The 111,218-nt window shown below is 38.3% G+C and overlaps 4 protein-coding genes across 16 annotated transcripts; 2 read left to right on the top strand and 2 right to left on the bottom strand.

Moving 5' to 3' along the window:
- The first annotated feature begins 364 nt into the window (after positions 1-364).
- Positions 365-14,006, top strand: CPSF4L (cleavage and polyadenylation specific factor 4 like). Its single transcript, XM_074220617.1, has 7 exons — positions 365-758; positions 1,692-1,742; positions 6,058-6,210; positions 10,374-10,469; positions 11,751-11,844; positions 12,245-12,287; positions 13,665-14,006. Exons 1-7 carry the CDS (start codon positions 656-658, stop codon positions 13,818-13,820), a joined length of 696 nt encoding a protein of 231 aa, XP_074076718.1. The 5' UTR covers positions 365-655; the 3' UTR covers positions 13,821-14,006.
- Positions 14,007-25,305: 11,299 nt separating this feature from the next.
- On the bottom strand, positions 25,306-50,785 carry MTNAP1 (mitochondrial nucleoid associated protein 1). 7 transcript variants are annotated; one of them, XM_074224658.1, is made up of 6 exons: positions 41,065-41,981; positions 40,775-40,865; positions 37,109-38,586; positions 26,994-27,101; positions 26,330-26,443; positions 25,306-25,581 (listed from the first exon to the last, which is right to left on the bottom strand). In XM_074224658.1, the coding sequence occupies exons 1-6, from the start codon at positions 41,141-41,143 to the stop codon at positions 25,553-25,555; spliced, it is 1,899 nt and encodes a 632-aa protein (XP_074080759.1). In that variant the 5' UTR covers positions 41,144-41,981; the 3' UTR covers positions 25,306-25,552. The 7 variants fall into 7 exon arrangements, with proteins under 7 accessions (XP_074080759.1, XP_074080760.1, XP_074080761.1 ...); XM_074224659.1 differs by having other exon boundaries at positions 26,314-26,443; XM_074224660.1 differs by lacking the exons at positions 40,775-40,865; positions 41,065-41,981 and adding an exon at positions 50,708-50,785.
- Positions 41,481-68,413, top strand: VCF1 (VCP nuclear cofactor family member 1). Of its 4 annotated transcripts, none has more exons than XM_074224667.1 (4): positions 41,481-41,936; positions 44,404-44,500; positions 64,536-64,598; positions 66,070-68,413. In XM_074224667.1, exons 1-4 carry the CDS (start codon positions 41,914-41,916, stop codon positions 66,331-66,333), a joined length of 447 nt encoding a protein of 148 aa, XP_074080768.1. In that variant the 5' UTR covers positions 41,481-41,913; the 3' UTR covers positions 66,334-68,413. The 4 variants fall into 4 exon arrangements, with proteins under 4 accessions (XP_074080768.1, XP_074080766.1, XP_074080767.1 ...); XM_074224665.1 differs by lacking the exon at positions 41,481-41,936 and adding an exon at positions 42,090-42,466; XM_074224668.1 differs by lacking the exon at positions 41,481-41,936 and adding an exon at positions 43,912-44,079.
- On the bottom strand, positions 43,961-82,017 carry COG1 (component of oligomeric golgi complex 1). Of its 4 annotated transcripts, XR_012475951.1 has the most exons (15): positions 81,666-82,017; positions 77,206-77,450; positions 76,870-77,051; positions 76,552-76,722; positions 75,657-75,813; positions 75,205-75,415; positions 73,896-74,666; positions 71,911-72,057; positions 71,052-71,213; positions 69,886-70,013; positions 69,422-69,530; positions 68,823-68,932; positions 68,662-68,740; positions 61,117-67,585; positions 43,961-50,786 (listed from the first exon to the last, which is right to left on the bottom strand). XR_012475951.1 is itself a non-coding variant. In XM_074224657.1 (14 exons), the coding sequence occupies exons 1-14, from the start codon at positions 81,984-81,986 to the stop codon at positions 67,445-67,447; spliced, it is 2,934 nt and encodes a 977-aa protein (XP_074080758.1). In that variant the 5' UTR covers positions 81,987-82,010; the 3' UTR covers positions 67,384-67,444. The 4 variants fall into 4 exon arrangements, 3 of the variants coding, with proteins under 3 accessions (XP_074080758.1, XP_074080757.1, XP_074080756.1); XM_074224657.1 differs by lacking the exon at positions 43,961-50,786 and having other exon boundaries at positions 67,384-67,585; positions 81,666-82,010; XM_074224656.1 differs by lacking the exons at positions 43,961-50,786; positions 81,666-82,017 and adding an exon at positions 81,103-81,513 and having other exon boundaries at positions 67,384-67,585.
- Between the last annotated feature and the right edge of the window lie 29,201 nt (positions 82,018-111,218).

The raw sequence follows: 111,218 nt of genomic DNA on the forward strand, positions 1-111,218 counted from the left end.
TTCATTTCAGTAGTATAATAATCAAAGACAATTCTAAAAGGTTTATGATGGAAAATGCCATCCATATCCGGAGAAAGAACTATGGAATTTAAATACAGATCAAAGCTTATTATCCTCAATTTTTAAAAGATGTCTTATGTATTTTTTCTCTCTAATGTTTTCGCATTTTAATTTGATTCTTCTTTCACAATATGATTAATATGTATCCATGCTTAGAATGGTTATACATGTATAGCCTATATTAATTTGCTTTCTGTCAAGGGGAAGGGGAGGGAGGGAGAAAATGTAAAACTCAAAACCTTGCAAAAATGGTTGTTGAAAACTGCTGTTGCATGTGGTTGGAAAAAATAAAGAAAATATTAAATAAAAAAAGAAAATCACTCTCATTTGTTCACTCCACTTTCTGACTCGGTGACCTGCAATCAAATATATCATCTTGTGTTTGGCACCTTAATATTGAATGTATAGAAGTCTTATCATCCTAGCTTCTTAGGGAACAAACAAGGATTCAAAAGTAAAGAAAAACCAATGAGAAGCTAGGAAAGGAAATTAGTCCTTGGCCCTCTTTAGCTGATTCTGAGATAAGTTGTATATAGGATTCACCTGGAGGAATTCTAGGTTAAAATTAAGCCAACCTCAGGAAAGAAGGCTAAAGATGCAGGAACTCATTGCTGGATTGGAGAAAATCACCTTTAATCTTGAGGATGATGTAGTCAACCAGAGGGGTATTGGGGTTCTTCCCTTCCCAGGAATGGACAGTAAGTTGGAGATGGGAGGAGTATAGCAGCTGACCATTGTTCTAAGTGGGGGCCCTTCCCTTCTCCTCTTGATATTTTTTTAGTTAATATCAAAGGTTCTTGAGCTGGGACCCATGAACTTTTAAGCAAAATTATAACTCTATTTTGATATAATTTGTTTTCTTTACAATTGTAGGTATTTATTTTTATGCATTTAAAAATGTTATTCTAAAAAGAATTCATAGGTCTCACCAACCTGCCAAAGGGGTCTATGATACAAAAGGTTAAGAACTCCTGTGCTATAAACTATATGATTATTTAGCTTTCTCTTTCATTTTTCCTTCTTATGTTCCAGCATACTCCTGGTCAGAAAAGAAAGATTAAATCAAGGGCCAACTGGTCTGTTCTAGGATTTCAAGAATAACCCTTTACTGAGGAGCTCAGACTTGACCTCTTGTCTTTCCCAAGGCTCTAGAAAGAGCCAGCAACTATGCAGCATTTCCTATATAGGACATTCTGAGAATCCTGAGAGATAAGGTGATTACAATAAAGAAGTGAGTCTCAAAATAAGCCTCCTGACTCTCAGCTTTAGTGCTCCTACTGAGAGAGAGACAGAGAGTGTTAGCTTTAGAAAGGGGTGTGGTACTGTGGTTATTTGATGCCAGCTATAAATGGGCTCCAGTTTAGGAATTCTCTAGATCCCCATGCTCAGTGATAGCAGGATTTTTCTTTTTTAAAAGCAAGAGATAGGGGTGGCTAGGTAGCACAGTAGATCAACCCTGGAGTCAGTCAGGAGTACCTGAGTTCAAATCTGGTCTCAGACACTTGATAATCACCTAGCTGTTGTGGCCTTGGGCAAGCCACTGAACCCCATTTGCCTTGCAAAAAAAAAAAGTGAGAGATAAGGACAAAAGCAAACTCTACAATTTAGGCTATTTTCTTCTTCCTTTCTAGAATCAGGGGTGGCTGTATGTACCTTTTTTCTTAAAGACTTCTGTGAGAAAGGTGAGTTAAAAAGAAACAGAATGGGTCTGATTTAGATAGTAAATGCTTAAGGAACATAATCTGTCTGATCCATTTCAAATCTATTAGAGTCTTTGGGGGGGGGCAATATGGAGGAGGGCAGAAAAGAGGTAGTAGTACCAAGGCAAAGGACATGACTTAGAGTTTGAAAAGGGTAAGTTAGCCCTTATGGGCAAGTGGATTGCATAGTGGATAAAAAGCTGGGCCTGGAATCAGGAAGATTCATCTTCCTGGGTTCAAATCTGACTTTGGATATTTACTGACCATGTGACTCTGGGCAAGTCACTTAAAACTATTTGATGTATTTTCCTCATCTGTAAAATTACCTGGAGAAAAAAAAATGGCAAACTTGCCCAGGGTCACGCAGCTAGGAAGTATCTGAGGTCAGCTTTGAACTCAGGAAGAAGTGTCTCCTTGACTATATATATATATATATATATATATATATATAGTTAATTAGTTAGTTAGTTAGTTAGTCAAGGTAAAAGGTGATGAAAGCCTAGACTAGAGTAGCAACTTTGTGAGTAGAGAAAAGGGGACAGACATGAGCAATGTGGAGGTAGAAAAAGCAAGATTCTATATGATCTCATTCAATTGTAAGCTCCTTGAGAGCAGAACTCTTTTTTTCCTCTTTTTTTTTTAATCAGATAGTGGTCAATGTTTGACTTGACTTGGCCTTTTAACTTAATGTATGGTGATAGTAAGTGAAGATAGACTGATACTGATGTAGTGAATCTGAGTGACCAGGAGGTTAATAGGCCCTCTCTAGTAATAGAGAAGTTTGAAAATGGAATATTTAGGAATCTTCCCAACTCACTCATCCTGTCCCACCCAAAATGAAAAGGAGAAAGGAAAAACCTCTTACACAATTATCACTATTCTGTCTTGAAGAGCCTAACCTTCAAGGAGCAGCTACTGCACCCAGGAGATGTGGATGGTTGAGAGTTGGCATACTGGGAGGAAGAGGGGGCGTGAAATTTTCCCAGGGATACTTGGTGATATAGGTGACCAGGTAGCATTTAGGAAGGACAAAGCCAAACTCCGAAGGAGAGAGGTCAATAGTCCACAAAGGAGAGGGAGGGGAGTAAAATGAGAGGATGTTGGGAGGGGGAGATAATAATAGATGTGGTTGTATTAGAAACAAGCTCCACAATTGGCTATAGCAGGAATGGTAGTACAATGGTTAGAGCAATGAACCTGGAGTCAGGAGCTATATATAGGGTCAAATCTCATTTTATACCTCTCCTAGATGTGGACCCTGAAAAAGTCACTTAACCTGAGTTCCTCAGTTATCCTATTTATAAAATAGGAATAATAATAGTACCTATCGCTCAGGGTTGTTGTGAGGATCAAATGAAATGAATGTGCTTTGTAAACCTTAGAACATTATGTAAACTGTAGCTATTATCATAACTCTACCCTGCTCCCTGATCATACGCTCTTTGAAATCAGATCACAGTAAGCCTCCAGGGAGCTTTGGTTCAGACCTTGGAAGTTAATACTCCAGAAGATGACTTGATCAGCTCTCCAAAGTACATTAGTGAGTCTATAGAAGAAAGAGGAGAAAATATGAGGAATACTCTCAAACTAGTCACAATTAGCTCCCAAGGCCAGCCCTGGATGGTGAACTGAGAAGGTAATAAAGGAAACTATGAAGAAAATTTAGCTGTAGTGGAGACAGGGGCAGAGCTCTGGATAGATAGCAAGCTTCTTTAGGACAGAAATTATTCTTTCTTTCTTTCTTTCTTTCTTTCTTTCTTTCTTTCTTTCTTTCTTTCTTTCTTTCTTTTTTCTTCCTTCCCTTTTTGATTTTCCCCTTTATTTCTCTTTCTTCCTTCATTTCTTCTCCCCTTCCTCATTTCCTCCCTCTCTTCTTCCCCCTTTATCCTACCTCCCCTTCCTTCTTTCCTTCCCTTTCCTCCTTTCCTCCCTTCCCTCCTCTCTTTCTCTTCCTTCCTTATTTCTTTCTTCTTTTCTTCCTTCCTTTCTTTGTCTTTCCTTCTTCCTTTCTTCTTTTCTTTCCTTCCTTACTAGAAATAACTCCCTCTTCTTTATTTCTTTCCCTTCCCTTTCCTTTTCCTTCCCCCTCCCCTCCCCTCCCCCTCTCCCCTCCTCCTTCTCCCCTTCTCCCTTTTCCCCTTTCCCTTTTCCCCTTTCCCTTTCCCTTCCCTTTCTCTTTCACCTTCCTATTCCCAGCCCTGGCATGTATTAAGAATGGAAAATGAATATTGATTGAATAAGAAAGTAAAAAAGAAGACTGCCCTTACATGACTGGAGATAAGCAAACCTGTCTTCTATATCCACCAAATACCTGTTGAGTTTATTCCATACAAAGTATGTAATTGCTTAGGGAATGAGATGTCATTTCCATAAAGAAACTTCATCATCTACCATGAGAGATAAAGGAGTATTATCATGTTAAAAAGAAAAAAGAAAAACCTAATTGCCTAAGAAAGATATGAACAAGATGCTATATGAATTAGAAGAAGAAGGAATCATATCCAGCTAGCTAGACAATAAAAGTTTCATAGAGAAAGCAACATTTTACCTAGGCCTTAAAAGAGGGATAGGATTTCAATAGGCTAAGATGTGGGGTGGAAGAGATGAAAGAGAGCAGGGAACCTGAGCATAGTCACAGATGGGGGAGCCTAGGATAGATTGGGAGAAGTATGAGATAAGGTTGGAAAGAAAGGCTCCAGCAAGTGTAATTATCATTATTATCATTATTATTATTATTATTATTATCATTATTATTATTATTATTATTTTATTATTATTATTCATATAGCACCTTTAGGTAAAGTGCTTTACAAATATCATTTCATTTAATTCTCCCAATAATCCCAAGGAGTAGGTGATATTTACAGATAAGGATACTTGGACAAAGAGAATGACTTTCCCAGTCACTTAAGCATTCCAATAACCACTGATTTTTTTTTTTGGGGGGGGGTTGTTTTAAAGCAGTGAGAAGAGAAATTTGAAGAGAGTTTTTTATTGTGGCAATTAATCTGGCAGAAGCTTACTGAACAGACCAGAAGTGGAAATAGGAGTTTGATTGTTACAATAGTTCAGATAAGGAATCCTGAAGACCAGAACAAAGTTAGTAGCAATAGGAATAGAAAAGAAGAAACAGATACCAGAGAGGAGTAAACATGAGTCTGAGTAACTCTAAGAATGATATAGTGTTCACTGAGAAGTATGAAGAGAAATTCACTGAAAAGTAAGCAAAAGCAGGTTCTAGAGAAAAGATAATGAATTCAGTTTTCATAAAGATGCCCCCACCCCGTACTTCAGACTCTGTCAGGCAAAGAAAATTTTGCATCAGTTAGAAATCTGAATCAATAACCAGAGAAAGCAGTGAGGGTTGGTTATAGCTTAGGAAGCCTAGAACTAGGGGAAGCCATGGGGGGGTGGGGGTAGGAGAGGTTACCTAAACTAGTCCTACTTCCTCTTCCAGAGCCCTTTTATCTCACCCCACATCCCTTTTTTGTTCTTAGTATAGCCATTTCCAAAATGATTTTTAACAATAGTCTACTGGACTAGAGAGGGTTTATTGCCATACTGTAGCATTTAGTGATATAGTCCCATTTGGAGAACATCTGGGCTGCAGCTGGAAGTCACATTGCTGTTCTCACATCAGTCACATTTTAATGTATTTCATAAAAATTTGGGGGGGTCTTATTAAAATATAAAATTCTTGCATATAGTACTAGTACTACAACTCTCAGAATTATTTGTATTTTAATAACTATTGAAGATGAAAGGCCCAATGGAATGAAATTTTAATTGTGGAATTAAAGGCTAATAGAAGAGATACATTTGATTAGGGAACCTTCTTAGCACCCCTCAAATGACAAGTAAGTCCCCTTACTCCTGAGAACATCACTGCTTGAAAACTTAAACACTTCTGTTATCAGCAATAGGAAAAAAATCAAATTTAAATGATAGGTTATAAGTATCATAAGATAAGTCTATGATAATAATACTATGCTTTAGGAGGCCATAAGTATAATTATCTTCCACCCTTTTTTTCTGGTGCCCTAGCTTCTCATGTTTTACCCCCCCACCTTTTAGGTGTCTTCTCCCTCTAATCTCAAAATATAAAAAAAGAGACTAAACCTTTCATTGGGAGGAGATCAGGTACAGTTGCAGGAAGAAGTGAGAAGGGGTATCAGGTGTTTAGAACATCCCTACTCTTCTTCCTCCCAAAGCAGTGATGTTGTTTGGGGAAGTAGGTGAAGGTGAGCCTACTCTAGGGATAAGCATGATTTTCTTGAGATTCATCTGCATTTTCTAGGTGAACTCTGTCCCTTCCGGCATGATGATGGGGAGAAGACAGTGGTATGCAAACACTGGCTGAGGGGGCTTTGTAAGAAGAGTGACAAGTGCAAATTTCTGCACCAGTATGACATCACCAAGATGCCTGAGTGTTACTTCTACTCCAAATTTGGTAATGCATCTTTTCTGGCACCAAATTTCACCTGGCTAGTGCCCATTCTTTTAGTACCTACTAAGGAGGGACTGAATAATGAGTTTAAGGGAATTTTAGTGAAATTTGATCCTAAGAAAAGCAAAGAAAAGGAGATGGGGGGAGAGTAAGACAAACTTTTCAAAGAAGGATAGGTACAACCCAGGATGCCAGACTGGCAAGGAAGAATTTCCTAAAGGATTCTTGTCATTGTTACTTCCTCTCCCCATCTCTTAGAAAAGAATGCTAACTACAGGCTACCCTATGGAGCATCTAGTACATATCCTGTCTATGGACTATTTGTGACTGACCTATGATATAGCTTTCCAGCCTCCTATTGTTCTGATCAACTACAATCACACACACACACACTGTACTTTGACCTCAACACACTGATGTCATTGTGGTCTTCTTTGAGAAATAAGGACAATAACCAACATGCCTTCTCTCCCTAGGGAAAAGAGGAGCTGTGTATGTATGTATATATGTATGTGAAGGTGTTTGTGTATTGAAAAACCAAGTCCAATCTTCCAAATATAGTGCAGGAATCTTCCATGTAGTTCTGTACAATGGTATCTAGACTTATTAGCAAACATAAAAAAATGTGAAGAATCCATTCAGAAACACTGAGTTTGAATCCCAGTTCTGCCATTTATTTTAGTGACCTTGGCAAAATTACTTTCCCCTCTCAGGACTGCAGTTTTCTCATCTGTTAAAAAAAAAGGTGGCAAAAGTCTGCTGTATCTTTTTTTGCATGTGTTATGCACAACTTGGTAACCATTTTGATATATTTTTTTAAAATGTCATCACTTATCCATAAAGTACTTTTTAGCTTTATCTGAGATGAGTTTTCTCCTATATATTAGTGAGGATTGATATTAAATATAGGTATATCAATCCTAGCCTAGCCCTTGTGGACTCAGGAGTGCTGGTCTTCTTTGAGGGAGAAGGGGGCACAGTGTTTCAGCCTAGCATTAATACAAGTCATTTCACCTCTGTCTGCCTCAATTTATTCAACTGTAAAATGGGAATAACAATAATAATGAAGGATTGCTATGAAGATCAAGTGAGATTACAATTGTAAAGCACTTAATTCAATACTTGGCCCATCCTTAATAAAATCTTATTCCCTTCCTTCCATCCTGGGTGTGGACCTGACCATTAAAAAGAGAAGAATTGGACTTTTCTCAAACTAACTGGGCTCACTACCTACTACCCCAGGAGAAAAAATATCTTAAAGCTTAGGTATGGCTCATATCTAGGGTCTCATCCACAGGGGACTCTCAAGTTCCCTTCTGGAAAAAAAAATGTTTCAAATGTCAAAGGTTCGTAAACACATAGTAACAAGTACTTGAAACATGAAACAAGTACCCATCACTCCAATTATACTCTCCTGGGAGGAAAAGACCACTTGTGGGAATAGCTTTTCCTCTCCTCTTAGACATGTCTATTTGCACAAAAACTCACCAAGGTCAGATCTCCCAGCCAGTCAGGGTGCAGCATGGACTTTCTTAATCATTTTGGCTATATCATCCTCCCAGAAGCAATCATCTCAGAGAAGCAGCATCATTGCAAGATGTATGATTTGTTGGGCAGCAGACACCCATCAGAATCCCAGTATTTTTTTTAAAGACAAGAAAGTATCCAAGACCACAAATGTCCATCTTTCAGGATTGATAGTCGCTGGTCAAATGCCTGTACACAGGGAAAGAACCAAAGGCAAAGAGACAGCTAGGTTCTTGACATCTCATCTCAGGCTTGCCCCAGTAAACTCATATTGATCACCATTTTTATATGCTGGAGTTGTTAGCTTCTGTGACATTTGGGGGCCTAGAGGGAGTACCTCCCACCCCAACAGGAAGTCTGAGAGACTATATTGGATCCATCTTAAGAATCAAGTACTCAGGGGCAGCTAGTTGGTGCAGTGGATAGAGCACCAGCCCTGGAGTCAGAGGACCTGAGTTCAAATCCAGATTCAGACATTTAATAATTACCCAGCCATATGACCTTGGGCAAGTCACTTAACCCCACTGCCTTGCCCCCCAAAAACCAACCAAGAATCAAGTGCTCAAATGAGTTTGGAAGTGGTTTCTCATCATTCTTCCTATATATTTAGGGGGAAGAATCCTTCATAAGTATGTCTTCCCTAATCCTAATGGCCAATCCTCTGATACAAACTCTAGTTATGGGAACTAATCTAAAGAGTTGCTTTGTTATCTCAGCAAAGAAAAGATTATATCATTAAACAAGAAGTCAGTGGATATGTTCATCTTCACAGAGTCAGAGCCCAGCTCAGTCCAGAGCAAGGAAGAATCATCCCCAGTATGGTAAGAATTGTCCTAAGTGATAAGACCCAAGAATCATCCAGCTCATTATCCTCTTCCCAATAGCTTTCATGGGATCATAGATGGAAGGTAGAAAGAGATCTAAGAGATCATCTAATTCAACTCCCCTCATTTTACAGATGAAGAAAATGAGGCATAAAGAAGAAGGTCACATAAGCAGTAAGCATCAGAGATAGGATTTGAACCCAGTCCTAATATATGTCCTATGGCAGGGCTTGGTACTTCTCTAAGACATCAACCTTAAAAGCTAGGTATATCTTTGATTTTCTTTGAAGTTATTTATCATTCATAGTGATCTGTTCTTGTTTCTGAAGCAAATTAATATGTACTATCCTTCCTTGGTGTCCTACCCAAAGCATCTTATTTTACTCACTTCTTTAGATGACCAGAAAGGCAGTTTTATATGGTGGATATAGAGCTGTCCTTGAAACCAGGAAGACCCCAATCAACTCCCATTTCTGATAGCTGTTGGCTCAGCACTCTAAGCAACTTTCTTACACTATGTCCTTTACCAGATGTAAAGAAGGAACCCATATAAGAGTTCCTTATACCAGGTCTGGTCTTCTTGCATGAAATTTTGTTAGTCTTTTTTTTTGATGGGGGGAGGGAAAGGAGGATTGGTCAATGAGAATAGGTGGTGTGGGATGGGGAAAGCAGAGGTAGTCTTTAATCTTTTTGAAGTGATATATTCACAAAAGATGTTTGAAAGTGACTAGCAGCCATTATTTCACCAGGAAATAATGTGTGGAGAAAATGATGTGTTAGCACCATCTTCTGATGATAAAGAAAACTGCATGGTCACGCATCCTTAAGAGGCAGGAGAGTAAAAAAATGGAATAAATCCTCTATACAAAGGTTCTGATCATTCAAATTTTGAGCCAATCCTCAGAGGATAACTTTTTGCCTTCCTTACTTCATTGTATCCCCATATATCTAGACAAAAACAGGGATCTGTTCAACAGATATCTTACAGGAATTGTCTTGGGTTATGATACTGGCTCAGCCATGAATTGTCTCACCTTAGAAGTTATTTAATTTCCCTGGGCTTCTGCTTTTTCTTTTGTAAATTGAGGAGGTTGGACTCTGTGGTCCTGTGCAGATAAGAAATTAATCTCAGAATTTTAATATGTTTCTTCCCAAATGAATCTAGATCCTCTGAGAGTTAGGAACTGGACTTTTGAGTCATTGGATACTAGAATACCGGGGTCTATAACTTCTCCATGGGAAGGGATGGTTTAGTAGTACAGGGGGGGTAGACTGTTGAATTTGAGTCAGGAAACCCTGAGTTCAAATATATCCTCAGAAATTTATTAATTGTGTGATTTTTAACCTCTCAGCCTCAGTTTCCTCTTCTATAAATTGGTGATAATAATTATGTTGTATCAAGTGAGATTTTATATATATAATATATATATATATATAAAGTATATTACAAACCTTAAAGTGCTTTATAATAAGGATATACACTGAAGAGTGAATTGCTATTATCATATCATATCATCAGAAGGATTTCATGACCCTTCTGGTAGACCAACTGGGCAAGGATCAAAGAGGCTAATCCCATAACAGCAGGATAGAATTGTAAGGTTCTTTATTTTTCTGGGAAGGATATGGAGCTAGACACACTTCTATAAGAGACATATGGAAATATTTTGATATTTTTTAAAGACAAATGACAGAAGGAAGAAAGAAGCTATTCATGTAAAGACACAGATTAATCTAAATAGGTATGAGGATGAGAAAAATAGTAGGGAGGAGTCCCAAGAGATGGACACATATCAATGATTGGTACTATTTCAGGAGAATGCAGCAATAAAGAATGCCTTTTCCTTCATGCTGACCCAGGCTCCAAGATCCGAGATTGTCCCTGGTATGATCAAGGTTTCTGCAAGTATGGTAAGGTTGTGAATGACAGAAGAGTTCAGTTTTTCTTCTCTATTATGGAAAAGTATGTGGGGAGAGGGAAAGATGTGATCAATTACTGAGGACCCCAAGTCTTTGTCATTGATGTTTAAATCAGATTAGAAATATTTTTCAGCCTCTTTTATTCCTTCTAAAAAAAGAAATATGCATAATTTTTAATATTAAATGTATTCTTTCATATCTGAATTCAATAAAAATTAATTTCAACAAAGGATTACTGAAGAAAAAAAATCAACTGAAAACTATTTTAATCCTAAAGAACTGGTGAGTCAAAGGACAAAGGGCAGCTAAGTGGCTCAGTGGGTGGAGCTCTGGGCTTGGAGTCAGGAAAACTTTTTGAGTTCAAACCTGGCCTCAAACACTAGCTGTGTGACCTTGGACAAGTCAATTAACCTCTTTGCTTCAGTTTTATCATCTGTAAAATGAACTCAGAAGAAAATGGCAAACCACTCTAGTATCTCTTCTAAGAAAACCCCAAATGGGGTCATGGAGAGATGGAGAGTAGGACATGACTGAAACAACCAAAGACAAAACATTAAAAACAATAGAAAATATCATTGTCATGAGTGAAGCACTAAAATTTGGGCTAAAGGACAAAGTAGTCCCCGGGGGGGGGGATTTCTATTTCTTATATACCTATCCCAAAATTTTCTCCTGCCCCTAATTTTTGTAATGACAAGTATTAATTAGAAGTCTTAAGACTAATCATAGATGCTCTATTCTGGATATAACATCTTTCCTATTATTCCCTTCATTTAGTTTTAAATATTTGGGTTATTTCTCTTGAGCATTATTAGTGTATGATCACAGCCTGTCCATCTCTCTCCCTTCTGGGTTAAAATTGCTTAGTGGTGTGATTGGTATTAGGAAGTTTCCTGGATTTTTAGATTAGTAGAGAGGAATGTGATGAAGGGAGATAGAACAATGCCTAAAGTTCACATAATCCCAAAGGCAATAAGCTAAATATTTTTTTACTGTTAAAGTTCAAGCTCCATCCACTGAGGCTTTTGTCAAGTGATAGAATCATCTAAGAGTCCCTACTGGCATAACACATCCTATTTGAGCAACAAGAATAAAGATACCAGGCCCAGGCAATTACTTTTGAGTGGGCAGGAAATTACTTTGACTCAGTGGTCATCTTACCATTGCAGCTTCTCTGCCTGTTTTCTGTCAGCTTCCTACCCATTCTAAAATCAATTCTTCCTGTCTGTATTGGAACTAAGCTACCTAAGGTGTCTCATCTTGGCCTGACAGGTCCTTTGTGTAAATTCCGCCATAAAAGAAGAATACCATGTACCAACTACTTAATTGGTTTCTGTCCAGAGGGACCTGGTTGCAGATTTGCACAGTATGTATTTCCTTGAGCCACCAGCTCACACCAGAAAGCTCGATTAGACTTTTCACAGATTACTGATAGAATCTTGTGACCACTGTCTAGGTTCCCCCCCACCCCAATTTTTCATTCATTCTACTGATGTTATAATAGGGATTTTCTTATTATTCTCTATTCCTTGATTTAACAAAATTCCTTATCTGAGATACTGAAAACAGCAGAGAAACCTAGGTGCCAAACCTCTAGCATATGCTGGCTGCATATGTTCTTTCTGCCTTGACCTGGGTGGGAATCCTTGCCCTTCAAGGTTTAGAAACTTAAAGTTTACTGTAGACTGTGGTGTTGAGTCCTTTAATAGACTGGAGTTGGGTGTGTTGGATTGCTTCTTTAATTGCTTTTCCTGTACTCTTCTCAGCCCCAGGATGACTCTGTTACTGCATAGCACAAGTCTCTCAAAGGTATGAACTAGAAAGGGGTCTTTGTCTAAGACACTGACCTCATTCCAATTTTCTACCATCCCTGTGTTCTCCTCAATTTCCTAACCCCAGAAGTGTGGCAATATCCTACCCACTCCCTCCTCATCCCCCCGTGAAAAAAAAAAGGTGACATCATTAAAGTATATTTTTAAGAACATATTTTGTCCAATTTGCTAGCCCTATTAATATCATTTAATGTCACCATTGATCCATAAAATTCTTCCTGAATTCATCTGATTTGGATTTTCTCATGTATCATTGAAGATTTTTGCTAAATATCCCAGCCCTTATGGGTTTAGAAGTGCCAAATCTCTTTGAGGCAGAAGGGGAGCAGGGTGTCTCAGCCTAGCATCTATAGAAACAGGAGCAGTTATTCTACTCAATAGCAACAACATACCAAAGTATAATGTTTGAGCAAGTAGGATCTAGCTTTGTTTTTCAAGGGAAAAAAAAGGAAGTTTACTTGATGATGGACAAGAAAAAGAAAGGCAAGTAAAGGGAAGAAAGCAAGCTAAGGCTTGAAATGGGATAAGGTACAAGGAATAAAATTATGCATTTAGAATCAAGGGATCTAGATTCAAATCCCAACTCTATTACTATTGTGTGGTCATAAGTCAATCACTTATCCTTTCTGGGCCTCCTTTGAAAAAATAAAGAGATTAGACCAGATGACCACTAACCCCCCCTTCTAAATCTATAGGAACCTACATATTCATATCTAGAATTATTTAGGATATTGTGAGAGTGGATTTCTAAGAGGAGAGACAAATTGTTAACTGAACAGCAGATATAATTCATATAAATGTGACAATAGCAACATAAAATGAGAGACATCCTTGGCACCTGCTGCCTTAAGTAGTTGATAGCAACATTTATGACTAGAGATTGCTGGCATAAGATGGAAAGCTCTCAACTTCTGAAGAAGTAAAATAAATGTACAGTTTTCCCTTCCACATTGAAGGGATTGGGGTATGGTACCCCCTCAATCTGGCAAAGCCATGTAAAACCCATAGAGGTAGACCTTTCACCTTCATTTTCCTTTAGGAAATCCTATAAGGACTTAACCAGTTCTTACACAATGCCTATCTACTAGAATAGCTTTTTAATAACAATCCTGCATTTCTGAGTTTCTAAACTTTTTTCTGTATAGTCTAATGGCCTTTGCATGTTGTCTATGGCTTCCACAAAACTCCCTCAAAATTCCCATTTAATTTCTTATGCTGACTGATATGAATAATTTCATACATTAAAACCAAGATGGGGAAAGATATCTCATCACCCTGAATATAGAACCATGTCCCAACACTGGAGAGTTCTTCCATAGATCTCAGCTCCTATAGTTTCCTTTTCTGCTTTCAGAATGGAAGTCAACCACAAGGACCAACAAAATTTACTTCCATTGTGGAAATGTCTTCAGAATTCAATCAACAAAAGAACCCACCAGCTGAAATCACAGACAAGCCTACTGAGTCCTTTGCAGCTGTATATTTGCTTAGGGTGGGTATTGAGGACTAGAAGATTTTTCTACCTTTTGTGTTTTGAACTAAGAGTATGTTTTGATCAGTGATTTGGATATCAATAATTCCATGTGTGAAACAAGTGAGGAAAAACCTGCACTTGAATTTAAAGAAATAAGGTGTGACTAGGGTTAGAAGATAGATGCTGACAAATCAAATACTTAAGATGCTTGAAAGTTGCACTAGGCATTTCCCAGCAAGAGAGTCTTATTTTTATTTTGCCTGCCAATGGCATTGCTTGCTTTTTTAAAGGGGCAAAAAAAAGTTTAAAAGTTAATAAAGTTTATGCATTTTCTTCTAATTATTATTTCATTGATCTGGATCCATATAGAGCCTTTGGGAACTAGGGGGGATAGAGCTCCTTATTCTTCCTTCTTGGTGTTAACATCTATAGTGATAAGAGGAGAAAGGAAGGAAAAAAGGAAAAGAAGGAAGGAAAAAAGAATGGAAGGAATGGAGGGGTGGAGAGAGAGAGAAGAAAGAAAGAAATGTGTTAAGTTCTAATGAAATGGAATATCAAATTCCCCAGGGTTTTCTGAGCTTATGAAGAAGGAAAATAGAATATTTAATTTTCTAGACCTTCCATTTCATTCAGTTCTGTAGTCCCAGATGGTAACTTTTATGTTTTTTTTCTCTTTTGTTTTTGTTTTTAGGTTTTTTTGCAAGGCAAATGGGGTTAAGTGGCTTGCCCAAGGCCACACAGCTAGGTAATTATTAAGTGTCTGAGGTCGGATTTGCACTCAGGTACTCCTGACTCCAGGGCCAGCGCTCTATCCACTGTGCCACCTAGCTGCCCCGATGCTTTTCTCTTCTACCTGGCATTACTGCCTACTCTGAGGCCCTTAAAAATCCTTGTTTATTGAATTAACTCTTCTCCAGTTTCTTTTTTCTAGTTAACTACTATATCTCTTTTTGGCAAGAAAAAAATCAAATGTGCTGTCATGGGTTCTACTGGAATTTTACTATACTATGTGGGGAGCTCTAGTGGCATATTTGAGGAGGAAATTAATCCCATCAACTCTTTCCTTTCAGTGCAGAGGAAGTGGTCATTATGCTAACAAGTACAACAAAGTCAACCAACAGTATTCTTCAGAAAATAACAGAAAATCTGATTAGAAGACCTGGCTAGAAGACCATTTTGGCAAATATCCCCAGTGTTCACACCACATATGATACTCAGTATAAGGAAACTTATTTAATATTGAAATTAATGCACTTTAATAAGAAGTAAACTTACTTGAATAAGAAGTAAATGCTTCATCTTATTCTCTTAACCAACAAGTAAGTGAACCTCAAACAGCAAAACATAAATGAAGGCAGAATATCTGAATCTGATTAATACTGACATAACATAAGAAATTTATTTTTTAGATTTTTTTTGTAAGGCAAATGGGGTTAAGTGGCTTGCCCAAGGCCACACAGCTAGGTAATTATTAAGTGTCTGAGACCAGATTTGAGCCCAGGTACTCCTGACTCCAGGGTAGGTGCCCTATCCACTGCGCCACCTAGCCAACCCCATAATAAGAAATTTTTGAAGACAAATTCATTCATATAGTCTACACATATTCAGTCATATATATGTATATTATGTATTCTATATGTTGATTAACCAAGGGAAGAAACATAAAATCTAAGAAAATTTACAAGACTTCATATTTTACATGATTCCATGTAAGCTGGATATGTCATGTGTGACTGGAAATGCTTCTAAGGACAGACAAAGTCTCCCAATCTGTTCTATTACAATAGCTGTTTCAGAACAATGAAGACACTTGGTACTCATTCCAAGCATGATGGTACATAGTCTATGCTTCCAGTGTTCTAGATTCATGTGAGAGATGCTTTTTTTAATCTTTGAGATGACATGCACATGTGACAGTTAATTTGTACCACTTGTAACCTTTATATTAGGGATGACCTTCATATTAGCTGCACCTGTGATTTCATTGGCACAGGAAACTTCTGGAGGAGGGAATTCTCTCTGCTAATTCAGATGGACCCTTTATTTAAAACCTATAGCATTAAAGCAAAGGTTCCTATCTGTGGATTTACTTGGTCTGTGTATTTGGAACTTTTAACATTTTTTTTTACATTGTTTCCATGGTATACATTTTTTAAAATTAATTTTTATTAAAGATATTATTTGAGTTTTACAATTTTCCCCCCAATCTTACTTCCCTCCCCCCACCCCCCCACGGAAAGCAATCTGTCAGTCTTTACTTTGTTTCCATGTTGTACCTTGATCCAAATTGGGTGTGATGAGACAGGAATCATATCCTTAGAGAAGAGACAAGAATTCTAAGAGGTAATCAGGATCAGACAATAAGATATCTGTTTTTTTCTAAATTAAAGGGAATAGTCCCTGAACTTTGTTCAAACTCCACAGCAAATTAACTGGATACAGATGGCACTCTTCTTTGCAGACAGCCCAAAATTGCTCCCAATTGTTGCTCTGATGGAATGAGTGAGTCCATCAAGGTTGATCATCACTCCCATGTTGCTGTTAGGGTATACAGTGTTTTTCTGGTTCTGCTCATCTCACTCAGCATCAGTTCATGCAAATCCCTCCAGGTTTCCCTGAAATCCCATCCCTCCTGGTTTCTAATAGAACAATAGTGTTCCATGACATACATATACCACAGTTTGATAAGCCATTCCCCAATTGAAGGACATTTACTGGATTTCCAATTCTTTGCCACCACAAACAGGGCTGCTATAAATATTTTTGTACAAGTAATGTTTTTACCCTTTTTCCTCATCTCTTCAGGGTATAGACCCAGTAGTGGTATTTCTGGGTCAAAGGGTATGCACATTTTTCTTGCCCTTTGGGCATAGTTCCAAATAGCTCTCCAGAAGGGTTGGATGAGTTCACAGCTCCACCAACAGTGTAATAGTGTCCCAGATTTCCCACATCCCTTCCAACAATGATCATCATCCTTCCTGGTCATACTGGCTAATCTGAGAGTTGTGAGGTGGTGCCTCAGAGAAGCTTTAATTTGCATTTCTCTAATAATTAATGATTTAGAGTATTTTTTCATATGGCTATGGATTGCTTTGATCTCCTCATCTGTAAATTGCCTTTGCATATCCTTTGACCATTTGTCAATTGGGGAATGGCTTTTTGTTTTAAAAATATGACTCAGTTCTCTGTATATTTTAGAAATGAGTCCTTTGTCAGAATCATTAGTTGTAAAGATTGTTTCCCAATTTACTACATTTCTTTTGATCTTGATTGCATTGGTTTTATCTGTGCAAAAGCTTTTTAATTTAATGTAATCAAAAACATCTAATTGCTTTTTGGTGATGTTCTCCAACTCTTCCTTAGTCATAAACTGTTCCCCTTTCCATAGATCTGACAGGTAGACTAATTTGCTTATAGTATTGTTTTTTATGTCTATGTCCTGTAACCATTTAGATCTTATCTTGGTAAAGGGTGTGAGGTGTTGGTCTAATCTAAGTTTCTTCCATACTAACTTCCAATTATCCCAGCAAATTTTATCAAAGAGGGAGCTTTTATCCCAATGGCCAGACTCTTTGGGTTTATCAAACAGCAGATTACTATAATCATCTCCTGTTTTTACACTTAGTTTATTCCACTGGTCCACCACTCTATTTCTTAGCCAATACCAAACAGTTTTGATGACTGATGCTTTATAATATAATTTTAGATCGGGTAGGGCTAAGCCACCTTCGTTTGCATTTTTTTTCATTAAGCTCCTGGCAATTCTTGACTTTTTATTTCTCCATATGAATTTACTTACAATTTTTTCTAACTCATTAAAGTAATATTTTGGAATTTTGATTGGTAGGGCACTAAACAGATAATTTAGTTTTGGTAGAATTGTCATTTTTATTATATTAGCTCTACCTATCCACAAGCAGTTGATATTTGCCCAGTTATTTAAACCTAATTTAATTTGTGTGAGAAGTGTTTTATAATTGTTTTAAAAAAGATTCTGAGTCTGTCTTGGCAAATAGACTCCCAAATATTTTACATTGTCTCAGGTTACTTTGAATGGGATTTCTCTTTCTAGCTCTTCCTGCTGTTTCTTGCTAGACATATATAGAAAAGTTGAGGATTTATGAGGGTTTATTTTATAACCTTGCAACTTTGCTAAAATTGCTAATTGTTTCCAGTAGTTTTTTTAGATGATTTCTTGGGATTCTCTAGGTAGACCATCATGTCATCTGCGAAGAGTGAGAGTTTTGTCTCTTCCTTCCCAATTCTAATTCCTTCAATTACTTTTTCTTCTCTAATTGCTGATGCTAACATTTCTAATACAATAGTGAATAGTAGTGGGGATAATGGGCACCCTTGTTTCACCCCTGATTTTATAAGGAATGCCTCTAGCCTCTCCCCATTGAATATAATGCTTATTGAAGGTTTCAGATAGATACTGCTAATTATTTTAAGGAACAGTCCATTTATTCCTACACTCTCTAGTGTTTTTAATAGGAATGGATGCTTTATTTTGTCAAAAGCTTTTTCAGCATCTATTGATATGATCATATGATTTCTGATAGATTTGTTGTTGGTATAATTGAGTATACTAACAGTTTTCCTAATATTGAACCAACCCTGCATTCCTGGAATAAATCCTACTTGATCATAATGTATTATCCTAGTGATAACTTGTTGTAATCATTTTGCTAAGATTTCATTTAAGATTTTTGCATCTATATTCATCAGGGAAATAGGTCTATAATTTTCTTTCTCTGTTTTAACTCTTACTGGTTTAGGTAACAGTACCATATTGGTTTCATAGAAAGAGTTAGGCAGAGTTCCATCTTTCCCTATTTTTCCAAAGAGTTTATATAGAATTGGAACCAATTGTTCCTTAAATGTTTGGTAGAATTCACTTGTGAATCCATCAGGCCCTGGAGATTTTTTTTTAGGGAGTTCAATGATGGCTTGTTGAATTTCTTTTTCTGAGATAGGGTTGTTTAGGTATTTAATCTCTTCTTCATTTAACCTGGGCAACATATATTTTTGTAAATATTCATCCATTTCACTTAGATTATCAAATTTATTGGCATAGAGTTGGGCAAAATAATTTCAAATTATTACTTTAATTTCCTCCTCATTGGTGGTGAGTTCCCCTTTTTCATTTATGATACTAGCAATTTGGTTTTCTTCTTTCTTTTTTTTGATCAAATTGACCAAAGGTTTATCAATTTTATTGGTTTTTCCATAATACCAACTGTTGGTTTTATTTATTAATTCAATAGTTTTTTTGCTTTCCATTTTATTAATTTCTCTTTTAATTTTTAGAATTTCTAATTTAGTATTTAATTGGGGATTTTTGATTTGTTCTTTCTCTAATTTTTTTAGTTGCATGTTTAGTTCATTGATTTCCTCTTTCTCCAATTTATTCATGTAAGCATTTAGAGCTATAATATGTCCCCTGAGAGTCACTTTGAATGAATCCCATAGGTTTTGGTATGTTGTTTCATTATTATCATTATCTAGGATAAAATAGTTAATTCTTTCTATAATTTGTTTTTTGGTCCACTCATTTTTTAAAATGAGGTTATTCAGTTTCCAATTTGTTCTGGGTCTATATCTCCTTGGCCCAGTGTTGCATATGACTTTTATTGCATTGTGATCTGAGAAAGATGTATTCACTATTTCTGCCTTTCTGCAGTTGATCATTAGGTTTTTATGTCCTAGTACATGGTCAATTTTTGTATAAGTTCCATGTATTGCAGAGAAAAAGGTATATTCCTTTCTTTCCCCATTCAGTTTACTCCATAAGTCTACCATATCTAATTTTTCTAACAATCTATTTACCTCCTTAACTTCTTTCTTGTTTATTTTATGATTTGATTTATCTAGATCTGATAGTGGGAGGTTGAGGTCTCCCACTAGTAGAGTTTTGCTGTCTATGTCTTCCTGTAGTTCTTTCAGTTTCTCCTCTAAGAATTTGGGTGCTGTCCCACTGGGTACATATATATTCAGTATTGAAATGACTTTATTGTCTATGGTACCTTTTAGGAGGATAAAGTTTCCTTCCTTATCTCTTTTAGTGCTATCTATTTTTGCTGCTTCTTTGAGATAAGGATTGCTACCCCTGCTTTTTTTACTTCAGCTGAAGCAAAATAAATTTTGCTCCAACCTTTTACCTTTACTCTATATGTATCTCTCTGCTTCAAATGAGTTTCTTGTAAGCAGCATATTGTAGGATTCTGGTTTTTAATCCACTCTGCTATTTGCTTATGTTTTTAAGGGAGAGTTCATCCCATTCACATTCAAGGTTATGATTACTAATTCTTTATTGCCCTCCATGCTATCTTCCCTGTTTGTATTTTCCCCCCTTTCCCCCCTTATCCAAATTCCCCAGTATTTTGTTTCTGAGTATCACCCCCTTCAGTGTGTTTGCCCGCCTATATCACCCCTCCCCTTTCTTTCCCCTTTCCCTTTTTCCCTTTCCCTTCCCTTCCTTTTGTTATTTCCCCTTTCCCCCCCCCCTTCCCTTTCTCCACACCCCCTTCCCCTTTTCCCCTTTTAATACTTGAAAGGTTGGATGTTTTATAAGTTAACTGAGTATGTGTAGGTTGACTTTAAGCCAAGTCTGATGAGAAGAAGATTCAGGTGTTTCTCATCTGCTCCCTTCTTCCCCTCTATTACCATAAGTTTTTTTTGTACTTCTTAGTGTAATGAGATTTACCCCATTCAATCCCCTCCCTCCTCCAGTCTCTTTCCTGTCCCCCTTTTCAAGGAGGTAGTATTTTTTAGATTATTGTATCTAAGTCATAGAAAATTCTGAGTGTCTATCCATTCCAGTTCAGTATATTCTATCGAATAGAGTCAAAATTCCTGAGAGTTATTAGAGTCTTTCTCCCAAGTGGGGTTAAGGCCAGTTACATCCCATTAGATAGCAGTCTCATGGATAGGTCATGAATGTCCATCATTTTTGGCTAGGTATATTCTCTCTGTTAGAGTTACAATTCTCAAGATTTATAAGAATCTTTTTTCCCCCCATGCTGGGATATAGCCAGTTTCAACTTACTATCTGGATAGCACTTTTTTTTCTTTTACCGCCTCCCCCCCTTTTTTTACCTTTTCATGTGTCCCTAAACCTCCTGTTTGGTGTCCAAATTTTCTGTTTAGTTCTGGTCTTTTCATCAGAAATTTTTGGAATTCTTCCATTTTGTTAAATTTTGTATTTTGTATTTGTCCAATTGATGATGTGAGAGATTTATTCTCATTTTGTAATTGTCCAATTGATGATCTGAGAGATTTATTCTCCTTTTGTATTTGTCCAATTGTACTTTCTAAGGTTTTGTTTTCTTGTTGCAATGTATTAATTGTCTCTCCCAAATTTTTAAGCTCCTTCCTTATTTCTTCAAGGAAGTCTTTCTGTGCTGAAGACCAGATCATATTCTCCTCAGAGGTTCCAGGTCTCTCTGAGTTAGAGTCTTTCCCTTCCAAGAATTTTTCTATGGCTCCACCTTTCCGCTGACCCTTCTTCATTTTGCTAAGACCTGGGTTGGGGAGGGGCTGGTCCACAGGGGCTTGGGATCTCTAAAGGCTTTACTCACTGAGTGCGGATTTTCTGGCTGGCCAGTAGGAGGTGTTGGTTGCTTTCTCTGGAGTGTCTGTGACCTCGATTGAGGCCTTCTCCCTTTGCTTGAAGGGAGGAGTTGGAGCTATTGAATTCTTTTGCCTTCAATCAATGTTGGGCTTTACCCTGGCCTGAGGTCATTCCTCAACTGGGCTGGTTCTTCTGCTCACACACCTGGGCCTGAGGCAGAATTTAGTTTGCATTTGTTTGGGAGAAGGTCTGAGTTGTAATGGGACTGAGTTCCTCAGACCAGAGGAGCCCAGGTGTCCCCAGCTCTCCTGCTCCAGAACTCTTCCCCCAGCTCTGTCTGCAAGCTCCTGGGGAATAGCACCAACACCAGCGCCTCTGCTCCCTAGCCGACTCCAGCCCCCGCCATCTAGCCCCACCGCTGATTCAGCAGGTCTGGCTCTCAGGCCTTCAGACTCCCTGTTCCACTTCAGCTGCTAATCTACCTGATTGGGGCTGATCCTCCCTCTGAGCCCAGACTCACCTGCCCGAATTCAAATGTGGCCAAAGCTGCTGCCGGAGACAAATCCTGAGGTAGATGTTCTTTCTCTTGGCTTTTCTTTCTGGGTTTTGTGGGTCAGATTTCTTTTAAGAGGTTTGTTTCATGTGATAGATGGGGAAAGATCAGGAGACTTTAGAACTGTGCCTGGGGCAGCTAGGTGGCACAGTGGATAAAGCACCAGCCCTGGAGTCAGGAGTACCTGGGCTCAAATCCGGTCTCAGACACTTAATAATTACCTAGCTATGTGGCCTTGGCCAAGCCACTTAACCCCGTTTGCCTTGCAAAAAAACCTAAAAAAAAAAAGAACTGTTCCTGTCTTCTCTCCGCCATCTTGGCTGGAAGTCTGTGACTTTCTTCAACTTTTAACATTTTGATAACTGTATTTCAATACAATTGGTTTCTTTTGTAACTTTATTTAAACAGTATAAAACATCCTAGGAAGGGGTCCACAGTTTTCATCAGTCTTCCAAAGGGTCCATGACATGAAAATGATTTAGAAGTTTGTCTTAGAAAGTTGCCTAGAGTGGGGTGATGACAAGACCTTGTAATCCCTACTACTGGGCAAAGATAAGACTGGTGAATCAGGAGCTCTGAGATGCAGGAGAACTATCCAGGTTGGAAAAATATAATGAACAATGCATTTTCAAAATGGGTGAGATAGGAAGAGAAGGAAAGGGAAGGAAGAAAGAAAAGGAGTGATGGAGAAAAGGGAGAAAGGAAGGGAGGAAGTGATGGAGACACAAAGGGGCAGGAGATGCAGGAGACCTATCCAGGTTGGAAAAACACAACAGTTAAAATAACAGCTAATGTATTTCCAGTCTGTATGAGATAGGAAGAAAAGGGAAAGGAAGAAAAGGAGAGAGAGGGAAAGGGGAAGGGAAGGAGAAAGGAAGGGAGGGAGGGAGTTAAGTGATTGTCATATTCATATAGTATGTTTCAGACATAGGACTTGAACCCAGGTAGTCTTGGCTTAGAAGCTAGTTCTCTATCCACTATATCAATGATATTAAATTCAAATGAGGAGCAGCTAGGTGGTGTAGTGGATAAAGCACCAGCCTTGGAGTCAGAAGTACCTGGGTTCAAATCCAGTCTCAGACACTTAATAATTACCTAGCTGTGTGGCCTTGGGCAAGCCACTTAACCCCATTTGCCTTGCAAAAACCTAAAAAAAAAATTCAAATGGAAATGGAACCCTGTAGGATGAATATTGATTTATAAACTAACATTATATGTTTTATTGTGGGGTTCTTTTTGATTAAACATTTCCCAATTGCACTTTAATCTAATTAGGACCATTGTACCTTTCTACTTTTATATTATAGGAAGTCAAAATGAAAGAGAAAGCAGTACAGGTTGGCTTCTGTAGGGAAGGCTTTATGGAAGAGGTGGACCTTGAGTCCCTGAAGGACAAAGGAATTTGGGTCAACAAAGTAAGTGGAAATAGGTATAGTATATTTGAGAGACAATAAGGATTTTGGCTGGTTGAGAAAAAAATTATATTGGGAATAATGGGAGAAAATAGCACCATCTCTTATCTAGAGAGAGACCTGAAAGGCATAAAGAATTTGGGATGGATATATATATATATGTAGAGATATATAAGATTAATGAGGAGTGAAAAGATATGATGAAAGTAGAATTTTAGACTGTGTGCAAGATGGATTTGAGAGGAAGGAGAATGGCAAAGCGAGAGAAATTAGACTATAGTAATAATCCAAACAAATTAAAAATCTGGACTAGTATGTTGGTAGTGGGGATGGAAAGAATTTTTCCTTTGAAATAACTCAGGTCATCCTTTGAACCTGAAATATCAAGACAATAGGTACATAATTTGATATAAGGGAGAATTATAGATAATAGATTTGAAGTCTTAGTAATTCAATCAATGTATTATGGCTAGAAATAAGGAATTGATATGGAGCTATGGAAAGGGAAAATAAAGGTTATTTGGACATGTTGAATATGAAGCAATGATTGGACCTCCAAGTAGGCACATGACATTTGGATAACAGTGGAGAGAGAGATGAACCCAAGTTTTCCATATTGGTAATTAGTTAAAGACGTGAATGGATTACAAAGGAATGGGCAGAAGAAGAGTACAAAATTTTAATTTAGATTGAAAGCAACTTTATTTTTATCCACTTAATGAGTCAAATCTGTGCTTATGAAAATCTGACTACTTACTGACAAACTTTTAATTAGATGTAGGTTCATTCTCTTTAAAAATAAAACATTAGCAAATTGATGGCCATTCCTTCCTCAAAGATAACTGCTTAGCAGAAATCGATACATACTCTCTAAAAGATCATATGATGTATGAACTAGAATATCCTATAACAGTTATGGTCTTTTTACTATTGAAGTAGACTTATTTTGTAACTTTCATGCCTAGGTACTTAAGTTTAGCAGTCAATATTCCTCTTGAAAGTTTAAAAAATAGGGGGTGGCTGAGTGGAGCAGTGGATAGAGCACCAGCCTTGGAGTCAGAAGTACCTGGGTTCAAATCCAGCCTCAGACACTTAATAATTACCTAGCCATGTGGCCTTGGGCAAGTCACTTAACCCCATTGCCTTGAAAAATCTAAAAAAAAAAAGTTTAAAAATAACATTTAATATCCTAGCACTTAGCTAATGCAGTAGAATTCCCTAACACAGTTGATTATATGTTCAATAGATGATTACATGTTGTGATTTTTTTTTGAAAGGCATCTAACTAAAACTTCAATCTTAAAATGCCAGAAATTCCCACCACTGATCATTCCTTTGGGCCAAGAGATTACATCTTGAAAAGAACTTTTTTAAAATTATAAATCTTAGATCCAGGACAAGGCAATTTCTAGCACTGTTGTTGGAAATATAGGTCAAAAAAAGATGCTAGAGGAAGGATGGTCGAGTAGCCTTACTCTAATGTGAAAATGTAAAGAACTGGAGCACATAAATTATATAGATGGAAACTGAGGACTCCAAAGTACTTCTCTTAAGGATTTTTTCCCAGAGGTTCTTGATCTAGAGAGGTTGGGCGTAAAGTCTTCCTAATATGGAAACCTCACATAAAAATATGGCAGGGGCTGATAAGTCATCTAGGTCTGAACCAAATTCTAGGGGAAAGCCTCTATTTTTCCTAGGAGAAATTAGAATTAACATAATTTCATTGTTCTTCCATTTAAAACTAGAACTTTAACACATAGGTTAACTATTATATAGTGCTCCAAAGTAATAAAATGAATATTCAACACCTCTCTACATCACACCTTTCATTGGCAAGGAAGCCGGTCTGTGTAATCAGTCACAAATTTAGTTTGACTATTTTTTTTCTTTTCTGTAATTTCCAATTAAAAAGATTTTGGCAATGAGAATAATATTCCTATAGCATTAATTTTTTAAATTATATTTTATTTATTTTTCCAATTACATGAAAGAACAATTTTTAGCATTCTTTTTTTAATTTTGAATTGCAAATTCTCTCCCTCCTCCCCTCTCCACCCCCCTTAAAGACTAGCAAATTGATATAAATTACACATGTAGCCCTAATGTTTTTCAGAAACTCCTCCCCTCTTCCAAACTGAAATTTTAAGCTTTTACATAAATTGCAGTGGTTCTCCCTGTGTCTCTCCTAGTCTATCAGAAGAACTCTTCATACAGCAGAAGGTTCTCCAGATCAGCGGAGTCTGCGCCAACGCTGCAACTCTTTGGGGAGAGAAGAGAATAAGAAGGCTTGAGAAGACAATTATTAACCATAAAGTGAAGTAAAATCCTTTTGTATCAGTTTAAGTCTCAAAGTCCTGGATTAAGTTTTTCTTTTGACCTATACACCAAACAGCTCATGAAGTCAAATGTTCAAATGATACTTTGTTTCTGATACCTTCAAAAGGAAAAAACAAGAATAGTGAGGGGGAGGGGAATGTGCTATCAAAGGTAGGAAGCTTGATTAGTAGAAAATACCAGGCTAACAAAGGGTTAATGTCAGACTGATTTAACAAGGTCATCAAATGGTCACCATGTCTGACTTTTCTTACTTGTATATCAAGAGCCATACTCAAGCCTCAGAGAGGTTGCCTAAAGTATTCTGCTTTTATCATCTATTCTGGACTCAATCTGGATCTACAAAGGGTTTACTTATCTATGTCCAAATTTGAAGCCTGAAGAAACTACTACTTCTTCCTTTGGGGTAAGAGATTAATCTTTACTAGAGGACTCAAGGTTATGTATCAAAGGACCTAAAAAATGAGTGGGCAGTGCAGTTTTGATCAAATGCTCTAGAAAGTTACTGAGAGACAAAGACACCTTGTATACACACACAGACAGACACACTCTCTCTCTCTCTCTCTCTGTGGGGAAAAAAAGGTTAGAAGCACAGAACATTACAGAGAATTAATTGCTTATGAAAGCAAAGAGGAGGCAGTCCCCAATATATTTTACCAGCAGGAAGTCTTACTCAGGTGCTTGAAACTCCAGGTGCAGCATAGGACCCAGCATCCAGCAAAGAGCATAGTGATACCACCAACACTACCCTTCTTCAAGTTGACATAGTTTGGGTATCTAATCCAAGCTGTTAAAAAAGAAGCATGAGTCTAGAATCTTCAATTCTAAGACTTATTTTTCAAGGTCTTTTCTCTAAAGCTATTAGTCAAGGAGTTGAAGATATAAGTTCATAAATTTCTCACAGAAGAACCCTAAAGAACAATGAATCTTCCTTCAAATGATCAGAAATACCTTCTCCAAAACAGTTTTATTATTTGTTGGGAGCTGAGATCACCTATTTCATGGAGAAATATCATTAAGTATCAATTACACATGTTTTCAGGCTAACTCATAACCAAAAAGTAGGTTTTTACACTCAGAATGACAAATTGAGATTTAGAGAGATTTTTCCCTTTCTTTTCTTTTCTTTTTTTTAAAGGTGTTTTGCAGGGCAGTGGGGTTAAATGGCTTGCCCAAGGCCACACAACTAGGTAATTAATTATTAAGTGTCTGAGGCCAGATTTGAACTCAGGTACTACTGACTCCAGGGTTAGTGCTCTAAGCACTGTGTCACCTAGCCACCCCAATTTAGAGAGATTTCTAAAGAATGTTTGTAAAATCATCCAATTCAGTCTCACCTTTTAGTACTTTTCCCAGCAGCCCCATTAAAGAGAAGTTGGGGACTGTAAACCAAGATCGAAGTTTTCCAATCTTTATATTCATCAGACTTCTTTCCCAAACAGGAACTATGAATGCAAACAGAATTTACTTTAATATGTCATCCAATTTCACCCACTTTGTCCTAACAATCTTATTTCACTCTCTTCTCCCACCAAATCTTCCTAGGAGAGGTACAGTTTAGTATCTTTAGTGATTTAAGTTCCCAAAGATAGGCCAGAGAAAAGTCATGATTCTAGGCAATAAAGAGAAGAGTGATTAAGGCAACACACTATACAACTGTCAATGTAAACCTTGATACAAAACTCTTTTCACCAGAATTTTCAATAGTCTGAGGCTCCCAAGAATTACAACAAATCGCCTAGATCTATTAAGGAAATTGAAAATCTTTTTTTTTTGAGGCAATTAAGTGACTTGCCCAGGTTTAGTCTAACTATTATGCCACCTAGCTGCCCCTGGAAGATCATAATTCTTAATTGCTGTACATGCACTTCTCAGTAACTTTTTTAAGTGTATACTTTATACCAGTGTGTATCTAGGTACAAATATACATGTCTATATGAACATATATAAACATGAATATCTATATAGCTAATATATATATTTACATACATTTACATACATATATACACATACACTAAGTGATTTTGTCCACATAGGGGATTCCTTCTACCAACCAAGTACTTACTTGCTGTTCCTTCTTTCCAATATTGCCCAAACCATGGTTATCTTACTTTATAATTTGTCTGCTTCCTCTGGTCTCTTTTGCTGGTTCTCAACACCTACTGATCCCCAAAGCTATTCCCCTCATCTGTCCCATCACAAAACTACTCAGATCCTTTGTCTTCATTACTATACTGAGCCTTTTTCCTGGAGCTTCATCTAAATTAGCACCAGATAACCTCTCCACTTCTGAGTAAATCAAATATTTAGAGTGGGAATTGACCTGAACAATCATCTCAGATCAATCTTTTTTATTTTTAAAGACAAAGGACTGAAGTCCAAAGATTAAGTGACTTTATAGAATAGTCAGCCAGGCAGAGCCAGTTTCTTTGACCTATCAAATCTTATGGAATTGCTTAAGCCAAAGAAAGATGAAATGATTTGCTAGAATCATAGAACTCATGAGTGTCAGTGGCAAGAGCCAATGATCTTCAATATTTTACCTAAAACAATATTGTTCTACTGCACTACCATGTTAAGAAATATTACTGATTATTATATTTTCCACACATCTTGCTATTTTACTCACCAGTTAACTAGAAAACATTGTTTTTTTCTTAATTCCATTTGGAAGGTAAGCCAGCAATTATTTCCTGCCCATATTTCAAATATGAATAAAAGCAGATTAGTCAACTTTGCAATGGGGAAGTTTATGCTTTTCCTGGTCCTATGTTCAATTTTGTACCACATCCTTTCTAAGCACATGAAATGAGTAGAAATATTCTTCCCCATTAGTCTATGATCCAGTCTAGTCATTATAGTTGGAAAATGCAAATTAACTCAATATAGGGTACAGTACATCTCTAAAGACTTTACAAGGCAGATGAAAACTGCTAAGCAAGAACGAACTATCATCAAAAGTCTCAATAAAAAGAGTGATCCTGGACTTCAAGAAATATCACTTGAAAGCATCACAGTAGAAGAAATGAAAAGTAGCCAGATGAAAGGATCTTAAATGGAAAGAAAATAAGAATGTACTCCTCAACCCTTGAGGAAAAAATGCTTGTTTGCTTTTTGTGAGGAAGAAAAATAGTAGGAGCAGAAGCAACTATATTGCAAAATTTCATGAATATCCTGAAATCTGGTCTGTGACCCTTGAACAATCAGTCCACCTCTCTATGTCCAAGCCTAGGCCAATCAAGAATCTTCTTTCATTCACCAAAAATGACTTCTCATAATTCTAGTCTGGCATTGCCAAGACAACCACAGGAGGGACTTGAAATTCAATAAATCTAGTAGCTTTTGGGGGGGAGAATTAATTAAAAATTTAAACAAACATAGCCCTCAAATGATGTTATAAATATCCAAATGGCCCTTCCCAGAAAAAAAGGTTTCCTACTATTGCCCTAAATCCAGTGAGACAGTGACTTGGCAGAATCACAAAAGTCAAGCTTCAGTTATTCCCTTGAGACCCAACAAGGCCAGGCTCCTTGATGGAATCATCTATTCACTGAGGTTTTAGTTCCATTCTAAACTCATTTCACTCCACAGAAACTGCTCTCTTCTCCTCCCTGACCCTTCTTTGAAGTCTTTTTTTTGCTAGTTTATCATTCATTTCCTGCTCCCTAAGCATAGAGTTGTCCTCTACTTGGTTTTTATATTTTCTGAACACTAATATCCAAGGAATCAGCATTAGCCTTTTGAAATGATCAGGCCTCCAAAAAAAGCCAACTCAATTACCCCTTGGGAGATGTTTTTAATTCTTGAGATATCCTAAGTAAAACAACTTAGTGTATGAACGGAGCTAGTGATCACTATCAATAACCCCCATGGGTGAGCACTGCACTCTAAACTAACTATAAATCAAAATGAAGTTTCATAAACTTTGAAGAGATTGGTTATTTGGAAGTAGCTCCAAGGCCTGCTGCCACAGTTCCTGATCTTTCACCGCCCATGATCCAAAAACATAAGAGCTGTGATGGCACCAAAGCTAACAACCATAGGCATCCTGGAATTACTCTCAGAAATCATTGAGAGGACCAAAGAATCAGACATAAAAGGAAATTATTTAATCTCAATGATCTTTTCTTCAGAGATAGTTATAAACAATATCCCCACCTGAAATGTGTAGGAACAGGAATACACATTGATGAAAAGCATCTGATAAGTTTTCTCAAAATTATGTATACCATTAAGGGTAGTTTTCACCTCAACAGATTTGGATATTAATAGACCTCTAAATAGTAAAAATATATAGTTTTAGCCATCTACTTTGAGTAGGGGCTTAGACTTAGAGAAGTAGTAATCTGATCTGTTTGTAACTCATCCCAGTAACTCATCCCAGCTCTGGAGATTGAGGATAATTAAAAAAGTTAAGTCAGGTAAGCACTAGTCATTGTATTCATGAACTTGAAGTAAAAGGAATTTTCTGTCTACTAAGATGGTTACACAAGATCACCTGTATTCCAATCTAGTTGCCAAGACTGAGCAGAAAGACTTTTCCCTACAAAAAAAGAAACTGGACAATAATAACATTAGAGCTGCCATGTCTAGAGTACCTCTTATGGGCCAGGGATTGTGCTGAGGGCTTGATCTCAAAAGTGCTAGATAATAATGTTTGTCCTTCATTTTAGAAGACCATGACATCAGGGAGGTGACACCATGACAAGCACACAAATTGGATTTGAGAGAGAGGGTGCTGTACTAAGTCACCAGTCACACTTTCTCCTCTAGAGCCATCTGTATTCAGTGACCAGATATGAATCAGGATGACTGAAGAAGGCACTGGATGTGAAGTAATCAGGGTTAAGTGACTTAACCAGGATCACACCATTAGTAAGTATCTGAGGTCAGATTTGAACTCAGGTCCTCCTGACTTCAGAGTCAGCACTCTACCCATTGCACCATCTAGTTTCCCTTAAGGGTGCTAAAATACATACACATAAAAGAGCCCCTTTCCCTGTCATACTGTATTTCTTATAGAGTGTTATCAAACAGAAAAGAATTGTAATAAAGGCCTATGTTCTGGTCCTGACTTCAGTATTGTGTGCTACATAACCTGGGGGGGGGGGCAAATCATTTCATTTTTCAACACTTCCCTATAAAATGGGAACACGATTGGTCCTTCCTGCGTCATGTAGATAATTTCATAACCAAAATGAAATAAATTTTGTGAAAACTGTGAAGTATTAACTAAATGTAAGAATATTATCAACAAAAGTGTTTTAGAGAGGGAAAAAAATGTGAGCCCAAGACTTCAAGAGATTGGGTTGATATCCCAAGGGAAGACCTCCTTAAGAAGTTGAAAAATAATGATGACATCAGATATTAGTCTTCCTTAATAATTAAAACCAATATGTAGACTTTTTTGCATACTATAACTGTTAAATAAAGTTGGGTGCTTTAAAGGAAGATACAATTAAAACCTGGTAAATAGATCATCAGGGACAAAAATCTTTGACAGTGATTAAAAAGAGCAAAGATAGTAACTCACATCTATATTGTACTCAATACATATAAAGTTGTTTTCCTTTCTCACAACAACTTTATGAGGGCAGCAATATAAATATTATCCCTATCTTATGTAGAAACTTAAGTTATGAGAAGTTATTGCCCAAAATTTCTGGTGAGATATGTGTTGGAGTTAGCACTAGGACTCCTGTCTCCAAATTAAAGCATTCTTCCTCCTCTTACATCAAGTCACAAGAATTAACTTGAGTTCCAAACCTAAGGGACCCCCAAAATTTCCTGACAAAATAATAGTGAAGCATCTAAGAATACTAATAAAGAATCTACTTAGACAACGAACAGTACTTTGAAGCTTCTGGTAAGGACCTGGTAGAAGGGTCCTTTTGAAAGAAAACCAGGAAACTCTATTGATTATAACTGTAAAACTATGTCCCATTTCTAAAGGCACTGCTCAAGGAAAATATAAGGACCAATAAGGGAGAAGCTGTTATCAATTACTTGGTTCATCAGTTCTATACCCAACTCTTCCAGTTGGCTATGCCCAATTGTGGGCTGACCATAAAGAAGGCACAAAGGCTAACTTGATAACAAGGCTGGTGCAACAGAAGTCTCTCTGTAATTTTTTTTTAACCCAGGTTTTCTATAGCTAGGTTCCCAATTCCTGGCACCAAATCTCTACTCCAAATCTGTGTATCCTATATGGATATTACATGTGCAGGAGCTACTTTTCCTTCTCCTCATTACCTTTCCATGTTTACCAGGTATGGTCCTGGACCACTGCCATTTAAGGGGCAATGGTAATTCTGTTAGGCACCTAAACTATCACTGTGGAAAGGTGTTGGGGGCGGGGGGAAGAGGCTTGGTGGTCACTCAGAAGGGATAAAATAATCCCATTATAAAGGAATGTTACAGAACTCGGCCCCTCATTGTTTAAGAGTTCATGGGAGGGAGGACAGAAGGGATAAAATAATCCCATTATAAAGGAATGTTACAGAACTCGGCCCCTCATTGTTTAAGAGTTCATGGGAGGGAGGACAGGGGGGATAAAAGTGTCTGCTGAGAGGTGGGGAGGAAGCGGGAATGTGATCAGAGAAGAATAAAGACTCATGACCCACCTCAGGCGCTCTGTCTGGTTCTTCCCCCATCAAAGAGTGGGGGCCGGAGGTACCCCGAAGACTCACCACGCGTTGGACTGGTGAGTAAGAGGACGGACTAGCATTAAGAAGCCGGCGTTGTAAATAAAAACCCGGCAAGTGGTGCCGAAACCCGGGACCTGATTTTTGCTAGGGAACGTCTGAATCCGCTGGTCGGATTCTCCAGACAGCCTCGGTCGTTTCCGACCGGGAGGAAGGAGAGGGCGTTTACTCTCAGATATTGCCTGAAGGACATACCCCTATTGTGTTGACTATGCTTTCTTTCTCTCCCCTTTCTCCTTCTGCTCTAATCACGCTCCTTGCCGTGCTGGCCTGTCTGATTGTGCCCTGCTTCCTCCTTCTCTTTTGCCGAACGGGAACTTTGCAGTTCTGCCACCTGTTAGGATTGCAGCCTCGGCTAGTAGACAGCATGGGGGGCCGGAATAGTATTCCCGCCTTTGAGCCGGAGGAAAAAGAGGCCGTTGCAGTGCAGCTTTATAAACTCTGTGCTAAGCATGGCTGTAAATTACCTATCAAGACGTGCCGTGCTTTTGTTGAGAATATCTGGAACATCTGCCCTTGGGTGCAACATAGTGGGATCCAACCAGATAAATGGAAGGTGGTAGGGCAGCAGATGGCCTCCTATAATGACACCTGCCCGGGAAAACTGACCCCCAAGGATTTTACAGTGTATAAGATAGTGGATGCAGCCCTGCATCCCCAGAAGGTGACTTTAGCACGAACAATCAGCACTCAGGTGGGTAGCTCGGTGGCGGGATCGGATTCAGAGGGCTCAGAGGAAGAGGGAAGGCCACCCCCTCCCCTGTATCCGTGGGAGGAACTTAGAAGAAACAATGGGGGAAAAAGGGGCCCCCAGGGAGAAGATTCAGGGCCGGAAGTTTCCGAGCGCGGGAAGGGAGGGGTGCAAACAGCCCTCAGGGGTGGCAGGAAGAGGAGCGTGAGTAGGTGGGACCGGGAGGCTGCTGACGAGGAGGGAGAAGTCCGCGCTGATTGGACAGCTGCCGCGCCCCAGGCTTGGCGGCCCAGCCAGGAAACAGAGGCAAAAAATCCCCCGTGTTCCTTGTCCGCCCTTCAGAGATCCCCTCAAGGGCTCCGCCCATCCGGCCTACTTGCCACCAGTGCCTCCATAGCAATAGAGAAAGGGGAGGAGGTGGACTGGGATGACTGGGGCCTCTACCTGGTATTTACGGACCCCCTTACCGGAGCCCGAGACTACCGCCCTGTCCCTTTTAAGATGCTTGAGGAACTTAAGGAGGCCGTGACTAAATACAGCCCAAGCTCCCCTTATGTAAAAAGACTTATGCAAAACCTCTTTGCTACGCACCCTTGGACCCCTGCTGACTTTGACGAAATTGCAGCCGCGTGCCTAGATGCCTCCTTATATTTAGCTTTTAAGGCTCAGGCCCGCAGAGAGGCCTCTAAGCTGGCAAAATCCCGGGGTTATACTCCCCTGGATTTAGCCATTGACCTCCTGTGTGGAACTGGAGCCTATACTGACCCTGCTGTTCAGGCCCGGTATGGCCAGTTTGAGCTAGAGACTGTTAAAGAAACACATGTTGCAGCTTGGGATAAGATTGGAGCCATGAAAGGGGGGGAGAGCCACACAGAAGTTGGTTGGGCTGAAGCAGAGAGCAGATCAGACACCCCTCTCATTTGTGAACGAGGTTAAAGAGACAGTGACTCGTATAATGGGAGACACCCCGGGATCTGATCTACTTATGAGACAATTGATTAAAGAGGGTCTTCGCCCCAAAGGGATCGCAGCCATTAGCAGCCTTCCCCCCGACACTTCATTAGAAGGAATTGTTGACAAATTGCTGGACATGCCCAGCGAGGATTCAATTCAAGCCTTAGTGACTGCCATGGAGAACCGGGAGGATAGCCTCCTGACCGCCCTTCACGGTATGCAGGTGGGACCCACCTGTTTTGGGTGCGGAAAGCCAGGGCACCTCAAAGCACAGTGCAGGCAGCGGCCCCCCCTCCACTTCAGTTCCGACCTGTTATTCCTGTGGAAAGCCAGGTCACATAGCCAGGTTCTGCCGATCCAAAGAGAAGTCGGGAAAAGGGAAAGGGAGGGGGCCCGGCCGCGGGGCCCCCCCCGTGCTCAAAGACAGCGGCCCCCATTACTGTGACTATCCCCGTGAGGGTTGACTATAGAGAAGGGACACAGCAGAGAGAGATCGGGCCTTGGGAAACCTCGATGATTCCCATTGAGCTAAATATTTTCCCAGCGCTCATCACAGGGGCTGAGAGATGTGTGGACTTAGTCACCCATACCCAGGTCATTTTTGGTCCCGGAAGTCCCACATCCGTAAGGGTCACAAACCCCCACCCCTTTCCCACCTTGGTAAAACAGGGCCAAGAGGTAGGAAAGGCGCTGCCCTTGCGGACCCCTCCCGCTCATGTGAACTGGGTCCACCCGGTCAGCTCTGGGCGACCACTGTTAACCGTCACGGTGGAAAATCAGAAGCTCGAAGGGATAATTGACACTGGAGCCGATTGCTCTGTCATAAATAGGGGACAGTGGAGGCGCGAGTGGCCACTCCTACAGAGCCCTCAAGCAGTGACGGGGGTGGGGGGCAATAGATCTGCCATGAAAGCAGCACACGCCTTACGGTGGTCAGCTTTGGAAGAATCTGGACTCTTCACCCCACTGTGCCTACCCGACCTCCCTTATGCATTATGGGGTAGAGATATCTTGAGCCAGCTTAACCTGACACTTGCCACCCCCTGATAGCCTGCGGGGAAATTAATTGGGGCCACTCTAGAGATGAGCTTTTCCCCCAGAATAACATGGATTAATAAGAAACCTATTTGGGTTGAGCAGTGGCCCCTGACAAAAGAAAAGCTCATCGCCCTCACAGACATAGTAATGACCCTCCTGCACGAGAACAAAGTGGAACCGTCCCTTAGCCCGTATAACTCCCCCGTCTTTGTCATAAAAAAGAAAGGGGGGAGTTGGAGAATGTTGATTGATCTTCGGGCAGTAAATGCCAACATGGTACCCATGGGTACCCTCCAACCTGGTCTCCCTATGCCCACTGCAGTCCCGCAAGGGTGGACTATTATAGTGATTGATGTTAAAGACTGCTTCTATAGCATTCCCCTCCACCCGGAGGACAAAGAAAAATTTGCCTTTTCCCTCCCCGCGATCAATTTCCAAGCCCCCAGTAAACGTTATCAGTTCACCGTCCTACCTCAGGGAATGGCCAATAGCCCCACCCTGTGCCAGCTTTACATGGATACTCTGCTACATCCTATCTTTTTAAACAGAAAGGGGGAGTTGGCAGGTCACTGACCCATTCAGACCTGTCTCAGGTACTATTTACCATGAATTTCCTACAAGTCAGGGATGACGGCACTACAGCCGCCCAGAGATTTTTCTCCCCAAAAGGACATGCTAAGAAAGAACCAACGCTCCTGCCCTCTCCCACCAAGGCCCTACCAGGCTCTAAAGTCATGTGGAGAGATGAAGAGGGAGGTTGGCATGGCCCTGTAACGGTAAAGAACAGAAGACAGGGCCACCTGTCATTTCATCCCGAGGATAAGATAGAAGAGCCAGAAAGATGGCTCCCTGTTTACAAGATAAGAGACCTTGATTAATGCCCAACCCTACGGGGTGAGAGGAATTTCTTTCTTTTTCAGGCCTTCTGATCATCGTAGGGATCCTTGGAGGTGCTCCATCTGAAGGAAATCCGACATGGGGAATACTCCGAGTTATTCCCTCTCCCCTTCCGGTAGCACGGACCAATACATCGATGGGGCTCCCTTCTGCCTCGGTGGGGCCCCTCATGTGTGGCCACAGGGGAAAACATCGAGGATCCCATACCATGGAGGGATTGCCAGATGGTGGGAGGATACCCCCTTGAGGGTGAACAAGGACGCTGATTCTGGGAATCACCCTACTTGTTGTCTGTTTCTGCCGCCTAGCTAGGCGACAGAGGGGCTATATGCTTCTTACTCAGAAAGCCTTCATGGCCATGGAGACGGAGGAGGATCCCCAAGTCTGGCTAGCCGCCATGCATGACATGTGACACCTAGGGGTAAGACGAGGTAAACCCCAAGACGGGCAACTTCTCCTCACCCAGCCACCTAAGACAGGCCCTGAGGGTGTCGGGCGCCTAGGACGGGCAAGGTCCTGGGTTGAAGGAGATGACCTAAGACAGGGTTCCTCGCCCCCGGCTATCAGAGGCCAGTAGAAATGACACCGCTTAAGGCTAACCTCAGCACCGCTTAAGGTCACACCAAGTGATAACCTTGTAAAACAGAAAGGGGGAGATGTTGGGGGCGGGGGGGAAGAGGCTTGGTGGTCACTCAGAAGGGATAAAATAATCCCATTATAAAGGAATGTTACAGAACTCGGCCCCTCATTGTTTAAGAGTTCATGGGAGGGAGGACAGAAGGGATAAAATAATCCCATTATAAAGGAATGTTACAGAACTCGGCCCCTCATTGTTTAAGAGTTCATGGGAGGGAGGACAGGGGGGATAAAAGTGTCTGCTGAGAGGTGGGGAGGAAGCGGGAATGTGATCAGAGAAGAATAAAGACTCATGACCCACCTCAGGCGCTCTGTCTGGTTCTTCCCCCATCAAAGAGTGGGGGCCGGAGGTACCCCGAAGACTCACCACGCGTTGGACTGGTGAGTAAGAGGACGGACTAGCATTAAGAAGCCGGCGTTGTAAATAAAAACCCGGCAGAAAGGGATGAAAGAATTTCAAAATTTTATCAGGCATCTGCACCTATATGAGACCTTCAGGAGGATTAAATATTTGAAAATGAACTATTTATACCTTGTAAGGCTCTTTCTACTTCTGTGAAGCTGTGGTGTTTCTGGACCTCAATATTCCCTTTCTGAGATCTCTCTGGTAATATTCCCAGATGTAGATACCCAGGATAGAGTTCTGGAAACCACTCCAGCCCCCAGAACACAGGTAGACTCTTACTGCCAGCAGCTTGAACATGACCACTGATCAAGTTTTTAGCAGTACAATGGCAGGCTAGGTTTAAAGGTTGCTGATGACATTTAGTGAGTGTTGCCCAAGTCTTGGGATCAGGATCAGGCTCTGAAGATAATGATTTCTTATTCTCCACTGGATTAGTTGGAATGACCAGAGCCTTGTACCCATCTTCCTCCTCTTGTAGGTATTTTAAAACCAAAGTAGAGAGTCTTTGATTACCTAAATCTGCCAAAGAGAGAGTCTCTTTACAAGTTAGCCTCCCTGAAGACAACAAAACTGAAGCAGGATTATCATGATGGGTTGTCTTCTCTGTGGCTAAATCATTATCAAATTGCTTTCTAAGGTCATCTTCCATATAATCCAATTTTGGTACTTCTACCTCAGGTGATTTATTGCCTTCAGATCCTTTATTCCAACTACCCTTTCCAGCTGCCTCTAACCCAAAGTGAAACTCTTTTTTCTTTGCTCTGTGTTTGATGGAATGGTTCTCCATTCCTCCAGTTTGGAATTTCTTATACAAAGAGTTTACATAATTGCCTGAGAAGCATGATTCTGTGTTTCTTTTCTGGGTCTCAGAGTTATTGTGTGAGGCTTCGGAAATGGGGTCCCTAGCTTTGGGACTTCTCTTATTGCTTTGTAAAGTTGCAAATGGATTCTGACACCTATCAAGACTTAGATAACTCTCAAAGATAATGAAAGGCAAGTCTAATGTTTCTGTCAGCAATTTCTGTCCTGAGTGCTCAATTCTGTTATTGTTTAATAAGCTTGAATGTTTTTTATCCGCATTGGTAGAAGAATGCTTAGAAGGGCTGCTTCCCAAATTTTCTGAAGGTTTTTTGTTCTTGATTTCTCCTAGTTGAGGTAAATATATTGTAGATCTTGCTTTGGAGGTTTTTTTGGCTGCAAAAAGCAGATACACATTCTTAGTTGGAAAAACAACCCTCTTTGGTATGGGATGATTCTGTGTAATTTGGGGGATAATTTCAATTTGCTTTTTCATATCTTCACTTGTCTGCACATTGGTTCTCATTTCTGTGTTAGCACTAAATCTGTCCTTTACAAGATTGGTGTTTCTTCTCTTTCTTTGATTTATTTTATGTGTCTCTTCACCATCAACTTTTGTCAGTTTTTTTTGTAACTCCTTTGATTTGGGGGCTTGGACCAAAGCTGCTTTGGAATCAGTAATGTCTGAATCCAAAGGAAGAATTACTTCTTTCTTCTTACAGTATGGTAAATGAGACTTTAATCGTTTAAATTGTTTCTTACAGTGGGGGCATAGTTCCATATGGGGTAAGATGTCTGCCATCTTCCTAAGAAATATAAAATGTGACATTATTAATAAAAAGAAAACAACTTTTTCATCTGTTAAGAGCTCATTCATACTTATTTTAAACATCAAGGAAATTATTGGGACTTAATGGTTCTTCATTTCGCATTTTTGTGAAGGTAGAAAATAAACTAAAGGGCTAATTTTTGTTTTAAAAATAAACTCAAGCCTCTGTCTCTAACCTCAGTGAGGAAATTTTTATTTTCTCCAAGTTCTTATGGGGATTAACAACTATAGAAGAGAATTTCCTTATTGCTCTGAATTCTACCTTCAGTAAAATACTAAATATTTTGGAGAGAAAAGAGAAGATAACAATCAAACTAATGAATGAATTGGTGGATAAGGAAGATTAAAAAGACATATAAAATATTAAAAAAATATGAATTTCTCATTAAGCACTGAAGCACACCAGAAGATATCAAGTGAACATTAAAGTTTTAAAAATTATTAAATGTTTAATTTAAAACATTGAATACTAACATAACCAACTGGACTTTTAAAGTAACTGTTCACATTTATATAAACACACATGAAAACTTTTAATAAAGACTACCATTTCATTATTCAAAATAGAAAGGAGAAGTATGCCCTAAGATTATAAAGTATAAAAGTTCAGGAATGACAATTAGGAGACCTGGTTCTACTGTCTGATAAACAGCTAGTTTTGTGGACAGGTTGCTTAACTACTGTGGGTTTTAATTTCCTCATCTCAATATAATATGAAAAAAAAAATGGAACCACATAATCTCTAAGGTATGTTACCTATAATTATTGACTCAGAGATCCAAGGATTAGCAGATACTTATCTTTTTACATTAGTGGCATTCTCTCCCTCATCTCTCCAGTTATAAAAAGAGATATTCCAAATTTCAGGTGAAAATATCTTTTTTTCCCATTATCCCAGTCATTCTTTTTGTCTAGGTAAAAACACGCAGCTAATCTATGTAAGGTATCATTACTGTAATTATTTGTGACTCAAAGGCAAGGATGAATGAGCCTAGGGTAGAAAACAGATGGTGGAGCAAGCAACTTGCCTGAGAAACAGAATGAAACCAGATAGACCTAGCAATCCATTTATCAAAGTAATCCTATAACACCTATAACAGTAAGTCAAGTAAAACAAAAATATCTTTACTGCCAAGACAAATGAAGTGGGAAAAGAGGTTTGGGAATAGTTTTTGGTTAAAAGCTTCTTTCTTTGGGGGAAGACAAAAAAAAAGCTTGTTTCCCCAAGTGTAGGTTTTCTCACAGATGTTTAAAAAAACCTCAGTAGTTCTCTCTCTAAACGATCTACCATAAAGAGTGCTTGGTAGTTAACAGGTTAAATAATAAAAATAGTAATAGTAACTAGTAATTTTGCTTTCAATTTTACAAACTCATTTTATACCCACAATGATCCTGGGAAGTAGGTGCTAGGAGGTTAAGTCCTCATTTCACAAATGAGGAAATGAATTTAAATGACTTCCCCAGTCACACTAATTTAGGACTAAAACTCAGCTCCTCCTTACCCCAGGTACCTCGGTATTCATGGTTTCTAAACACTGTTTCCTCACTCTATCCTTCCTAAAGGATCAACTTTCTATTATCTTCCTCAACCTCTTCTCCAAAGTCTTACAACCCACATCATACACCATACCCCTGAAGCAACTTCCTGCCCTTTCTAATCAAGAACTGGTTCCCTGATCAGATCTTGCTGGAAAACCTCAAATATGTTTCACTTGGCTACCCTCTCCAATTTAGATACCATCTGATAAGCCAGGATCAAATGAACACTCCCTAATGTTCCTGGGAGTTTAATCTCTTCCCCTTTGGGGACCGGCACCATTCCTGTCTGGTCACAATTGTTTGGTCATCCACTTTCAGAATGTCAACTTCCTGAGGGCAGGGACTGTCTTTGCTTCGGTATCAGTATCCCTATGGTTTTGCAAGACCCTTAGCAGGAGCTTAAGACACTTAGTTTTCGTTCATGTGCCCCAAAGTTTAACATCCGGGCTTGTCTCCATTCCTCAGCCTTTTTTTTTCTGGTCACCTTTTCTTATTATAGCCAGTTTCACTATGGTGGGCAATCATAATTAGGAAGATAAACCTGCAATACAGTAAGCTAAATAGAAATGATTCGTGATGATCAGCTTTCAACAGTCACCAAACAAGATGTGTTTATGATGCGTTACCTACGGTGAAGGTGTTGAAACAAAGAAGCTACTGCTGAGGATTCCATCCTATTAATAAGACTTCCGTGGTGCAGTGGATAGAGCACCTGCCCTGGAGACAGGAGGACCTGAGTTCAAATCCAGCCACAGACACTTAATAATTGCCTAGCTGTGTGGCCTTGGGCAAGTCACCTAACCCCATTGCCTTGCAAAAACTAAAAAAAAAAATCCTAAATCACGGAGAGCCTGGGCCAGCATCTCCATTAATTGGCAGGGAAAGAGGAAATCCTGTTTTCCTCCCCTGTTCTCACCATGGAGTCCTAGGACTTGCTGTTGCTTCCCTCTTTTTCCTGGCATCCTTTTCCTCCCCGCCCCCGGGCTCCGCTCCATCTCCTATCAAGGCTGAGGAAGGGAATACACAAGTGTGATGGAAAGAGCCCCGCGCTTGGAGTCCCAAGAACTGGGTTCGAGTCCAGCTCTGCTAGCGGGCTTGAGCCGGTCCCAGCGGCTCTCGGGGCCTCGATTTTGCCGCGTGCCAGTTCCAGGGCTGCGGAGGCTCCGCGGGAGCGCCCGGGGGGGGGGGGTCGGAACTCGCCGAGGAACGCGGACCCAGGCGGCGCCCGTGGGGGGCTTGAGGAGCCTCTGAAGCCCGCCCTCCCGGGGCGGCGCCCTCGTCGGCCGCCTCCCTTCCCCACGCGGGTATCGGCCTCCGGGACTTCGCGTCCGCCTCGCGTTAGCGTGCGGACAGGCGGCAGCGGCGGGCACCCACGGGGCGAGGGCCCGCTCCCAGCCCCCTCCTCCCCTCCCCCCTTTCCGAAAGGGGGCGCTCTCCTTTCTCAGCTCGCCACACCCCCTCTTCCGGTGGGCGGGATTGCGGAGCCTGTCGGGCCGGCCCGACTGCGCAAGCGCGAGTGGGCGGGCCCGGCGAGGCCGGGGCATGGGGGGGTAGGGGAGACGGAGAGACGCCGGAAGTCGTGGCGGTGCGGGTCCGGTGGAGGGGGACTTCACCCCGTCGGCGCACAGCAAGGCGCTCCTCAGGGGGTCGGGCCGCAGGGGGAGGGCGTGGGGGCGGCGGTCGCCGCTACCGCCCCCTGGACCGAGGACCTCCCCGCCGATCTCCCCGCCGGGCGACGCGCCGTCGCTCCCCCCCATCCGCTGCCATGAGCGAACGCCTCCGCCCCAGGTGAGGAGGGGGAGCCCCCCGGCTCCCTGCCCCGGGGAGGCCGAAGCCGCGGGCGGCGGGAGCGGATTGGCCCCGCCGGGGCTCCGTCAGGCGGCCGGCTTCGGGGCGGCTCGGGAAACGTCAAGGTTTGATCCCGGCGGAGCCCCGTAGTCCGCGGGGGCGGGGGGCAGATCGGGAGGCTTGGGTGCCCGGCGCTCGCCCTCCTCCCCGGGGGAGGCTTCAGGTGCGCCGCGGCGCGGTAGGCCCCGCGGCCCGATGACAGCGGGCGCTCCGCCGCGGTGCCCGGGCAGGATGGGCTCCACGGGGAGGGTTGCCTCCTGGGCCCTGGCGAGCCCGACGGGAAGTTGGGCTTTGTGCTGCCGGGGGTGGGGGCAGCGGCGGGGCGGCATTCGGAAAAGTGGAGGCTCGGCCCCTGGCGCTCCCCTAGGCTCAGGCTTTAGCCTTCGCTCCGTGATGAGGGAAGACAGGCGGAAGGAACGACTTGGACTTTGGGTTTCCTTTGCTCTTTCTGTTACTTTCCTTGCTAAACTGTGAGTATGCAGAGAGAAGCGTTAGAGAATCCCATTTCAGCGGCGACTCTAATGTTTATTCGGAGGTTGAGGGGGTCACTGAAATGGAAAACGATCAGGGGCTTTGAAATCAAGCTCCTTCTGCTGGTGAAAACTTTCAGCCCCAAAAGAGACACTAGAGAGCGTATACTTGTACTCATTTTACAGATGAGAAAACTGAGACCCAGAAAGAGGAGGACCCTAAAATCACAATAGAAACTCCACCTTATTATGAAGACAGATTTTCGTTGAGTAGCAAATGTCAGATTTGATAGATTTACTACACTTTTTTGGTGTCTTTCATTAACTACAAAATTAAAAGGGTCATTTTAGGGGTGGGATGTTATACTGTGATAAATAGCCTCAAAACTACATTCTGTTGTGAGTGATGAGAGTCTATTCTGTTGACGTGCTGTTTCTAAGGGGTAATTTTTTTGTGTTGGTTTGCTTTTGATCACTTCCCCCATTCTTGAAAATCCAGATATTTCCAATGGGGAAAAAGCTTTCCTTACACCCAACTCATTCTTGGTGCCATACATTGTTGAATTCATACCCAAAACTATATACCATCAAATAAGTGTTTTAGACTTAGCTTACATTAGATTTTCCCTACTTTAGGAGGTGTCAAGGGTAACAATTTCTCAGGCCCTGATATCTGGAAACTAAACTTTGCCCCCACCCACTTAATGATGATAATACCACCTTCAAATGGCATCCTGCCTCCAAGGAGTTCAGAATATTACTTTACTGGTGTAATGATCCTTATAGCATCCCTGAAAGTAAGTAAGAAATACAGGGACTTTCTATTCCATTTTTCAGCTAGATAGTCTTAGAAGACTTGGCCTATAGAAAATTGGTAACAGAATTGAAAATATCCGTTTCCACCAGACCAGTCACAAATTGAGATCATTATCTGTATTAACAGGGTTTTTACATTTAAGAGAGTAAGCATAGTTTAAGGAACTGAGAGATTCAGAATTCAGAGCCTCTTATTCTTTAATTTAAAATATAGGTTTACAAGATCAAGCATTTATAGTAGAGACCACACTATATGCTCAAAATTAGTTTTTGAAAATACTTCACCACTCCACCCTAGCCTTCTAGCTTTGGAAGATGAACTTTAGATAATTTTTTATTACAGTAAGAACGAGTTGACTCTAGAGCAAATTTAGCTTAAACTACACAACAAATTTTTCTTTCTATAATTCTTTTCTTAGTAACTGTTTAGACTCCCAGGAGAGATTCATTTTTTTATTCTTGTCTCTTTTGATTATTTAAATTCCTTTCAGAATGCTTAAGAAGAATCAAGCCTGTATTTAAAACTCATTACTGTTGAAAAACATAAATGTTTTTTCCCCCTCAAAGTAATCCAGTGAAGTAACAACTATGTCATAATAATAACTGGTACAAACAAACAGTTAACAAGAGAAAAGTTTTTAACCTTTTCACTGTTTGTCATAGTACCACTATAAAGTATTTTAAGGGTAAATATTTGGCAGCCACACCTGGCTTAACTGCCATCACATGGAAGGGAGTGAAATTTGTTAACATGGAATTGTAATTTCAAGGATTATAAAAAAGATGAACTTCATTAGGTAGATATTGATAATTTAGTTACTAACAGCTTACTCTAACAGTATTCCTGGTAATTACTTTAAAATTTTTTCAAGTTTATCTTTAGAACTGAATCCAAATTAACACAACTTAATTTTATTCAGTACTGCTACATTTATACTGATGGTTTTTGTTATTAGTGCCTAGTAGTATTGTATTCTTAAATCACCCTACATCAATTGGATTGTCAATATAGGACATTTTAGGGGGGAATTGTAAAATATTTATCTTTTTTTTTTTTACACTCGAGAAGGCAAAGGATCAAGAGTTGGCTAATTTTTTCTCCCTGAATGATTTAATTTTAGGAAAAGGAGAAGGAATGGAAATGAAGAAGACAGTCATCTCCCCCAGACCAAACGGAGTAGCAGAAACCCTGTCTTTCAGGACTCCTGGGATACAGAGGTAATAGCTGGATTACATTTAAAGTCCTTAGTTTTTAGAAGCTGTCTGAACTAACCACATTGTAAAGGGCATCCAAAAGAAACAAAACAATTATTCAAAGAAATAAACAAGCTAGGAGTTTTACTTTAAAATAGTTGAAGTACCTCTTAAAGATTTTAAGTCTTAAAAATAATTTTGCTTTCTGCCATTGTTGGCATAATAGCAGGTATTTAACTACTAGTTTACTGATGACATAAACACCTAATAATTTAGTTAGTATAGGACTACACCTACTTGGTGCTTCTGGGGAATTTTTCTAAATTTTTTTAACTTAAGCAGCAGCTGTTTCCAGAACAGCTTAAGGGTAATAAAGAAAATCCCTCAAAATATGAGACTTCAACACATACTAGAAAAGCTTTGAAACAATCCGCAGGACACATATCTAAGTTAAGCTTACTGAAAGTTGCACTTTGTCTGTGGATATTGAAGCAGTTTTCCATGAAAAAGACTAGTCTGTTTTGGAAAATGTAAGCTTACATTACAGTTAAAATGAATTAGAAGGGTTTGAACTCTTAATATTACAGGTAAAAATCAGCTGAAGACAAAACAACCACAAACAAGAAAAAAACCAAAAAACCCTCCATATAAAAGTTTTCTAAGTTCCAGGCTATTTATTTAAAATATATCCTGTTCAGCAGAATTCTAGCACAACAGTTACTGTTCAGTTCTTTGTAATTGAATTTGATTTCTATGTGTAAAGATTTCCTTAGTGGTGGTATAAGTTGATTGAACAAAATTAGAGAGTAAGTATAAAGCCCAAAGCCTATAGGTGCTACTCAGTTCTAAGGATATTAGATGCAAGTTAGAAACACTATCCTAGGAACTTGTTCCTAGAGTCTTGTTGAATCTTGGCCTTTTGTCCATCACCTTTCCTTCTATTCCCATTCCCTTGGCCTCCAAGACCTCACAAATTACTTTGGATTATACTAATGCTTATGCCTTAGTTTATATTTTCAGTGCTTGTGTATTATGCCTCTTAGACCAAGAGCTCTGCTCTGCACATTGAACCCATGTTTAATATACCGGAACTGAATTTATTGAACAGAAAGTGAGTGAATTGGTTGAAATTGGAGCAATGTGATTTTTGGAGAAAGGAAGAAGACCAATTATTAAAGATTAAATTAAGCCCGAGTAGTGATGTAAAAAGCTCATGTGCTAATTAAAAAAAACTGAATTAATAATAATTAAAATTCCACTCTGAAGTTCTTTTTCAGTTAGGAAAAAATTTGTTGGAAGTTAATTGATCTATTATCAGTGGTTCTCTTCTATATTTCAACATTGATACTAATTTTGCTTCCTTAATTTTTGATGTGTCCAGAGTGCATCAAAAATGGAGTTTGTAGGTCTGATTGGGATGGCCTAATTTTTTTAAAGTTGCATTTATCATTTGTTACATATTACATATTGTTACATATCCTTTTCTTCATGCTGTATTTTGAAGGGGGGAATTCCATATCTATAGCTTCAAGAGAAATAGAACTGAACAAGAACTATCTTAGAATTCAACACTTTGATTTTTGTTTTTTGTAGAATTTAAAGATTTCTTTGGTATGTTTAATTAATATTGAGGAAGCAAAGGAGAAATTTGCCTTCCACTTTTTGGCTCACATACTTAATACTCAGACACTTGAGTTGCTCTTGACACCATCTGTCTTGAGGCTGGGCCAGGGTTTCTTCACAAGCACTTCTCAAAGCTAATACAAAAATGTTCCTAAAATGAGCTATTTGAAACAGGACAGAGAAGAATAGATGAAATCAATAGGTAAATCCAAAATTCTGTAGGGAAAGAATAGATGAATCAATAAGTAAATCCAAAGTTCAGAATGTATCTATTAGATTTCCCATTCTTCACAAACTTTTACCCAAGGTCCTAAGCTTGGTCAAATTACCCAGCTGCTTCTCAAATAAAAAAGTATTAGCCACCAAGGTTGGAGCTAGAAGAGAAACTGAGGAGTACTGATCCTCCAATTATTATGGCATAATTGACTAATTGAGTTGCTTTTATTGGTTCATCTTTATTTTAATTGCATTAGAAGAGCTGATTTAGTTAACACTGGGAGGGGAAGAGAGAGAGTGAGAGAGGATGGTTGGTATTTAAAGGGGGGGTGCATTTTTTTTTTTTTTTTAGATTTAGGTAACTTTCACCTCATTTTTCACTTTTAGTCAGTTATGCTTTAGGACTTGAGTTGATAATTCAAGAGACACTATTTTCCTTCATATCTGTCTTTTATATGCTTAGTAAGTTATTGGTTCCCATCATTGCTTTCCCCTCTTATACAGAGAAGTATAGTTAAACAAAATAAATACATTGGTCATGGATGATTCTGAGAATAAGAGTATGACTTTCAGATAGGTCTTTGCAGTGTTCTGAGTTTTAGGTATTTTTTGCTTATATTGTTTTATTCAGTAAGTATTGATTTTTAAAAGATTCTTTGGATTCTTATTCAATGTTGTATTTATAATAACATGATTTGTTCAAACACTCCCCCAATTGATAGGCACCCATTTAGAACCCTATTTTTTGCATATGTAAAATGCTACTATGAAACATGTTTGTCCACATGGAATTTTTCCTTCTTATCTTTTTAATTTTTTTAAGGATTTTTTTTTTTTGCCAGGCAATGAGGTTAAGTGGCTTGCCCAAGGCCACACAGCTAGGTAATTATTAAGTGTCTGAGGCCAGATTTAAACTCAGGTACTCCTGACTCCAGGGCCCAGGGCCCGTGCTCTATCCACTGTGCCACCTAGCCGCCCCCCCCCCATCTTTTTACAGCTTCTTGGGGTATAGCTCCAAATATTGGTATGTACTGCCCCATATCTTTTAAAGTAGCTAAAATGCTTTTTTTTTAAAAGGCACTTTTAACCTTTTAATCTAAAGATTTATTTAATAATGTGTTTGTATAATGGGAAATTTGAGAATTATTTATCTTAAAACTATCTTAATTGAATAGATGAGGATTTTTATTATTGTTTAGCCTCTTTGTTTCAATATCTAGTATAGTGTTGCAAAAATGGTCATACTGTGTGCCCCTCAGGCTGGAGGAATCCATTTGTGAACTGCTTCTCTAGATTAAATGTTATGTCAGGAGGAATTTTAGCAACCATCCTGTGTGTATTTTTCTTCTGCCTCTTCTCTCTTCCTTTCCTTTATCCCCTTTCAGCAATATTCACTTTTTCCCTAGTAGTCCTTGAAAAGATAGATACTCTGAAGTCTTAGTGAGAAGAGTCAAACTGATTTGATTTGAGCAATCCTAAAGGCTACTGCTTTTTATAGGGGATAAATTGAGTCTTTCCCACCTGTAGCAGAGGAATGACCAATTATGTTTTCCCCTCAGGCGAGGAGCAATTTTTCCACATAATTGCTGCCCTTCCTTTCTTTTAAGGAGACTTTAAAGTGTGGTATGCTCTTGACTGGCTAGATACCAGCTTCAGTTTTTCACTGGGGAAAAAAAAGAGAAGAAACTAAGAAATGATTTCGTAAAAGCTACAGTTGGGAAGAACTCAGGAGTATGGTTTTTCTGTAACCACTTTGGCCATGCAAAGCTTTTGTACCTGAAAAATATTGACTGACAGTTGTTTTTGCAGAACTTTGCCTTTCTTAGAGGCAAGTATTTGATTCTTGAGGGTTGGTTGCACAGGGCTATCTATGCCCCAAAATAACTTAATATAAGAACAAAAGATTAACACTTATTTAACAAGAAATTAAATAAATTGACAAAACCTACAAATGTTGATCCAAGAAATCTGGGGATATGGAATATTCTCATTCTCCTGGGACAAAGCAAAGTCAGGGAACTTGAAGGTGGAGGGAAGGAAGGAAGTTTAAGTATTTTCCTCAAAAAAATTTGATACATATATTTATTTTAATATATATATAGTTTAAAAGAAAAAATAATAGCATCCAAAATTCTAAATGAACCCCTGATTATATTGTGAAGAGAATCATTTAGAAAATACTGGTTTTGTAGTTTGTGTTCATTAGGGTCTTGATATTACTTCATGTGTCTTAGTTTTTTAAACTATATTGTGCAGTCTTAACTAGATTTTATATATTATATATATATATATATATATATATATATATGCACGCTAACTTAGGCATAGTACTAAATTATATTTTACTCTGACAAGAGTGCCTATTTAATAGTGTATATTATTTTGGAGAAATCAAAAATTCCCTTCTAGAATTACCTAAGATCCTTGATTCAAGGAAGGAAAGTATCTGTATTCCCTAGTGGATAACCATCCCATTTCTTAAAAACCATATTAGATATGGAACACATAAAGGGTACTATGTTATATAAATCCATGTGCAACATGGATATTTTTTTTTATCCTCCACTGGTGGCACACTCCTTTCTTTTAGCCAGATAATAGCTGACATTTATATAATGAAATTTATATAACTTGACATTTTTTATTTGAACCTTATAATTCTGTGAAGTTTGGTAAATGTTGGGATCATAGATCAGAACCTAGAAAGAACCTCATAGGCCATCTGTCCAACTCTTAAATTTTACAAATGAGGAAACCAAGGCTTACAGAAGTTAAACTGAATTGTCTATGGTTGTTTATGGTTGTTAATAAGTATTGGAGGTGAGGTTTGAACCTAAATCAAGTCCACACTCATTATACTTCACACACTGCTCTTGAGTAGAAATTAGCTTTTGTGATGGGTCTCATTTTATTGAGAGCTAGAATGAGGAGTTCTGGCATCTAAGGTATAGGCAAAAGCCATGTGAATTTAAGAACTATGACACTGGAATCTTTAAATGGAACAGAGATTAGAGGTGAAGAAGTCTATTAGTCAAATAGGAGAAGGAAAGAAGAATCAAAAATTGGGGAAGAGGTGGGATTGGAAGGTTCAGAGAATGACTGCAACTAGGGATCTATTCTAGAGACATCTTGGTGTAAACTTTAAAGGAAGATAGATTGTTGCTCAGTGGTGATGACAATGAAAAGAGTTTGAAGATGGCATTGTAGAGTAAGGAGTAGACCCAGTTTCTCCTGTCTTTGTGTGTCATCATGTGTAAGTATGTGAGAAAAGGTTTCTTTCTGCCTTGTACCCTCTTTTCTTAGGGAAATCAACCATTGATGTCACTATCTCAGCATTCTAAGTTCTCACTGTAAAAAGTAAAGGATAACTAACAAAGACCCTAGGAGCAGCATGATTCCAAAACTCTGTGAAATTTTCACTGGCATAAGCTAGATATACTATGTTATTTGGTTTGGATTTTCTGATAGTTTTAGCTGAAGACTGTTACACTAATAAAACTAAAAATCAGATATTTTAAAGCTAGCTTTCTATCAGCCCCAGAGGGTACCACAGGACCACATAATTTTTACCTGTAAAGGACCTTGAAAATCATTTTATAGGTAAGGTGAAGGGATGATTTTCCTAAGGTGTCATATAGGTTATACATGGCAGAACCAGATATAGCAATTTCAGTGCAGCAATCGAGTTTTCAAAAGGGTACAGTAGAAAGGCAAAGAAGAGGAAAAGACAGTGATTGGGAGAGAACTAAGGCTGACAAATGTCCTCAGATATTCTGCATTGATCCTGACTGTTAATAGGGGTCCCAAATCATCCTATATGGGATATGGAGTGCTATAATCTGCCGTTGTTAAAAAGTATTCCCAGAGGAAACCTAAAATGATCATGGAACTTGAAAAAATGGTAGCCCCATACTGGACAAAAGAAGAAATGAAGGGCAAGTCACTTGACTTGGGCTAAGAAAGTGTGGGATGAAAGGCAGGGAGGAATTGTCTTTTAGGATGGTGGCCTCTGGAGTTCTGGATAGTCACCTCATGATAGTTATGACTTTTTCCTTACCCAGTATTCTTAAGTGCTAACAACCAAAACTTTCTTGGCTTGCTTTATTTTAACTTTATTCATTGTAAACCAGAATTCTCTTTCTTTACCCTGCTTTTACTCTATGAAATAATCTGGATTTTCCTGTGTTATCTTTCTCTGATTCATAGTGACTCTTAAAAGATTTCTGCCTAATAAAAGTATGAGCTATATGCCTATGGCAGACCACATTGTAACCTGAACGTAATTTTCTTCATTATCCCTGATTTGCTTAGATATTTAATCTGACTTAAAAGATTACATTATCCAAACAACCTGGGAGTGAAAACAAGAAGGAAAGAACAGAAGAGACTTACCTCAGGCTTCTGCCTTGTCTGCCTTTCTCAGTAGGGGAAAAAACCATTGATGTCACTGTCATAGCATTCTAAATTCTCACTGTAAAAAGTAAAGGATAAGTAAACAAAGACTTAGGAATAGCATGATTCCAAAATTCTGTGAAATTTTCACTGGCATAATACTGTGTTATTGGGTTTGGATTTTCTGACAGTTCAAGTTTTAGCTAAAGATTGTAACATTAATAAAAATTAAAATTAAGAACAAGGACAGCCTGGAAAACCAGTAAAACCAGTGGGAGTTTTAGGTTGGGTTGGTTTGTCTTTTTTGTTTTGAGGTTTATAACCATAACCCAAAAGAAATCAAATTCTAAGAAACAATTTTTTTTTTAAATTGAAGCAATATATTCACAGGTGGTCTAATTTTATTCATGTATTATTTTCTGACTGTGGTTTTGGTTCAAGTTCTTGAAAAATTAATAATATATATTATACAATATATAATTGTGTTCTCTCAGGATGTTAACTCTTTTGTACTGAAAAAAAGTTTTCTTTTCGTTCACGTGTTGAATATTTTATGCCAAATTTGAGCCAAAATACAAATTTCACAAAGGATCAATTATAATTGCAATTATGTTAGTTTCTTTCAAACTACCCTATAAATGAACCTTTAAAAATTCATTAACAAATAAAACTTGCAGAAAATATGTATTTTTCAATATAACATGCTCCTTCAGTGAGTTAAACCTTACCAAGTTTTAATTTAATACTTTTAACCTTTTTAATATTTTTAGCCTTTCTTTTTACCTCATACCATTTCTGAATATATCACTTCTCTGAACCCCACTTAAATTTTCCCTTGTAAGTGGAGATTGAGAAAGAAAAACAACTTTGAAAAACCAACCAAAATATTGGCTACATATGACAATATGTGAATATTACACATCTATCATTCTCCACTTCTGCAGTGAAGAGAAAGAAGCTCCATTTTCTTGACTCCGCTGTGGGACCAAACTTGGTCATTATAATTGCATGGCATATTATTGTTTTGTTTTCATATATCATTTTCCTGATTTAAAATAATTCTTATGTTTCTCGGAATGCTTCACAAATGTTCTTTGACATGGTGAACCAATTCCATTAGATTCAGGTACATACCATACCACATTTAGCCATGCTTCAACTGGTTGGGATTTAACTTTGTTTGCAGTCTTCTACCACAACAAAGAGTGCTGCAGCAAATATTTTGCATAAAGGTCTCTTAATATGCGACTGATTGTCACATACTTGGTTGTTTTTAAGGAGTGAAGATATGGATAACATAGTTGTGTAGTTGGGAATCCCAGTTCTGAAATTGTTCCTTCCCTGCTCAGCCATCTTGGGGAGATGAAGTGGTCATAGAGGTAATAGAATTTGAGAATTGAAAAGGAGCATAGAGATCAAATAATAAAGAAACTAAGACCTAAGTATGTTTAATATCTTCCCAGAAGAAAACCATATTTCCCATAAGTCACTGATTTACAGCTTTTAATTTTATAGCATAGCTGAGTCGGGAGAAAAGTTTTGATTGAGCAACTTAAGAAAGAATGCATTTCATATGGCACACTATATTTGATCTATAATTACCTTATCTTTATTTTCAAGAATATATACTTCTTCACTGCCTAGAGAGCTACTAAACCTTATAAAAAAGGGAGAATAAACTTCAGTAAAACTAATATAGCACATTAATGGCATCAATTAAGTCCAACAGTATAGCATTGTTGCATATCAGTGGTCTACTTCTATAATGAATAGGGAGCTGCATTTCTTTTCTTTAGGGTTAATTTTTATAGTCACACAGAATTCAAATTGGTGGGGGGTTTTTGGTTTTATTTGGGGGTGGGCTGCTATTCTTACTATTTTTACACTGTTGTAGTCATTGTGTATGCCTAGTAGTTTGGATTAATTTACTTTCCATCATAAATTCAATCACCAATAATTTATTAAATACTAATAGTGGACCACTGTTTTTTGGCATTATAGATACAAAAACAAAGTTAAAAAGTCTGCTTACATTGTATTGGTGTAAATAATATGCATGTATGTAGTTATATGCACAACACAAGCCCATTTGGAGGAAGGGAATGCCCTAGAAGCTTTTTGAATCAGGAAAGGTGGCCCTTAAATTGAGTATTTGAGGAAATAAGGGAATCTAATAGGTAGAGATAAGGAGGAAGTTCATTTGAGATAAGAAGAGGGGATAACCTGGACAAAAGCCAGAGATAGGAAATACATAATAAAAACCAATTTGGCTAGACATGCTTGGAGGGAGAGTAATGTGTAAATAAACCTGGAAAGGTAAGTTGAGGGTAGGTTATGAAGGGCTTTGAAAGGAGGATCTATTTGTTCCCAGAGATAATAAGGAGTCACTGGAGTGAGAATAGGAGGTGGGACATTATCAAATCTGGCCTTCAGGAAAATCACTTTGGCAGCCTTGTAAAGGATGGGTTGAAGTGAAGAGAAAATGGATACAGGGAGATCAATTTAGGGAGCTGTTACAATAGTTTAAATAATAGGTGATGAAATTCTCATAAGTAGTGGTTGTGTTAAAACAAGAGAGAAAGGGACAAATGAGGATATTGAACTAGAAACAAAACCTGAAAGTGATGATGGGCGTATAAATAGTGATAGAGTGAGGAGTTGAAGATGATGCCAAAGGTTGTGAAGCTGAGAGACTGGAAGGATTTGGTGTAGAAGAAAATTCAGTAAATTTTTTGGTTATGTTGAGTTTTAAATGCCTGTGGGACATTCATTTCAGAATGTCCAATGTGCAGTTGGTGTGTCAGGTGGAATTAGAGCTCTTGAAAGAAACTGCCTGGATATAGAAATCAGATGGTCAGCTGTACAGTGAGAATAATTAAACCCTTGAAAGTTAATAACCAAGAGTACCTGGGTTCAAATCCGGTCTCAGACACTTAATAATTACCTAGCTGTGTGGCCTTGGGTAAGCCACTTAACCCCATTTGCCTTGCAAAAACCAAAAAAAAAAAGTTAATAACCAAGTAAGAGTTTAAAACAAGAAAAGGAACTGAACTTAGGACATCATAGGGGATATTATTAGAAGTGATCATTCATCAAAGAAAGTGGTCAGTATTTAAATGTCTACTATGTGCTAAGCACTAAAGACACAAAGAAAGGCAAAAGACAATCCTCCAGGAACTCACAATCCTAATGGGAGAGACAACAAAGAAATATGTATAAATAAAATAGGTATCAAGAAAATCTAAAGAATACAGTGTCAAGGAAGCCCAGAGTATCTGGGAGCAGAGGGTGGCTGGCAGTGTCAGATAGTGAAAAGAATCCAAGAAGAATGAGAACTGAGAAAGACCATTAGATTTGACAAGTGGGATACTACTGATAGAGAATGGTGAAGTGTTGGAAGGGATACACAAAAACAAGCACATTAATACATTGTTGATGAAGTTGTAAATTGGTCCAAACATTCTGGAAAGCAATTTGTAACTATAACCAAAAAAGTCACCAAGCTGTGTATACTTTTTAATCCAAAAATACTGTTACTAGATTTCTATATGTCTAAATAGGTCAAAGAAAAAAAGAAAAGGGTAATGGCAAAGGACTGGAAATTAAGAGAAGGGGGGGTGCCCATTAATTGGGGAATAGCTAAACAAATTGAAGTATGTGGATGTAAAGGAATACTACTTTGTGTTAAGAAATGAAAGGGGTGGTTTCAGAGAAACCTGGAAAGACATGTAGTGAGCTTGACTGGAACAATTTATATATTAACATAGTTGCTTTAAACCTCCTGTCAGAGTTGGTTGAAATCAGTTGCTTCACTTAATCCAATTTCTATTATTAAATTAGAGCCAAGTTCATATATTATTATGAAATCAGATGGCTCCATAAATAAAAGTTAGCTTAATTTAGTTTTTTTAAGAGAGAAAAGTAAAATATTCCACTTTAAAAATTAGCAACGTGGGACCAAAAAATTTTTAGTAAAATACAAATATTTAAAAGACTTAAAGAACTTTGATCACTGCACTAACCAACAATGAATCCAGAGAACAGATAACCTGTGATAGTCTCCCACCTGACAGAAGTGTTGGACTCAATGTACAGAATGGAACACATTTCATTTGAATGAGGCCAGTGTGGGAATTTGTTTTGCTTGACTATACATATTTGTTGCAAGGATTTTGCTTTTGTTTTTCCAATGAGAAGGGTATATGTGAAAAGGAGAGAAAAATACAATTTTTAAGAGATAATTATCTTTGGAGAGAGGAATTTCAGTGAGAGAGGATTGGAGCCCAGATTCTAAGAGACTGAGATTTTAATCAAAAGGAGAGGAAATGGGAGGCATGAATATAGACAGCCTTTCCCTGAAGTTTGACTGTGAAAGGGAAAAGAGATGTAGGGCAATAGATCATGGGGACAGTAGGGTTTGGTCAGGTTTTTTAAAGAAGACTTGAACAAGTTTACAGGGAGCAAAGAAGTAAAAATTGAAGATGAGAGGGAGGAAAAGGAATAATTGTGGGAGTAATTTGCTGGAGAAAATGAGCTACATATGGAGCATCCTCAGACACTTTTGATTAACAATATGGAATAAAGGAGAACAAAATAGAGGTTATGAAATATGAAGAAAAGGGAATGGAACTTAATGATGAATTGACCTTGATTTTTCTCAGTAAAATATGAAGAAGAAAGTATGGGTTAAGGACCAGTATGAGAGCCTTGAGAAAAAAGAGAAGACTTGAAAACATTGCCTGTGTAGAGTCCTTTAAAGGAGAGGCTATATAACTTTGTCCAGTTAACATTAAAGAATAAACCCGGGTCAGCCTGTTTGCCCAGCTTTCTCCTGCTCCTGCAGTAGCACCTGAAAGAGAGTGTTGAGCTACAAAGTCTCAAAGGGGCAAGGAAATTGACAAGAGGGGGAGGAGAGGAGGTGGCTAGGTAGCTCAGTGGATAGAGCACCAGCCCTGGCCTCAGGAGGTCCTGAATTCAAATTCGGGCCTCAGAGGCTGAGTAATTTCTTAACTGTGTGACCTTAGGCAAATCACTTAAGCCCATTGCCATGCCAAAAAAAACTTGTAGAAGGAAAAATGGAGTGATAGGACTTTGTGAATAGGATTGTGAATAGTTTTTTGATCATGAAAGTGAAATACTTGTGGTTCAATGCATGATCCAAGGTATGGCCACTCCTGTATTTAGCTGAGGTAAAGTGGAGTTGTAAATCGTGAGAGTGGGATAGTTTCAGGAACTAGAAAGTTAGAATACTTGAGAACAATATGTTTTGACATAATTATAAGGTTTAACTTGCTTCTCTGTATTCTTCACTTATTAATAGTGTAGTAATATTCCATTATATTTACTTAGCCACATTTTGTTTAGACATTCCCTAAAAGGTGGCATTTTACATTTTACTATTTCTAGCTGAATTATAATCTTAATGACAGTGTCTCTAGCATTCAAGCTTCACCTTTTAAACTACTAAAAATTTGGGAAATGCCAGGAGGGGTTTCTCAAATTCTCAATTTAGAAATAAATAGAATTTAAAAGATCTAAGCCCTATCATCTAAATCCAGTTTTTGCAGTTATCTTCGTACTTACTGAACTCACATTGATTATGAGAGCTGTGTAGCATGTGAATTAGGATTAGGAAACTTTCCCTCCAAATGAAGATCACATTAATAAATTTAATAATTTAGAGAAAAATAAAATATTCTACTTTTAAAATTAATAAGAAACCCAGAAATCTTTAGTAAATACAACACAAATTTTTTTTAGGATTTCATTTTGTTATGGCCAAATAAAGGAGAGCCAGAAATGATTGCATCTTACTTTGAAATATCAATAATTAAAGCTTGTGTCCCAAAGACTACTGAATGAATGATTCACTATTTGTCAAAAACTGTTAAGAAAACCAGAAAAAAAAAAGCATTGGCAGAAATTAAGTATAGCACATTTCACATTCCTTACCAAGATAAGCCCCATATAAGATATGTGAATTTAGCTAGGTGGTGTAGTTGATAGAGTAGTGACCTGGAGTCAGGAAGATCCCAGTTCAAATTTGACCTGAAATACTTATAGCTTGTGTGACCCTGGGCAAGGCACTTAAATCCTGTTTGTCTCACTTCCCTCATCAGTCCAGTGAACTGGAGAAGGAAATGGAAAACCACCCCAGTGCCTTGAGCAAAGAAAATCTCAAATGTGGTCCTGAAAGTCAGACATGACTGAAATGACTGAACAGCAACAGATATATGGATTAGATAGAAAAGGTCATAGAAAATAATGTTAGAGGAAAAAGAAGGAAAATATTTTCCTGAACTGTGGCTAGAGGTAGAAGAGTTGATGACCAATCAAGAGAAGAAAGAGGAACAAAGGAGATAAAAAGGGCAAACCAATGCAATTAAAATTAGAAAAGATACAGTTAACTGGGGGGGATACTTTATAGCAAGTTTCTATGTTTAAGGTCTCGTATCCAAGATAAAGAACTGATTCAAATATGTAATATTAAGTTAAGATCTATTTCCCAATGGATAGATGACAATTATAAACAGGCAGTTTTAAAAGGAAGAAACCCAAGCTTTTTCAAATGAAAAATTATTCTGTTTCACTTATAATTTGACAGATGAAATACATATATAGATATCTCCTGGTGGAAGAGTATGATTAGTTATAGAATGAGATATACATCATTGGATATAAGCAGTATGGGAACTCGTTTTACTTGACTATGCATATTTGTTAAGAAGGTTTTGGATTGTTTTGTTCAGTTGGAGAAAGAAGAAATAAATTAAAGTCTTATACTGCACTGTAATAAGACAGTACTGGTCCGAGGAAAAGGATCTATATATCCAAGCTCCTTTTTGTAGCAGCAAAAAAAAAAGCCCTTAAAGTTAATTAAATTCTACTGGTTGTGGAGTAACTGAACGAATCCTACTACTGTACCAAAAGGAATGACAAATAGGATCATTTTAGAGAAACCTGAAAACTTCTATGAAATAATCAAGAGCAAAATGAGCAGAATCAGGAAAACAGTTTTATCAACTCTCTAGAGACAGCTTTAAAAAGACTTAAAAATGCTGATCAATCAATCCATTCCACAGTATCAGTGATGAATGAAGCATGTACTTATCTCCAGACAAGTGATGGACTTCATATGCAAAACAAGACATTTGGGGGCTTGACCAATGTATTGGTGTTTTACTTTAGTATGTAATTTTGATAGACATTTTCTAGGTTTTTCTCTTTTTTCTTTTCTTTTTTTTTGTTGGAGGTTGGGAAGGTTGTGGCATTTTTCCCACCTCAAAAGACAGACAGAGAGCACAGAACCAAAAGGCCAAAAAAGAATGACAGACAACAAGCAGGACAGATTTGAAGTTTTATGTTTATACTTTAAAAGAAAAGTAAGCTCTACATAATAAAGATTCACAGTTTCATGTCCTACAATCTTCTATGGAAATATTCATTTTGGGGGGGATTTAATTCATAATTTTAAAAATTAGTCAAAAGCTTAAAAAAAGTAAGGCTGCATTCTTGGAATGATAGGTATAATTTGAATTTCCCTTCATGCTAGAAAGGTCTCCTTATTTATTTCCTTTTGTTAATCTTTCCCTATTTTTACCATCTACTTGAGAGCAGGGACCTGGGGCAAGAGAGGAGGGAGAGGAGAAGAGGGAGTAATAAAATGCTTGTTGATTGACTGTCACTACCCCTCCCATCTCCTTATAGAACAATTAGCCCCCTTCCCCCTTCCAAAATAAAACACACCCCTTAATAATGCACTGTCCAGTAAAGCAATTTCCCATATTTCCATATTCAACTATTATATATCTCATTTGGGATTTTGAGGTCCATCAACACCCTGAAATTTATTTTCAGTCCTGAGCTTATTGTATTAAATCAGAGTTCTAAATTATTTCAAGATTGTTTTAATGTTATTCTATGTAAATTGACCTAGTTATGCTCACTTTATTAGAAGTTTTTTTTACCAATTTCCTTTGAAATACTCCATTTTATCATTTTTAATGGCACAGTAATATTGTCATTATATTTATGTCAAAATTTGTTCTGCTATCTCCAGCAAATGGGCTACCCCTTAGTTTCCATTTTAGGGCTACTATGAAAAGATTTACTGTAAATATTTTTATACATATAAATCATTTTCTTCCTTTCATCTCTGGGATATAGGCAGAGTGGTATAGTTAAACTGTGTGTGTGTGTGTGTGTGTGTGTGTGTGTGTGTGTGTGTGTGTGTGTGTGGTATAGTTAAAGTTGAAATGTGCAGAATCACACACACACACACACACACACACTCCTTTAACTATACCACACACACACACACACACACACACACACACACAAACACACAAACACAGTTTACTGATGTTTTCCAAATTGCTAGACCAATTTACAACTTCATCAAGAGTGCGTTAGGGGCGGCTAGGTGGCGTAGTGGATAAAGCACCAGCTTGGAGTCAGGAGTACCTGGGTTCAAATCTGGTCTCAGACACATAATAATTACTTAGCTGTATGGCCTTAGGCAAGCCACTTCACCCCATTTGCCTTGCAAAAAAAAGAGTGCATTAGTGTGCCTTTTTTTATACAGTCCTTCCAACAATTGTCATTTTTCCTCATTTGTTTTCTTTGCCAATTTGATAGATAATAAGATATAATTTCAAGTCACTCTTCTAGTCAAGTATCTTCTCGTTATTAATGATTTGGAGCATTTTATTCTCTTCATATCCTTTGACTTTATTGGGAAATGACTTTTAATCTGATGAAGTTGAATGAATTTCTTGCATATTTTTGAGACCTTTATCAGACACACTGACTGTAAAGATTTTTTTCCTCCAGTTACCTAATTCTTTCCACTATTACTTTTTTTTAATAAAAGAATTTTTCTAATCAGTAATACAAGTCCTCTATACTTGGAGGGATAATTACTCTTTTGAGGGTCTGATATATAACTTATGATGTCACTCTTCAGTGTTCTAAATTTTTCTTCATAGCTGTTGCTCACAGATATTTGCAAGGGATTCTTTTTCATTGTTTAACCTTTCAGATTCTTGTTTCATCACAAAAGTGCCATGTAAATAATTTATCACTTAAAGTTTAGTCATAGTTTCAGGGAGGTAAGGACAAACTTTTGAGCAGCTATTCTTTGTATGTAAACATTTGTTTCTGGAAGGAACTCATGAAATAAGTTATGGAATTCGTATTTTGATTGGAAAATTATTTTATGGAAATCTGCCTAGAATCACTTAGTTCTTGCCTTTTAGAAATCATGCTTGCTATCAGAAGTCTAAAATTTTTAAAACTGCTTATAGCCTGTTATTAGGTATTGGTGAATGTATTTCTGAGAATCTCAATTTGATTGCTTTGGTCTCTTAAACAATATTAAAACATAGTTTGATAGAAATCATATTTTCTCTTTGGAAGAAAGCAGATTTACAATGAGATTAAAATGTAAACAGAAAATCATTTTCTGTTGTAAGAGAAACTTATTACTGATTAGCTCTTTTTTGTTTTTTTTAAGGTTTTGGGTTTTTTTTTGGGGGGGGGGTTGCAAGGCAATGGGGTTAAGTGGCTTGCCCAAGGCCACATAGCTAGGCAATTATTAATTATCTGAGGTCGGATTTGAGCTCAGGTACTCCTGACACTGGGGCTCTATCACTGAGCCACCCAGCCACTCCTGGTTAGCTCTTAAAATTCCTTCCTTTCAGATCCAAGAATACCACTGTTAGATCTTATTTTCCAAGGTGATCAGGGAAAATGGAAAAGAATCAACTCTTTTTGTGGTGGCAAAGAACTGGAAATTGAAAGGATACCTATCAGTTGGGGTATAGCAAACAAGTTCAAGCATATAATTGTGATAGAATACTACTGTGTTGTAAGAAATGGTGAGCAGGTTGATTTTAGAAATATGTAGAAAGATTTGCACAAACTAATGAAGGTTGAAATGTGCAGAATCTATCTTATATGCAATATTGTTCAAAGACTTAACTGAACCATTGCTATTCTGAGTATTATAAATACTCAGATCCAGCAACAAAGGACCATGAAACAAGATTATCTCTACCTCCAGAGATAGAACTGATTAGAAATATACACAGTATGGTTTTGCACATAGATATAGATATAGACAAATGGTGGCCTCTAGTGTGGAGTGAAGAGAGAGTAAGGAAAGGAGAAAACTCAGAACTTAAAATGTGTCCAAAAAATTTAATGAAAAATTTTTTTAACTCCCTTCCTTGCTTTTTGAGGCATTTAGAATTCTGTTTCATGCCTTAGAAGATGTAGTCATTGGGCTGTCTGCAAAGGAGAGTGCCATCTGTATCCAGATAAGGAGCTGTGGAGTTTGAACAAAGTGCAAGGACTATTCCCTTTAATTTAGGGAAAAAAACAGATATCTTATTGTTTGATCTTTTTACCTCTTAGACTTCTTGTCTCTTCTTTAAGGATATGATTTCTCTCTCATCACACCCAATTTGGATCAAGGCGCAGAGTGCTTTCTGTGGGGGGGAGCAAGATTGGGGAGAAAATTGTAAAACTCAAATAATATCTTTAATAAAAATAAATTTTAAAAAATAAAAATAAAATAAAGGAGAAAAAAGAAAAATATACATTTATATTAAAAATTAAAAAGTATGATCCATTTAAAAAAAAGATGTAGTCATCAAACCTTGAGACCTGTGTCAACACAAGACTGTGTTGGCTACATGGAATACAAAGATAAAAAGGAGTGATTCCATTTTTTTTAGTTTTTTGTTTTGTTTTAGTTTTTGCAAGGCAAATGGGGTTAAGTGGCTTGCCCAAGGCCACACAGCTAAGTAATTATTAAGTGTCTGAGGCCGGATTTGAACTCAGGCACTCCTGACTCCAGGGCCAGTGCTCTATCCACTGTGCCACCTAGCTGCCCCAAGTGATTCCATTTTTAAGGAACTTACTTTCTAAAGGGAGGGGAGGCTATAATTAACATATAGACATATGAGTAAGTACAAAGTAATTTAGAGAGGAAGTGAACTAGCAACTTGGAGACAATCAGAAAGAATAACATAAATTATGAAAGGAGGGTACATATGGGTAAGTATCCAGAGATGACTTTATTTCAGTAGTGTCCAGCAAGTCAGGAACACAGTATTATCACTATTCTTCCCACTTTCAACTACTTAAATGTACTCTTGATATCTCTGAGTTCTGAGGTGACCTTGATAATTTTTACACAAGGTATATCCTTAACTGATTATGGCTTAGTTTCTTTAGTCCTCAACATTTCTCATTATCTTCTTAGTCTTCTTCCCTTTCCCTCTGGTCAATCTTTGCCCTTAATACTATTGATCATCCTTTGACCGCAGAGACACTACCCTTCTAGTTCTACCAGTCGCCTCTGATGCTCTTTTTTCTCTTAAGATCTGCCTCCCAGCAGATCTTAAGCTTCATGGTCTCTAGTACCACCCTCAGATCTATATTTCCAATTATAGGGTTGTTTGTCAGCACCTCACTTAGGGTGTAAAGTGGAAAAGGTACTAATTTTGAGATCAGAAGACTTCGGACAAGTCACTCAACCCCTTGAGTCTCTTTTCTCCATTAGAGATTCTTATCCTGGCCTCCTTCATCACAGCTATGAGACCTTTCCCATTTATTTAGTGTTTTCCCCAATTAACTAGTATTTTATTTACTTTTATATATTTTTGAATCTATTTATATGAGTACATAGTGTTTTCACTAATAGAATGAAAGCTTCTTGGGAGAAAGGAATATTTTATATTTTCATTTGTATTTCCAGTGCTCTTAAAAAATGTATATTGATTGATGGAAAAGCACCAACTAGGTGACCTCTAAAGTCCCTTCCATCTCTAAATATACATTTAGATCTAAGACCTAAGATCCAAGACAGTTTGTTTTCCCTTAAATTTGTCATTCATTCATTAATTTCATTCAGTAACTCCTTTCTCATACATAACTATTTCATTCTGTGACACACTTTCTTTCTGCCTACTTCCATGTTTGAACCTTTTGGTAAGGGGGTGAAAATTGGGATAATCCTTGTCTTCCTTCCCTCATGAGGTGATTGTTTAATAATTTATATTTAATTATTTTAAGTGCTGGGGCAGCTAGGTGGCATAATGGATAGAGCACTGGCCCTGGATTCAGGAAAACCTGAGTTCAAATCCAGCCTCAGACACTTAATAATTACCTAGCTGTGATACCTTGAACAAGTCACTTAACCCCATTGCCTTGCCAAAAAAACTAAAAAAATATATATTAAGTGATTGATCTGATTGTCACAACATCAAGGTATAGTATTTATAGCTGAAGAAACTGAAACTGAGACAAGTGACTTGCTTTCCCCCCCCCCCTCCAATAAAGCACAGCCAGGAAGTGGCAGGATTTGAAATCAAGTCTTCCTGACTCAGTGACTATTTCCACTGTACTATCCTTGCTGTCATGATATTTAACCATATTGTGACAATTTTACCTTCATAACATCTCTCACATAATATGTCCTTTCTCTTTGTTCATACAGCTATCACTATCATTACCACCTACCTGAACTAGTATAACTTTCCTCCTCTGTTTAGCCATCCTTACTGCCAGAAATTCCTTGTCATGCTTTCTATTATTCATTAACTCTAAATTGCCTACAAAGTAAACTCTTGTGCCTTTAAGATGTTTAACCTGACCTTTCTAGCTTTATCTCATTCATTGCCCTGTATTCTGCTCCAGACAACCTGGAAACTGCCTTCCTGGGTCTTTCCACCTTCATATTGTTCAGGGTGTTTCTCTTTGTCTAGAAATGTCTAGCTTCCCTTACCTTCCTCCTCTTTATTATTTCTACTTATTCTCTAAAGCCCAGTTCACATGCCTTTATTCACAAAGTCTTTCTTACATCTCTTTTTATACAGAAATCTCATTTTTGCCTCCTTTAATGCACATATTGTCTAATACTATGTATTAAGATTGGATTTGTTCTATAAACTACAGGATAGTGAGTCATTTTCTATAGTACATTGTAGATCCTCAATAAATAAATGTTTGTTGATTTGTATCAATTTTGGGTTAAAGGCAATTATGAATTAGTAAAAAATAAAGTATATTGCACATTCCATTTAAATCCGTAATTTGCTCTAGGAAAACATAAGATAAACAAAGTAACATTATGCTTATTACTTCCACAGGAACAGTGTTACAAATAGGTGATTATATTTGGCTATAATGTATCATATTGTATATGACTTAATGGTGAAGCAACATTTGAAGGGGACAACTATGGGGACGAGTGTACTTGTTCAGAGTATTTTTAAAGGAACGAATAACAAGATTTCCTAGAGATTATAGTAACCCTTAGAAATGATCCTATCTAAATGTAATTTTATTACTTTTACATAATTCCTATAGGAATTGTTATCAAGTAGAGGATACTATACAGATTTTCTTTTCCTAGATAAATATTAATTAGATACATCCATTTGTATACAGTGCATCTCCAAAATATTTTTAGAAAATGAAAAGTTTGAAAGATTAAATGTTCTCCCCAATCTTATATATGTTGTAATAATTTGAGAAATGTGTTATAAATTCAGAAATTGTTACTCTAAATGCTATCTTTTGTCATGGATTATTTTCAGTAGTGTTCCAGTACATGACTTAAATTGAATTATTGTTGAAGTTTATTCAGGGATATTTTGTTTCTACTTACACAAATTTTTCTTTTACAATTTTGAAATAGGTATTGCCTTTTCTCCAAGAATTACCAAAATTGTCATTACATTTGTAAACTTTTGCTATATTATAATTTAAGATGAAAACTTTATTAGAAACTGATTATAGTTCTCACCTTAATTTTCAGACAGCACCCGTAACGAAAAACAGTAAAGAAAACAGACTAAGAGGAAACAAAGTGTTCTGTGCGGTGGGTTTCTTATCCAGTGTAGCAAACTTACTGTGTAACTACTATTCATTAACCCAGGGGTCTGTTCAAATGGAGTCTCTAGTAGACATAGTCTAGCATATAGATTCCTGTAGTAAAAATTGTATAAAGTCCACATATATATGAATTTCATTTTTACGGCTAACAATACTGTCACTTCTTATGGTGGATAAATTCTTCAACCTGTCTTCAAATGCCTTAATAATTATTCTTGAGCTTAAAAAAGCACTTTCTTTTCATCTTTCTAAATTTGCTTGGCTTCTTGTAGTAAATATTGGTGTAGGGGGCGGCTAGGTGGCGCAGTGGATAAAAGCACCGGCCTTGGAGTCAGGAGTACCTGGGTTCAAATCCGGTCTCAGACACTTAATAATTACCTAGCCGTGTGGCCTTGGGCAAGCCACTTAAGCCCATTTGCCTTGCAAAAAAAAAATCTAAAATGGTATGACACAGTAAAATACACAGATGACTGGTGGAACATGAGTTTTGATCTGTTATTTAGCATGCCACTTTTCCTAATATTGTCATCCATGCTATTACAAATGGTTATGCATATATGTTGAACTTGACATGATTAAAACTTATTTTTATTGTTTTAATTGTACATACATAGATGACATTTCAGAATTAAATGGTAGGTAGCCATTGTTAAGAACAGCAAAACAAGAATTTCTTTAAATATCCTCATTTCTGCCCATCTCTCAGGGAAACTCAATGAGCGTCATAAATTTAAAATGTCATTGTATATAGGATCATTACTAAAACTCTAAATTTTCTTAGATATTCTTTCCTTGCTGTGTTGAAATGTTAACAATGCTTTAAGTTTTTTAACATTTGTTTGTTAAATTTTGAATCTTAGTAATGGAATAAATGTTCCTAATGTAGTTACTTGGGGCTATTTAATTAGTATAATAACCTAATTTTGAAATGAATTCTTTTGGAACACCTCCTTTAAGAGACTTGTTCCATCTGACAGCAGAAGACACTGAGTCAGCTGGATTGTTTAAAAAGGTGGGAAGTGGCAGAATTATTGCCAAACAAATCAATGCAAATTTTTCATGCAGACTTCTGAAATTATGTTAAAGATTGAGCAAAATGCACTTCTTGCATTATCATCATAGTACAGTGTAGTTCATAATCAGGTAAGGACTATAAAATTGCGGCAAAAAATTACTTTTAACCTTTTTTTTGCTTCTTTCCTTTTCCTCTTTCTGTTCATTCTTCCTTTTTATGATCATCATTAGAATGTTACTGGAATGTTATGATCTGGTCCCAATGATTGACACTTTCCCTGGAGGTCCAGTAATTTCCTTTTCTACACCAATGTTGTTGGAATGGGTGGCAAAAGTAGTATATCAGAAGTGTTAAGGGAAATTATAGGTTCTTCTAAATGTGTTTTGAGTATGAAGAATATTATTGTCATTAACTATCTGTTCTCTTTTCTCTTATTTTCTAGTCTTCAAGCAGTGACAGTGGTGGTAGCAGCAGCAGCAGTAGTACCAGCAGCAGCAGTAGTACCAGCAGCAGCATCAATAGCCCAGACAGGGGAAGTGTTCAAGAAAGCAGCCAAAACCAGATAATTACCGGATCCAGCCCTAATACCCCTCAGTCCTTACAGGAGCAGTCTGCACTATGCCAAGGCCCTTATTTCCACATCAACCAGATTCTGAAGGAGGCACACTTTTATAGCCTACAGCACCGAGGACGACCTCCTACATGATGAACTAGCAGTTCCTTGCCTTCTGTGAAGGGACAGCACTGTGCAGATTTGATATTTCAACTTAAAAAGTTTGTTAAAAAATTGCACAAAATATGCCTGTTGGCTTTTCAGTCTATATTTGAAATAACAGGTTAGCAGGCATTTGTTTACTTGTGGTTTTGCTGCACTATTGCAATTTCAGAGGGGCTTTGAAGCCATTTTTAATGGGATTCTTTTCAGGGTGGGTGTCATCCCAGTGAAGGTAACAGTAGATGGAAACTACATCTGCATGTTAAGAGTCTATACTGACTCCATTTCAGATTTGGAAACCAATTGGAAACTTACTGTGTTGTGCAAGGAGTCCTTTTAAAACTTGGGGTCCTCAAAATTTTAATGATTTTTTTTAATTCAGTAAACTAGTAAAGACTAGTTTGCATGAAAAACATTAGTTTTCTTTCCCAAAGTTTAAAAAGAGCTTGCTTCTGTCTAGGACTGAAGCTGGCTACCATGCTACCTCTCAGTATGCAGATGTCCTTTTGAAATTGATTTCCCCTGTTACAGGGGAGAAAAATTAGACCAAGCTTATTAGAATAGACTTTGTATGTAAGATGGAAGGAAACACCCTACCTACAATCTGTCATCTTCTCTTCCCTATGTAAAGTGTTTGCATTGCAGGGAGAATGTCTTCTAGATACTTCTTGAACCCTGATTATTTCTATATTATTTCTCCAAAGGCTAGATTTCAAGCTTCTTAGCAAACACTGCACAGTTTTGAAAGACAAGAAGTTGTACTGTATTTGTAACTTTTGTCTCAGACTCAAATGTACATTAGCAGCTTAAATGATCTTGTGATAATTCCACCTGTTGTGTCTAGCAAGGCACAGGTGACTAATGGTAAAGACCAAGCAACCTGAGCTGGTGTTTAAGGTAACAGGTACTGTAGAACTATGTGTTAGCTTAGGTTCAATTTAATAATTTAAAGTACCTTCTAATAGTCACTAGGGGGCCACATTCCCTCATTGAAACCACAAAAATTGGTGGAACTTAGAAACAAATTAGCAGAGGCACTAATAAATACATGGTAATATTTATTTAGAAAAGGAAAAGGTATGTCCTGATAAATTGCTTCATCTTATTTAGTCATACTAGAGAGCCAACTAAGTTTGAAAAGAGATGGTGTAGATGTGTCTTCCTCCTCTGTGACAAGCTGTCTGAACAAGGAACCAGGACGCATCATGTCATCATCTGCTCTGGAAAGTGTTGGAAGTACAACCTGCCATTAGATTGAAAGGAAAGTGCCTTAGATTCTACCAAGATTCTCTTACCTGCTTACCCACCTCCAGTTTTCTGTTCTGAAAGCCACCCAGTACATAAAAGCAGATCTTAAAACTATTGGAATTGCTAGTGAGAGGACCTTCCCTCTCGGTAAGGTTAGAAAAAGTCTAGATTTCTCTCAACTAGTATTAACTTTTACTTGTGTGATAGAACTAGTACATCAAACTTTACAGAAAAGAATAACCTTAAAATACATTTCATTTCCTTCCCACTGCTGCCTTCTTTAGGAGGCACCAGAGGTTAAAACAGTTTTGGAATGGACATAATTTTGCCTAGAGGTTTTAATAGTTCTTAATTATTCAGGGTAAGATGGCAAAGGGGGACGGGGTTGGGGGGGGGAGGCAGACCAAGCTGTAGTGGTGGAGAGAAGGGATTGCATTTTCTCTTTTTCTCACCACCCTTTTTAAAAAAAAAACACCTAAAATCTTAAGTTTTTAGGAAGAAGTCTTAATGGACTGATCTGCAGAGAATACATTACTACTAACATCTGCTTTTTAACTACAGATATAAGGCAAACAGATACTAAGGCGGGAGAACTGGTTTGAGTTTTGAAATAGCCTGGTAAGATTGCTGCAGGCTTTACTGGATGGCAAACAGCTTGAAAAAGCAATGTTGCCTCCTAACAGATACATTGTGGAGGATGAAACCATGACTAGGATAAAACAATTTTGATTTCTAAATGAATACAACCATTTTCTGGGGCTGACTATGTAACTTCAACCCCCTCCCTAGTATGCTAAATAAAACTCCATCCTGTCTTTCTATAGTATTAGCAGCCTAAAATACTATCCACTAAGAAGCTGCTTAATGTCTAAATATGATCATCTTTTTAAACATCTTATCAGCTCAATCTAGTAAGATCTTGTACTTGTATTGCGCCACCATTAAATGCAGCATTAGTGCATGTTGTCATTTAGTTCTTTCTCTTAATATTTAAGGAGATCATCCAAAAGTTCTATGGAGAGTGGGAAGGGAGAGCCATTGGACATAGGCTTCAGTGCTGGGCTTACTAACCTGGTCTTTGGGCTCTGTGTTTCGGCTAGTGGACTTAGCCTTTCTTGTGCTATTTGTGCTTAGTGGAAGAAGTCCAAACCTGGGTAGGGTGGAATGAAGAGGTTTCAGAAGAGTTACCAGGAAACCCCAGGACTTAGGTGAAATTCCTTATGAAAGTTTACCTGATCTGACTTGAGGCCAGTGGCAGTATATTATGGGGTTCTTGGGAGTTGAAAGTGCTGCTCCGGGTAGAAAACTGATTGTCTGTACCAGTTAGCAATCCAAATAGAACCTGGAGATTTAAAAAACAGCAAATTAATATGTTGATTTTTTATTTATTGCCTTCCCAAAGTATGGAAGTGTGTTTTTTTTAATATTGTCTTTGACCAACTTTTTTTTTTTGCTTTGAGTTGAGTAGAATAGTAAATTCTAATACTCTAAAAGTGATTTCTTTTCTTACCATGGATCACAGGAAAACTTTATTTTGTTAAGTTTTCTTTGCTGCAGTTTTTAAAGGTCAATCTTTATATCCAACCATTTGAGAAGGATTTTGTAATGATCATCTGAGTTAAGATTTAACTTGCCTGTCTCAAGTTTAAAACCTGCTATCACATAGAAATCATACCACATAGACAACTTGACTAGGCTTTTTCTCCATTCTTTCCAGTTAAGAGGCAGCTGCTAATAATGTTCTGCCAAATGCTTTGACCTTGCTTCAATCTAAGCCTCCCCCACAGTGGGCTTAGAGCTCTAATACAAGCACATTCCCATCTTGACTTACAGAGGTTCGTTGTACCAGGCGATTAAGGTTGCTATTTAGGTGTGGTGTAAAGACATCTAGGTCAAAAGGATCTATGAGACCTTCTAAGAAATCTGTTACTTTTTCAATTCTGGAAAAGAAAAAAATTGAAATGAGAATTGCTTTTCAGTATCCTGGGGGAAAAAAACCCTATACATGTTATAGAAAAATCCAAAACTGGGATTTGGTCTGTTTGTTCTCCATACCTTTCAGACCACATTCCACATTGCTTCTTTTGGGGGAAGAGGACCAGACTTTGGATAGATAAGATGTGTAGGTCATCTATTTTCTCTACACACCTACCGCAACCCATACATACGTCTACTATTTCATTGGCAATGTGGGTATTGTTTTCAAAGCAAAAATAATTTCCTTCTGACATGATCCTTAACTCCAGCTTACCCCTACCCCAAAATGACCTTTTAGGAATGGATAAGGAATAATACCTAGAGTCCTGTTTACTTCGACCACTTTTCACCTCTTCACTTTTGACCGTCAGCACAACATTGAGATAACGCAGATCATAAAGTAGCTGCAGCGCTCTGTTCTGGGTCATTGGGAATGTACCTTCTTTCTGCAAATTGTTTTTCCCCCAAATACAAAAAAGAATGAGCTATATTCTATGGGCAGACTGAGCAACCTGGTTGTCTCCAAAGTGTGTGTGTGTGTGTGGGGGGGTCAACAATCAATTTCTCCACTTCAGCCTCCTGAACCAGGGTGCTGCTAGGAAATACTAGGACTCTTGATCCTGTATCCAGGAGACCACACTGTGCCCCCTCCACCCCTACCACTTCATTTCAGAAGGGATGGTGAATAAGCAGAAATGGAGATGGAAAATATCAAAAGATCTCCTTGCTTTTTCTTTCACCCCAGATCCAGCCCTCTATATTTCCCAATTACTGTCCATACCACCTTCATTCACAACTTACCATCTTTGATGCTTCTCTTCCCTGTTTCTACTGACACATTTTTTCCATCTTTCCTTATTCCAAAGGTTACCTATCACATCACCTAAATTAACGCAGCAGCCAAAGTGATTTCTCAAAAGCCTCAAGTCTGAGCATATCAGTTCCCTATGTGATCAGTTCTAGTACTCACTGCCTCTATGACCAAATATTTGCTCACTCTTCTAAGATTTCTATTTTTGTATAAGTTTAATAATGTACATAATTAGTGCAGTAGCAGTAAATTACACATACTAGAAGTATGCTCAACAATTTCTTTTTACCAATAGGCATGTGCAATTAAAAAAATTTCGCAGTTCACTGTACTAACTGATCTAGAATTGGTTTGAGGCAAGTTAAATTTTGATATTTCAAAAGACAACTGAAATTCCAATTATTTAGATTACTGGCAGATCAAATGAGTCCTACATGGCAACAGCTGATTGCTGTTGGATATACACAGGCTTGGAAAGGAAGAATGGAGATTTTTTTTTTAAATGCAAACTAGCTAGAAACCCATGTTTGGGAAAAGGTATAATTTAAACTCAGTAAGAAAAGTATTTGGATAGAGTGTAGTAATTGGGACCTGTCACAAGGGTTCTTAAGAGTATTGCCAAGCATAATCTGAAAGCCATGATTTATACATCTGAACTCCCCCCATAACATACCTTCATTGGCTTCTCTTCAGAAAGCTTTTCGTAACCTGCTACTACTTGAACCAGGCACCCCTTTAACATCTCCTGCAGGGTGGCTTTTGGCAGGGCATGGCCTCCAACCTGATTTATTTCCTGGCACAGGCTGAAGAGGAAGGATTGTACATACCAGGAAGGCTACAAGAATCAAATATTGTCATTTAGAAAAGTGGCAAGTTATCAAAATGGGTCATGAGGAAAGCAGCTTTATAAGATTTATTTTAATGTGCCTGGGACTTGACCTTTCCAACCAACCACCTCTGCCCCATATATCACTCCAGTACACTCTCTTCAGGAGGAGAGCCAAAATAGTAAAATGAAATTTTTTCACTGGAGGGTACTTTTGAAAAATCTGGGGGGGAGGGGGCACTATCCTATCATTCTCATGGCCCATAGGTAACAAAATTCTTAGTTGTTTCAGTAGTCCTGCTCTAGGGAGCTTGGAAAATTAACAACTGGGAAACAATTACTAGAACTTCTTAAGTACCTAATCCTTAACTGATGTAAAGTCCTAACTTACATGATAATATTTTGGCTCCTACTAAAAGGGAACTTGGATTTTCACAAGTTAAATTTGTGTAAATTAAACCACTTATGCTCTGTCATGGATGACTTTGTAAATATACTTAAATTTTAGCACTTTAAGGTAAACAAAATGCTTTCACATACTTGTTCCTATTTAAAAGAAACAACAAAAAGTTATACTTTTAAGAGAAAACTAAGTACAGCTCTGAAAGATGGTTAGGGCCTGAACCCAGATTTGTCCAGTTTTTCCCCATGCTCCTCAGGAAGCAGTTCTTTCTAATTAAGGCTCAATTAAAAGTGACTATCTCACCTGAACTGGCAGTCGAATCTTGGATGTTACACTGCTCCCACTTTCTGTCTCCTCCTGGATTTCTAGTTCATCCCAGTTGGTGGCCATAGCCAGGATAGAGCCAGCATTATCAAGAAGTAATGATTGGGTGAAATCATGAACCAGGACCTGGCAATCAAAGAAAGACTTAATGGATCACCTGACAGAGACATCCAAGATGGGCATAAACAAGTGAATATATCACAGAAAGGGTATCTTATAATGTTTTGAGCCTTCTGAGTAAATGATAACCATTTCTCAAAAGCGGCACATGGGATGTTCTAATTATAAGATAGCAACAGCTTTTCAATTAAAAGCTGTCACTTTGTTGTCAAAAACTATGTTCTTTCCCAAAAGAAAAGTTCTTTCCAGGGAAAAGAATGAGATCATTAATTTCTGGAAGGGAACTTTCAGCTGATGAAAAGACTTCCAGATCCTGCTACTGTATGACCTTGGGCAAAAAAAAAAAATAACAAAAGCATTCTGCTAAATAGAAATAATATATTGGAGAAAACTGGAAGTGTCTTGCAGTCTGGTAAAAGAAAACTAGTTTTTCCTAGTCCCTTCAAAGTCCCCTTCCATTCAGGACTGCTTCATTAATCATCCTGATGTCCTTCAGTTAATCTTCAATATTCTTCTCCACTCCAGTCTTCAATACTCTTTTTCTACTCCTATCCTTCAAAACAAGCCCCAACTTCAAAACCACTACTGTCTCATCCACTGCTTAATTACTGGCAAGAGTAAACTATCCTGGATGCCAAATCTCCAACATTGACTGCCTCAACTAGCAGTTATACTTCTAATATTGCTAACTCTTCCCTCCTTGATAGTCTCTCAGCTTCTGCCACACTACTGATTCTACCACCTCTTCAGATGCTATTTCTGCTGTAACCTTCCCCCTCCATTTCCTTAAGGCAGGCATTTCCCAAGACTCAGTCTTAACTTTCTCTTTATATATTTCCTCACTCTCATCCATTGCCACAATTTAAATATTGTGTTCTATAAAGACAACACCAAAACAGCCTGCTTTTTAGACAGTGAAAAGCCAATGCAGGTTCACATCTTTACTGGGAAGATTAATCTAGCTATAGTGTGTAGATGAATTAAATGGAGAGTGGAGGCAAGGAAACCAACTAGACTACTGCCAAGTTCTAGTACAATAATTGGGTGAAGTAATTGCAAGGTAGATTCAAAAAGGATTTGGTAATCTAGGAAGTAATGAAAACAAGAACTGATCAAGCCTTGGCAACTGAAAGGTTAGTGCCAGAACTGAAAGAGTTTAGAGGCCCCAGGAGGTAATGTCTCACTGGAACCTGAAATTCAGTATATTCCAAACTGAACTGAACTAGCCTTTCAACTACTGAGGCTTCTCCGTTCATATGGCTACCAAGTCTTGAGTCCACCCTGAAGTCTTAGAGTTGTCCCCCAACACTCCATCTCTACTGTCACTTCCCTAAGGCTGTATCTGCCCAAGAGCCAGAAATCTGATCTCATTTGAATTTCTCACTTCTCCAAAACACACTTATCAATATTGCTGGACTAATCAACCTAATACACACATCTGAAAACATTAATCCTCAGCTAAAAAAGCCTACAGAAGCTCACACGTGTTTAAGGTAAGTCTAAACTCTAGTTTTGTATTTAGATTCGCCCCGCCCTCCACAAAAATGTGATTTCAACCAAAGAACCCACAGAAATTCTCCAACCAAATTGTACCAGTTAGCAAACCCTTAACTTCTGAAGTTTTCCATCTAGTTTATAAGCCTAGAATACTTTTTTAAATCTAAGGTGTCACCTCTTCCATACAGCCTTCCCTGATAATCCCAACTGGAAAGGGAACTTTTGTGGCATTTTTGTACTTTCCAATGAACACTGCATTATAACTACACATGTCTCTTTGCCTCTAACATCATGGAAGGGCAGGTTCCCTCTTCCCTCCACCCCCTTTCCCACTCCCATCCTCATACATTGGTGGTGGCGGTGCTCCAAAGCCGGTATCCCAGCAGACTCTGCTCCAGGAGCTGCTCTTTCACTTCCTGCCATTTGGCTAGGACAGGATTCACTTCCTGAACTTTTCCTTTCATCTGTTTCTTCGTAGACCGAGGCTCCCTCGTGGGTTTCTCTAAACTGCCAGATTTTCCCAAAATACATCGCTTAAGATGGGGACACAGTTCTCCAAGGGATTGGCAGAGCCTGGCCATGAACAGGATGGAAGAGAGCTTGGCACGACCAAGGGTGTGGGCCGGCCCTTGCAGCACAGTCTCGGCCCCTCGAAGCTCTGTGCGCACACACCCTACAATCTGTTCGATGCAGTCTGCACAGTGGTTCCGGAGCATTCCCTCCACAGTGCCGGCATCTGAGTATCTATCAAAAGCAGAATTCTTGGTCTGCACACCCGAGGCCACATCAGAGGGAAGGTAGGACAAGAGGTCATCCAATTTGACCTTCAGTTTGGAATCTAGGGCAAGACAAAAGCTCTGTACATATGGGCTGAGGGCCTGGGCTTTCATGGAGAGACCACTGCCTGCACGCTGGCTCCGGTTCGCCACATTGATCCATGCAGCATCTGAAGGCAAGTCAGAAGGAGACTCTGACCAGAGAAAGAGAGACATATTGTGCTCAAATTGAACCTGCTTATTGGGGGAGGTGCTGGAAGGGGCTTCCAGCTCCTGCAGAGCTGATGCCAGAAGCTGTTTGGAGCTGCTAGAGATAGAGTCAAAGCCTTCTCTTGTCAGCATCTAGGAGAGAATGAGAAAGAATTTCAGTCAGATTCCTGGAAGAAAATCTCAGAAACATCTGCAAGCCCCAGCTCTCACTTAGAACCATTCTTCATCTCCTGCAATTCCCAGTTGGCCTACTTCTGATCCCAGAGGGCAATAACAATTCCTTCCCTTAGAAACCTTGACTTTGTCAGGGGCCTTAGTGCAAAGCCTTTCCTGACTCCTCTATTCTCTTCAATCTCACTTCTCTTGTCTTTATTAATCTTGATTTCTCACTCAGTAGAATGTAAGTTCTTTGAGGGGAGGGACCATTTTCCATTCTGTATTTGTATTCACCAGGATACAAATAGAAAAAAATTCTCTTTAAAATCTGGTCTTTTTTTTACTTTGGCAACTGGAATTATGCTAATTTGTGAGAATTATTTACCTATAGAGTAAGCTGAAAAACCCTGGTGAAGCCTCACCCAGAAGAGACATAAAAACTAACAGGAAAATGCCCTGAGCCAAACAGATGAGGAGTGAGAGCAGTACCTAACTAGGCCTGCACCCCCTTCACCTGTAATCGATCCAGAAACAGTTGCTGTAATAGGTCCTCCCAGAAGGAGAGGCGCTTCTCCAGGAGGCGCCGGCACACCACCTCCCAGCTGTGGCTCATGGATTCACTGGTGAGCAGCTCCCACACCGCATCCCGAATCCCTGCCAGGCCTTTCAGGCTCTTTACGAAAACCAGCAAATTGGTGATTCCAGTTTTGATATCTTCATGACACCTGGTAAAAATCATTTTCTTTTGAGTCCCCTGTCAAGGTGTGTAACCTCTTTACCATACTACCCCTCATACTACCCCTCATAGATCTGCTTTTTTCCCCTTTAGACTAAGGACAGTGACATGTTTTTAAGTATCAGTAAGCCTGTAGCACCAGAAAATCCAACATCGTACACTCTACCCCATGGAACCATGAAAAACAGCCACTGCCACAGGCCTACGGAAATTTTTCCCTCAAGGCTTACATGTTAATCCATTTCTGTAGAGTGTCTTTCAGGTACTCCTCATTGATGGGGTGGGCAAGGGTCCGAAGAGTTGGCTGGAACTCCACAATGGAAGCTGGGAGGTGTTTGAACCAGCCACACAATTTCATCTCTTGCAAGACACTGATGATGCCTTTACCTAAACAGATGAAATCTACTGGTCAACAGGTTTAAATAGAATAAAGTCCTCAAGACTTCTTCCTCTGGGCAAATATGAAAGGAATAATTACTGAGGGTGAATGAAATCTTCATCCCTGGAACCAAATACTTGAATGAGGAAAAATAAAGGTACCAGAATGAGTTATAGGTCTCCCTAACACTCACTCTTTTTCTCCTCTCTCTCATCCCTCTCTTTTCTCACTTTTCTCTCACATACACAGACTCATACACAATACTCTCACACTCTCTCCCCTCCTCTCCAACTAACTTCCACAATTCTCTACTCCTTTGAGAATATGGTTACCAGTAAAGGAGGGAACAGAAAAAAGAAGAGGAAAAAATTAGGAAGAGCTTATTGGGGTGGGAGATCTCTGGAGGGGTAGATACGAAGACAGATATAAAAAATAAAAATTAAACTTGATTTTCAATAACATGGACACTTGGAAGAGTTTCTACACCTAAGCCCTTCAGATACTCTCTGGAGAGAATCAGCTGACAACTCCTTCTGGATTTCCATCTGCCTAGTAGGAGGAAGATGGGAGTACTTGATGTTGTGAGGTCCTTTTTGGCTTTTTGATTTTTAATGCTCTTGAAAATGAAGGAGCTGCCATTGTACTTAAAAGGTGTATTGGGAAGCAGATATAATGAGGTTGTGCCTGAATTTGAAATAGAATGATACCATGTTATGTTCTCTTAAAGAAGCTGGTCAGGGGTTCACCTGCAAGTCGCTGATTTGTGACAGAGTCCAGAGTAGAGAAGAGTACACCACATGGCAGGGATGGATCGGGCAGCACACCTTCAGGCAAGGTATAAAAGAGAGCATGGGCTTGGTACAGAGTGGTGACCAGCAGCTCCACTAATGAACAAATCTGAGCTTTAATACCAGCCCCTATAAAAAAAGAAAGCATCTTCTTTTACTGAAATGGTCAAGACTTTCATTTTAAATATACATCTATGAAAGTCTATGGTCAAAAATAATCTCAGAGAAACAACATTCTCTCTGTTTAAAAGGATGAGATCTGGAAGCTATGCCTACCATGGTGTGGCTGATTGAGGAGCTGCTGAATGGCTGCCTTTCTGGCTAACAGGAAATCTGTAAGGGCCTGGCGGGGAGAACTGTCTTCTAGGAGCATGACTGATGATAAAGCCTCTGCAACAGCCTGGTCAGACACAGTTTGGCATCTGAGTATCATCTTGGTTTCGTGCAGAATGGTTGACCTTGGGAGAAATAAAGTGAAAGGGCAATAGCAATGAGCAAGGTAGATGGAATTTTAAACCAGTCTAAGGGAATGACAAAGGTCCCAAACAACAGCAGAACAAATTATTTAGGCTCCAGAATTAACCAAAGAAATGGTCTGCATCGACAACTCACCGGAAATGGCTGGCAGCGGCCACCTGACGCACAAGTATTGGAAAACGAGCAAGAACGGGACTATAGCAGCCACTGGCAGAGTCTAGTCGCAGCAGGCCATGAAGATGGCAGCAGAGCAGGTAGAGCTGAGTGGCATGCAGGTATTGAGAGGCTTCCATGGAGCTCCAGATTTTCTCAGGAATCTCCAAGAGTAGCTTGATCTGGGCAGCCATGCTGTAGAACTTCTCCTGGGAGGGTTGCTGGGGCTGCAGGAAAGATCAAGGGATAGGAGGGAGCCCAAACTTTTGTTACCTACCACTTAGGGGGAAGCTTGGGGACTAGCTTTAGGCAGTAAACCAGAATAATGCAGGGTATATCCTCATCTACTCTGAGAGGCATGGAAAGTTGGCTCTGTGGAACTTCAGCTATGTAGCACCATGAAAACACACAGACACACACAGGATTAAGTGACCTGCCCAAGATCACACAACTAGTAAATATCAAGTGTCTGAGACCCAATTTGAACTAAGGTCCTCCTGACACTAAAGTCAGTGCTCTGTCCACTGCAACACCTAGCTGACCTCCTCCTTGACTTCTCTTTGGCATTTCAATTCAATTCAACAATTACTGATCAAATTCATATATCAGACACTGTGCTAGGTGCTAAAGATATAAAAACAAACAAGTCAGCCCTTGCCCTCAGGAAGCTTACAGTCCCAAGAAAACCAAAATGCATACCTCTAAGCAAATGAAAGGTAGAACTAGTAAGTGTAAGTGTAAGGCAAGGCCTTGCAGGAGAAAGGGCACTTCAGCTGGACTGCAGAACAAATCTAGGGACTCTACAATTAGAAAACAATCCAGATATGGAGGATGGCAAAAGCAGGAAAAGGAATGACATGCATAGCAAGACGGCCAGTCTAACTGAAGAGGCAATCAATGAAAACAAGACTGGAGAACTGCTAGACTGTGGAAGGCTTTAAATGTCAAGCTGAGGTTATAGTTAATCAAAGAAGCAATCAAGAGCCAGTGAAAATTTCTGAGTAGGAAATTAAATCTGTACATTAAGAATATCAGTTTGACTGTTTTATGTTAATATTCTGCATTCCTTAGGTTCCTTGGGAAATTTCTTGGTTCTTTTTCTACCTCTCAGATTATCTGTCTTCCTCAATAGTTTCTCTTTCATCTCTTAAAAGTAAATGACCAGGGCAGCTAGGTGGCGCAGTGAATAAAGCACCGGCCTTGGAGTCAGGAGTACCTGGGTTTAAATCCAGTCTCAGACACTTAATAATTACCTAGCTGTGTGGCCTTGGGCAAGCCACTTAACCCCATTTGTCTTGGAGAAAAAAAAAAAGTAAATGACACTCCAAGAGTAAGACCTCTGCTTTTCTCTCTCGGTGCTAATGGTCTCAATGAATCTTAGTTTCAACTATCACCTCTTATACAGAAGATGCCTAAACCTGCAGATCTACTTTCTGTTATGTTCTAGCCTCATACTTCCAACTGCATGATGGATCTTTCCATTTGAATAGCCTCATGTCATCTCTGATATATCTAAAAATGAATTCATTTCTCAAAAAATAAAAAAAAACTAGTTCTCTTTATGCCAAGTTGTTTTTCTTAATTATTTCTTCCTATGTCAAAATATTTAGCAAAATGTTATTTATTATATATGATGGATCCTTGGGAGAGTGGAGAGGGAGGGATGCTGGGGAAAATTTTGGTTATATAAAAAAAGATAATCAAAAAATATATTTTAAAAAATAATTAGCTGTGGGATAGCTAGGTGGTGCAGTGGATAGAGCACCAGCCCTAGAGTCAGGAGTACCTGGGTTCAAATCCGGCCTCAGACACTTAAGAATTACCCAGCTGTGTGGCCGTGGGCAAGCCACTTAACCCCACTGCTGTGCAAAAACCTAAGATAATAATAATAAATAATTAGCAGTATGACATAAATGAATAATGTCTTGGATAGAGAAGTCTCAGAATATAAACTGTTACCTTGTTGATGGGTAAGCAGAGCAGGACACCTCCCCTCTATATGTCAATAAGCTCTGATACTATCCCCTAGATAGTGTCAAAGCTAATGCTACCTGCTGGATCTACCACTTATGTTTCCTACTCCCTTTGGATCTCATGGTCTTATGAACTTTGACTCAAATCCATAATTTTCCAGGAGGAAGGGTTCTGATGACTACCTTTAATTAATATTAAAGTCTGTCTTGTCTCTACTAAGAGCTGGAGATTTTACATGAATGATTCTGCCAGCACTCAAGTCTTAAAATCTTGAAGTCAACTTGGACTCATTCTTGCCTTTCATATTCTGTTGGTCACAAAGTCCTAACAAGTTCTCTCATTTCCATCCTTTCATTCCCATTGCCACCACTGAATTCAGGTCATGATTACCTCTTAAAATGAACTCTGTGACTCTGGTCCATGTCCCCTCTACCACAGCTGCCAGATTAATCATCTTCAATTAAGTTTTGTTCATGACCCTGGCTAAAGCCTGGTATTGAAGGTCCTTCAGTATCAAGTCCTGAGCTTTCCTATCTAGCCTTAACTCAGACTAAACCTAAATGTGAACACTCCACTTGGGAAAACTAGCTTCCTCACTGTCCTCAGAATAGATCTTATCCTTTTTTTCATAATTCCTAGCTTTTATTCTCCTCTTCCATAGCCTATGTTTGACCCTACTCAAATTTCACCTCTAATGAAGGCCTTCCTAACCAGCTCCAGCCCATGGGATTTGAGTCTTCTCTGAATTCCTAAAGCAATTATTTTGTCAATTAATCATGTACCTATGGAACATTTCTTCTGAGTTCAACTGCCATTCAAATTTTTTATTGTTATTTAGCGTTCCTCCTGTTTATATATTCCACAACTAAACTACAGACTTCTTGAGGGCAGATCTTTTGTGTCTTTGTATTCCCCACAGAGCACTGCTTAATAATAGGTGCTCAAAAATATGTAAGGTGATTTTGGAGTAAGAATCTTCCACAATAAGTCCCTATAGAGCTACCATGAAAATAAGCCCATTTCTGGAATCTCAAGGTAAAAGTTCAAATTTTCAATATTTTGTCCCTTCCCATTTTCACCCCTCCACAGCAGATTGCCTCCCCTATCATTCTTTATCTCTCACACCCTCAAAAGTTTCACTAAATCCTACTATCCCTGCTAGCTATCATATAATCTTTCCTCACTCAGCCAAATTATTGGAAAGAACTCAAAACTTACTTTCACTCATTCTCTCCTCATTTATTCTCAGTCCCTTGAGAACATATTGTGGTCTTTTGACCTTAATACTTGACTGAAGGTGCTCTCTCCAAAATTCCAATCACACCTTAATTGCCAAATCTAATGACAAACCTAATGTTTCTCAATCCTAATCCTTGATCCCATTTCAGCATTTGGTACTGTTGGCCACCTTTGTCTTCCTGTATACTCTCCTCCCTAGGTTTTAGTGACCTTATTTTCTCCAGGTTATTCTCCTACCTGCTTGACTGCTCCATCTCCATCTTCTGTACTCTTGTCTTCTGCTCATCATCCAAGTCATATCTAGGAACTGTATCGCTAATCTAAAACTCTTTTCTCCCCTCTCTTTATATTTTCTAATTTGGTGACCTCATTAGTTTCCTTAAATTCAATTAACATATAAAGATAATTAAGGACAATTGTATCCAGGCCCATTCTCCTTAAATCTAACACCTATATTCTAACATCAACCACGGCCTCCTGGACATTTCAAACTGAATGTCACAGACACATAACAAACTAAAGAGGTGAATTCCATCAGTTTTCCTTCTCTGATCCCTCTTCTCAATGAATTTCCAAATTACTGACTAAAATTCCAAATTTCCAAAGTCCTGGGCATCACCGGGGTGCTCAACCTTGAGAAAGGTCTAGACATCTTACTCCTCTTACCCCACATTCAGCTGTTTGCCAGATCCTGTTCTCTCGTCTCCGCTTCTCCCCGCTAACCTTCTGCCTAAGCTACTGCAACGCTCGCCGCCCCTTCCAGCGTCTCAGCCCTCATGTTCCCGATATCCCCAAAAGCATCTGCCCGGGTCACTTCCCTCCTCAAAACCCGACACGTGGCTTTCATGCCTCCTGGAAAAGCACATCGGCCGGGCAGCGGCCCCGGGCCCCCGGCTTGCCCCCCGCACCGGGTCCGCCCTGCGCATCTGTGCCGCGCGGGGCACTTCCCGAAGGCAGGGGGCCTCCCGGGTCTGTCCTCTCCCTTCTCCAGTCTAAACCCGCCTCGCGGCCTTGGCCTTGCTTTTGGCCCGGCCCGGACGGAACCCCCCACAGAGCACACGCCCTCCTTCCCGCGCGGCCCCGCAGCCGAACCCGGAGGAGGCGCCGAGGAAGCGAAGGGGCGCCCCGGGAGGAAGGCCGGGGCGGGCGGGGCCGCGCGGGGGCGGGGCCTCGGGACGGGGCGGGGCCGCGCGGGGCGGGGGCGGGGCCGCTCAGGGGCGGGGCAGGACCTGTGGCGCGCGCGCGGGCCGCGCGGCCGGAGCGCGGCTCTGCTGGCGGAGGCGCGCGCAGCAGCGGTCGGTGGCCCCGACGGCGTCCAGCAGTCCCTCGGCGCAGCGCCGCATCTGCCCTATGGTGTCGGCCGCCTCGATCAGGTCGCGGTAGCGCTCGCCCACCATCTGCCGCAGCTCCTCCTTCTTGTGCTCGATCTCCGCTCGCACCTGCCGCTCCAGCCCGCGGATCTCCTCCGCTCCGTGCGCCTCGAACAGCGCCGCGGCGTCCCGCAGCTCCGGCCGCTTCAGAGCCTGCGGGCCGGCCGTCGCCGCCGCCATCGTGGCACTGTCTCCGCGGCCGAACGGAGCGAGGCGGGGCGGGTTCCTGGAGGGAGGGAGGGGGGGGTTAACTTCCGCCAGGCTCCGGAGTTGCCCTCGCCATCTTTGTTTGGGGCTGGGCGCTTCCGCTCTTCTTGGAGGCCATGTGCGTCGGGGAACGTGTCTGAGCCGGCTGAAGCTGAAGCGCCATCTTTGTTAAGGGCAAACTTCCCCTTTTGAAAAAATTGTACTTTATTCGAGTGATGATTCCATAGGCAGATATTATATAATTATTAGTTGACTCATATCCCCTAATATTCAGAACATGAAAACATCATTCCCAACGCTTTCTCCCCTAGTTCCTGCCCTGTCAGCATTTTTTCATTACCTACTTTGTACTAAATGGGCGGCTGGGTGGCCAAGTAGCTAGGCCTCTGGGCCTGAGATAGGGAGAACCTTCTTCCTGAGCTCAAATAAAGCCTGAGTCACTTACCTACTTAACCCTGTTTGCCTCAGTTTCCTCATCTGTAAAATGAAATGGAAATGGAAATGACAAACTGATTTTTTGCCAAGTAAACCCCACATGAGATCAGGAAGAGTTGGACCCCATGGAACAAGAAGACAACATAAGGCAAATAATGGGCTAAGCCTAGGATACAAGTAACATATGTATATATATAAATTAGATATATGTGTACATACAAAGCATGTACATGAGACCACATGTGTGAATAACATGCAAACAAGGCACTTGTGTTTACATATATAAGTGCATGCACTTGCATGATATGACCTAAAGATTTCCCCTATCTAGCATGCAACCAAGTCATGCCTGCATGTATGTGTGTGTGCTATGCAAATAAGACTGCATGCATACATGTGTAACATGCAAACAAGGTATATAGATTCATTTATATACCAGGCAAACAAGACTTGCCCCAGTAAGAGAGAAAATAGAAATATATAGATATCTATGCTACTAACTCTGTCTTACTAGATATGCAAATATGTATGTGTATGCAGGTACAAATGTGTGTAAGAGTGTTTGTATGGTGCTTTAAGCTTTTCACCTTATTAATATTTTATTTACATTACATATACACAATAAATACAAGATAAATTGGAACTGTGTGGGATAAATTTACCCTAAAAGAAATTCTCAGAGACTGGGTCTGAGCAAGAGTCTTTATTTTTTTCTATATACTTTTCTCCAGAAAAGGGTGGGCAAATTCACAGACATACCAAGAGAGTGTCTCCATGGGCAAAGCAAAGTGAGTTTATATACACCCTATCTGCAGTTCCCCCTCCCTGACCCCCTTCTCCTTCAGCCCATCTATTCTCAGAAAATCTACTCCAGCAACAGACACAAAGAGAAGTATGAAACATTTCATAATTTTTTCTCACCAGATGGTGAGGTACCTTAAAGATCCTAGTGATCTTCATAACTATATTAACTCAAAAGAAGTAGACTTTATGGTCATAATGTTCTCCCTGTTATCAAAAATAGTCTTAACAGCAAAACAGGAGACTCTAGGTCTCTTTTGAAATGAAAGATTTTCTTGACAAAAATTTCTTAACTGTGAGAGGACTTCACCAGGAATTTTCCCATTCAGAGATAATTTCAATGGAAAGCACTAACATTAAAGCCTGCAGAAAATGAAAAGTTGCTTGAAATTTGTTGTTCAATCTTTGTTCTCAAGAGGACCAATGACCAAGGGTGATATTTTGACTTGCAAGTGAATTGGATTTAAGTAAGGCAGAGTTGGAGAACCTTATGAGTCTCACTCCAGAGTCATTGAAGTTCAGTGGCAAAAGAGAAGGTACTGGTGATGATTCCCACAAGTGATTCAGTGACTCCCAATCCTTTGAAATGTTGAGGGAACCACTAAGGTTAGGATCAGTGTCCAGTGACCTGTGCACAAGATAAGAAATACAAATTAGAAATGCAGAACAGAGGGGCGGCTAGGTGGCACAGTGAATAGAGCACCAGCCCTGGAGTCAGGAGTACCTGAGTTCAAATCCGACCTCAGACAATAATTACCTAGCTGTGTGGCCTTGGGCAACCTACTTAACCCCATTTGCCTTGCAAAAACTTTAAAAAAAACAAAACAGAACCATAGAGATGTGAGGCCTTCTCTCAGGGACATACCCAGCCAGCAAATGTTCTCATTCCAATGTTGAAATATAAGGACCTTTGCTTGGATGAATAAATCAATGATAATTGATGACAGTGTGCAAACAGCTACTCTGTTTTGATTTTGCTTCTGACTGATCTAAGAAGAATGACCTTTGTCCTGGGAGAAAGGAATAAGTAGTGCCTACTACATGTTAGGCACTGATTGAAATACCTTAATATTAATATATAGTTATTAATATATAATATATAGTTATTGATGTAATATATAGTTGTTAATATATAGTTATTAATATATAATAAATACCTTAACAACCTAACATTTATTGGTACTGTGCTAAGAACTTTACATATATTATTTCATCAGATCCTCACAATAATCCTGGGAGATAGATGTCATCATCATTCTTACTTTATACTCGAGGAAAGAGAGGTTAAGTGACTTGTCCAAGATAACCTAACTAGTAAAGTATCTAAGGTTGGATTTGAATTCAGATCCTCTTGACTCCAGGTCAAGTGCTCTCACCATTTCACCATCTCTTTGCCCCTATATAAGGAAATAAAACAAAAATTAATAATAGGGAGTTGATACCTAAAGTAAAGAGAAAGAACACCTAATTCCCCTCAATTCAAGTCACCTGACCCAAAGAAACTAAGTCCTTGAATAATATAAGAATTGGAATGTTCTTGCAGTGTCAAGGATATTTCAAAGATCCCAGAAAAATGGGAGAGGTACCACAAGATCAGAAAAGGGCAAATGCTACAATTTTTCAAAAATGAAAAGAGTCCAGAATCTGTCAGTGAGTTTGATTTTGATTCCTGGGAATAGTTTACTAAACAGATGGTTAAAGAATATATATAAAGAGAAGCAGCAATTACAAAGAGCCAGAATGACTTTGTCAAGAACAGCTCAACAAAACATTCATCCCATTTCCTTTTTTGGATGTTTACAAGTAAATGAGAGGAATTCCATGAAAAAAGATGGTGTGCTCTTCTAATTGATAAATAACAAAAACTGGGAGAAATAATTATCACAAAGCAGAGAGAAATAATTAGTATCCAAAAAGATCTTAGTCAACGAAGTATTGATCAAGATTTAATATGATGCAATTCAAAAGGAATAAAAGTAAAAATTTACATTGTTTGCAAAAAATCAACTTCACAAGTACAAGCTAGAGAAGGCAAAATTAGACAGAAGTCATTCTGAAAAAGACCTTAAGGGTCTTAGGTACAACAAGCTCAATATGAATGAGCAGTATAATATTCAAAGAGGCAAAGCTCCTAGGAACAAAGTGCTAGTTCCCCTGCTCTCTGTGATGTATAAAAAATTTTTGAGAGACATTATTCTGTATAATCTAGCAAATAATTAGCAAAAAGATTGATTATTTGGCCATCTCTTGTGAACCAAAGAGAAATCACGGCAGTCTAAATATCCTTAAAAGAATGGATGTTCCTGACAGATGGCAATCTGCTCTGATTGTTTAACAATGAGAAGAATGATTATGAGAGGTGGACCTATTCCAATGAGGGACAGGGTATGGCACTAATTACATCCTCTCACTCCCAGACACCCCTCACCCCCATCCAAACCTGAGTAGAAGGACACAAGGGACTTGCTCCACACCCACGTGGGTGTAATCTGAAAAAGGTGGAAGAGAATGTTAATTCTATTTCATTATCATCAATGTCCTTCAAATACTAGCTGAATAAATTACAAGGAGCAGATTTGACCTCAGAAAATGAGGAAATAGGAAATTCAATAATTGGTTATTAATTTATAAGAGAAATCATCTAAGACTTTAATTGTGTTCAGTTTTGACTACCATAGTTTCATAACATCATTAAATTAGAAAGTGTCCTGAGAAAGGTATCTAGGTCAGTGAAGGGCCTTGAATCTATGTCATATACAAATTTGCGAGGGAAAAAAAGACTTATTTAGTCTGGAGAATCAACATATATGAAGCACCCACTATGCATCAGGTGTTCTTTTCATCTTGAGGAGGTATCTGTCTCAAGATCAACAAAGACAAGAAACTTATGACCATAGTAGTGTTAGCATATTAAAATGACCTTTTTAGTACAAGTCAAATAATAGATCTTCCTAGTTTCTTCTGTAAAGGAAATATTTGTGTACTTGTATTCAAATTTTGCTACAATGTTGCATAGGTTGGAATCGACCTGGGTGCGAGACTGGAATGATTTCTCTAAATCGTCCACACAACCCTCCCAAGGAGTTCTTATTTTTAAGGGCAAAGTGGCAAAAATCTGTCAATCTTTCTCTGCTCCTAGGCTAAATGGAATGACAGGAAGTATCCACCACCAAAAGGAAACTGAGTAACTCTGGGAACCTGCCTCAGTTCTGTCACTTCCCAGGGGCTCACAGTCTATACTTCATTGTTAAATTTCTCATAAGGTGGGGGTGGGAAGGCAGTCTTCATTTTTATTTCTCATTTTTAAAATCATTATTAACTCTGAGCCCATGGGAAAAGCAGGATAAAGACTAGGTCTATGATTTCATTGGTACAAGGGACTTCCTGTTGAAGAAATTCCTGGGTCAGCATATTCTTTGCAACATAAGGTCCCAGAACATTGGGAGATTAAGTGACTGACCCAGAGTCACACAGCCAGTATGTCTCAGAGATAGGACTTGAGCCAGGGTTTTCCTTGCTTCAAGACCAGCCCCCTCTATCTATTATACCAAGCTGCTTCTTTATAATTGAAATAGCCAAGAGGTAAATATAACATTATATGCCAATTGCATTTGCAAATACATATAAATGTGTGTGCATGTGTTTTTAGGTGGATGGAATGGTGGACTTTTGAGTCAGAAAAGACGTGGGTTTTAATATTACCTCTGATGCTTATTAGTTATGTGACATTGGACAAGTGTGAGATTTAGCTTCTCTGAGACTCAAGTTTGTGAGATTTAATTGAGAAAATCAATATAAAGTATTTTGTCATCCTCAAAGTGCTATATAAATTTTTGTTGTTTATTACAGTAAAGCAAATCACATGAACTATTTGTTTCTCAGTATATGTAAAAGTCTATTGTGTATGTGGAGTCTATTGTGCAATAGTATTATGTCTTAAAAATATATGTACCTTAATTGAAAAAAACACTTTATTGTTAAAAAAAAAATTCCAAGCATCATCTGAGTCTTGGGCAAGCTAATCTTTTTTTCCAGTGAAGAGTTTTACCTTGATATTATTGGCTTCTAACTGATGTGGGTGGTGGCTGCTAAAGGTTGAGTTGGCTGCAGCAATTTCTTAAGATAACACAACAATGAAATTTGCCTAATCGATTGACTTTTCCTTCCACTTGAACCTTTAGAGACCCTTGCAGGATTATTAATTGACCTAATTTCAATACTGTTGTGCCTCAGGTAAAAGTGATGCTTGAGAAGGAGAGATAGGGAACTTCTGATTGATGGATCAGTCAGAACACATACAACATTTACCATCTGTTTGCTATGGGAATGGTTTGTGATGTCCCTAAACAATTACAATAGTAATATCAAAGATCAATCATCAAAGATCACAAAAATAGATATAATAATAATAATAATGAAGTTTGAAATATTGTGAGACTAAGGGGCAGCCTGGTGGAGCACTGGCCTTGGAGTTAGGAGTACCTGAGTTCAAATTTGACATCAGACACTTAATAATTACCTAGCTGTGTGGCCTTGGGCAAGTCACTTAACCTTATTGCCTTAAATTAAAAAAAAAGAAAATGAAATATTGTGAGACTAAGCCAAATGCGACACAGAGACATGATGAAAAAATGGCACCTGTAGACATGTTCAAAGAAGGGTTGCTACACATGTTCAATTTGTAAAAAAAAATGCAATATCTTTGAAGCACAATGAAAAGAAATATACCTCTACTTTCTTCAATTCTTCAGAACCAGATTAAAATATAATTAGAAAACATTTAGCAGAATAAATAAAAATACAACAAAATGTAAACAATACTGCATTTTTGAAACTGTCCATATTTAACCCACAAGTATCTTAGGTAAAGTTTAGTAATCTCTATTTGAGTTTGATACCAATGCTTTAAGTCATTCCTTTTTTTTTCCTTTTTTTTTGTTCCCCTCAAGCCTAGATTTGGTAAAAAAAAAAGCTTCAATGATTCAGGAGATTAATATTAGACTATTTTTCCTTTGGGGGAAGCACTATCCTCTTCCTACTTTTTGCTTGGATTCAAGCCTAGCTCTTCTTAATTTCACAATGTTTCCCTCATTTTATAAAATGGAGGAAACTAAAGTCTAGAAAAAGTGACCTTCCTACCTAAAGTCATGAAAACCATCAGTTATAATCAGGGCAAAAATTTTCTATCTGGAGTTTAAGATTTACCTCTTTGCTTTTATGTCATAGACATGGTCATTCTTTTTAGGCTCCTTTTCTTTCTGATGGTTTTGGCAAATCCTCTGTATAGACTGGGATAAAGATAGAATGACTCCTGGTTTCTTTATGAGTGTCAAAGGCACACTGATTTCCATGTTAAATTGAAGGTGAACTTTCTGAAACTCCTCAGAGGCCTGATCCTTCTAACAATTGCTGAGCAGCAGCTCAGTCATCTCTACTGCTGGATAATCCTTCCCTCTAGATCTCTTCTTCCCCAGCAGAATTCATCAGGCTGCATGAAGATGCCGCTGTTGCACCTCTATTCAGCTAAGCCAGCAGAACAACGATTGTAGCACATGAAGAATACAGCCTCTTCTAGGGGAAAATCATTGTTAAAATCTGTGTGTCCTGCTTCCCCCCATTTATCTCCTTTCCCTCAGCCTCCAAGGTCCAAAGACTTCAGAATCTCCTCCCCATTCCCTTCCCTTCCCTTCCTTTATAGGAATGGTAAGCAAGAGCATTGAATTTGGAGCTTGGAGACTGAAAGATTATTTACTATCAGCACAAATATGATATTCTTAGAACATATAAAAAAAATCAAGAAAGACTCCCAACACTTGGGTGGCCTTTCCTGTGTTAAATTTATGGGAGAATATAGATGAGTCTAATGGAATGGGAAGACATGGTTTGGGTTGCAATCTGCCTCTTTGGAGGGAACTGTCAAATGAATGAATCACAGATTCATTTGAGAATTTAATTGACCTTGGGTAGGTAATTTTATATCTCTGTACCTCAGAATCATCATCAATAAAAAGATAGAACTAATCAGCATGGTATAATGGAAAGAGTATTGGATTAGAAATGAAGGGACCTGAATTTGAATCTCAATTTTGCTATTTACTATCTATATGACTTTGAGCATTTCACCTAACTTCTCACTGGGCCTCCACATCCTCATCTATATAATAAGAAAAAGTCAAACTAGATGATTGCTAAGGTCCCTTCTCACAGACAAAACCCTACAATTTCCTTCATTGTTAATTAGTGTGTTATGAGGACCAAGTTACAGAGTAGGAGGTTGTATAAACGAGAAGAAGGGAGATGGGTGACAGAAGGAAAAGGGTAGCATATCCTTATCAAGTCCATGGGTAAAAGAGCAAAGGGATAATGGATCTTATAGTTTCAGAAATAAAGGGGGGGGGCATGCTACAAAAAGAATGTGAGAGGCAACAGAAGGCAGTGATTTCAACATGATCATTGTGGAAATATGTTTTGTGTGATTGTCCATGTATAATCTATAGCAGATTAGTTGCTGTCTTGAGGAAGAAGGGGGAGAAAAAATTTGGAACTCAAAAATTTTATTTAAAAATATTGAAAATTGTCTTTGCATGTAATTGGAAAAAATACTATTTAAAAAGGAGAAAAGGGAGTGATTTAATGCTAAAACATAAAGGAGAGCCTAGTTTAACTCAGTGGGAGGGATCCTTTTGAAAAGTACTTTCATGAGGAAAGAGATAAATGTCTGCAATTGGAGATGAGCATCTTAAGATAAATTTAATATCTTGAACAAGTATTATACTTTCATGGATAACATTATAAGCCAGGAGAAGGGATATATGCAAGTTCCTGGGGAATGGGCACTCAAAATGAAGGGATATGAACTTTGAAAAAATAATGATAGTTAGCATTTATATAATGCTTTAAGGATTACAATGTGCTTTAAAATATTATATATCCTATTTTATCCTCACAAGAACCTTGGTAGAGAAGTACTATTATCCCCATTTTACTGAAGAGGAAACAGATATTAGTTAAATGTCTTGCTCAAATGCATACAGCAAGTAAGTGTGAGTGAGTCTAGATTTGAATTTAGGTCTTTATGAAACCAGGCCTGAACTCAATCCTTTGTACACCTAGTTAAGATGAGATGGAATAGCCTAGAGGCTATTATATACATAGGTTCTTTTATCTGCACATATAGTTCTTCTTCTCACAAAATAATACTTATAAGAATAAAGCATCACAGGAAAAGGGGACAATGGTTAAGAGAAAAAACTCAAACCTAGTATTTCAGAAGCTTTACCCCATGAGGAACATGAATTAAAGAAGAAATAAAAGTGTGACCCAGAAGGAAAAAAAATTCAGACTAGATTGATAGGGAAGGCAAAGTAAAGTTTCTTAGAAGAAACCAAAGTAAAAAAGATGTCTAACAAATATAAGAAATTGGAAAGAAATAGAGAATTTGAACTAATCATTTAGGGGAGGGACAAAAATAAAGAAATAAAAATAATTTAAATAACCCTCTCAAACTAGGGAAAAGTTGAGAAACCAGAGTAGGGAGAGGAAGAGGGAAAAAAGCCTATGGGACTAGGGTTATATCAAAGGAAAAAAAAAAAGAAAGAAATTTTAAACCAGCATGAAATATTTTATTCCAATAATAAGACTTGATCTCATATGTGGAGGATGGGATTAGGGAGTTGGTTGTCTCTTATCAAATCACTACACAGGACAGCAAAAAAGGGGGGCCAGGGGGAGGTGAGAAGGAAAGGTAGGAGAGGAAGGAAGGGACCTCAGCAGTAGGAGACCTGAGCATTAAAAGCAGAAAATGTTCAAGTTGGACTGACAAGTAACAGTTTGTTTTTTTGTTTTTGTAGAAAACACAGAACAGTTTGTTGTGACAGTGATTAGGCTTTCACTGTGTTGAAAATTTCTACAAACAGCACTTTTGATTTAACAATTAATTCAACTTCTTGGAATTTATGTAGTTACAGAGTTTTGATAGTTTTTGGAGATTTTAAAAGTAAATCCAGTATTCTCACCCAAATAAAATCAGACAAATAAATGGACAAATATCAACTGCTCATGGATAGGCAGAGCAAATATAATTAAAAATGACAATTCTACCAAATTACTTGTTTAGTGCCCTACCAATCAAATTTCAAAAAAATTACTAGAATGAATTAGAAAAGATTGTAGGTAAATTCATATGGAGAAATAAAAAGTTGAAAGTCTCTAGGGATTTAATGAAAAAAGTGCAAAAGGAGGTGGCTTAGCCCTACCAGATCTAAAATTATATTACAAAGCATCAATCAAAAAAACTGGTATTGGCTAAGAAACAGAGTGGTGGATCAGTGGAATAGACTAGTTGCAAAAGCAGGAATTGATTATAGTAATCTGCTGTTTGATAAACCCAAAGAGTCCAGCTATTGGGATAAAAACTCTCTCATCCATAGAAACTGTTGGGAAAATTGGAAGTTAGTATGGAAGAAACTTGATTAGACCAGCACCTCATACCCTATACCAAGATAAGATCAAAATGGATACAGGATCTAGAAATAATATTAGAAGCAAACATGTGTGAGATATAGCAGATAAAAAACAATATTATAATCAAACTAAGAGAACAAGGAATAGTTTAACTGTCAGATCTATGGAAAGGGAAGGACCAAGGAAGAGATAGAGAACATCATTAAAAATAAACTAGATAATTTTGATTACATTAAATTAAAAGGCTTTTGCACAGACAAAACCATTGTAACCAAGATCAAAAGAAATGTAGTAAATTGGGAAACAATTTTTACAACTAGTGTTTCTGACAAAGGACTCATCTCTAAAATATACAGAGAACTGAGTCAATTTTTCTTAAAAAAGACAAGCTGGGGCAGCTAGGTGGTACAGTGGATAGAGCACTGGCCTTGGAGTCAGGAGTACCTGGGTTCAAATCTGACCTCAGACACTTAATAATCACCTAGCTATGTGGCCTTGGGCAAGCCACTTAACCCCATTGCCTTGAAAAAATCTAAAAAAAAAGACACGCCATTCCCCAATTGACAAATGGTCAAAAGATATGCAAAGGCAATTTACAGATGAGGAAATCAAAGCCATTCATAGTCATATGAAAAATTGCTCTAGAACACTAATTATTAGAGAAATGCAAATTAAAACATCTCTGAGGTACCACCTCACACCTCTCAGACCAGAAAGGACAATGGACAGTGTTGGAAGGGATGTGGGAAATCTGGGACACTAATACATTGTTGGTGGAGCTGTGAACATCCAACCTTTCTGAAGAGCGATTTGGAATTATGCCCAAAAGGCAACAAAAATGTGTATACCCTTTGATCCAGCAATACCACTACTGGGTCTATACCCTGAAGAGATTATAAAAAAAGGTAAAAACATCAACATCACCTGTACAAAAATGTTCATAGCAGCTCTATTTGTGGTGGCAAAGAAATGGAAACTGAGGGAATGTCTATCAATTGGAGAATGGCTAAACAAACTGGTATATGTATGTGATGGAACACTCTTGTTGTATTAGAAATCAGGAGGGATGAGAATTCAAGGAAGCCTGGAAGGATTTGCAAGAACTGATGCTAAGTGAGATGAGTAGAACCAGAAGAAGATTGTACACCCTAACAGCAACATAGGAGTGATGATCAGCCTTAATGGACTTGCTCATACCAACAGGGCAACAATCAGCCACAATTTGGGGATATCTGTAATGGAGAATGCCATCTGTATCCTGAGAAAGAATTGTGGAGTTTGAACAAAGATCAAAGGTAATAACTTTTAATTTAAAAAAACAAGTTATCTTATTATGTAATTCTGCTATATCTCATACTATATGTTTCTTCCTTAACGATATAATTTCTTTCCCATCACATTCAACTTAGATCAATGCATACCAAGGGAACAACATAAAGACTAACAAACTGCCTTCTGTGGGGGGAGGGAGAGGGAAGCAAGATTGGGATGAAAATTGTAAAACTCAAAATAAATAAAACCTTTCTAAAATTAAAAAAAAGTAGAAAATGTCAGGATGGACACAGGGTAGAGGACAGGGAAAGTAACTCACCAATAAAGTCATTTTAAATTATCCTCAGTTGTCAGATAAGACACCAAATTGAGCATGCCCAACACTATATCCAAAAAAGTTAATTTCAAAAGGCAGGGTTGAGGGGCAGCTAGGTGGCGTAGTGGATAAAGCACCGGCCTTGGAGTCAGGAGTACCTGAGTTCAAATCCGGTCTCAGACACTTAATAATTACCTAGCTGTGTGGCCTTGGGCAAGCCACTTAACCCCATTTGCCTTGCAAAAACCTAAAAAAAAAAAAAAGGCAAGGTTGAAGAGAAAGGAGGATTGGGTGGTAGAAACAATAATAGTAGAGAGAGTGTTGACTTGGTGGCAGAGAGAGTGTTGACTTGGTGGCATAGAGAGTGTTGACTTGGTGGCAGAAAGACCTGGATTCACATCTATCCTCAGATACTCTCTTTGTATGAGATACCCCCATATATAAGACACACTTTAATTTTGGGGCCTGAAATCTGAAAAATAATATATTTCATAAAGTTATTGAACTCATTTTATTCTTCATAAAATGCATATAAATCCTCATCACTGTCAAAAATCCCATCAGCTTGTCCTCATCTGTGTTTGATGATGAATCAGCAATTTAAGAGAAGCTCTGACTACTCTCCTGCTTGTGCTCTGATCTATGGTTGACCACATGAACTCCCTGGGTAAGTCTGGTGTGTGGACACATGCTTAGTCCATTCCATTTCATGAACCTGAAGCACCAATTGTGTCCTCCTAGGAAATCAGTCATTTCTTTTTCATCAGCAATTCTTGCCTCCTGCTGAACCACCTTTGTGGACACAGGAATTCCAATGGCCCTTTGCTCTTCAATCCATCTCTTCAATCTCCTCTCTAAATCAGGTCATTTTGCTGACTTGCCTCTCATGGCCTTCTTCTGCTGGGGGGTTTTCAATAGGGTTTCTTCTTCCCATAGCCAGTCTCAGATTGTCCTCTCAGTTGGAGGAGAACCAAATTGACTTTCAGCAGTACAATTTCCATTCACTTTTGCAAACTGCATTACTTTGATCACTTTGAACTTGCATCATCTAGCACTATAGGAAAAACTTTTCTGAGTTATTCCTGGGCAGAACACAGCAAAATGTAATATAATATAATATAATATAATATAATATAATATAATATAATATAATATAACATAACATAACATAACATAACATAACATAACATAATATAATATATGATATGATATGATATGATATAATATAATATAATATAATATAATATAATATAATATAATATAATATAATATACCAATAACAAGTGTGAAACAAGGAGTGCAAAGACAACAAGCAAGAAAAAGTGGGAAATACAAGTATAAAATCCACAACCACTGTATAAGACATTTTCGAAATATCTTATGTATGGAGAAATACAGTGGTTTTGACTTTAGCCAACTCTCTTTATTTCTCTCAGCATCAGTTTCCTCATCTGATAAAGGAGAATAATAAAAGTATCTACCTCATGATAGTGTGCTTTTAATATGTTAAATTGCTCTATAAATGCTAGGTGTTAGTTTGGACAGGCTGATTGATAGACTTGAAGTATAACCTTCAACAGAATGAATAAGTTAGATCTCAACAGCTCTTCAGTCTGCTTTGATTTTATAGCAGCAACAAATTTAAACATAGAGATATAAAGATGGATAGATACAAATGTAGATATAGCTATGATCAATTTTATCCAAAAAAACTAGATAATGCAAATCTAAATATGGGGAAAAGCACAGACATGAAAGAAAGAGGTGATAAAAAGTAAAAATACTAAAGAAGCAGATGGAGGAAAGCACAAATAAATCTTTCATAATTTTAAATGGGGACAAGTCAAATATCCAAGAGAATTCTATTTTTAATCATCACTCATTTATCCTCTATTAGTGTTTGATCATACACTTAATCTTAAATTTGTACCCCAAATATTTCAACTTAAATATAGACCATAAAAACAAAAAAAAAAACAACAAAGTGAGATTTACGTTAATAGTCTAAACTCTTGACAGGAAGCAGCTGGAAGCAAAACTGAAGGATAGCATACTCAATGAGGAATATGTTTGTATAATGGACAGAATATAACATTTGGGGGTTACTTATATGCAAATTACTATATATTCTTTTTGAAGATGAGACTCTGAACTCTACCCAATTCAAGAACAAGGAGCCAGGGAAAGAAATCATTCTCATCAATGCAAATGAAGAAGTTCCATATCAAAGATGTGAGGTAGCATTTGGTGGCATGATGCCTGGGAGCATAAGCATAATTTGGATAGATGGTTATTTTTGCTCTTTTTTGGGGGGGGGCTCAAACTCATTGGGACAAATCCTTTCCAGGCTCAGATTACCTCTTGCTTGCCTATCAAAACTTAAGGGGGGGGGCAGCTAGGTGGCTGCTAGGTGGCACAGTGGATAAAACACCGGCCCTAGAGTCAGGAGTACCTGGGTTCAAATCTGGTCTCAGACACTTAATAATTACCTAGCTATGTGGCCTTGGGCAAGCCACTTAACCCCATTTGCCTTGCAAAAAAAAAAAAAACTTAATAAAAAAACTTAAAGGGGTTATTTCTGTCAATTGACAAAGCAAACTTTCTTCTGTCAATTGACAAAGCAAAATCTTCAAGCATCTGTGTAATGCACCACCCAAATGTGGCTATATTAGGGAAAATGCCCCCATCTCCAAGGAACATGTTCTCCACTTTCTCAGTCATACAGGTAGGCCTTTGGTGGAGTGAGAACTTAGGTCTTTGGGGCAAGAGCAGAAGACTCAAGGCTCAAAATCAAGTAAAGAAGCACAGTAGGGTCTAAAAGTGACAGTAGCCTCACATTCTGATTGCTGTGAATAGAAATAAAGGGAAGAAGGAAATAAGCCCTTGCTAAATATATATTACTCATCAGGCACCTTGATGAGTGCTTTTCAGGTTTTATCTTATGTAATCATTACAATTCTGAGAGATAGGTATTATTACAATCCTCCTCCCCTCTTAAAATTAAGGAAACTGAGATGGACAGGTTAAGTGACTTAACCAAGGTCACACATCTGAGGCTAGAATTGATCTCAGGTTTCCTGATACTAGGACCAACACCTTTTCCCTTGTTTCACAAAGCTCACTCTCACACTGGCTCAAGTGAAATTGCGTGTGTTGGGGGAAGGGAGGGAGGGAGGGAGGGTGTATTTCTTTTTTTTTTCCCTAAAGTAGTTCAAGTCAAACTACTAGTAGGAGAAATATATGAACTTAAAAGAGAAAGATGGTTAAAAAATAATGCTAGAGATGCAAATGGAGTGACATGCAAAGGCAACTTTTAAAATTTTAAATGTAGATGATCTAAATCATTTAGTAAAACAAAAGATATTGATAGGATGAATTTTTTTTTATCTAAATAGTAAAGCAATACACAGACTCAAAAATCAGAGAATGGAACAAAAGTTACTATGCATCATGTGAATCCAAAAGTTAGGAGTTACACCATCCTAACAGAAAAAGCCAGGGCATCTAGGTGGCATAGTAGAGCACTGACCCTGAAGTTAGGAGGGCCCAAGTTCTGTGACCTGGGGCTGTCATTTAACCCTATTACCTCTAAAAAAGAAAAAAAGAAAAAGTCCTCCCCTTTCCCCTCAAAAAAAATCACAATAACAATGGAGATAAAGGGGAATAACTATATCAGTTTCAAATGGCATTTCATTTTCTATGTTCAGAAGTTCTGAGAAGTTTTCTTGTATTATTTCTTGCACTGTGGCATGACTTGTCACATTCCTTTGGAAGAACTGTAATTCTTAGGTTGTTTTTCCAAATCCTGTCTTTGGGATCAATATTTTTGTATGAATAGAGAATATGTTTTCTTTTAATTTTACCACCTTTTGCTTCTCTTCTAGTTTATTCTCCTCAAAATTCACAAGGTCTGGATGTGGGGTGAAGCTCTATTTCAAGTCCTGCCCCTTTGTTCTTCTACTCTTCTGTGAAGATCTTTTACAACACAGTGATGATGATAATGGTTTTTTTTTGTTCTCCAAGAAGACTATGACATCAGGGAGGTGATGTCATGACAAGTAAGTGAATTGAATTTGAGTGAGAGGCTGCTGTGCTAGGTCACTAGCCTCACTTTCTCCTCTAGAGTCATCTGGGTCCAGTGGCAAGACGTGAACCAGGATGATTGGATGGTCCTGGATGTGAGGCAATCCAGGTTAAGTGATTTGCTCAAGGTCACCCAGCTAGTATCAAGCGTCTGAGACCAGATTTGAACTCTTATCCTCCTGGCTCCAAGGCCACTGTCCTCTGAAGAGCTGGCTATTATGGCCTCAGAAAATTTCTGCAGTTTGGAATGGGGATCTCTGTGACACTAGAAAGAGGGATGGGGGACCAGGGCATAGGCTGTTTTTTGTTGCTTGCCTATAGGTTGAGTGGCTGGTGCAGTCTAGTTGCCAGTAGCAAAAGGGGTGCTAAGTTTGTGTTTGTGTTCAGTATTAGTTTATGGAGTTGTTTTTAAAACTCTTTTTAATTCTTTATGTCATAATCCATGGAGATAGCTTAAGTTGTGTTATCTTTGATGCATAATTTCTCTTTTGGACAGGTTTCAGAGGTTGTAAGGACAGAAAATGTCTAGTTCCTGGTCCCCACTCCCCATCTCCCATCTTGGAGCCTCAGAGATCCAAACTCCAAATGGCAGAAATCATCTCAGGCTGAAATTGTGCCATGATGAAGGAGCTCTGTATTGCTGAGACAGAGAAATGGGGAAGAGAGAGCAGGACAGGATACCTTGTGTGGAAGGCTATGTAGGATTCCATTAAGTCTGAGGAAAAGAATCCAGGATTCAGCTGGGACTGGGACTCTCAAAAAATTACTTGCGTCAGAGACCTAGACTAGTGAATTGTGAATTTCCAGTGAAGAAAGAAGAAGAGGAATGCTGAGATCCATCCCCCAAGGAAACCACAATCAGAGTAAAAGAATCAGAAAATGAGCAATTAGGGAAAATGGGAGGAGAGGGCAGGAAGAGAGAATGGAAAGACTGAAAATACCAAAGATTCTAGAAGGAAGAAAACAAATAACTTCTGCGTAGATAAATTGACAGGAAAAACATTTATAGCAGAAGGAAATATAGCCTTTAGATCTAGCAAATGAATTTGGACATCTATGAATAAATATTGCAAAACAAAGGAAAAAATTCAATACTTGATGAGACAAAAGACCTGTGAAATTTAGGATAACGTGGAACCACAATATGTTGCTCCTGAATGGTTCAAATGAAAAATGAGAATCACAAGAGCAGAATTTATGGACCACAAAGCAGATATAACTGGAAAACTAAAAAAAACTTGCATCTGCAATGGCAAGTTTCATTAAAGAAACAAAAGAGAGGACTTGTAACTAGGAATGCAAATATATAAAAGTACAACCTAGAAGAACAGAAGCAAAAGGCAATAACATCAAAAGAAAACATGTTTTCTATTCAAGCAAAACATATTGATCTCAAAGACAGAGTATAAAAAGATTACCTAAGGATTATAGCTGTCCCAGAAGAATAAAACAAATCAAAAACACCATAGTACAAGAAATAATGCCAAAAAACTGCCCAGAACTTCTGAAGTTAGGAAATGAAATACCAGTTGAAAGAGTACTTATATTGACAGCAGAAGAAAAAAAAACAAAAAAATCCAAGGCTGCAAACTCCAAGACACAAAATTGTTGAATTTTTCAATTCAATTTAGAAACAAACAAAAAAAAATTATAGGCAATCAGGAGAAAAACCTTCAAATGCAAAGGAAAAGAAATTCATATAATAAAAAACTATTTTGGACACATCAGTTAACATCTCCCCAGTATCATTTAGCCAGTTGCTATCTCTTGTGATGCAGTGGATAGTGTACTAGACCTGGAGTCAGAAAGACCTGAATCCATGTCTGACCTCAGATACTAGCTGTGAGACCCTGGACAAGTCACTTAACTCACCTACCCCTATTTGCCTCAGTTTCCTCATCTATAAAATGAGATAGAGAAGGAAATGGTAAGCCCCTACAGTATCATTGCTTTTGTTTTTTTGTTTGTTTTTGTTTTTTTTTTTGTAAGGCAAACGGGGTTAAGTGGCTTGCCCAAGGCCACACAGCTAGGTAATTATTAAGTGTCTGAGACAGAATTTGAACCCAGGTACTCCTGACTCCAGGGCCAGTGCTTTATCCACTACGCCACCTAGCCACCCCTACAGTATCATTGCTAAGAAAATCCTCAAGAAGGGTGGATGAAGAGTCAGATTACTGAAAAATACTTAAACCAAACAAGTGGGTAGAAAATTACAGAATGTCTGTACCTGCTCTAAAGTAGAGGCCAACACTATTATATGCCATTATGCATTCCTAGCAACAGACTCAAAAGCCACCATGAGGACATGCATCAGGTACAGAACATTGTGCCTGCTCTAAGGACTAGAACATTACTAGCTATTCTCCCTCTTTAAAAAATCAGAGAGTGAGTGTGTGTGTGTGTGCAGTCAAATCAGTCCTCAGAGGAAATTTTATATCCCTAAAAACATATATAAAAAAAAAGAAAAAGAATGGATAAACAGACTGAATTTGGAACTTTAAAAATTAGAAAATGAAATAAACCTAAAATAAGCAGAAGCAATCTTGAAAATAATTTGAAACTCAAAAGGCCATGGAACAGGAAAACAAAAGTATAAGCTGATTATTTAGGGGGAAAAAACAACAAACCCAATACAATGAATAAACTTTTAGTCAACTAAATTCAATAGATGAAGGAAAATGGAATTAATTAAATAAAAATGAATAATGTGATGTTATAGTAAATGAATAAAAGAATGACAGAAACTAAATTCTGAACAAAATATCTGTTATTGTCATTTTCTTTCCCACACCCTGAAGCTATTGATCCAAGAAAATAGAATTTTAAAAAATAGATTATGTATAAAAATAAAATGCCTAAATTAATGGAATACCACATAGAGATTTTAAAGGAACCTGATACAGTTTTGAGTCAACATTCCAAAACTAAAGTCTCTACTCAGTTCCTTCTAGGAACTTCTGAAAGACTAAAAATGTGGTTCACTTGTAGGATCAACTTCAGCCTTTTGAAATAAGAACGTCGAATCACAGTGCCATTGCTTCAGGGAATGGAACAAGAGAAGATCTTCTTAGATGAATCAATAGCTCAATAGCTTCAGGATGTGGCGAAGGAAATGACAAAAACAAGAGATATTTTGTGCAGAATTTCTTTCCAGAATATATTTCCTTAAGAAAGGTTTTTTTTAAAACCTAACACATTTTTTTTTGGAGGTTTTTGCAAGGCAAACGGGGTTAAGTGGCTTGCCCAAGGCCACACAGCTAGGTAATTATTAAGTGTCTGAGACCAGATTTGAACCCAGGTACTCCTGACTCCAGGGCTGGTGCTTTATCCACTGTGCCACCTAGCCGCCCTACACATTTCTTTTAAAAAGGGTTTTTATAAAAGAAAATATTATTTTTTAATGTTTTCAGTTTTACTAAAATCAAGTCTGTTATTTTTTTGTTCATTTGTTTCAGTCGTGTCTGATTCTTTGTGATGCCACTTGAGGCTTTCTTCTCAAAGATTCTGGAGTGGTTTGCCATTTCCTTCTTCATCTCATTTCACAGAAGAGGAAGTTGAAGCAAACAGAAGGAAGTGACTTGCCTAGGGTCACATAACTATTTAAGGTTGATTTGAACCCAGATTAGTATTGCTGACTTGAGGTTTGGCACTTTATCCACTGTGCCACCTAGTGGTCCAGATGGAGATTGTTAATATACTTCCAAATTCTCCATTTTATATTTTTTGTTCAGTTATTTGAGACTAAGTCTGTATTTTAAATTTTAAGAATTTCATTTTCTTAAATTTCATACCTGCTAATTAATAGCAAGATATGTTACTCTAGATCAGAGGTTTCAAACTCAAATAGAAATGTGGTCCACTCATGCCTGTGGATTGCATATTGACTTATTTTTGAAATAAAATATTATCTATGCTTTATTATATCCATTTATTTTGTTAAATATTTACCAATTACATTTAAATATGATTTGGGTCATATTCAGAAATGTTGTGGACCACTGGCAGCTTAGCTGGTTATATATTTAACAGCTTTTCTCTAAATCATCTAAAATAAAGAATTTTCTGTGTTTTGCTTTGATACAGGAAATACAGTAAAATAATGAGACAAACGCTAATATTTTTGAAGTTATGTCAGTATGTCTAGTGATATAATAAAGCTGGCTCATATTCAAATATATTTGAGTCTCCAGTCAGGCCTTTAACAACTCTGAGTATTAAGTAGCTCAAGGTCTCTGCTAATTAACAAACCTGTATGGGATCAAGGTCTTCATATTTAAAGGTAAATGGAAGTTTATTCTGTTGGTCATATTTAACCAACAGGCATTACAGAATAGATATTTTGAATCTATATAATAATTATTTTATTATAGCTATTGCTCTCATCTGAAGAATGCATTTGTTATGTATTTGTTCCATCCCACAAATTTTTATCAAATACTGTAACTATATCCTCATAACATAATGTTAAGAATATATCTTTCTATTTAAAACCTCACCAAATATTTGTGCACACTACAGCTGATTGGTTGTAAAGGTTAGAAAGTCTATCAATTTCCTATTCCATGCCAAATGTCAGACATTATGCCTGGAACACTTACTGTGAACCAGCCAGACTCTTGGGTGATTTGAGTTCCCACATATCTTAATGGATTTCTTAATACAACATGCTTTCCTTCCAGAGTCCCCAAGTCAGGTCTCAGGAATTGTGCATTATGAGTGGCCAATCTTATGACCTCCAGGCATAACTCTATGATCATAGGTCAGAAGGGCTTCTTAATTCTTTGAACTGTCAATTCAGCATTGATAAGTGATATCATCAACTGGTCATACAAGAATATCTGAACCTCAGCAGTATTACTTTGTTCTATTAGATTATCTTAACCTGTTAAAAAATTTCAGTCATTAATGAAGAGAGGAGAGTTCATGTGGTTCTCTAGTAGATAGGCTCCACAATTATTAGAGCTCTCCCAAATCCCCCCCAAAACTGTTGTTAATGGGCATCTGTTATGAGGACAGTGGATTTTCTAATTGTAGCAAATAGTTGTCTCATTCTAGGACTTTATGTGTATTTCAGATTGAAAATGCAGCAAAGGCTTTATCACAAAAGGATCTAATTAGATTTCATTCATCTCCTGTAGGCAGCAAGAACACTCAGGTACAGATCAAGTCTCTAAATTGTGTCAATTAGTGAGCTGTTGTCTTGGAGTAGGAAGACTATTGGCAAACAGCATTGTTAAAGAATGGATAATTTTGTAATTCCTGGCCTTGCAATATAACAATGTATCTTATCTCCCAATTTTTGATTCTGAAATAAGATGGAAACATGGTCTATCACAGATCATCAATGTTAGGAACCGTGACTAGACCTTTCAAAATGCAGTGACATCAATATAAAGAATATTACAATCTTCAACAATGATAATTTATACCTTAGTCATTACAGATGTTTTGCACACTAGTATGAACAATAAGAGACACCTATTTTTCACTACTGAAGTAAGGAGGGACAAGTATTAAAATAATGAATGCTACTGCTTGTTCCACAAAATACATCTCATATATCCAACTGAACTTTTTATTGTCCTTACAGAAAGGCATTCATCAGGAATAAATTATTTTCTTTTGCCTTGGAAATGGTGAATACTCTACTTTAAGATAGTCTCTGGTTCAGAATTGCATGTCATCTTTTAAGCAGGAAAGGGGTTACTAGCATAGTCATCTTGTGACTATCCTAATGAACAAAAGTTCATTTACAATAGAATACATGAACTTTGTACTGGAGAACCTGTATTTCAGAAACCATTTGGTACTTACAAGTATCTCATTCCAAAAGTTTTTCAGCGATTTCTCTGTGACTGCTTTGGAGTCTACTTTAGCATAAGGGCAAAAATTAATTCAAGCTAAAAACATTTTGTTATAGATGCTTGAATCATTACCAGACCTCCTAAGTTGGTGTCTTTCCACATAGAAAATTCAAGGAGCATTTTCTGGGAGAATCAGTGATATGTAAAGGAAGTGCCTTGGAAAGACAAACAGTGATGCATGCATAGAGATTCTGTAACTGTTTCCAACTGGCTAACCACATGTTGAAGAGAAGGTTCATTGATTGACTGTGGAAACCTTCAAAAAATGCCTGTCAGCCTCAGTTACAGTCTGGTAACCTAAGTGCTCTTGGGGGAATGTGGTATGCAACCTTGTGAATTTGAAAGGTCTCAAACATGAAGCCTCCCACCAGCAAGAGGTCTGCAAAAAATCAAGAAATAGCCCAAAGAGGTTAAAATGTAATTGCAAAATATTTAACCAAAAATAATAAAATACCACAGATGTTGTTGTTCAGTTATGCCAATCCATTGTGAACCCATTTGGGGTTCTCTTGGCAAAGATACTGGAGTGGCTTGCCATTTCTTTCCCCTCTCCTTTTTATGGGTAAGAAAACTGAGGCAAACAGGGTTAAGGGACTTGCCCAGGTCATATAGCTATTAAATGTCCAAGTTCCTGTTACCTAGCTGCCCTTAAATACCACATGCATAATATTAATTTGTAGTTTCCTAAATCAATATGCAGCTCTCAAGAATCCTTTTCTATTCCTACTGTCCTAAAATATTGAGGGATTTGGGCATCTTTTACACACTGTGATTGATTCAAGACAGCATTGACTATTTTTCCCTCTCCTATCCCTTGGTTAGGAGCTTATGAATGGCACTTTAGTTCTATTTAACCACTTAACAAGTAACTTTTACTTTAAAGGTAAAAGAAGACACCAAGGTCATCCACGTCATCCTGGGTCATCACCAGTCCTCTTGATTTTTGTCCTACCACTGGATTTTGATGACTCTGTAAGAGAGAGTATTGCATCTGAGGACTTTGTACAACTCTGCCTCTCTTAAATCCAATTCCCACACCAGTCAAGACATTACCCATGATGTCACTGGTCTTCTTCAGATATGAAGGACCATCACCACTGCTACTACCAACAATAACTAGAAAGTACAGAACATTTCCCCAACACTTGAGTTGTATAATCTCTCTGACATCACCTGGGTAGCATAGGAAGTATAGGGAGAAGGGTTAGGCCTAAAATTTAGCTTAATTCCTACATTATATTGGCCCCATCAAATTCATGTTCAGATAAGATTGTTCTATGTTCATTAGGAGATTAACAATACACTATCTGCAAAACCCAGGTTATATTCCAACTCCCAGATTACAGGTTATTTTTCATTTTGCCCATACAAAACATTTCTAAGTTGGTTTGTTATTTAAGAGTTTTTCACTGTTCTGTCAAATAATTCAGAAACTCAAATGGTCAGGTGAACCATTCTTAAAATGAAAATTTTGCCCTTTTTCTTACCCCACTCAAGGTATTTTTCTTGACTTTTTTATTTGGAAATTCCTATGTTCAAGGTGATTTAGACAAGTATCTTTCTAAGCTGGAGAAAAGAGTTAAAAGAAAAATATTTTCAAGGTACTGACTAAGACTGATCTGAGGAAGTTTCAAATTGCAAACCAATTTTTTCTCTCTGTTTTTGGAGTCACAGATAATAAACTTTTACTGGCTTCAAAAGTCAAGTCAGGGAAGGACCCAGCTCTTTTTTTTACTCCTTTGGGTAAAAGGTCAGAAAGAGGGAATTTTCTTTTATGTCCCCAAATTGACCACAGTATCTTGTGACAGAACAACTTACTTAGAGGAAGACACACCATAAAGTCAGTTTGAGAGAGTTTGAGGTACACCAACACAGAGACAGAGAAACTGTAACTTGATTTTGTTTTTTGGGTTTTTTTTTTTTTAGATTTTTCAAGGCAATGGGGTTAAGTGGCTTGCCCAAGGACACACAGCTAGGTAATTATTAAGTGTCTGAGGTCGGATTTGAACCCAGGTTCTCCTGACTCCAAGGCCGGTGCTCTATACGCTGCTTCACCTAGCTGCCCCTGTAACTTGATTCTGGAAGAAACTTCATTGTAGAGAAGACAATTAGCTATGGAAAAGAGAGAGCTCATTCTGGTAACTAAGAACTGAACTTTGGAGGGGCTCTACTTATGTAGAGAATTATGAATGTAGCAGAAACAAAATCTGTAATCTTTTAATGCTGTTAAAAATCTGGGAATCTTGTTAAGGGTATGGAAAGTTCTTTGTTTTTCAGATGTAAATTGACTCCTATTGTTTCATTGTTTAATATAAAATGTGTATCCTGTCTTCTCATTCCAGACCCCCAGTCTTCAAATTTCCACCTGGTTTTGACACTAAGGGGTAAGAGATTTCCCCTTTTGCCCTCCATACCCAGATAAGGGACAAGGCTATAAAAACTTAACTGAACCTCAGGGCTGGCGCTCTCATCTCTCTCTCTCTCTCTCTCTCTCTCTCTCTCTCTCTGACTGTCCTTCCCCCCCTCTCTCTCAGTTTCTATCTACCAAGCAACCAAGCCTAACCTTTTGCTATTCACCCTGTCATAAAGTGCTTCTTGACCCTTCAGGAGGAAACGTTTTTAACCAATTCACTTGGCTATATTTTTTTTTAGGTTTTTTTTGGCAAGGCAATGGGTTAAGTGGCTTGCCTAAGGCCACACAGCTAGGTAATTATTAAGTGTCTGAGATCGGATTTGAACTCAGGTACTCCTGACTCCAGGGCCAGTGTTCTATCCATTGTGCCACATAGCTGCCTCCGACTTTGCTTTATTTTGTAATAAAATCCCGAGCAATTTTAACATCCCAGAGAACTAGAATTCTTCTTTCAGTATCCCCAAATTCCTATGTTCATCTTGTTACCCCAGATCCCATCTACAACGCTTCTAGAAGGAAAAGTAATAACAATAATAATAATGTTTGTCCTTCATTCTCAAAGAAGACCATGACATTAGGGAGGTGGTGCCATGACAAGGACATGAATTGGATTTGAATTAGAGGCTGCTATACTAAGTCACCCTCACTTTCCCCTCCAAAATTATCTGGATCCAGTGGCTAGATATGAATCAGGATGACTGGAGATGGCCCTAGATGTGCGGCAATAAGGGTTAAAAAATCAGGGTCACACAGCTAGTAAGAGTCAAGTGTCTGAGGCCAGATTCAAACTCCCATCCTCCTGATTCTAAGGCCAGTGCTCTATCCATTTCACCACTTTAGCTGCCTTAGCAGAGAAAGTACCAGAGAGGTAAATAGCCTTAGGCATATGTTCCCTAGATTTTTCTAGGTTCCTATGCTTTCTTAGTATTTTTGGTTTGTGCCTGTTTTTTCTATTGATGCTTTGTATCTATGCCTCAAGATCTACAGAAGGATTGTTTTGTAGCTACTGTTTTAATATGTCATTTTCATAAATGTCTTTGTCCTTTGTTGTTCAGTCATTTCCAACTCTTTGTGACCCCATGTGGGATTTTCACGACCAAGATACTGAAGTGTTTGCCATTTCTTTCTCCCTCATTTTACAGATAAGGAAACTGAGGCAAACAGGGGGTTTACTAATTTATTTACTAATTTAAGCTAACTATATCATTTGGTTGACTGTAATAGAAAGTGTACTAGTGGGGACCCAGATAACAAACTGGAACCTAAGAGTAGTCAATAATCCAACCCGCATATTCCTGAATGCTGAGCTGGAAGGTATTTCAGAGAGTGCTACCCAAACATTAAGAATTAAGATAATGTCCTGGTATAAATCTTCCCAGAAAAAAAAAACAGCAAAACCAGTCTTCCTTGGATAGAAGAAAATCGGTTTCAGAGAATGGTCTTAATTCCCCACAATAAATCATTAGATAATTTGAATTATTTCTGGTAAAAAAACAAACTAGAAACTGGAATGTTATTTTGTTTAATCCAATTAAGAAAACTGTACCTTTTGTGTTGTTATTATTTAGTCCAATATGACTCTTTTTGACCCTATTAGGAGTTTTATTGGCAAAGATACTAGAGAGTTTTACTATTTCCTTCTCAATTCATTTTACAGATGAGGAAACAGATGAAAACAGGATTAAATGACTTGCCCAGGGCTTCCAACTAGTATTTTTTTTTTTTAGTTTTTCATAGGGCAAACGGGGTTAAGTGGCTTGCCCAAGGCCACACAGCTAGGTAATTATTAAGTGTCTGAGACCAGATTTGAACCCAGGTACTCCTGACTCCAGGGCTGGTGCTTTATGCACTATGCCACCTAGCTGCCCCCAACTAGTAAATTTTTGAGGACAGATTTTAATTTATAAAGATGTCTTCCTGATTCTAGGCCCAATGTTGGGAACCATTGTATATGAGAAAGAGAACATTGTGAATTATCTTCACCTGGTGTCTTTGAACATCAGAATCTTATTTTACTAAGTATCACAGGAGTTGGCATGGATTAGAGATTGGAAAGGTTTTTAAGCACTTTTATTCTGGTAAATAAATGGAGACCTTGGAGATCTTGATGGAGTGCTTGTCTCCTTTGTAATCCTTGTTTCCCTCCCCTCCATCTCACCTGGGGAAGATTGAAAGAGTCCAGCAACTGCCTTCATCTCCTTATTTACCATTGTTCAATTTGAAGGATAATTATTAGAAGAAGGGATGTTAACTGTAACTTCCTTAGGCTAAAAATGAAACCCAAAATTAGGGTTTTTTTATAAGTGAAGTTTAATTATCTAGGATCTTACCAAAACCCATGGGTGTATGGCATCCTTGCAGATGCCAACCACCAAACGAACTGAATAATCAATATTTATAGAATTTTGACAAGGATCATAAAATTTTGGCTCTCAACCAATCAGGTTACACATTAGTACATAAAGGTGTCGTTGATTACTTTGATTCTCTAAGGCATTCATAAAGTCTGTCCCCTGTCAGAACTGACAAAGATCTAATTAGCCCAGGACAACTGTCTACTCTTCTGACAGATTTTACATTGTTATTAGATATGATATATACATATAAAATATTGAAGTTTCTTCCTTGCCAAAGTGTCATAAGTACAAGAATTTATTCAAGTTCTCATTTAGATAACCAGAACAGATTGCTGCCTTCTCAGGACTATCTTTGATTGTTTACAAAGTTTCTGCAGTAAAACTTGCAGATGAAATTAGAGGGGCATTAGATTGTTTCATACAGAAAGAAGCTCCCTTCAGATTTCTAACTAGAGACACAGACCTTGTGGAGGGACAGAGGTGAACGTTCCAAATTTACAGACCTCAATTAGAGTCTGACAGAAAAGCTTTTGATCAGAAATAGAGATCAGAAATATTTGATTATAAATTAAAGAATATCAGATTAGACAGAGAGAAAGGAATTGGTTTGGGGAAGAAATTTCATCCATGATTTTCTGGATATTAATATTACTATTGTTCCTGTTTGATAAATCTTGATTTTTGGTTAAGGCAACTATAGGAAAACTCCCCAAAATAAAGAAGTTTTGGCCTTAAGGAAGAGCAAGAACAAAATTTGGTTAAAACTCATTTTTTGATATTATACTAAGTCAAGACTTTCAATTAACCTGCCATGGGCCAGACTTCCCTGCTCTTGGGCATATTTACTCTTGACATAAATACACTATCCATCCAGAGGCTAGATCTGAAACTTCACCTCTGCTTGTCCAACTAAAGATGCAGGTGCAAGGTATGAAAGGCAGAGGGAACCCAGGAAGAGGTGGAGAAGGCATTCCAAAAGAAGGTCAAAAAGACCTTCAAGGTAAATATATACTTAGAGAAATGGGATTAGAAGGTGAGCCTTTTGTTTTACCTGTAGGGGAAATCATCTCTAAGCACACTTCAAATGCAAATTGTCTTGATTACTAGGAGGTATTTTGTTCTGAGCACTCCTCTCTGCCCTAATTTGAAAATTAGGAGGCTTTGTGAGGAATTTCCAATCACTTGTTACAGAAATATAAGTTTAAACCTCATTTACCTTTAGCATGGTAAATCACAAACCCTAAACTTACAATATTGTAGCTTAGTTTTTATTTTGCTCTAATGCTTTGTCTGTTTTACAAATATAAAATGCAAATTGGTTGCTTAAGTGACCAACAGAAAAAACTCTGAATCTCTCTCCAAATAGAAATATTTATCAAATTGTCCCTGATAGATTTTTGCCTAAAAATGCAAAGTATAGATTGTTTTCTTCCACAAGAGATAAGAATAACTTTATTTCCTTGATCTTCAAAATGTTGACATAACTAAGATAATTAATTGACCTTTTATCTACTTGATTTAAACAATTTGAATAGAACTTAAAGTTTCTTTTTGGGGGAGGGGAAGTTATTGTGGTAGTGGGATTGAAGTAGGGCACAGGAAATGGCCATGACTTGAAGATCATGAAGGAAATGGCTATATTGGATTTGAAGGTTGCATCTTTTGAGAAAGAAATGACTAGAGCACAGAATGGCAACCCATGCAATCAATGAATACTGTCTTAGCCAGACCTTAGAGGGCTGCAGCATACATACTGGAGAATACTTGGAGCCAGGTGCTAAACCACTCCCCAAGCACCACCCTTGTCCAACCCACTATGGAAATATATTTCAGCAAGATCTTCTAGAGTGGAACTCTCCTCTCTTTCCTCTCTTACTTTGCAGGTTTATAAAATTAAAAAAAAAATCCTGAGTTTTTCTAACTCCAGGGCTAGTTGTGAGTTTTTCACTTTTCTTTTTTTTTTAGTTTCTGCAAGGCAAACGGGGTTAAGTGGCTTGCCCAAGGCCACACAGCTAGGTAATTATTAAGTGTCCAAGACCACATTTGAACCCAGGTACTCCTGACTCCAGGGACAGTGCTTTATCCACTACACCACCTAGCCACCCCTGAGTTTTTCACTTTCAAGAGCTCTCAACTTTATGATGGTACCATCAATTTTCCCTGTCAACAGGATTATAATTCCAGGAAGCATTTATTTTTTTCCCCTTGTACCATACCATACAAGTAATGTTCTTTTTCAGTAAATTAGATTTCCAGTAGCTGCTTTTCACTTGCAGTTTTTATAAATGATATTCTTGTGCCTCTTGCAATCAGTTCATAGTCTTCTCTGTATTCATCATATAATTAATTTTTATTTATTCATTTATTTATTTATTGGAGGCAATCAGAATGACTTGCCCAGGGTCACATAGTAAGTGTCTGAGATGATTTGAACTATATTAATTTAAACCATATTAATAGTTAGGGATTTTTTTGTTTTGTTTTTACAGCACAGTAACATTCTATTACATTCATAAACCACAACTTGTCAAACCATTTGGAAATCAGTGGGCATCTACTTTGTTTATAATTCTTTGTTACAACAAAAACTATTGCTACAAATGTTCTGGTGTCTGACTCCCCTCTCTCCCACCTTTTTTAAAACCACTGATTTCTTGAAATATGTGTGTAGCAATGGGATCTATGGTTCAAAGAGTAAAGACATTTTACTCATTCTCTTTGCATGATTCCAAGGTACTTTGCAAAATAGTTGAATCAATTCACAGTTCCTCCTATAATACATTAGCATGCCCATCTTTCCATTATGCTTTTAGCATTTCTTGTCATCTTTGCCAATTTGCCTAGTGCAAGATGAAATCTAGTTTTCCCCCCATTATTCTTGCTATTAGTGGTTTGACTAATGTTTCATTTATTAGTTATTATTTTGTGATTTTTCTTCAGTGAGTCATCCATTCAACTAGCATTTATTAAGTGCTTCTATGTTGAAGCCACTGCACTAAGTGCTTGGGCTATAAAGAAAGGCACAAGACATCTCTACACTGAAGGATGGGAGCATACAGTCTGATGAGAATGACAACATGTAAACAACTATATACAAAACTTACAAAGGATAAATTAGAGATAATCAACAGAGGAAAAGCATTAGCATTAATTTTTTTTTGGCAGAAGGTGAGACTTTAACTGAGATTTGCAGGATACTAG

The sequence above is a fragment of the Macrotis lagotis genome, chromosome 2 (genome assembly GCF_037893015.1).
Source record: "Macrotis lagotis isolate mMagLag1 chromosome 2, bilby.v1.9.chrom.fasta, whole genome shotgun sequence".
NCBI classification, from domain to species: domain Eukaryota; kingdom Metazoa; phylum Chordata; class Mammalia; order Peramelemorphia; family Peramelidae; genus Macrotis; species Macrotis lagotis.

Coding starts and splice junctions, on each gene's coding strand:
- CPSF4L (XM_074220617.1), top strand. CDS start 656: ATGCAGGAACTCATTGCTGGATTGGAGAAAATCACCTTTAATCTTGAG. Junction 10,470..11,750: donor TCAAGGTTTCTGCAAGTATG/GTAAGGTTGTGA, acceptor TTGGCCTGACAG/GTCCTTTGTGTAAATTCCGC. Junction 12,288..13,664: donor ATAGCACAAGTCTCTCAAAG/GTATGAACTAGA, acceptor TTCTGCTTTCAG/AATGGAAGTCAACCACAAGG.
- MTNAP1 (XM_074224658.1), bottom strand. CDS start 41,143: ATGGAGCGGAGCCCGGGGGCGGGGAGGAAAAGGATGCCAGGAAAAAGA. Junction 40,866..41,064: donor GCAAGTCCTAGGACTCCATG/GTGAGAACAGGG, acceptor TCCTGTCTCCAG/GGCAGGTGCTCTATCCACTG. Junction 26,444..26,993: donor GCTGGGAAAAGTACTAAAAG/GTGAGACTGAAT, acceptor CTTTTTTAACAG/CTTGGATTAGATACCCAAAC.
- VCF1 (XM_074224665.1), top strand. CDS start 42,192: ATGACAGCGGGCGCTCCGCCGCGGTGCCCGGGCAGGATGGGCTCCACG. Junction 42,467..44,403: donor GTTACTTTCCTTGCTAAACT/GTGAGTATGCAG, acceptor ATTTAATTTTAG/GAAAAGGAGAAGGAATGGAA. Junction 64,599..66,069: donor GAAACAAAGTGTTCTGTGCG/GTGGGTTTCTTA, acceptor CTTATTTTCTAG/TCTTCAAGCAGTGACAGTGG.
- COG1 (XM_074224657.1), bottom strand. CDS start 81,986: ATGGCGGCGGCGACGGCCGGCCCGCAGGCTCTGAAGCGGCCGGAGCTG. Junction 69,531..69,885: donor CGAAGTAAACAGGACTCTAG/GTATTATTCCTT, acceptor TTTCTTTTCCAG/AATTGAAAAAGTAACAGATT. Junction 68,933..69,421: donor GCCTGGTACAACGAACCTCT/GTAAGTCAAGAT, acceptor TTAAATCTCCAG/GTTCTATTTGGATTGCTAAC.